At 38.8% G+C, this 139,555-nt stretch overlaps 4 protein-coding genes across 4 annotated transcripts in view; 2 read left to right on the top strand and 2 right to left on the bottom strand.

The window, feature by feature from the left end:
* Nucleotides 1–26,360: 26,360 nt before the first annotated feature.
* On the top strand, nucleotides 26,361–59,422 carry VSIG1 (V-set and immunoglobulin domain containing 1). Its single transcript, XM_016198692.2, has 7 exons — nucleotides 26,361–26,409; nucleotides 38,279–38,442; nucleotides 47,466–47,664; nucleotides 53,328–53,483; nucleotides 53,887–54,006; nucleotides 56,936–57,107; nucleotides 57,920–59,422. Exons 1-7 carry the CDS (start codon nucleotides 26,361–26,363, stop codon nucleotides 58,254–58,256), a joined length of 1,197 nt encoding a protein of 398 aa, XP_016054178.2. The 3' UTR covers nucleotides 58,257–59,422.
* Nucleotides 59,423–60,895: 1,473 nt separating this feature from the next.
* PSMD10 (proteasome 26S subunit, non-ATPase 10) lies at nucleotides 60,896–72,343 on the bottom strand. Its single transcript, XM_016198416.2, has 5 exons — nucleotides 72,169–72,343; nucleotides 69,389–69,487; nucleotides 68,365–68,511; nucleotides 68,104–68,270; nucleotides 60,896–65,641 (listed from the first exon to the last, which is right to left on the bottom strand). The coding sequence occupies exons 1-5, from the start codon at nucleotides 72,280–72,282 to the stop codon at nucleotides 65,488–65,490; spliced, it is 681 nt and encodes a 226-aa protein (XP_016053902.2). The 5' UTR covers nucleotides 72,283–72,343; the 3' UTR covers nucleotides 60,896–65,487.
* A 121-nt stretch (nucleotides 72,344–72,464) lies between these two features.
* ATG4A (autophagy related 4A cysteine peptidase) lies at nucleotides 72,465–123,399 on the top strand. Its single transcript, XM_016198407.2, has 13 exons — nucleotides 72,465–72,591; nucleotides 102,078–102,188; nucleotides 104,504–104,575; nucleotides 106,668–106,766; nucleotides 109,092–109,193; nucleotides 109,372–109,444; nucleotides 111,823–111,902; nucleotides 113,602–113,789; nucleotides 113,911–113,989; nucleotides 118,502–118,647; nucleotides 119,902–119,958; nucleotides 121,390–121,498; nucleotides 122,225–123,399. The coding sequence occupies exons 1-13, from the start codon at nucleotides 72,582–72,584 to the stop codon at nucleotides 122,293–122,295; spliced, it is 1,197 nt and encodes a 398-aa protein (XP_016053893.1). The 5' UTR covers nucleotides 72,465–72,581; the 3' UTR covers nucleotides 122,296–123,399.
* An 8,813-nt stretch (nucleotides 123,400–132,212) lies between these two features.
* COL4A6 (collagen type IV alpha 6 chain) overlaps nucleotides 132,213–139,555 on the bottom strand; it is a 289,590-nt gene continuing 282,247 nt past the window's right edge. Inside the window, exons 42-45 of the mRNA XM_087813319.1 lie at nucleotides 138,910–139,026; nucleotides 137,107–137,298; nucleotides 136,105–136,391; nucleotides 132,213–133,825 (exon numbers count right to left, since the gene is read on the bottom strand). Of these exons, the coding sequence (XP_087669445.1) occupies nucleotides 133,565–133,825; nucleotides 136,105–136,391; nucleotides 137,107–137,298; nucleotides 138,910–139,026 (857 nt within the window). The 3' untranslated portion in view covers nucleotides 132,213–133,564. The remainder of the gene's footprint in view (nucleotides 133,826–136,104; nucleotides 136,392–137,106; nucleotides 137,299–138,909; nucleotides 139,027–139,555) is intronic.

Genomic DNA, 139,555 nt, shown 5'->3' with positions numbered 1-139,555 from the left:
TTCTAGAATTATAATTTCTGACAGCAGGTTAGTGACGGAGAGAGAAAGGGATGCATTTATAAAAGGGTACAAGATAACATTTGCAAGAGATGGACATGCTCTTTATCCTGTTTGTGGTGATGGTTTCAGTCAAGATTACTTGTGAAAGTGGATAAATTCTTAGGAATTTTGCAAGTCAGTTGTTAAAGCCTTTATTAAAAATTAAATGATATAAACTTGCAAATAAATACATTTTATTATAATAAAGGTAATATTCTAAACTCATCACTTCCTAATTATTTTACTACATTTTACTATTATCTGTGCTCTTGAGGTTATTCACATCTATTGTATCTGTTTGGTGGAATTGTTAAATAATTGTGTTCTACTCTGCATCTTTTTCTATTCCCCGTTCAACGATATCACATTAGTAGCTTGAAATTGGCCATGGTAAGAGCGTTTATACCACAGAAATTGGCAAATGCTACAAATCAGTGATCGCCCTCCTTCTTCCCCACAGAGCTGATTGTTAAACATTTACCAGTATATTTGTGCCTTAAAGCATCACTTGCTCTGGCATTCATTTAAAACTGGCCTAGAAGGCAACCCATCAGTGCCTAAAGTTATGCTAGGTAAAAAGTGGGCAGTCAATAAATGTTTGAGGGTAACCAACCACCCTGGTTTGTCCAGGACTCTCTTGCTTCCTGAACATCCCAGGAAACTCCTCAGTCCTAGGCAAGCTGGGATGGTTGGCCATCCTAATGTCTTTGCACAGTTTGTTTGTTTGTTTTTTAAAGTAACCAGGTGGGCAAATGGATTGAAAAACTCTCTTTTTTCTTTTCTTTTGAAAATAGCCCAAATATATCTCCTTCTGTGAGATAACTAGTGGTATATTTGTGCATAAAGCCCCATACATTACACAATCTCAGTAGTAGCAAGGAGGGAAGGCAAGACCTTACAGAAGGAGGTGCTCAAGAAATATCCATTGGTGGTAGATGACTGTAGAGAAGCAGGCCTGCAATGCAACAGAGGCCCCCAAATGGTGGAAAGTTACACAAAGTCTGGTCTACCAGCTGGTGGCAGCTGTAGGTGGCAGCAGACTATGGATCTGAGGCAGTCAGGGGTTGGGAAAGCTTCAAAAGAGAAAGGATCAAAAGATATACTGTCTGATCCATGCTTCCATGTCACTGAATCTATTTTGTTCATCAGTTTATTAAGTTATTAATGAAGAGGGGAGTGGGTGTGGGGTGGAAGGGGTCAATGGGGAAAAAGGGGGGATATGTAATATTTTGAACAATAAAAAAAATTTTTAAAAAGATATACTGTCAATAAGAGAGATTATGATTGTGAATGCTAAAGGCTGCAACTTTGAGGTGTTTATTGTGGTTTTTAGCATTTTGAGGACATCAAAGGAGTTTACTGGGAAGGACATTCCCAGTCCACTTAGATATCCATTTCTTCTGTTCAAGTCTCACTCTACCCAAGGGCGGAGTAGGCAGATGCCTATGCAGCATGGAAAGGTTCTCTCTGTTCAAAGACCTCGTCCCTCATTCCCACATCACCACCCAGACCTGCAATTTTCACAAGTCAGTCTCTCATGAGTTAAGGTATTCAATAGCACTGTGCATTGAAGAAACGAAACTATTAGCAGACCATTAACATCTGACCTCAGATTAGTATATTAGTTCCCGACTAGTTCCCAAGAGTCTAGAACATACAGAGCAAGTGAGAAGACGATAGGGAAAAGTTTTGGGGCATTGGTAGACAACATGGAAGACCTGGTCTTGGCATATCAGTAAGAGCCTAAATTGGAGAGAGAGGTAACGGCCCAAGCATGGAAGGGGGCCACCACAAACAAATGTCACCCACTTCCCAGTTTTATTTATGTCTGATTCAGTTTCTCTTGCTCACTTGTCTCTTTCTTGCTTTTCCAACTTTAGTAAATATTTCTTGAAAAAGTTCTAACCCAGCCAGGCGTGGCTCAGCGGTTGAGCGTTGACTGGGATCCAGGCGATTGGGGTTCGATTCCCGGTCAGGGCACATGCCAGGGTTGCGGGCTGCAGACGATCAATGACTCTCTCATCATTGATGTTTCTATCTCTCTCTGTCCCTCTCCTTTCCTCTCTCTGAAATCAATATATATTTTTTAAAAAGAAAAAAGAAAAAGAAAAAGTTCTATTCCCTAGTGTGAATGTATCACACACCCTCTCACCAAACCACTCCTTAATCCTGGGGGTTGGAGAGGCATGCCTCCTTTTTCAAAAGAAACATCATCATAATAATGGTAGTAGTAGAAGTAGTAGTGGTATTATTACTGTTCAAGCACTTAGTTGGGACAGGCATTGTGCTTTGCTGTAATTTCTCATTTAATTCTATGAAGTGGATATTTTCATGGTATATGTGAGATGCAGATTTGTCAAGTAATTTGTCAAAGGTCATATAGGTAGTAAGTGGCAGAGCCAAAATTCAAACCTGTCTGATCCAAAAATCTGTGGTCTAAACAACCATACCTCTTCATGTAGACTCTGGATAGGGTTGGAGGAAGAAGGAGGTAGACATAAAAAAGGAATTATTTCATTCAACAAAAGTGTATGAACTTCCTACTATGTGCTAGGCCTATGGGGTATAAAAAGTATGCACAGTCTTGCCCTTAACAAGGTTACAATTGAACAGAGGGGATGTCTCCACTGGTCTTTTTTTTTTTTTTTTTTTTTTTAAGATTGGATGTGTTCTGTTAATCCTCACACGAGGATATTTTTTCCATTCATTTTTAGGGAGAGTGGAAGGGAGAAAGGTGTGGGGCGGGGGAGAGAGAGAGAAACATCAATGTGATAGAGACACATAGATTGGTTGTCTCCCACACACACCCCAAATGGGCCCAGGGATGAACCTGTAACCCAGGTACATGCTTTAGACCTGGAATAGAACCAGGACCCTTTGGTGCACTGGACTATGCTCTCACCACTGAGCCATACTGGCCAAGGCTCCACTTTTCTAACAGTGCTAACAGAAGGCAGAGTTAAATTATCACTATGTCATAATAATAATAGCTACCAGTTATTGAGAGCTTACTATGTATCAAGCATTATGATATACATTCTATATATGTTTAATCTTCATGACAATCCTGGGACTATTACTACATTTTACAGATAAGGAAACAAGGCTAGTAGAGGCTTTATTAACATCTATGGCTCAGAATACTGTGTTACTGGGCTCCTTTTTGAGTGAACTTTTTGAGTATTTGCACCCACTTCAGAGCCTGTAAACCAAAGCCAACAGCTACTTCGAGATCATGTGTACCTCAGCCAGCACCTAATCTGCAACAGCTTGACACTATACTTTTATTGCATTTGGAAACTTGAGAACAGTTAGAGCCACCATAGTTCCATTATTGGCCTCCACCACCCTCTAAAAAATCAATTAGTCATTATGACTGTACTAAGTGCCACTGAACTGTATACTTTAAAATGGTTCAAATGGTACATTTTATGTATATTTTGCCACAATAAAAACATTACACAAAATGTTCACTTTTATGCAGTTTAATATATATCTCATGGTTACAGAAAGTCACTTCCCTGCAAAAAAGGTTCAAAAGCTAAATAATCTATTTTTTAAAAATATATCTTTATTGATTTCAGAGAGAGGAAGGGAGAGAGAGAGACAGAAACATCAATGATGAGAGAGTCATTGATCGAGCCTACAACCCGGGCATGTGCCCTGACTGGGAATCGAACCCCGATCTCCTGGATCCTAGGTCAACACTCAACCTCTGAGCCACACCCCACCAGGCTAAATAATCTATTATAGAGTTCAAACTCAGGGCAACAGTGCGTTTTTCCAAGAGACTGCCACCACCTCAGCAATTTCAGAGAGCCACCTTGCTGCAGTCATCTCTCACGTTCTCATACTATTTTGTGCCTCTTCTCCCCAGCCCTTTTTCCCATGACTCCTTTCCTCACAAATATTTCCACTGTGTCCCTCAGATTCTTTGCTGTGTGATAACCAAACATTCCTAGATTGCTCCTCCTTGTCAACAAACGATACTTTGCTTCTTGCCCTAACCGACTGCAAGAGGAATTTGTATCCTCTTGCTTCTTTGAGGCAGCTTCCAGGCTATTGTTTCTCTGCCCTGGTGGAAAGACAACGTTAAGGCACATAGCAGCCAAATCAATCACTTACCACACCTCCTCTTTGTTGCCTAGACACTGATTATGACCCCAAAGTAATAGAGGCCTTTTAGCCTCTAACACACAGCCTTCCTTGCCAACATTCATCTCATTGTCCTGGGGGACTTCACTGTTCATCTGGTTTATTAATCCAAAACTTTGGCCAAGCAGTTCTTGACTTCTTAAAAATGAATGACCTTGACCTTCCTTCATTTTAATCACCCTCTTTCATGGCTACCCTCTAAACCTGTGCAGCCCAGTACAGTAGGCATCATCTACTATTTAAATAACTATAATTATTTAAATTTAAATGAACTAAAATGAAATAAAATCAACTTCTCTGTTGCACTAGCCACATTTCAAGTGCTGAATAACCACATGAGGCTAGTGACTACCATATTAGATAGCCTAGCTCATGACACTGTTCTACCTCAAAAATATTTTAAAGTTTGTTGTGTATCTATAATTTGCTAAGCACTGTTTAAGGAACTGGAATACAATGATGAACAAAACAAACATCATTTATTAAGGCTTGCTACACACCTATAGTAATCAAAACTGTGACACTGGAAGAGAGATAGACGCATAGATCATTGAAACAGAATAGAGGACCTTGAAATAGACCCACACAAATACACCCAACTTATTTTTTATTTTACAAAGCAGTTCAATGGAGGAAGAATAGCCTTTTCAACAAATGGTGGTGAAAAAATTGGACATTCATAGGTGTCCCCCCAAAATATGAACCTCAGTCTAAACCTCACACCTTATACAAAAATTTAAATGAATCATAAAATTAAATTAAAAAGTATAAAACTTTAGAAAAACATAGGAGAAAAATCTTTGTGATCTAGAGCTAGGCAAAACTTAAAACTTAACTAAAAATTTTTGAAAGACTCTATTAAGAGGATGAAAGACAAGCTACAAACCAGGAGAAAATGTTTACAAACTACATATCCACCAAAGACTCATATTTAAAGTACATAAAGAACTCTCAAAACTCAACAGTAAAAAAAAAGATAATCCAGTTAGAAAATGGGCAAAAACCATGAACAGGTATTTCACTGAAGAGAATATATAGATGTCAAACACATGAAAAATATTGAATCATTAGCCATTAAAGAAATGCAAATAGAACCACAATAAAATACCACTAGACACCTATTAGATTTGCAAAAAAACAAAACAAAAACAAAACAGTGATAACATCAAATGCTGATAATGATGCAGAAGAACAGCCACTCTTAATGAAACAAGGTAAGAGTGGAGGTATTAAATGGTATAGCCACTCTGGAAAACAGTTTGGTAGTTACTTATAAAACTAAACATATAGCTATTCTATGATCCAGTAATTGTATTCCTGGGCATTTATCCCAGAGAAAGGAAAATTTATGTTAACACAAAATGCTATACATCAATGTTCATTGGAGTTTTTATAATAGCTGCAAACTGGAAACAACCCAAATGTCCTTCAACAGGTTAATAGACTGTAGGTTAAACAAACTATAGTACAGTCATACCCTGGAATACTACTCAGCATTAAAATGAAATGAAATATTGATATAGACAATGACCTGGATGAATCTTCAGAGAATTATTTTGAGTGAAAAAAGCAATCTTAAAGGGTTATATACTTTATTATTCCACTTATATAAGATTTTTGAAATGACAAAATTTAGAAAGAGAGGAGAGATTAGTTAAGAGTGGGGATGGGGGAGATCAAGGATCTGGGAGAGAAGAAGGCATGGTTATAAAAGGGCACAACAGATCCTTGTGGTGATGGAATTGTTCTGTATTTTGACTGAATCAATGCCAATATTCTGGTTATGATATTGTACTAGAATCTTGTAGGATGTTACTGTTGGGAAAAATTGGATGAAGCATGGCTAAAATATCTATATTATTTCTGACGACCACATGTGAATCTACAATTATCTCAGAATAGTAAGTTTAATTTTAAAAAGACAAGGGAGGTGAACATTTCAAGAAAGAGGAAATGATTAACTGATCAAATTCTGCCAAGACGTCTAGCAAGATGAATGACAAATGCTCATTTACTTTGACAATATGAAGGTTATTGTGACATGAGCAGGAACTGTTTTGCTGTAGTCAAGGGGCTATAAAATAAATAGAAGTGGATTGAGGTGTAAACAGGAGGCAAAGAAACAATGACAATAAGAAGAGACAACTCTTTCAAGAAGATTGTCTGTGAAGAGGAAAGTAGTAGCTTGAGTGAAGTGTGGGGTTAAGCAAGGTTTTTTGTTCATTTGATTTTGTTTTGTTTTTAACGAGGATGCTTCAACATATGTAAACCTGTTGGGAAGGATCCAATGGAGAAGAAAATTTTGAACAAAGAAAAAAGACAAGGGATCATCAACAGTGTTAGTTTCCTGAAAGACAGCAGACAATGGGATCAAAAGTATACAGAGAGGGAGTCAACAATTTTTAAAAAGTATACACAGAGGGATTGTCATTAGAGAGAAGTATAACAACAAAGATGAGGATGGAAGCAGGTAATTTTCTTTGTGATGCAGGAAGAACTGAGAGCAGGGGTCGATGTGAGGGAAGAGGGAAGTATATGAGCGAGAACTGGGGTTTGAAATATTTGTTCTGGAGAATGAGTTAACCAAAGAAATTTAGTAGGATTGTCTGGTAGTGTTGTGGGCCCATTCAGGATTGATGATCTTGAAGTTCCTGTAAACTGGTATGCTCTGTTGTGAGAATTTCTCTAGCAGTGCTCATATACAGATACAGAGAAAACAGTTGGATTTAGCAGGGTAAGGTTTACAAAACAAAATCAAGGCAAGGAAGCTTAGTACTGTCAATAACGTTACTGGAATGATGAACCATGGCATCTGAGCTAAAAAATGAAGGAAATAAAAAAGAAGGGCCCTGATAGATTAGAAGGAAGAAGAGGGGCCCATAGATGTCAGGAACTAAGGAACGATTGTGGTGCTAGTTAAAAAACTGGGATTAGGAGGTTGTGGTTGGAAATTGGGATGTTTGAGATCATGACTTTGGAAATGAAGCTGTGTCAGGTAATAAGACCTGGTGTGTGTGTGTGGGGGGGGGGAGAGAGAGAGAGAGAGAGAGAAAGGGAGAGAGAGAGAGAGAGAGAGAGAGAGAGAGAGAGAGAGAGAACGAGAGAAGGAGAGAGAACTAAGGTGAAAGATCTTTTGAGATGAGATCAATAAATGGAGATGTCAGATGGGTTATCCCTGGGGATGTTGAAATCACTCAGGATAGTGCCAGAGCTTGAAGTGGGAAGAAAGTCTGTGGACCAGGGGCCAAAGTCATTAGGAAATAAAAAGGAATGATCTGAAAATAATTCAAAGAGTGAAGAGGAAGGGAAGAGGCATATAATTAAATGGCCTCAAAGGATTGAATTTGGTTTTTATAGTTTTGTTTTTTTGTCTGTTTCAGGAACATAAGAAAGTAATGGTCTGAAAGCAGAAATGGGAAGCAAAAAGAACACCAGTACAAACACAAAAAGCCACACATTGTATGATTCTATTGACATGAAAAGTCTAGAATATGCAAATATATAGAAATAAAAGGTAGATTAATGTTTGCCCATAACTGGAAGGGGGAAGAGGGACTTGGAAGTGACTGCTAATGGGTGTAGCTTTGCTTTTTGGGATGTTGAAAATCTTTGGGATTTAGATAGTGGTTGCACAGGTCTGTAAATGTACTTCAACCACTGAATTGTACACTATAAAAGGGTAAAGTTTTTGGTGAATTATATCTCAGTATTTTTTTTAGGTGTGACTCCTATAGATGATAACATGAGCTGAGGACAGAGCAGCATTTCATAGGAAGTGAGTTTGAATGAAAAGAAATCTTGGGTGCAATCATATGGTACTTATTTTTCTTTGACTGGCTTACTTCATTTAGAATAATACTCTCCGGGTCCATCCATGCTGTCTCAGAAAGTACGATTTTCTTCTTTTTTACAGTTGAGTAGTATTCCATTGTGTAAATGTACCACAGCTTTTTTCTCCACTCATCTATTATAGACACAAATAACAGTAGGGTGATTACCAGAGAGAACAGGCAGGAGGGAGGTAGAAGAGGGAAAAGAGGGGATAAATGGTGATGGAAGGAGACTTAACTTGGGGTGGTAAACACACAATACAATGTACAGATGATGTATTGTAGAACTGTATACCTGAAACCTATATAATTTTATTAACCAATGTCACCCCAATAGGTTAAAAAAAGTATTTGTAAGCAAAAAAAAAAAAATGTTGGGTGCTTTTGTTGAAAAAGTTTTAACTGTATGAAGTACCATTAGGTGGAAAGGTGACCCCTAGATTAAATGCAGCAGCAGCTACTGCCCTTAAACAAGAGAGATATGTGTAGCTACTTGGTAGAGAGAATGATTGTAATACCTGATGAGTCTCTAATTTTCATTATGCTTGTGAGATAACTCCAAGAACTTGACCATTCCCTTTTATGTATAAACAGGGGAAAAAGGCTTAGTATAATTGGAGGTGACCCAGGATGGTAGGACTGTGGATAATAACTTTGAGTTGGGCCAACTCTGTAGTGACCTCTGAAAGCAAAGATTCAGGGATTCCATTTTTAGTCATTTCATAAAAGGTGGGAGCAGAAAAGGTGGGACTCCACACTCTAAATCCACTAAGTTATCTTTTGGTAATAGGTAAAAGACAATTTTGAGTGGCTGCATTTAAAAAAAAATTTTAAATAATTTGTCCTTATTGATTTCAGAGAGAGGAAGGGAGAGGGAGAGATAGAAAAGTCAATGATGAGAGAGTCCTTGATTGGCTGCTTCCTGCATGCCCCCTACTGGGGACTGAGCCTGCAACCCAGGCATGTGCCCTGACCTGGAATCAAACCTCGATCTCCTGCGTCATAGATCAATGCTCACCTGCTGAGCCATGTCGGCTGGGTGAATGGCTGCATTTCCATCTGCTTAGGGGATTTTGACTTCTTGGGATGTATCATAACTTAGATTGCAAATCTAAGTCTAACAAACTATGCTTTATCCTTACAAACTGCCTGTCTTTTATAGCTAAAGTTTCCAAGAGAGAAATAAAACCTTCTTGAGAAGAGGTTAAATCAGGTGAATATAAGCAACTCACCCACGTATTAGGTCAAGGAAGAGGAACAAAGAAATTTTAAGTCTTGGAGATTATGACTGAAAACCTGAGAAAAGTATGAAGGGGAGTCAGTGAGGCCTTGTTGCATCCCAATCCAGGGTTATTGTTTTTCCCTCATGTTGAAGTAAAACAGTATTGGAAATCAGGATGTAAGGGAATATTAAAGAAGGCTGAACAGGTGTCCACTACTGAGAAGTGAGTTGAATGTAGAGGTATACAAACCAGGGTAATGTTTGGGTAAAGGACCACAGGGAAATGTGGGCATACTATATGATTTTATAGCCCTTACATCTTGTACAAAGTGGTACCTACATCCATTAGGCTGTTTTTACTGAATGGATAGGAGTGTTGAAGGCACTAGCACACGAAATGATTAAGCCTTTAACTATGAAATGTGCTTCAGGTTTTAGGGAACACTGGCCAATTTAAGCAGAGTCATTGTGGGGTCAATATTGGCTTGTAAGGGTTCTATGTCCTTTATTTTTCCCATGTCTATAGATGAGGGGGCCCAGAGGACTTTGGGTACTGAATAAATTAAGTCAGAAAACTAAGGTAATTTTAAGGGGGAAGTGAATGGAGGACTCAGGAGTATTTCTCAGGGGTACTACTCAAGTAGTTGAAGGATGGCATACTGGGTTATTCGAATCTAAGAGATGGAGAAAAAGTTCTTTTGGTATACACCTAATAGTAGTTCCCCACTGAGATGAAAAGACCCATCTGAATAGGTTAGGGAGGATGGAAGGACTGAAGAGAAAGGCATGTTGAGAAGTTAAGGGTCCCACAGAGACAAAGTATTAGAAGAAAGGAAGAAGATATGTTTGTTCAATTGGTAAGTTCCACCACTGAAACTTTTTTAGTATCCTGAGGGAGGGTGGTAGGAAATTCTGAAGAATTAATGGTAGACGGTGTGACTCTAGTGTCTACTAAAAATGAGATTAAGTGATCATTTATGAATAAATAAAGTTATTTCTCCTTGCTGATTCAGAGGGAACTGGGGATATTATTGTAGGATGCTTTCTTTGGAAGAAGGAATAATTTTGTTTCTGATTGAGCAACTTGTGTAGGCTTGCCAGATAAAAACACAGGAAGTTCAGTTAAATTTCAATGTTAGATAAGCAACAAATGATATTTTTTTGTGTGTCCCACATATTTTATGAGCTATACTATACCTTTACTTCCTGTTTGCCTGAACTCAAAATTTTTATTTTGGAAAAAATTATATTTTAAAATATATTTTTATTTGCTAAATCTGGCTTCCCTTGTTTGTTTCCTGGCCAAAACAGAAAAATTGCAAACTCAGTGTATGTTCTCTGCAATATCTGCCTGTATTCGTATCTTTTTGTGTTGTATTTGTGGAGGGCCTTTTATTTTCTTCAAGCTGTTTAAGTTATAATGACAAATTTGTGGTGTGTGGTTTTCTCTTGTTTACTATGCTCTCCACACAATGCTGGACTAAAAAGTCTGAACTCCAAATGTTGTAACTCATGAATGGGTGTGATTTTCCAACCTATTTTATGTTTCAGGATAGCATCTGATATTTCAGGCTAAGGCCATTAACAAAGAATATGCAGTTTGTTTTGGGGGTGTAAGCATTAATGGCCAACCCTGAGTATTCTTTAAAAGTTGTTTCTAATTGGTCCCTAAATTTAGAGACAGATTCACCATGCCCTTGTTAACAGGTTTGGATTATTCCTCAGTCAATGGAATATGAAAAACCTTCAGGAATTATTTGAAAATACTTTCCCCTATCTCTATGGCTTTTGTGTATCTGGAGACATCTGAAGGTAGGGATCTAAAGGTGAGAGGGGAGCTAAGAAACGGAAAGAGAAAGAGGGCAGAGCAGAGGACAGAGAACAGGAGAGAAGGCAGGCCAGTAGTGAATTGAGTTGTAAGGGGCAGACAAAGAGTTAGAAAGGAGGAGGTCTTTGGGGAAGGAGAAAGCTGAAGTTGTTTTAAGAGAGGACTCAATAGATTGAAATCTTTTTGAAATGTTTCTTTTCTCAGCTTCTCAAGAGTCTCAAATGGACCACTGCAGTTCCGAATTGTCTTCCTCAACATCACCTCACTTAGCCCATAGTATAAGAAATTCAACATAGAGGAAGGGAGACAGGCCTTGGTTTACCTTAGAATTGTCATCTCATTCTCTGCTCCCAGAGAACCTGAAAGGCCAGAGAACCCCGAAAGACAAAAAAAAAAAAAAAAAAGAGGCAATGACTTCAGTCAGACAATAGATTTAACCCTTTCAAAGAAGCAAAGTCTGCAACTTATATGCTTCAACAAAGAACTGGAGCACATCCCGAGTTACTACTTGACCTAATAGGGGCCTCCAAGAAAGGAGGAAGTGGTTTCTGGGCTTTTTCTGTCCTTATCTGAAACCTCAGTAAGCTTGAGGGCTTCTCCAGACCCAGTTCAAGTCATAGTGCCAGACTGTCAAAGACAGAAACAGTTAAAGTGACTCAAATAGAGGTTACAGGCTTTATTCAGGTGACCTGCATCCGGGAGCACATACTATGTAACTCCCTGAACTGAAGCAGGACTGGGTCTTTTATAGAAGGAAGAGAAGAGAGGGGTACAGGACTATGGTCTTATCTCAATTGCAGTTTTCTTTATCTATAAATGTTGTACAATTTTCAATCAGAATTTTCCAGTTTATCACAACTCTCTCAGGATTGTTAGTACAATCTCATTTTGGCTGCTCTCAAAACAGATCTTCTGAAAGCTATCTTTGTAATCCTGTGTGTTGTCTGTTAACTGTTCAATGCCAGTTAAGGTACAGGGGACAGAGCTAGAAAAGAAGGAAAATGAGAAGAGGAAATTAAAAAAAGACAACATTCCAGGCAAGGAATAACTGGTGTCTATTTATTTTACAGTTGTCTCTCAGCATCCGCAATTTATGAACTCTCCACACAGGTACAAAAATTCTCAAGCTCAAATATTGGAGTTTTCCCTCTACCTATAGCCCAGTTCTAATTATTTCAGTGCTCTCTCCAATACTCCTCTGCACTCCAATTTTTCTGCCTTTATATCCTTCACCTCATAGCCACAGGAGAGTTCATATCTGTAGGGTGGGGAACATGAAATCACAGAAGGCTTCATGGAAGAGGCTGTATCTAAGCTGGACTTTTATAGATAGGGCAGGATCTGCTTGGGCAGAGAGAGAAGGAAAGACATTCCAGTAGGAGACAATAGTATTGTGTTTGTTTATTTTTCAAATAAAGCATTATAAAGGGCCTTATTTGTTCCAGGCATTGTCAGGCATTGGGTAAGAATGTGAGTTTTGAGGATAAAGACTCAAACCCCAAGCCTTGCCACTTCCTGGCCATACTAGGGGGTGGGGATCAGTCATAACATAATTAGTGAAACAAGCTGAGTGGAGACTAACGGGTTGGAGAGCAAAAGCCCGATTTAAGGGGAACAACTCTTGCTCAGATGCTGGTAGACATAGCTTTGTGGGCTAGTCAGGTGCAATACTCTGATATTTCAAGAAAACATGAAACTCTGGATTTTATGTGAAGTATTTTAATTTTAAAAATACTAGCCACTAGATTTCAAAGAATAAGTTTATAGGTCAAATTATACACATCTGTCAGCTGGCTCTGTCCACATTTGACAAGTTTGTCCCCTTTGACTTATTGTCTTAACTCTGTACTTATTACAGGAGGCAAGGCCTTCCAGCTAGTACCTCTGCTTCATCTCCAGGCTTGTTTCTCCCTGTGCCTCTCCTTGTCTGCCACTCTTTGGCCCAACACTATAAAGGTGCTGCCTAGATGAGCTTCTGTGTTCTTGAACATGTTATTGAAGTGCCCTCCTCCACATCCCCAATTCAATTTTCTTCTCCTGATTAGCATCTCAAGAGCCATTCTTCAAGAACCATCTCCTTTGAGAAGCCTTCACTAAGTCCTTCTTTGTGCTTCCAAAAACTCTAGTAGTACTTACTGTACTGTATTGTTATTCCCTGTCTACTCACCTTTCTTTTCCACTAGTCAGAGTATACTATGCCTGGGACATAAAGGCATGCAAGAAATATTTGTGTGGTAAATGAATAAACAGAATGAATATATGTTTACACTGTCACTTGCTATATGGAAACATGCACCAAGAAAAACATAAAAGTCTCCTTCTCCATCCACTCATCCATTTATCCAGCAAATATTTGTTCAGCACCTATTATGTGTCAAGGTCTCTTGTAGGTGATAGAGATACAAAAATAAACATTCTAGACAAGGTCTTTGTCTTCACATATCTCATATTTTAGTATGAGAAGACAATAAACAAGATACATAAATATGATGTAGGATGGTGACAAATGCTACAACGAGAAAGTAGAAGTAGGGTAAGGGCTTAGAGAATGACAAGTGCATTTTCAGATAGTGTAGTTGGGGAAGGTGATATTTGAGCAAAGATTTGTGGAAAAGAGAAAGTGAACCATACAAATACCTGGAGAAGAACATAGCAGGCAGAAGGAACAGTAATTGCACAGGCCCTTGGGTGGGAGCATAATGGGCATGTTTGAGGAATGGCAAGGAGGCCAGAATAGCTACAGAGGAATAAGCAAAGGGGACAGTAGTGAGAGATGAGGTCAAAGAGATAACTAAGGGCTAGCCCATGTTATCATTACCCCCTTCAATCACCCATTGAATGCAAAGCCTAGTTGAATAATGGAGTAAGGACTTTCATCCTTACTAGGACGTGTGGTGGCAGTGCGAGGGAGATATGCATAGGTCAAAAGAGAGTTCCCGGCATATATATGCTTCTTTTAGTGCTCTTTCTACCCAGAGTCATTACCACAAGGCTCTCAGATGCACCTCCCATGGGAGACCAGGCACTGTTTGTCTTGGGAGGGTCATGAACTGGTGGAGATTGGCCAAAGTTATTTCCTGCTGGTTGGGGCTGGGACCAGGCTGCGCACCTCCACCCAGTTGGAAAGAGCTCCAGAGCTGTTATTTATCAGATACATTGCTATTTAGAACAAGTCTTGGGTTTCCCACCTCTACACCTTTTCCTGTACCAGGAAGTCATACCAAAAGAGTCAGGAGTATCCTGCTCAGCCTCTAAAATGAGTTGTGAGACCCAGGGCAAATTCAGTGATCTAAAAATGAAGGATTTGAACTTGATGTTTTAGCACTGTCATGTCATGCCTGTCTTAACTTTTTCTGTGTGATGGGACTCCTGCTTTTTAACCCTGAAGTGGGCCTTCTGTGGCCCTCTTCAAGTAGCTGCACCCAAGTGTGAGTATAGCCATGTTGCTTATTCAAAAACAGTGTCCAGAGCAAATTTTGACTAAAGCCCCAAAGTCTCTTCTTCCAATGTCTCCACCCCCACAACTTCTCTTCTACTGCATATCTGATATTCCCACCATTAATCATTCCTCACAAGCAAAGATGAAAGGCTGTCACCAAAGGTGACATCTAGGAGCCAGCAGGCCCACACACTCACTCCATCCAAGCAGAACTCCATCTTCCTCCTGCAGAGCAGAAAGAAAGAAAATTCCCTCTGAGAGAGAAACAAGCAGGCTTTGAGACTGTCAGAAAACTTCTGGGGGAGACTCAGACAGGGTTACTACTGAGTGGCCCTGAGCAGCTCCAGAGCACAAAGAGCCAGGGACCACTAGGAAGCTCAGTGCCTGGGAATGCCATAATGGACAGTGGCTCTGAAGAGAAACTTTGTCCATCTCACTACTTGTTTTCAGGCTAACTGCTGTACAAATCCTTCCTCAGCTGTGGAGTTTTCAGACCTTAAGGCACAATTTAATCTTCTAAATGAGCAAGAGGAGGAGCACACAATTTTTCAATGCCTGAAAACTCAGGGAAAGCCTGCACATCCCTACTCTGCTAATCTCAGGTTTGTGTTTCCCCCAGAGCTACTGCTGCAGAAGGTTATGGGAGCCCTAAGGCCTTTTTCCCATCAGAAGTGCTGAACTGGACAAGAGGACTTGAGGCAGTGGAGGATGCTTTGGGGACAATGAGTGCTGGTGCAGCCCAGGGACCCAGCACCTAGAGCCAAAGAGGGACCCCAGGTGGGGGAAGGAGACAGATACTTCCCTAAGACTCTAAGGCTTAGTGTATCCTGTGAGCTCACTCAGGTCTGGCTTCTAAGCCCAAATTCCTTCTTTATGAGCTCTCTTTGTAAATATAAGGGCATATTAGGAACCAGAATGTTCCTTTCACTTCAAATTAGGAGTCACAAGATCAAGTTAAGTGATCCAGGAGTAAGCAGCAAAGGGTGGTGGGGACTGTGGGTGCTGGAGAGTACACACCCCATCTGAAGGCAACAGCCCCTCCTCAGCTCTCCTCAATTCTTGCCATGCTGCAATTTGCCCCAGCCACCAGTTGTTTTCAAGAGAAAAATCTTTACACAATGATTTTAGAAATTTCCCATGTTTCAATGTTGATGATGGATTACATTTGTTTTTATACAACATGCACATCTATTGTGCTTACTATATAAAGGCACTACTCTAAGCACTTTGCAAATATTAACTTATATAATTCTTAACAATAACAATCTCATGAGGTAGGTCTTCTTTTACCTCATCTAATGGATGAGGAAAATGAGGGACAAAGAAATTAAGTAACTTACCCATGGCCCCTCAGCTGGTAAGTGGCAGAGCCAGGCTGCCTGACCATAGTCAATGCTCTTTGTCAGTGTGCTGTGCTGCCTCATTAAAACTAGCAAATGAGCAAACAAAAAACAGCAAAAGCTAAGCACACACAAAACACTGTATAGGGCAAAAATCAAGCAGACAAGCAAGCATAAAACAGGCCTTTCGCATGCTTCTTCTGTTTTAACCCAAAATCCAACAGAATCTGTCACCTTTGCCATTTTCTCCTGCTTTTGTTGTCTATCTTCTTTGCAAACTCTCTCAAACCTGGCCTCCCTTTTAACGATACTCTTTTTCAGATATTCCCAACATTGATTTCTTTCCAGACTTTCTATAAAGCAACCTGGATGCTTTGCCTTGTCATTCTTGCCCTCTGAAATGCTACCTCTGTCTTATTGTCCATTCTAGAGCTTTACCTTCAAAAATCCTGCCTAAAGCTTCCAAGAATCCCTCTCTTCTGCCAGTTGGAACCCATTAAACATTCAACAATCAGAATTTGGAGGCTCACAGCCATGCCTTGCAATGGCCCACATTCCCCTTTATGCAAGTGTATTATTTGTTTTCTGTGTTGCATAGGCAGCCATTCATACTCATGTATTTGTTAATAGTAATCCCTGATTTGCGTGTATTTCTCTTGTCTTCGCAGCAGGAGTGTGAGCCAGGCAAGCTGGGGCTGTGTTTACTATGTATTCTACTGTCCTTTGTTCAGTGTCGAGAGGTCACATCACATAATCTGCAAGGGCATGGGCTTTGAAGCAGTCACACTTGGGCCTGAGCTCTGGCTCTACCACTTACAAACTGTGTGACCAATAAAAACTTGTTTTAATTACTTGAACTTCATATGTAAAATGAGGAGTATAACTAATACCTCCGCTATAAGATTACTATGAGATGTAATGCATATAAAATGCTTCACCTGGGGCCTGATTGTCTTTGAGTAAGCCTTCAGCATTTGACAACTCTTATTACTATGTCACAGGTACCATTAATCAGCTCAGTAGTTGTGAAACTCTTCAATCTTTTGGACCCAAAAGGATCTCTGGTTTTTATTTTTAACTTCACTTGGGTATGACATTTTTAGAAGTGTCAAATAGAATTGGATATATATATATATATATATATATATATATACACACACACACATATATATGTATATATATATATATGTATATATACACAGAGCTCTACAAGTATATAATTAGAATGTGATTTTTCCCTCTTCAAATCAAACTTGACCTCTCCCAATTAGAAGAAATTGGAGGGTCTAGAACCTCTTTGGGTGGAATAGGTATGTGCATGTGTGCATGCATGTGGGCATGCACATGTACATGTGCGCATGCTTGCACTTGTACATATGTGTTTTTTCAAAGTAGAATCTATGACATGTGTTTGTATAGTGCGTCAACACAAATTGCCTAGGAGTAGGCTTCCTCAAACATTTTAATGTACACAGCAGGTTGAGTCACACTATCGGTTAACATAGAGTTCCTGGTACTAGCCGTTTCCAGTCTCCTACTATCGCTAGGTAAGCAATTACAGGCTATTCGACACAAGCTGACTCATAATGTTAAAACACAACTTCTCAAAAAAGACTTTCTGTATGATTCTCCGTTCTAGGACAGGAAACAAACATTTCCCAAATTCAAGAGGACAGAAACCTCCATGGCCCTACCTAAATATACTCCTGAAGTGTCATTGCTTTACAGCCTTACTGGAGGCCAGTTCTGGCAGTTCTCTGGGAACTTCTGGAGGAATCCCAGCAAGGTGTCCAGCACATTTAGGAACTGCATGTTCACATCAGGTTAATCACAGAGAGAAATTCCAGTTCTTACACTACGCAACCATATCACAGACCTCACTTGAGAGTTTCCCATTCTAGAATCCTTAGTCTGGAACTCCTAGCCTTTTGTTTTGGAGAACTGTAGAATTATGTGCCACTTCTTTTTATTGCTTCCAAAGCATCTCTGTTATAACCAGGTATAAGGAAGTTTGTTGTTGTTGTTGATGATGATAATGTTATTCTAGGTTTGTTTTTCAACAAATATACCAGGTAACGCATATTCAAATAAGTGATACCCTTTCAGATAGTCACTTTGCTATACCAATGGGCTTGAAAAAGTGAATCCATCAAATGTTACTTAGGCCGTGTCTTTAAAGTTACAGTGTACCATAAATTAAGTGCACATGTTCTGGTGCCAGCAGACTTGGGCTGACGTCCTGTTTCTGGCATTTATGTGATCTTCCAAGAAAGTCTCTCTAAGCCTCATTTTTAGCCATAAGGTGGTTACCAGGCACTGAGGCTTTGATCAGCAACAGCCTTACTTGTGAAAAAGATGACTGGCAGGCATTTCACAACAGGAAAAATGTAAAGCAAAATAAAAATGGCTGCAATCAAGGACAGGGAGAAGAAGCAGGAGCCAATAGGTACTGCCCACTGAAGAGAACAGAAAACTACGAGAACATAAGTCCTGAGTCTACTGTTGTTATATATGAGGTTCGTACTAATTGCTTACTTTCCCTGTGTTTCTGTTTCTTCACCTATAAAACGGAGATAATAATACTACTTACCTCACAAGGCTGTGGGAGGATTGTCTCAGAGTGTGTGTTTGTGTGTGCATGTAAAATCACCTAAACATAGTCCTTATCTTCCTTAAGAGCTTGTATTCTTTGAGGCATGAGGACCACTAGTACATAAATAGCTATGTTATCCTTTAAGTGCTGTGAAAAAGATATTTTTTGTAACTAATACTGTAAAGGTGAGATCACATCATATGAGAATCAGGAAACAATATATGAAGGATTTTTAGCTTTTGTGACCAGGCTCCCACCATGAGTAGATTTGGGACAATTAGACTTGGTGGGGTGGGTGATCTAGGAGGAGAGGATAGCCCTATAAAAGCACAGGGGTGGAAATGTGAAGCATATGCTCAGGGAACAGGGAATATTCAGTTTTATTTGTCGATCACTTGTAAAACTTCAGCCAGCTCTGACATTCTTTGGTGTTACAAAAGGTAAGAAAGGTAGGTTGGTTGCTTATTGAATGCCAGATAAAAATACTTATGTCTAGGCCAAAAGTGATGGGGAGTCATGGAAGAGTTTTTAGTATGAGAATGACACAATTAGATTGGACTTTAGGAAAACTTAAATGGCAGGATTATAAACAAATTGAGAGAAAGGAATATTGGAGGCCAGGAGGTAGGCCAGGATGCTACTACTGCAATATCTAAATGGGAGTTAACAGAGATTGAACTAGAGTATGGCAGAAGATGGAAAGGAGAAGAGGGACTGAAGAGAGGTTTTCAGTAGGATTTGATGATAGTGGCATGGCAGGGTGAATACAAGTAGGAGTCAAAGAATACTCCAGTGAAGAATTATAATGGGGACATGAGCAGCAGAGATTGGGATCACAGGTTTAGAGTCAGAGGATGACATGTGTGAGGTTAAATTTGAAGCACCAGTGAGATGTATAAGTGACTATGCCTGGCAGGCAGTTGGGAAAGGCAATGAACCTTGAATGGTTCTGTGATAGCACAGGGAACTTTTGAAATACCTTCTTTGGAACCATTCCAACAAGAATGAATTAAAACCTTTAGACTCTAAGTACTGACAAGATTGCACCCTTCTATATGTAATCCAAAATTTTAAAGTTCATACTAATATGTATAAGGAATTCCAATAAATCCTGATTTTCCCACGATAACTACTTCAATGATCAAAAACTATATGAAAAGCTTTACTTCCAGATCTCTGTGTCTTTGTCTCTGCCTGTCTCTTTGTCTTTCTGTCTCTCTCTGATTCTGGTACCTTAAAAATAACCTTGGCCTGTCATATGGAAACCCAAGGCTGCCTTCTGAGCCAGCTCCCAAGCCATACAAAGACAGCAGGCTCATTACTTTATAATTATACCTCATTTCTTGACCACAAAACAGCGTTATTGAACTTAATCACCTACCTTATTCATTAGAATGAGCCGCGAATGACCTAGCTATTTCCAAAGAGCAGATTCTCTCAAAGGGTAATAATTTTCTTCTATTTAGGACATTAAAAAACATTTCACCCTATCTCATACAATACAAAAAAAAAAATTCCAAATTAATCAAATTCGGATTCACAAGTTTATTCATTAACAAATATTTATTAAGTACCTGCTATGTGTAAGGCACTGTTCTAGGCCCTTGGCATGAACTGAGAATAAAAAAAACAGAAATACTTTCCCACTTGAAACTTACATTCTAGGTGAGTGAAAAACTAAATAGTGAGTAAACTATATAGTATGTTAGAAGGTAGTGAGTACTACGGAAAATGGAAAAGGTAGGGCAGATTGGGAGTGCTGGAGTAGGGAAAGCTGCTGTTTTAAATTGTGTGAACAAGGGATGCGATGTTGAGAATTGACATTTGAGCAAAGACCTGAAGAAGATGAGGGAATTGGCAATATTTATATCTGGGGTTAAAATGTCATAGACAGAGGCAACTGCCAGTGTAAAAGCCCTAAAAAGTGGGAGCATGCCTGGTTAGTTTGAGGATCAACAAGAAGGAGAGTGTGGCTGGAGTAGTAAGAATGAGAAGGGGAAGGATGGTAGGAGGTGAAGCTAGAGAGGTGGTGGAATGGGTGAAGCAGATCATTTTAGAGTTTTGTAAGATATTTTAAGGACTTTGGCTTTTACTCTGAGAGGAATTGGGAACTTTTGGAGGATCATGAGCAAAAGTGAGATGTGATCTGACTTACATATAGAAGGATCATTCGGCTACTGTAATAATAGGCCGTAAGGGAAGATGGGGAAAGCACAGAGACCAGTTAGGAGGCTATTGCAGTGAGCTAGGCAATTGATGCTGGTGGCTCAAACCAGGGTGGTAGCAGTGAAGGTGGAGAAAGTGGTCAGAGTCTGGAGATATATATATATATACATATATATATATCTTTATTGATTTCAGAGAGAGGAAAGGAGGGGGAGAGAGAGATATAGAAACATCAATGATGAGAGAGTCATTGATCGTCTGCAACCTGCAACCCGGGCATGTGCCCTGACCGGGAATCGAACCCCAATCGCCTGGATCCTAGGTCAACGTTCAACCGTTGAGCCACACCCGGCTGGGCTGGGTATATTTTGAACACAAACACAGAAGAGTTTGCTGATGAATTAATTGGATGTGGTACACGAGAGAAGGAGAAAAGTCAAGGATAGCACAAAGACTTTTGGCCTGAGCAATAGAAGGACAGAGTTGCCATAACTGAAAGTCAGGACAAAATTATAGAAGCATTAGAAAAAAATAATATTATATTATAAAATAATAATATAAAATAATAATATAAAATAATAATATAAAATTATAATATAAAATTATAATAATATAATATAATATAATATAATATAATATAATATAATATAATATAATATAATATAATATAATATAATATAATATATAAATTTCTGTAGTCTTGAATTGGGAAAGACTTTCTTAGGGAAGATATAAAACTCAGAAGCTACAAAATAAAAATGTTGCTAGATTTAATTACAACAAAATGCAAGCCTCTTTATGGGAAAAGATATAATTTTTAAATTTTATTTTTATTGAATTTATTGGGGTGACATTGGTTAATAAAATTATATAGGTTTAAGATGTACAGTTCTATAATATGTCATCTGTATATTGTACTGTGTGTTCACCACCCTAAGTCATGTCTCTTTCCACATAATTTAACCCCCTTTTACCACCTCCTGCCTCCTCCCACCCCCATTTCCCTCTGGTAAGGACATCATTTTTTAAAAGTGATGGATTGAAAGAAAATATTTATAATGTATATACCAAATTCAGATTAAAATTCATAAACTATAAACTTCTACAATATTAAAAAATAACTCAATGGAAAAATGTTCTAAGGCCATAAACAGGCAATTCACAGGGAAAGGAACACCAATTAAGCCAGTACACCTATGAAGAAAGGTTCAACCTCATTAGAGAAATACAAATTAAAACAACCATTTTCTTCCATGATACAAATAAAAATAAAATACTGATAATTTTTATTGTTGACAAGGCTGTGGAGAAACAAGCATGCTTATACACTCTTAATGGAAATGTAGATTTGTAAAGAATTTTGGGTGGACAATTTTTCATAATCTACCAAAAATTAAAATATTCATACCCTTTGATTCAACAATTTCATTTTTAAGTACCTAATGTACAGAAATAATCACATAAAGTGGGCAGAGATATAGGCAAAAGGATATTCACTTTGCCTTTGTTTATAATGGTGAAAACTGGAAACAACCTAAGAATATGCCAATAGGAGAATGGTTAAATAAATTGTAGTGCATTCATACTATGAAAAACCATGCAGCCTTAAAATGAATAAGGTAGATCTAAAGATGTAGTTGTACATGGTGATGTAAAAAGATAATAAAAATGCTTTTCAAGGTGAAAAAAGCAAATTATAGAACAATATGTGTATTATGATTACCTTTATGTTAAAAACACCATCGTGTGTGTGTGTCTGTGTGTGTGTGAAAATTCATAGAGGTCTGAGAAAAATGTTAAACTGTTATTGCTTGTGAGCATGGCATGGGATTATACATGTTGTTGAGAGGATGCAGATTTTCTCTTATTCTCTATAACTTCTTTGTTCTTTTTTAAATTTTATTTTTCAATGGCAGTTTACATTCATTATTATTTTGTATTAGTTTCTGGTGTACGGCATAGTGGTTAGACAATCATATACTTACAAAGTGTTCCCCCTGATATTTCCAGTGCCAACCTTGCACCATACAGTTATTACAATATTATTGACTATATTCCCTATGGTGTACTTTACATCCCCAAGACTAATTCTTTGTTCTTTAAAATCTCTTGACAATTAAAAGTATTACTTCTGTAATTTTTAAGTTAAAAAATGAGAGATAAGTCAGATAGTGCAAATTTCTGAAAGTTCCCAAAGAAGAAACATGGAGGCAGTAGGCTGTTTGTTACATTGGATTTACACTGTGCCACTGTGCTGTGTGATGGGAGGGACAGCACCTAATGCGTACTATGTGGCCTTGGGAAAGACACAGCGTTTCTGAGCCTCCGTTTTCTCATTAGAGACTGTAGATAATACCTGCCCTATTTGTTTTATTGTCAGTTGTGAAGATAAAATGGAAAAGCAATTTAAAATTATAAATCCTTATAAAAATGTCAGATATTTAATATTTCATATGCCAGTTAATGACCCACTTCTTTTGAGCAATAGTAAAAAACATCAAAATTCAGTCTGAAGCACAAAATCTAGATTATCTCTGAGAATTTATTTTAACAGAATTATATCTCTCCAAGTTAGGTCCCACATAATACAAGTGTTGGCATTTTACCTAAATATTCTAGAGTGTCTTGTATGAGAGATTCTGGTACAGATATGTTTTGGCAATAGCCTTAAATCATATCCTCTACCCCAGCCATCCCAGGGCCAACCAGCTTGGACATATTGAATTAATGAACAAGCCTGCTCTTAGTGTCTGCTTTGTACTTAACACTCTCCTGTGGGCAGGTGGACAGATATTCAGGTTTGCCTGGGACTGTTATGGTTTACACTCTCCCATGTAATTGCTAATAGTGCCCCCTTCACTCTCAAAAGTGTCCTTAATAAACTGATGAACAGAATAGATTCAATGACATGGAAGCATGGATCAGACTGATGAATCTCAGAGGGATGGAGGAGGGCGGGTGGGTGGAAGGGGAGAGATTAACCAAAGAAGTTATACTCATATATGCACAACCCAAAGACATGGACAATGGTGTGGAGAGGGACTGGGGAGGGGGGTGTGATGGGGTGCAATGGGTCATTGGGGAGAAAAAGGAACATCTGTAATATTTTAAACAACAACAACAATTTTTTTTTTTAAAGTGTCCTAGTTTTAATCAATTAAAACTATGGTCACCTTACTACAGTAACCAGTGGCTCACAGAAGGAAACACAAGAAGCCACTGGCTTACAAACACTAGGCTTACAAATTTCTTTCCCCATCCCAGCTCCCCACCACTGGAAAAGCCCACATTACTTCCAGGGGGGCCATTATAAAAACCATGGGTTTTTGGAGACTTGGTGAACTCAGAAGTAAAGGCAGAACCAAGCCTGAGAAGAGCTGATGTGGACCTCCAGGTGGCCAACCTACAAGTTGTTCTCTGCAAAATCTCCCTCAGACCACTTCTTTTTATTGCATTGCCTAATACTCCTGGTCAGAGTCTTATCTGAAAGAAACCAAGAATTCTATTTTTAATAGTGCAATCAGGTTGGGGAATGTTCATGGCAATTGATTCTTTCCCTTCTAACATGGAGCTAATGTCTGCTTATACAGAAGAGGAAGTGTGTTTCTGGAAGGAATAAGGTTGGAAAGAAAAAATAATTTTGAAGCACAAGATATTTTGGGGAGTAAGACCTTCACTTAGGGAAACAGGTAAACAGGGGGTCAGTGGGCCCTGAGGGTAGGGGGCATAAAGGAAGGTGAGTGAAAAAAACATGCAATATTTATTTGAGAAAAATATGTTGCTTTGCATTCAACTCGTGTCTTAGGAAGGGAAAGGAGTTTTCTTTCTCTGCTACCTGCTGCTCCTTCTCCTCCCTTACCCTATATGGCCCAGTACCCAGAATTCAAGTCAGTGCTACGCTATGCACTGCATAGGTGTGGGAAGAAGACTTCTGTTTATAGCATTGCTTCAGTAGGAATATGTATTCTCGGTTCGGTCATTGGACTTACCAATACATTTTGGGACACAGTTTTTCTTAAATTGGGAACTATCCACATAAAACCTGGCTCTGACCTGGAGGGGCTCACAGTCACTGGATTTAGGGGAGACACAGTTAATATATAGGAAACTACTGGAGAGCAATCAAGTGTCAGTTGTAGGATACTGGCTTTATGTACAGTGTGAATTTATCCAAGGAGGAGCCCTGAGAGGGGTATTATGTGGGTTCACTGAAATTTTCACATAGGACAGCATTACTGATCCACACTAAAGAATATGTTTAGATAATGACGGGAAGGAGAAAATTCTAAGTGATGATGGGAGTCGCCTGGAGCCAAGGTTTGGCATCAGATATGAGCATGTACAGGGAAGGCTGTGAGAAGAAATCAGGCCTGATGGAAGCAAAATGGCTTTCTGAGCTTTAGGAAATTGGCTTGGCAAACATGAGATGGGGTCAAACATCTCCCATGAATTATAGTTCATAAAGCATATCTCTGAAACTTGTACATGTTTCATGTGACTGAATACTTTGATGCAATAAGTCTTGATAGCATTTTTCAGGTGGATAATTGAAAGTGTCTTAAGTTAAGAAAAGGTAAAGACCAGATTTGAGAAGTCTGGGAATCCAGATTAAGGACTTTGGACTTGATGAAATAGTCCATAATATTGTTATTGAAGATGCTTGATCAGGGTTGGAACAGTCGCATGTGTTTGGTACACAGGATGAAGGAGGAAGAAGTCAGGGATTGAGGATCTGGACCTGGACCAGAATAGAAATAGTAGATTGGAGAAAGGACAAATCTGTGAGCCATTGTGGAGATGGAAATAGCAGGACTTCAAGTCCACATGGGAAGAGCCAGAGGAGATGCTTACGTATCTGATGGTAACTTAAGCACAAGAGGAACTCTGTTAGAAGTTCATGTTCACATGAAGGCTTCTCACCTGTGCAGACTTCCATTCCCTCCTAGTGAATCCCCTTTCCAAGGAAGCCCTGTAGCACCTATTCAGTTACCTAATTCTGCAAAAATTCAGACTCATTCAATGGAAGTCTTAAAGTACTTATTCCCTCACCCAATTTTGCAAAATTAGGTGAGTGAATAAATGCTATAAGGTTTCTAACCTGGAAGACATAAGCATGGAATTCATTTTATTGCCAGTTTTGGTGGAGGCTGATGAGAACTGCCAAGGCTTCAAAAAAGTGTGACATGTGCAGAGTTTGTTCACATAGAAATTAATGCTTTTTTCTAGCTTCATAACCCCTGTTCCCTTCTTGTGAACCTCATCTTCTGAGAAAATCTTAGTGTACCAATTTACTAACATAATTTGTAAAAGGATGTTAGTGAAACAAAGCTTTTAGACTTTTATGGAAATATTTGAAATTAATTAGTCTTGCCAACTTTTATTTGCATAGGGTCTCTTCCAACTGTATTTTTTCCCCTCAAGTATAACTTTTATTAAGATTGATTTTAAACAATAAAACTTAGAGAATCTGTGTACAAAGAGCTTGAAGAATTTAAATACGTGGGTTTATTATTAACACAGTAGCAAATATATCAAGGAAACACGCCCCATGAAAAGTGTTTCAAAGAAACAGAAATCTGCCCTGGGAAAGGTCTGTATCCAATAAGTAAGCCCGAAAAAGCTTATTTGCTCCGTGATGCCCGCAGATAAACCTGCCAACCCTCGGTGTGATTGAAGAAGCCAGTTTGAGACTCAGCCTAGCCCAGGCAAGCTTCTGGTCCCCAGCTGCACTCAACAAACTTCGACACAATGGTGTTCGCATTTTGGAAGGTCTTTCTGATCCTAAACTGCCTTGCAGGTAAGGAAAGAATCTCTAAACTACCAAAGAAAATTGGGAATGAAGTTTCACTTTAGGCTGAAATTGTAAATTTTTACATAGAATATTCCCCATCCTCTGTACTGCAAAGAAAATATGATTAGTATGCTAAGTAAAATAATTTTTAGAAATCTTGCTTAGCAAATATGTGCTATGCTGATTTGGAGGGGGGCAGCCTGTAAATAGAATTGTTTATGTAGCTTCTGAATTTAAAAATATTTTGAAAGAAAAATCACAGTAGCTTTCTTTTTTTTTTAGTTTGGAAGTTGAACAGATGAACTTACTCAGAAGCTCAAGTCTGTGCTAAAGATATTTTTTTCTATTTTACTTGAGTAGTATTTCCTTTAAGCTCCCTGTGATGGACTTGATTTGCTACAGCAGGCAGAGTCTGGCTGGGAGGGCCTGCCATGCTTTACTAACATTTCTTAGGGACTTGTATTTTTCCAAGCCTAAGCTTGTATTTTGGAAAATATGTGAGTGATTTATCGTTGTGTACAATATGGGTGTTTTCAGGGATTTGAGCAGAACAAAACCATTTTTAGAGTTAAAATACTGATGTTGGTTAGGACCGTAAGAGATCGCTAATTCCGAAAAATTACTTGGCTAGTTTTTTCAAATACCAGATATATTTTGAATCTGTTCTTATGATAAATGAAGTCCATAGTAGACAAAATAATATTCTTTCTCCAAAAATGATATCTTTAAGCCATCAGTAATATTAGGCAGTCATTAGAATGAGGTTTACGAAGCATATCTAATGATATAAGAAAATGCTCAGGATAAAATATTAAGTGAGAAAGCGGGATATACGCACATGCTTAGAATAAATTACTAGAAGGTTATATACCAAACCACTCATAGTGATTACCTCTGAGTGATGAAATCATAGATGATTTTAATTTTATTCCCCAGTTTTTCCATATTTCCCAGGGTTTCTACAAAGATATTATACAATTTTTATAACCAGAATAAAAGTGTTACTTTTCAAAACTGTATGGTTTTTAGTAATAGTTCTCTAAATGTTCATTATGAAATGCTTAAACGAATATGTTCTATGGAGTCCAGAAGGGAATAATGCATTTATCCAGTGATCTAACCAGGACTTAGAGCTGGAAAAAGTCACTTTTTTTAATTTCCATCTTGCTGGGAACAGATGTTACTACTTTCCCTTTCCCTCAGGAATATTCATTTTAAACCTTAACTTTACACAGTGAAAGTCTTTGTTTCCTTTAAAGAGCTTCCAGTCATTAGCTAATTGAGTAGCCCCTGGGCCTCCTGCACCAGCCCTCTAAAATCACACCTGTAGTCAACACCTGTTTTTCTATATGAGGCCTTCATCTGGCTTATAGTAGACCCAATTTTGGAACAGTTGTAAGATTTTTTTTTTTACTGTAACTAACATTATATATATATATAACATTATATATATATAACTTTGTTGATTATAAATGTAATGTGCAGTCATTTTAGAAAGGTTGGAAAATATAGAAGTATATAAATAAGAATAAATATCCCAGCAATCTTACCACAAATGTGGGTAAATTTCTTATTTTTCCTTTGCAAGTGTATATATTACATTACAAAATTGGGTATATACCTTCTATGGAATTGTTTAAAAAATTACACAAATGTCTTGGTAAAAAAAATTAAGAAAAAAATGTCCACCTGCCTGATTATCTGGCCTGGGGCAGGGGTTGAGTGCAGGGTAGAAGGGATCAATGGGGGAAAAAGGGGGACATCTTTAATTCAACAATAAAGATAAATTAAAAAAAAAAAAACATGAGCCTTCCAAAAAAGCACTAAAATCCATTCTCCATTTGCATGTTTCTTCCAAATAAATGTAAAAAACTGTTTTACATATATATAACTGTTATTGTTATATATATAATTACTTACACGATGTCAGGATCTTACTTGATTGTGACTTTTAGAACAAAGCCCAATCAGAGTGACTAATAAATATTTCAGAGCCTTTGCTTTTAAATTACTGTATAACTAGTTTTATTGGCATATATACATATGTATCTATACATACACAGTCTAGCTGGCCCAAAGCAAAATATGGTAGTGTCAGTCTAGCAGATGGAATGGAAATGTGGTATAATATCTTGTTGTTTGCCATGCTCACATATGTATAGAGGTCAGAAGAAGATTTCAATCGTTTATACCTGATATTAGTAGTGTCCATCAATAGTTCCAGATATGGCTGTGAGGCAACTGATAATGTTTCCATCGGTGGTGTGTAATTTGATGGGCTAGCTGAGCTTGTTTTGTGGTCAAAAAAATGTCACGTTTTTGGTATCAGGCATGGTGCCAGGCACATAGTGGGTATAAAGGAAATATTTATTGAAAGAATGAATTACCTTCTGAAATTCTGCCATTTGCAACATGGACAGACCTTGAGAGAATTATGCTAAGTGAAATAAGTCAGATAAAGACAATACTGTGTGATTGAACTTATATGTGGAATCTAAAATACCTGAATTCATAGAAACAGAGAGTAGAGTGATAGTTACCAGGGTGGGTGGATAGGGGAAACAGGGACATGTTGGTCAAAGGGTACAAACTTCCAGTAATAAGATGAATATGTTCTAAGGATATAATGTACAGCATGGAGAGTATAGTTAACAATATTGTATTACATACTTAAAAGTTGCTAAGAAAGTAGATTTTAAGTGTTTGCACCAAAAAAAATAAATGCTAATTATGTGATGTGATAGAAGTGTTTACTAATGCTATGGTGCTAAACATTTTGCATTATATACGCGCATCAAATCCACACTTTATACATGTTAAACTTACACAATGTTATATGTAAATAAAGCTGGAAAAAGAAAAGAATGAATTACTTTCCCAAACATCCAGAAATAATTTTCACATACGTATTTAAAATCAGTTGTCTGTACAACTAAGCAAGGCAGATTTTATTTTAATCAAAATCTTTCTGATGACTCCTTAGGAAGTCTTAGGCTAAATTCTATTTTAGGAAAATAAGTTCAATCAAAGATGTCTTCTGCAAAAAGTTCATGTGTATCATGTTAGGTGCTTGTAATATATATTAGTTACCTAATGGAAATGTACGTTCATGTTTCTTCCATCTTCTGGAGGAATATGCTATGCATTTTAAAGCAGTAATATATTTGAACTTTGGTTTTACAGTCAACTCAGAAAAGTGAGCGATCATTTGGTTATGTTATCATCTAACTCAAAAATGATGCCATTATACATGAAGTTGCAGGAAATTAAATCACTTCAAATGCATCAGATTAAATATGGCTATTTGGGGGATATTTTTGTTGTGATATATTAGGAGGATAATACCCCCACAATAAACAAAGTGCCTGTCACAATGTATGTGTTAAATAAATGAATGAGCAATCACTACCAAAACGTAAGTATTTAAAATCTTTTTAGAGTGTTGATTAATTTGTGTATACACCTTGGATTATTTTCCTTTCATAATAGGCATTGACTTTTTAAAAGCAGTCACACATATTTTAACCACATCTGCAGTTTTTTGGTGTGTTTTGTGTGATTCAGTCAGGTCATGAGTGAAATTGCAATCATAAATTTTGTTTAAATCAGGTACTAATTGTTTTTTATTAACAATTTTTAATGTTGACATAATTGCAGGTGTCACCCTTTCCCCCGCCCTTTGCTCACCCCTACTCACCCCCACCTTCCCCTACCTTGGCTTCACCAAACTATTGTCCTTGTTCATGGGTTATGCATATGTGTTCTTTAGCTAATCCCTTCATCTTCTTTATCCAGTCACCCCCACCTCCCTCCCCTCAGGTACTAATCTTTATTTTGCTATTTATTCACAGTTTCATTAATGTAGAGATTTTTCTGCCTTTTTTTCAATTTTTAAACAATTTAGAGAAAATTAATCCAAAGAAGGAGAATTTTTTTCCAACCTGACACTCATAGAATCACCTCCAGTTTAAGACTAAATTTGCACTGTTCACCATCTACCTGTGGCTAAGTTTAATAAGTTCAAATTAAATAAAATTAGAAATATAGTTCCTAAGACTAAATTTGTACTGTTCACCATCTACATGTGGCTAAGTTTAATAAGTTCAAATTAAATAAAATTAGAAATATAGTTCCTCAGTCACACTAGCCACATTTCAGGTGCTCCATAGCTACATGTGGGTAATGGCTACTGAGTTAGATAGACAGTGTAGAGATAGAATATTTCTATCATCATAAAAAGTTCTATTGCACAGTGCTGGGCTAGAGGATGAGCTCAGAGGTTTAAGTAATGTACACTAGTTGAATGATGTAACATTTTTAAAAAGTTCAACTAGAAAAATATAGCTCTTACCTCTGAATTATATTGTCGCTATATTAGGGATGGACAATTTCTGAAAACCATCTTTTCTTCAGAATTTAAGAATTAATTTTGGTCCTGAGTATTGGAAATTGGGCAATAAAATTGTCTGGACATATTATCTTGCTGATTGTTACTTGTTTACAGGACAAAGTGTATATTTTTCAAAATATATTGTCTTGCAGTAGATTTGGAAGTTATCATCTTTATTCCAAGGTGATATTGTTGAGCTCTTACAGATCTCAAATTATTTATATAATTATATGCCTATTTTAATATGTTGAAAATGTTTAAATCAGATTTATAATTTTCAGATCCTTGATTTTCATGTGCCTTCATTTTGGTCTGTGCTATAAATGGATTCCTACTGCATTGACATGGCAGGCAGAGATTGTGTCTCCTTCATTATTGTTTCCCCAGTGTTAGCAATATTTGTGGCACAAATAGGTGCTCAACAGGTATTTGTTGATAGGTACCATGGCTTGCCTTTTCTGAGAACTGTGCTTACTCTTCCTTCAAACACTTTTGTTGAGAACGGCCTTTAAAGGGTTTTTGGTGTTTTTTTGGGGGCCTTACCTGATCATAAGTTCCCACCATTAACCAATTCCCTAACAGATATTGAGACTCCAACTAGAGGACAAAAATGATGGCCAAATAGTATCTCCAAAATTTCTATTTTTAGGGCAAAGTTTCTGGGAACTTTAAAACTTTAATGGCCATGAAATCCCCATTCTATACTTTTTATTTTAGACATTTGGAAGATATTTGGAAGTCATCATTTAGGCATAACCAGAGATGAATATAGCAAACTTCCAGGAGAAATTAGATGGGCTTTTTGAGGGCAGAGGAACACCTCTTAGCTTTCTCCAATGAAGTTTCCATCAGAAAAAGTAACTGCTTTCTGCAGACCAATTTCATTTTGTGGAAAGGCATTGTGGGAACCAAGAAAACACGGGGAGGAAAAATTGGGAAGAGGGAAACTGCATGGAGTTAGAAGGTGTTGCATTGGTGTGTGCCCTAAAGCACTTCTCTCAATTCATCAAGACATAGGTTGCCATGTAAACAGCCAACTCTGGCAGAGAAGCAGCTGGACCAGGTGGCCTAGCTGTGAAAGAGAACACAGCTATTGAATCCAGGAAACCAGGGGTAATCAGTGCAATGGTTACTTTTTCTTTAAATTTTTCAAAGTATTTGTCACTTCACTGAGTTCCTTTTGCCTGATTACTGCCATTAAGAAAAACAAAATTAAAGAATTCTTTGGCATGCAAAATTGGGAAGGGTGCCAGGAATTTGTCTTTCTGTACTATTTCCTTTGATCTTCTTACAATCTCTGTATCCTCATCCCACCCTTATACCTTATCTATAACCCTGCAGGCAGGTAGGGCTCTCATTCCAGCCCCCCCCCACCCCACCCTGCCCCGTAGCATAGAGAGGACCTCTTAAACTTGACTTTTTCTTCTAATACCTGGCAGTCTTATGTTCCATCATGGAGAACTTCTGTACTCTCTAACCTTGAAATGGATGTTAACCAATTATTTAGACTAGCTAATGCCACTATAGTGTTACTCACATCGTCCACTATAACAGTTCTTTGGAAAATGCTTATGTAGTACTGAGAATTTCAAGTACAGTAGTAGGCTGGATTTTGGGGTAGGGAGCTCTTTGGTGTTTGTCCAAATCATATGAGTAACTCACCCTTTTATAAGGCCACCAGTTCTCAAATTTTGTGGTCTCAGGCCCCTTTTACACTCTTAAAACTTGAGGGAGATTTCTGGTTTAGACAAAATGGCATAAACTTGTTTATCCTTGCTTCTCCTGCTATGAACAAGTACAAAGGCTCCCTGGAAATAATGCAACAGACAACCAAGTGAGAGCTCTGAAAGATGATTTAAAAAATAAGCCCGGAATCCTGGGGAAAAAAGAGAGGGAGGGTGTCTTACGTCTCTTAACCCAACAAGAGTGAACCCACTTGTGGCATTTCCTGATCCTAACCTAGCAATAGAGGGCAGCTCACAGGGAGGCTCATTCTTCCCCCAGATGGAATGGGAGTCCATCTGAAATCAGATGAGCCCAATACCACTGGCAAGGGGGAATCATCAGGAGTCCCAACAACAATAGTAGACAAAGAAAGCATGTTTCTTCCCCACTGGGCCTGAGCCCACCTACTTTCACATAGATACTGAAGTGGGAGGATGGAACAGACAAGAGGGATAAAGCTTCAGCAGTAGAAGGCTCTTTGTCTCTGTGGGCCTGAGACTCTACCCTACCCCAACAGAAACACTAGGAGTGTCCCATCATAACAGCCACCCACTGAGAGACACCCAGCAGCCTGACCTGGGGAAACCCTTCCACTCACTCAGACAAAAGGATCAGGGACAAATCGAAGTCCTACTGACACCAGGTAAACCAAACAGACTACAACAACACCAACAAGACTGAAAATTTAGCCTTAGAACCATAGCACACAAAAGTAGGCTTAGGCCTATGTACAAAACATAAAGAATATATAAAATAAAAGAGACTGCCTGCTAAAATAAAAGATTAAAATAGACATTTCCTAACATAATAGACAAAACGTCTGTGGGATTTGACAAATTTATAATGACATGTATCCACCATTATTATACAGATTAGATTCACTGCCCTAAAAATGCTCTGTGCTCCACCACTGTCATCCTCTCCTGTACCACCTTGCAAACACTGTCTCCATAGTGTTGCCTTTTCCAGAAAGTCATAGAGTTGGAATCACATGTATGTAGACTTTCTGATTTGGCTTCTTTCACTTAAGAATATCATTTAATTTTCCTCCTTGTCTTTATAGCTCATTTCTTTTTAGCACTGAATAATATTCCATTGTCTGGACATACCATAGTTAATTAATCCATTCAACTACAGAAAGACATCTTGGTTGCCCAAATTTGGACAATTATAAATAAAGCTGCTATAAACATCTGTATGCAAATTTTGGTGTGGACATAAATTTTCAAATTCTTTCGGTAAATACCAAGAAGTGCTATTGCTGGATAGTATGGTAAGAGTATGTTTAGTTTTGTAAGAAACCACTAAATTGTCTTCCAAAGTGTCTGTACCATTTTGCATTCCCACCAGCAATGAATGAGAGTTCCTGTTGCTCCACATCTTTGCCAGTATTCAGTGTTGTCAGGGTTTTTTATTTTGGCCGTTCTAATGGATGTGTAGTGGTATCTTATTATTGTTGTTTTAATTTGCATTTCCCTGGTGATATATGATGTGGAGTATTTTTTCATATCCTTATTTGCTATACATATATCATCTTTGGAGAAATATCTGTTAAGGCCTGTTTTTGTCTGGTTGCTTGTTTTCCTGTTATTGAGCTTTAAGAGTTCTTTGTACATTTTAGATAACAGTTCTTTATCAGACATGTCTTTTGCAAATAGTTTCTCCCAGTCTGTGGCTTGTCTTTTCATTCTCTTAATAGTATCTTTATCAGAGCAAAAGTTTTAAATTTTAATAAAGTCCAGCTTATCAATTATTTTCTTGCATGTGTTGTGCTTTTGGTTTTGTATCTAAAGTCATAATCAAACCCAAAGCCATCTAGATTTTCTCGTATGTTACATTCTAGCAGTTTTATAGTTTTTCTTTTTACACTTAGATCTGTGACCCATTTCGAGATAATTTATATGAAAGCTGTAAGGTCTGTGTCTAGATTTGGTTTTTTGCTCATGAACATCAACTTGTTCCAGCAGCATTTGTTGAAAAGATTATCTTTGCTCCATTGTATTGCCTTTGTTTCTTTGTCAAAGAATCAGTTGACTATATTTATTTGGGTCTATTTCTGGGCTCTCTATTTTGTTCCATTGATCTATTTGCCTATTGACAATACTACACAGTCTTGATTACCGTATCATAGCTTTATAGGAAGTCTTGAAGTTGGGTAGAGTCAGCCCTCCAACTTTGCTTTCCTTCAATATTGTGTTGGCTTTCCATATAAACTTTAGAATAAATTTGTCAATATCCACAAAATAACTTTCTGGAATTTTGATTGGGGTTACATTAAGTCTGTAGGTCAAGTTCAGAAGAATTGACATTTTGACAATATTGAGTCCTCCAATCCATAAACATGGAATATCTCTCCATTTACTTAGTTTTTCTTCAATTTCTTTCATCAAAGTTTTTTAGTTTTCCTCATACAGATCTTGTACAGATTTTGTTAGATTTATACTTAAGTCTTTCATTTTGGGGGATGCTGATGTAAATGGTATTGTGTTTTAATTTCAAACTCCACTTGTTCATTGTTGGTATGTAAGAAAGCAATAAACTTTTGTATATTAACCTTGTATCCTGAAAACTTGCCATAATCACTTGTTAGTTCCAGGAGTTTTTTTGTTGATTATTTTGGATTTTCTACATAGGCAATTATGTTATCTGTCATTTCTTTCACAATCTGTATATCTTTTATTTCCTTTTCATGTCTTACTACATTAGCTAAGACTTCCACTATGAAGTAGAAAAAGGAGTGATGGAAGGGACACCCTTGCCTTCTTTCTGATCTTAGTTAAGAAAGCTTCTAGTTTTTCATTATTAAGTACAATGTTAGCTGTAGGTATTTTATAGATGTCCTTTATCAAGTTGAGGAAGTTTTGCTCTATTGTTATTCCTAGTTTATTGAGAGTTTTTAAAAAATCTCAAATGGGTGTGAGATTTTGTCAAATGCTTTTTCTGCATGTATTGATATGATTATGTGATTTTTTTTTCTTCTTTAGCTTGGTTCTGTGATGAACTACATTAATTGATTTTCAAGTGTTGAACCAGGCTTGCATACCTGGGATAAATTCCACTTGATAATGGTGTAGAATTCTTTTTATATATTGTTGAATTTGATTTGTTAATAATTTATTGAGGATTTTTGCATCTATGTTCCTGAGATGTATTTGATTTCTTGTATTGTCTTTGTCTGGTTTTAGTAGTAGGGTGATAAGGCCATCATAGAATGAGTTAGGAAGTATTACCTCTGTTCTACTTCTGAAAGAGATTGTAGAGAATTGGTGTAATTTCTTCCTTAAATATTTGGTAGATTTCACCAATGAACTCATCTGGGCTTGGTGCTTCCTCTTTAGGTAGATTATTTATTATTGATTCAATTTCTTTAATAGATATAGGCCTGTTCATATTGTTTTCTTCTTGTTGTATGAGTTTTGGAATATTGTGTCTTTCAGGAAATTGGCATTTCATCTAGATTATTGAAGTTGTGGGCATAAAGTTGTCCTGTGTTTCTATCCTTTTAATGTCCATAGAATATGTAGTGATGGCTTTTTTTCATTTCTGATATTAGTAATTTGTGTCCTCTATATTTTTTTCTTAGTTAGCTTGGCTAGAGTCTTATCAATATTATTGACCTTTGCAAATAACCCATTTTAGTTTTATTGGTTTTCTTTATTGATTTCTTGTTTTTCAATTTCATTGATTTCTGCTCTTTTATTATTTCTTTTCTCTTGCTTCCTTTGGATTTAATCTGCTATTTTTCTTAGTTCCCTAAGATACAAGCTTAAAATGACTGATTTAAGGTCTTTCTTCTTTTCTAATATATGTATTCAGTGGTATAAATTTCCCTCTAAAGACTGCTTTTGATACATACTATAAATTTTGATAAGTGGTGTTTTCATTTTTATTTAGTTCAAAATATTTTTAAATTTTTCTTGAGATTTCTTCCTGACCCATTTGTTATTTAGAAGTATGTTATATAATCACCATGTATTTTTGGACTTTCCGGTAATTTCTTTGTTATTGATTTCTACTTTAATTTCATTGTGGTCTGATAGCAGACGTTGTATGACTTCTATTCTTTTAAGTTAATTAAGGTTTGTTTTTATCATAACTTGGTCTATCTTGGTGAGTATTCATAATGTTTTAAAGCATATCTTTTTGTATTGAACACTTCACTCAATAACAGCAGAATGCACTCCCCCACCTCCCAAGGACCTAAAGACATTTACCAAGATAGACCATGTGCTTGGCCTTAAAACAGACATCAAATTTTTTTAAAAATTGAAATCAGACAAGTGCATTGTGTTCTCTGAGCACAATGCAATCAAACTAGACATCAAGAACAGAAAGATGATAAGTAAGCCTTTAAACCCTTGAAAGTTATACAACACACTTCTAAATAATCTACAGATCAAAGATGAAGTCTCAAAGAAAAATTTAAAAATATACATAAACTGAGTGAAAAAAATATAACATATAGAAATATGTAACATGCAGCTTAAGCACAGCTGAGAGAGAAATTTATAATACTAAATGCTTACATTTGAAATGAAGAACTGTCCCACGTCATTAATTGAAATTTCTACATCAAGGATCTAGATAAAGAAGAACAAAATAACCCCAAAGCAAGCAGAAAGAAGGAAATAATTAAGAGCTAAAGTCAATGGAATTAAAATATGAAAACAATAGAGAAAATTAAATGAAATAAAAATTTTTTTCTTTGGGGAAAAAAATCAATAAATAAAATTGACAAACCTTTAGCAAGACTGGTAAAAATAAAAACAGATAAGATGAATCATCAATAGCAGTAATGAAATATGGGATATCACTATAGATTCTGCAGTCATTAAAATTTTTAAGAGGACAGAAATCCCATGCATATTTTACACAACCCCAGCCCCATGTTAACATTTTGTGAAACTATAGTATAGTATCACCACCAGGACACTGACATTGATACAATCCACTGATTTTATTTATATTTCTCCATTTTTATTTGTACTTGTGTGTATGTATATGTATTTAATTCTATACAATCTTCAATTAGAAATTATTGGGGACCCTAAAGAATTTTTTCTATATTTACTGTACTAGCAAAAAAAAGTTAAATACAAAAATACACAAGCACACATTCAATTAGTTACCAGAACAATTACATCATTACCTATTATGTAACTTCTAAAACACTTCATTGTACACTTATGAGAGGGTGAGACTGAAAAAGAAAAATGACATCTTAGTATTATTATCAATATAATTTTGACCTTTTAGTCTAACAAAATGTTCTTAGATATAGGACAACAAACTCATCCTGGTTTTCCTGGGGCTTTTCTGGTTTAAGCACTGAGAGTCCTAGCAAACCAGTATGATTTGCCTGAGACTTATCTGGTATTAAAATGTAAAGTCCCATATCCAAAGGACCCCTAAGTTCTGCGAAAACTGGATTGGTTGTTCTCCGTACTCAAGGGCTTTTGTGGGTCCCCGGATGGCATTTTAAGAACCTCTGTTCAAGGCCATCCTTACACAGAAGAAATTCCCAGTTCAGTGCTATCACCTCACCGTCACATAGGATTTGAGTATCTTCACATAAAAAATTGTTAAAAATTCCCCTACCCCATGCCAATTGCTTGCTCAACTTTCCTGTATGGTTTCTTTTACCTTCTCCTCTTCACCTCGGATTCTGCAAAAAAGATGTCATTGAAAGTGCTTTGTAATGAAAAAGTAACATGAGAATATGAGTGTGTACTATTACCTTTTTGATGATTATCTTTTCAGGTCAAGTTAGTGTGGTGCAAGTGACCATCCCAAACAGTGTCGTGAATGTGACTGTTGGATCTGATGCCACTCTCATCTGCACCTACACCAGCACTGTGGCCTCCCGGGACAATCTTTCCATCCAGTGGTCACTCTCCAATAAGAAGGAGTCACGGCCAATTACTGTAAGAACTTTATTCCTAAACTATTCCCCTTTGGTAGTTCTGACATAAACCATTGAAGTCAGTGTGTGAAGGAATGGTGAACCAGTGCCAACAGTGGCAAAACATCAGATACAAAGAATTTGAAAGTATCAGTTTAGGGAATACCATCATGTAAGTTACTTAGCCTTTGTCCTCTCTTCATATTCAGTTATAACCTGTTATCTCAATTCTGTTTAAGTCAACATCAAGTATATCAGATATTCCAGAGTAGACAGGAATGGTCCTTCTTAGTGGTGAAATAAGCAGTTCTGAAGGGTTTCCTTCCCCCTGCCAAAAATCTTCCTCACTGTTATTTCCAGAAGACCCTAGTTCAAATTCATGTACTAATTGATCTGTAGATCTCTGTCAAACTTAATATCTGGGATCTGCCTGTCAAGTGAGCTAGCTCATTGAGGCAGACTGAGTCCTGGTGGAATGAGAATCCCAGATGGATGGAGAAGGGGCCAAGGTAGTGATAAACTGTGGTAATCAAAGGAAGCATGAAGCTAGAGGATAGAGGATAGGAAGGGTAGGCTAGAGTCTTAGTGAAGAGGTTGTCAGAGTAGGGTATATGAAAGTCAAATGAGGAGAATCATTCTACCAGCAAGCTGCTTATTCCCAGGTTTTCCCCATCTGACCTAAAGGGTAATTGCATCTTTAAATTAGCCCAAGGACTAAAATCGTATACTCAAATTGTGTGTGTGTGTGTGTGTGTGTGTGTGCATTAGTGTACAAACACATATGCCGACACATATCCCTTGAGGGAAAAGGTCCATAGCTTTCATCAGATTTTCAAAATGATGTATGATCCAAAACAAGGAATTCAGAGAAGAGACAAATCAATGTGGTTTGGAATAGCTGGATGTAGTTAAATTGGGCCTTGAAGGAAAGGAAGGGTTTTGATTAGTAGAAAGATAGGAGAACCACTTGAGTGGGCTGGAGGAGGCACAGGACAGAGGTGAAGAAGAAGAAGGATGTTAGCTTGGAGAAGCTACACCTTGGCCAGGGTTGCTTCAGCCATTACTAGTCATTTGGAGGTGCTGAGTTATCTTTTCACCAGAGGCCCTGAACACTTGTTTAGCAGAAAGCACCATTCTAGAGGAGAGTTCATCAGTTCCACCCTCTAGTCAAAGTTCAATAATTTTGCTCAGTAATGGTTACCTTAGACAAGTATCTGAATCACTCTGTGCCTCTCTTAAAATATGGTAGAACAGTAATACTTTTCTAATTTGTCTCATGGGGAATCAACAGACATAATTTATGTAAAAATACTTGAAAAATAATATAAAGTACTGTAAGTTTTCACCCTTGTAAACACTATTATCAACATCATCATCATAAGCAGCAGCAGCAGTAAGTCCACCAGTTTCCATCATCCAAAATGTCCTGACCCAAGATATCACATGTTGCATGTGATAAGAAGGCTGATCTCTTAGATTATGATGACAGTAATCACATGATGTTTCTTCCTTTTAAAAATTTACATTCCTAACTAGTCTTTTCAGCATATATTTTCTCTGTAGGCGTAAAGTCCTTCTCATTTTGCCAGTAGGGGCTGAATTCAGACAGGCCATACCAATGTACTTTGAATACTTTTTTTATGCTTGATCCTCAAATCAAGATGTACTCAGCTGCCTGGAGGTCAGGCCAGGCCGGTCTGAATTCAAAAACATAAATCCTCCTGTATGCCTCTTCTGACACGGAATTTACAAGATTACCTCTTGGTTGAATTATATGGCTGGTGAGGAGCTCAGAGATGCAGGGTTAGAGAATCTTATGGCCAATGAGTTTTCTCTAGACCTGGAAATGCAGAGGAAGAAGGTTTAGGTTATTGAACTGAGTGTGACTTGAGCCAGGACATCTCTTAGAGCAGCTTTAGAAAGAAAATCTATTAACAAATAAGTATTCAGTAGCTTATTTACTTGCTGTTTACCTCATTCTTCAAAATGTCAGGTATAGGCAGGGCAAGTAATTTAAGTTATCTACTCTTTTAGGATGTCCAAATCAAAGGGGGCCTTTTGCACTGAACCACTTGATGAATGGGAACATGCTCCTTGATCATAAAACATTCTAGATGTTTCTTGAAGAACATGAGACCTGTGCTATTTTTGTGCCTTAACCACATGGAAGACAAGGTGGAGTAGGGCCAGCTTTTGGCTCAGAGACAGTGAAAATCACCTCCCAAAAAGCAGGCTTTCTCTTACTCCTCCTTGCCCCAGCAAGATCCCCATGATAATCATCCTTAGGTCTCTACATCTAGAGAACTTGAGTCTCTTCCCATTTTCCTCCAGGAATGTTCTTCTCTCTGCTTTTCCAGATGAGTACTTTTTGAGCCCCAGTAGAAACCTCCTTATGGATATCAGTTCTACTCCTTGTCCTTTACTTAATTGCTGGCTAGATAACCTTAGACAAGTCACTTGACCTTTCAGAGGTTCACTTTTCCCATCTGTAAAATGGGGTTACTTACCTACCTCATAGGTTTACTGTGAAGATTTTTTTTAATTTTTAAGTTTTTATTAAATTTAAAAGGTAACATTGGTTAAGAGGATCATATAGGTTTCAGGCATAGATTTCTATGATACAAGGTCTGTATATTGCACTGTGTGCCCACAACTCAAAGGCAAATCATCGTCTATCACCGTATATTAGGTGCCCTTCAACCCTCAAGCCCCCACCTCTTCCCTTTAGCAACCACCACACTGCTGTTTGTGTCCACAATTTTCAGTTTTATATCCCACATATGAGTGAAATCATATGGTTCTTAGCTTTTTCTGACTGACTTATTTCACATAGCATAATATTCTCAAGGTCCATCCATGTTGTTACAAATGGCAGTATTTCATCCTTTCTTATGGCTGAGTAGTATTCCAATGTGTACATGTACCACATCTTCTTTATCCAGTCCTGTATCACAGGACACTTTGGTTGTCTCCATGTCTTGGCCACTGTGAATAATGCTGCAAGATTTAATGAGATGATGCTTGTGAAGCACTAGGAAGCTTTCCATATAGTAACCATTCAATGAATGTGAGTTATTATTATTAGCAGCACTACTCACAAAATGGTGATTTTGCAAAATTTCTGTCCCATCCGTACCTCTGGGTCATGGGCACTAGAGAACCCAGTCCAATAATATACACTTAGTATAGCTGGACAGCTGGGATGGAACTCTTAGGGGAATCCTGGATCAGATTTGGTTTCCAGTTCCGCTGACTTCCAGGTCCCTATGACTAAAGGGAGGGGTCAAGCCCCTTCTCTGTTTGCTCCTTATCCTTGAACAGAGACCCCACTGAACAAAGAGGTAGCAGATATCTTACCTTGAGATGGTATTTTCCAAAATAAAATTTGGCTTCTATTTCAAATTTGCTTCCTCTTTGAGCATTTCCATGCATTCAGAATTCTGTAGAACATGTATGTTAATATAGGAATGGCTGGTTGGACTTTTGGAGGATGATAAAAGGAGACTGCTATGCTATTAGACAATTCTGTGATTTATGGGAGTAAGATATTGCCAGACTGACCACTGAGTGATGCAGTTCAACTCCTGGGTTAATGTACCTGTATACCATTTAGCATTCAGCTCTCAGATCCACTCATTTCTGCTCAAACACAGCACAGCCCGTGCCTCAATACTGAGGGTATGGAGAAAAAGGCAGTCAGTCAGTGTCTAAAAATGGCGCATGCAAGAGACGCTCGGGGAAGATGTAGCTGGACCTCTCAGGTAAGAACACCTATTGGTGTACTACGGGACCCCTTCATTGTTTGGAGTCTCTAAGGCAATGACACTAGCTTTTAGGAGTGGGAAGGGAGGGCCTGAGTTTGGTAACAGTCCAGATCAGCATAAACCCCTGCAAAACTGAAACAGCCTTGAGTTTGCCTTCTCATGCCCATGTCTGGGATTCTTTTTAGCCTCCTCCAAAAGGCTCAGGGCCTTATTGCTGCCCTAGTTAGCAAGGCAGTGACCAACTCTTGCCATAGGCTCATATTCTTCTCCCCTCCTCCCAAACCATTGTGTTATAAAGGAGAAGTTGACTTCAAGACATAGTGTTTCTCAATACCCAGGGGAAAATGTTATCTCTTACTATCTCCTCCAAGGGGTTCCTTTGGTAAGTGGGGTATACAGACGTATCCCACAAGTCTTCTGACCAGGAAGGCCAAGATGTTCATTAGCATGGTCCTCCTCTTAGAGAAGTCCTCCGCTTGGAAGACAGGGACAGCTTCAGTTGATCACCACCTCAGCAGGGACTCTTACCTGAAGACTCTAGGTCCCAGAACAGGTAGGCTAGCATGGGAGTTTCAGATGGTCTGGTGCCCGTCTGATCACAACAGTGGTCTCCTCTTCCACCCAGCCAGTCACCTGTAAAACTTCAGAGACCTCAGCTGCCTATGAACAGAGCAGGCATTGATTCCACTTAGCATGGATCTCTCAGACAATACTTACTCTTCTAAAATATCCATAGTGGAAGAAACCCTTTGCCATTCTCATCTCCCCAACACACATAGAGTGTGGGCAACTTCTTTCCAGAACCTAGTGTGTTCACATTCTCTGGCTGCTCAGATTCTCCCAACTTGTCCTGTTCTCTACAGATAGCATTATATAAAATGCTTTTCAAATGTTAGCATTTGAAAATGAGGATGGAGGTGTTGGTTTAATTGTTATAAATGAGAGCCAATACTAGCATTTGGTGGGTGGTGCCTAGAGATATGTTTTGCAATACATAGGATATATTCACATAAGAAAGAATTGTCTGTCCAAAGTGCCAGTGTAACACTCATTGAGAAACTCTCCAAGTTCTTCCCTTCTATAGCTCACTCAATTTATGAACAGTGCAGGAAAGCAAGAAGCTGAAAAGGAAAGAATAGATGGTTTGCTGTGGACTTCTGTGTCTTCCACATTTCCAAAAGGAACCCACAAAAATCAGCTCTAGATGCTAAGCACGTTTATTAACAGCAACTCAGACTCAAACAGAAAGCAGATTGAATTCTTTCAACCCTCTTGTTTATACTCCAGCCTCTACTAAGAGAGCTGTATTACAAAGCTGAGAAAAAATCTTTTTGGACAAATCTGGCTCTTAGCTGCATGTCTTCATGTGAATAGGAACTTGGCACAGTAGGAAGGGAAAGGCTGTTATTGCAGCTGGCAGACATTGAAGGCATCTTGTGGTGAACCTACTGGGCATGGGAAGAAGCATCATGCCAATGAATAGTAGCAATTGGCAGAAGAAGGGTCAGGCTGGAGTAGGGGATGGAATGGCCCCAAAAGGATAAGGTTGCTTGGGAATCATCTTCCTTGCCTAAGTCAGGACTGTAAATGCCATTTCAATATACTTAGTGGAAATCAGGAGGTCTAAATTCCAGGTCTGACTCTAAACTGTATGACCTTGGGAAAATCACTTCCTGGAAGGGTTTCGGTGTCCTTTTCTGTAATATAAGAGGATGAGTCAGAGGTTGCAAACTGGAGGACTCTGGGCCTGATTTGGCCAGTGGATGCATGTTGGTGACCAGCCTGGTATTTTGTTTCTTTCCACACTTTGAAAGCCTAGTTTGTATTGGATCCCCAGTTCACTGCAGGCCCCACTATTCTTTCTGATCTTACCACTATCCACCAGCCCCTCCCAGCCATTTACTATATTTCTCATATCCATCTGGCTCCAAAAGGCTCCTCAACCTTAGAAACCATGACTAAGTGATCTGTCAGAGGTCTTATAACAAATATGATATTATTATTATTTCACTTGCAGCCTCTAACATCACCAGTGGATGGACAGAGAAGACCCTGGGGGGAAAGTAAGGAAGTCTGCCATAAACACAACCACAAAGAGCAAGTGGGCATAAAATTAACAAACACCACTTAAGAAATCACTTGGATGGATTTTCTTAAAGCAGACACCCCCCACCCCTTTCTACCAAGGACATAGCTTGTTAAACCTCCATGGCTTTTCCTGGACCTCAATTGCTTTGATCTCTAAATTGCCCATATACTTTTTTTGAAAAGTGTATAAGCCACACAGGGTCATGGCCAGGCCTTGATCATTATTTAACTTTGATTTTTAAAATATATTTTTATTGATTTCAGAGAGAGGAAAGGAGAAGGAGAGAGAGAGATAGAAACATCAACGATGAGAGAGTCATTGATCGAGCCCGCAACCCGGGCATGTGCCCTGCCCGGGAATTGAACCCCGCTCACCTGGATCCTAGGTCGATGCTCAACCACTGAGCCACGCCCGGCCAGGCAACTTTGATTTTTAAAAGAGTTATTCTTTTGTGGAAAATGGAATCAAGTTGCAGTCCTTCCTGCATGATTAGATAAGCAGTTTCAGGAAAACATTTTATTTTTTTCTTTATAAGGACAGTGTGACAGTGGACTTCCCCTAACAGAAAGTTCCTCTATCTGTCTGGCCACTGGCCAGCCCTGGGCACTTTCCTTCTTACACAACACCCTGAGGCCAAGGCCTTTCCCTTTTAGGTCTCCATTGTTCTCTCTACTTACCCTATCTTATCCCTAACACTATTTAGAATTATTTGTGAGAGGGAAAAGTGTAAACTACAGTGTGAGGAGCTAGAGTAGAAGGGTTGGTGAAGGTCCTTTTCATAGGGAAGTTACAAGTTCAGAGCCTCATGATTATTTGATCATTTCACCTTGATTCATGCCCAACTGTGACTTTCACAGTGACTTCTTTTCATGTCCTAGTCTTGGCATAAAACACACTCTCTAGGCCCCCTGATCTCTGCAGAAACAAGGTCCTTTCACCTATGTCCTCTGAGACTTATTGTGGGTCATAGGCAAAATGATGTCATAACTCATTGTGATGTCTTCAAACCTCAGTATAAAACAGGCTGCCCTACCCCCAGCCTTCCTGAGAGCAGGGGAATCGGCCAGATGTTGAAGTTGTAAAGGGCTTCCTTGATGGACTGCAGGCTGTGTTCCAGGTATGAGTCCACAGGATCACAAATTGTTGATTAGGAAGTAAATGAGCCCAATGCTAGCTAGTGGAATGGAAAGCTGGATATCTTGGGTATCAACTCAAGAGAATAGACAATTGACTAGTTGAACTTCCTCCTGGTCCACTTGAATACCTTAACACTGGCTTTCTGATTTGTCAGCAAAACAGGGCCCCTCTGGGGCAAAAGTTAGTAATTTCTGTAGGTGGAAATGAATGAATTGAGTTATAAACTACTCATCTAGGGCAGGAAAGAAAGCTAGTTGATGTTAGAGAACTGGAGGAGAGGGACAAGTTGTTATTTCTTTAAATATGCTTTTTCCTTTGATTCTTCCCTCAGAATCTACCTTTCTGCCTTAGTTTAAAAATATATTGGCTTTCTGCTTGAAGGACAATGCTTTTGAATTTATCTAGACAATATATTTCGGTTTGCTGATTACCTTCCCTCTCTTATTAATCTATTAAGATAAGGAGCACTGGAACAAGGAATTAGAAGAATTGGGTTCTAGAACTGTCCCAACTGTAAACTTCTCTGTGCTTCAGTTTCTACTATAATGTGAGAAGAGTGAATTAAATGAACCATAAGGCTCTTCAAGTAGATTTTATGAAAATATGAATTAGTTCCACTGGACTAGGGCAGTAACCGTTTATTGAATAATAAACAAATATCATTTCAATTACACACATTTGTATGAAACTAACAAAGTGTGTACATAGACTGTATATTATGAAGAAACCTCAGGGATTAGTGATTTCAAAGCTTCAGTCATTCATATCTCTTTATTATTTTTGTCATATTTGTGCACACATGCAGTATTATTGAATGTTTTCTATACTGGCTTGATTTCTTAAAATTTTTAAAATATCTTAGTTTCACCCTAAGCAATAATATTCATGAAATTACAGATTTGATGTGCTAGATATGTCTCTAATAAGTTTTCACTTATGTAACACCTAAAATCAACTTATGTGCTTATACTTGGGGAATACATATCGTACTTAGGAGAACATTGCTCTGGTTCCTCATTCGGATGTTGAAACTAAATGTTGGAAAGATCAAAAAATTTTGTTTCTTATCACAAAGGAAGTTGCCATGGAGACATGACCGGAGACCACCTCCCCTGACATTGTCATAAAGGCAAAGCTGTAGCTAAAACCCAGGCCTCTTTCCACCTCACCATGCTGCTCCCACAGTTGCCATTATGATGTAAATATCTATGTTCTTGAATAAAGATGGGACTAGAATCCAGATCTTTCTTAAGTGTACTGAATTATAATAATAAAAATCCTGTGTTCTTGGATGAGTCATTTAATCTCTCTGGGTTTAAATGCCCTTATTGAAATAATAATTCCAGTTCTGCTTCTTGCCACATGGGGAGAAAGGTAGTAGCTCCATTGACTAAGCAATTTCAAGGCTCTTTTCTGAATTATTTTGTTCCACCCTCACACCACCATTATGAGGAAATAGGACCAGATGATTTCTCAGGGGACTTTCTGCTCTGAAATGTTATTCTAACAGGGTGAACCCAAGTTTGCTTATTCAAAGGAGTATGTGTGTATGAAAGGAGTATGAATATTCTAACTTTCAGGGAAACTGGATATTCCAGATAGTCCCACTGAGTAAAATAAACCCAATTTTTAAAAAAGCTTATAAAGTGATGGTGGGAGGATGATGGTTTTGGATTTCTCATCAGGCATTTGTGTTCTAGACAAGCTTCACCCAAGTAGACTCATCAGGTGAGCTTCTTGATCTCCTAACCTAAGCTTAAGAGTTGAATCCTGTCAGCTCCAACTGTCTACTGTCTAAGACAGGCATACCTCCCTGTCCTGATGATATCACGAAGCTGCTTTGAACACAAGTGAGGTAATGGCTGTGCAAAGCTGTGAGAAAGGTAAAGTGCCCCACTGAGTTGAAAAACTTTTGCCATAGGGACCTGTTCCCTGCCAGGGGTAAAATGCTACTGCATATCAAAGAAGATAACCTTGGATAGAGGGAGTTCCCACGTGGTTTATCCTAGCTCTGGACACTCTACAGTTCTCATTTCTCTCATTTTTCTGTCCTAGATTTACTATTCTGAAGGTGGACAAGCTGCATCCATCGGGCGATTTAAAGATCGAATTGTAGTGTCCAACGAGCCAGATAACGCATCCATCACTATTCTGCATATGCAACCAGCAGACAGTGGCACCTACACCTGCGATGTTAACAATCCCCCAGATTTTAGTGGCAACAATCAAGGCATTCTTACAGTCAATGTGTTAGGTATGGACAATTTTTTATGCCTTTTTTTGGAGCAACTTAGGACATTGCATAAGCCGGGGTATGGGTTATGGTGCCAATTAAGTCCCAGGGATAAATATTCTTCCTGCTCCTTTGATTACCAGGGAGCTATAGACACCTTCCGTAATCCAACCCATAAGAAATCACTCATAAAACATGTTGAAATAATTGCCAAACCAAAAGGGCTGCCAAAATGACAGACATCAGTAGATGACCCAACCTTCAGGGATCCCTGTCTCTGAAGGATAAAATGAGAACAGATGGGACAATGCACAGTCCCACTAAATGATCATTAGCAACTCTTTCATAGGGAACCTCCAATTACAGGCAGTCATACCTGGGGGAGACAACTGTCAATTTATTACCTCTCCTAAGCCAGCCAAAGTTTCTACCATTAAACCATTTTGAATAAAGGCAGGCAGGTCCCTTTTAAAAAATATTAACACTATTCAGATTGTTTTTCTAGATTCCACATATAAGTGAAATAATATGGTATTTGTCCCTCTTCATCTGACTTATTCCACTTAGTGAAATACCCTCTATGTCTATCTATGTTGTTGCAAATGGCAAGCCTTCACTCTTTTTTATTGCTAAGTAATATTCCATTGTGTGTATATACAGCACATCTTCTTTATCTGTTCATCTATTGATGGACCAAAACAAGAATAGATCCATAGGTACAAACAACAAACTCTTGGTTGCCAGAGAGGAGGGGGTGAGTGTGGGTAAAAAAGGTAAATAGAGAATAAGAGGTACGAAATTCTAGTTATAAAATGAATAAGCTATGGATATACAGTGTACAGCACAGGGAATATCATCAATAATATTGTAATAACTTGGCATGATGACAAATAGTTGGTTACTACATTTAGTGTGGTGATTGCATCATAAGGTATATACATATCAAACAATTATATTATATTAAAGGAGCAGGGAGGATATTTACAGACAGGAAATGAATATACTATTGTATACTAACTATACTTTAATAAAAAATTTAAAGGTTAACACTATTTAGAAAAAAGACCACATATTAAGCCAGAGTTGAGAATGAATTTATTTATATACAAATATGCATTATATGATACTGGGTAAGTCATCCATTCTTCAAATGAATTCGGAGTGGTTCATTTATGCAGTTTTTATTGAGTGCCTACTTTGTGCTAAGAGCCATAAGGTTTACAGTATTGAAGGCATGGTTATAGCTCTTGGGAAGTTCACAATTTTGGAGATTTCTAGGGCTCCTTTCAACCTCTGTTTGAGAAGACAATGGGAGTTTTGCTCCTGTCTTTTAGCCAGCAGGTCCTGTGTGCAGGTCTGCAGAAGTACTGAAGACGAGGATGAAAGGGCTGTAAACCCTCACCAACTAACCAGTTAAACTAAGGGAATTCCCACTTCTAAGTAACCCCAAATGGAGCTGATGTAGTTATTGTTCTTCTGGAGCTGAGTACATCCATCACAGGAAAGGAGGAACTAGATCAAACCAGTAACTTGATAATTGAGTACTTGGAAAAGCTGCAATTGGTAACAAGGTGAACAGCTAGGAGAAATGTCCAGAGTTGTCTGAGCTTGTCACTCAGGTAATGCCAAAAATGTACCATGTATTTACTGTGATGTTTGCTACTTCATCTACACACCTGGTAATCAAGAGCTGATTTTTAAGAGTCGCATAGCTCAATCCTGTTTTTATTTCACTAGGCATTGGAGTACAAGGGAAGACAAGAGAAGTATACAAAAACCCTTTCTTAGGGAAGATGATGTTCCAGTTCAGAAGATTAGCCATTTACATGGAAACTAAAGTCTAGTAATAGGTGATAGCACGTCAGGCTCTGAGTCAGAAGAACCTAGGCTCTAGCTTTTACTTGGCTACTTGATGGCCTCAGGCAAGTCAGTCCACCTTGTCCTGGCCATTTTGAGATGGAGTTATAACTCCTGTTCTGTCTTTACAAGTTTACTATGAGGATTAAATGATTGCTGTCCATGTTTAAAGAATTTGAGGGATTAGTCCTCTAATGGTTTTCTGTTGCTCCCTGGTTCTGGGTTGTCCTTCTGACCAGAAACAACCTAAAGAAGCCAAGCCTCTTTGACTCTTAGCTTGGAAACAGTCCTGAGATAGTTAGACAGAAAGGTTAGTATTCTTAAATTTAAAGTTCAGAGAATCCTTAATCAACTGCCATAAGAAGCTCCAAGTTGTTCTTACCCATGAGTCTTTAGGTCAGTTGTTCCTGCAATGACTGTGTCATGACTTTTACTTAAGCATCCAGGATCCAGGAAAGGTAAGAGGTAGAAGGGTCTGTGGATTTCTTTGTTTGTTTGGGAACTCTCAAAAATTTTATTTTTTATTAATTGGACTCAGAACAAAAGGATTCTACAAGTTAATGTTTTTGGAAATTTTGAAACTGATAATTTTCTCTAAAAATTGCAGAGGCTGTTTACAGTTCTCAAATTCCACTGTGTGTGAGTGCCTGTAATGCTTACCCTGACTGAGGGATGGGGCATGGTGAGGGCAGTCCAATGGTGGGAAGAATGCCAATATTTCCTTAAACATCGCTCTTCTTAGCAATGCATCTTTTAGACACATTTTATTACCCAGTGATGAACATTGATTGATCCCATGCATTTACTTGTTCATGCATAAATTTATTTGACAAACCCTGAGCACATGTAGCTACTGTGCTAGGCAATGGTAATGGAAAGATGTAAAAGATAGGGGAGGCAGACATATAACTTATAACTAGTGAAGGAGGCAGATGTATAACTTAAAAACTTTCAGTGAAGGTAGGAGAGGAGATCTGAGAGACAGAGGGGAAAGACCTAAAAGCTGTCTGGGGAAACTGAAGAAGGCTTTCTGGATAAAGTGAATTTTGCACTGAATGTTGAAGGATGTGCAAGTGTGTGTAAGGTAGAAAAGGGGCTGAGGTATCAGGACATGATTTAGGTGAAGAAAACAGCAATGAGCAAAGGCCCAGGTGGTTTGGACAACCACTCATTTGGGAAACTTCCATTAGGTATGATAGCCTTGGAAAATGAATTGCTGAAAAATATCCAGCAGAAGTTGGAATAGTTATTTTGTATGCAGTTGGAATGAACATCATCTTCCTTATGCAATTTGGCATATAAAAAGAAAATGATGAATTTAGAGGAGGTTTGCGAGCACTCTGAAGCATTTTCTTTTATTTTCTGAAGTGAGCCTCTTCCTCCCACCCCAATGCTGTTGAAAGCAATAAAGTTAAATAGTAGATCAATGGCTTTGGTAGTAAACATCTAAGTTCTACTACAGATTTTAACTGGAGGAAGTGCCAATTCAATTGTGATGCAGTAGTTTTTGAAAATATGTAGGTTTGGGACATGGTTCAAAATGATTCACTAAGTTTTTTATTAATAAAAATTAAAGGAGAAAAATGTGTTGAGCAAAAAATGAATTAAATGCCTATCTAGATTTTATTCTGGGCTCAAGAAATGAATACAAGTCATTGAGGTTTCTGTCTATCATTTAGTTCAAGTCCTGGTGTCTGACTCTATGATAAAACACCCCATTTAATTTTCTGTTCAGCTTGCTCTATTCTGCTGTAAAGGCTATCCAATCACCGTGTTTTAAAAAATGTGGTATCTAAATCTAGTGATAGTTGCAATGGACTTCTGGTTAAATAGTCTTGTTCAGGGTAGGCATATCCAATGAGTTGTCCCTATCTGAGAAAATCAGTGGAAAGGAAGAGAGAATGAAGAGGTAAATAGAAAAATGCTTCTCGCCTGGCCAGGCATGGCTCAGCGGTTGAGCATCGACCTAGGATCCAAGCGATCGGGGTTCGATTCCCGGTCAGGGCACATGCTCGGGTTGCGGGCTCGATCAATGACTCTCTCATCGTTGATGTTTCTATCTCTCTCTCCTTTCCTTTCTCTGAAGTCAATAAATATATATTTTAAAAAAGAAAAGAAAAATACTTCTCTTAATTAAAAATCACCCGTTTAAAAGATATCGATGGTGAAGTGTTTCAAAGAGCTACAGCTATATCCATGTTTACTTGTTCATGTGTACAGTGGGTTAGAACCTAAGATTGGAAGATTAACTTCAGTAGCAAACTATAAAATGTGGCAGCAGGAATTAGTCCTGCCTATGGCCAACAGCAATTCCATGTGCAAGGCTCTATAAAGAAGATTTTATTTATAGGAATACAATATATTTGGATTAGCTGGAACTCAGATAATCTCTTGTTCACATTTTACAGATGGATCAAGTGAGGTTTGGCTACATTAAGTTACTTGCCTAAACACATCTAGGGTAAAGTTGCAGAGCCAGTATTCTGTGTAGATCCAGAGCTATGTCCTTAACCGCTACCTTTCAAGCAAGAGTGGAGAGCTTGGAAGTCTGGAGCGTTTAAGGTCTGACTAGCTTAAGTTAGAGAACCTACGTCTTTGGAGGATTTTAAGTCCAAATTAAGATAAGGAAGGTGAGTTAGAAAGTATCGACATTCAGGTCCTTATCTTTCTGTCAGACTAAGGTTAGAAAAAGCTGTGAGCTATAAGATGAGTGAGGAGGTTCAGATTATCAGTTTCCCACAGGACTTCTTTGCTGAGGTGTTTTATAAGCAGCTAAAATTCAGTGTGTCCCAAACTGACCTTATCCTCACCCTTTCCTCCTCCTCACTCTTTCCCCCAAAACCTGCTCCTCCTCCTGCATTCTTTATCTCAGGGGATAATGGCAAGCTCACGTATCCAGCTATTCAAATCAGAAACCTGGGAGTCATCACTTACCCCACCTTCTTCCACATGCCCGATATCCACTTGCTCATCAGGTCCTGTTGACTTGTTAGTACCTCTTGAATTTGTCTCCTCCTCTCTCTTGGTTCAGGCACCCAAGAGTCAGAGTGATTCAGGTGAAGTGTTAAAATGACCATCATCCCTCCCCTTAAATTCCTTCTGTGATCCTCCTGCTCTCAGTATAAAATACATGAAATACAAAGCCTTCCTCTTCCATCACTCCCCCCACCCCACTTCAGAACTGTGAACTGTGTCAAAAAGCCCTCAAATATTTGCTTGTAGAGTGAAAAATGAATAAAGATTTCAACGTTCTGTCTGTAGCACCACCCCCAACAAATTGGCTTCCCCTGCCAATGAGTGACACAGGCAAATTCAAACCCTCCAGCCATTTTGTGCCACCCCTAGAAGAATAAATGCCAAAAATAACTCACAAAGGAAAAGGAAAAAGAAAAATATGGCATTAATATAAAATTTTTCTAAAATAACAGATCATCTCAAAGTATTTAAGGGTTATATTTTCCTTTAAAACTGTGCTTCAAGAGTATATACTATACTCCTAGTTGTTTAGTGTTTTCTTACATTTGTTTGTTTTAATAAAGCCGTATTTTAAGACACAATGTGGAAATTCATGGTTATGGATCTGGGGAGGAGGCAGATGGGGGAGATACTATTAGATTCTTAGTAGCTTGGTGACTAAAAGGTCCTTGCATCTGAAGTGCTCTGCTCCCACCTGGTGGTACAAATAGAAAACTGTTAAAATAAGTTTTAAAGACTTAAAAAAAAAAAAAAAGCAGCTGTTCCACAAAATGAAAGTGAGGAAGTGACTGCAACTGTTACAGACTGACATTAATCCAACAGTATTTTTACTGTTTATCATTGCTTTACAGTCAAACCTTCTAAGCCCTTTTGTAGCATTCAAGGAACAGCAGAAACTGGCCGACCTCTATCTCTTTCTTGCCACTCGGTGCTTGGAACACCTTCTCCTGTGTACCACTGGTATAAACTTGAAGGAAGAAACACCATCCCAGTGAAAGAAAACTTCAGTAAGTATAGCCCTCAGCAGCCCCTGGCAAGGTATGGTATGTGTGGTGGCTGACAGCATGTTTGTGTGACTGGCTGTTCATTTTAGAAATCAATCTTCTATTTTTCTGGGAGGGGTGTGTAAAATGAATGTCTGTCTCCTGACAAGATGATTGTGGTTTGGTCTTATCCCCAGCTTCTAGAAGTCAAGCCTGGTTTTGGCTCAGAGGTGGGGGGTATGGAGACAATGGTGTGGTCCCAACAGGACTACCTTTGGAAAAGTTTCAAGGGGTCTAGTTGGACCCTGCACATTTCAAGAAAGGGAGGCCAATGTGAGGAAGTGTGTAGGCATTGAATGATCTGTTACATTGACATGATCTTTACCCACTTAAGAGATTTCAAAAGTCTCTTTCCTGGTTTTGACAGACCCAGCCACTGGGACTTTGGTTATTGGAAACCTGACCAGTTTTGAACAAGGTTATTACCAGTGCACCGCAATCAACATCCTTGGCAATAGCTCCTGTGAAATCGATCTAACTGTTTCACGTGAGTTGATCATACAACTTTAACAGTTTCTCCTTAAGTCAAGTATCCTGGGCCTGCCAATCAAGTAAGTTAATTAGTCCTGGTTAGTCCTTCCTGCTTCTCTGGAGGTTTTGGTGCTTTATAGGTTAATATGATGAATTACCATTCTAATATCTATTGCTTACACAATACTTAATGTGCTGCACACCGCCCTAAAATGTTTATAAAAATAAATTTGTTTAACCCTCACAAAATCTCTAGAAAGTAGGAATTACTATTTAATAAATAAAACAATAGCCACATTGATAATACCAGGCTAAATTTCCTTTGTTAGGCTGTTAGTAAATCCAGGTGAAACTGTATCAATCTATGTCAAACATGGAGCTCACAAACTTTCCAATTCTTAACTATTTTATTAAGATCTGCCTCTAATAATAACAGTAATAACACTTGCACCTACAGTCACATTAACTAATATTTGTGGAGCACAAATTATGCACCAGGCACTCAGTCAGGTATTGTGAACATGATCTCACTCAGTCCTCCACCTTTTCTAGGAGGCAGACTATATTGTTAGCTTTATTTTACTGAAAGGACTGAAGTTCAGGAAGGTAAGTGACATGCCCAAGGTCATCCAGTTAGTAACTGGCATTGCCAGGATACCTCTAAACCTCAACCTTCCAGTTCAAAGGTTCTTAGTTACTAAGCATAGACTTGAGGGGCCTGGAATTGTCAAATTGGATCAGTCAGGGGCGAGTTCCCATAGGGGATATTTTGCTATACCTCTCAAAGATCACTGAACACTTAGGATCATGTCATCTATTCATTTTTTTCTAACTTACTTAGAATCTGTGGTTTTGATTATATACAATATACAGGTGGCCAGTTTCATTACTCTCCTATGAAGCTGAGCTTTCTTCCTTTTATTTGTCCTGATCCAAACATTTTCCAACCCAGGCTATACCTTCATTCTTCTATCACTTTCAGCTATTTTTATTCAAAGTGAAGAAACTTCACCTTTTTGGTCTGTCCTTTCTGTGGTCCCATTCTGTCGCCAGTCCCTTGATCCATTTCTGCTGTTTTTCTCTAGATCTTCCTCAGTACCATTTTGCTTTTCCAGAGGTACAGTCATATGGTAGATGTAGAGACTCCTAGAATTTGTACTTGAGCCTCACTTCCTTTTGAATCCTCTTTCTAGTGATGTTGGCATTTGGCATCCCCTTCTTCCCTCCCTCCCTTCCTGCCTTCCTGCCTTCCTGCCTTCCTCCCTGCCTTCTTCAAATATTCACTGAATATCTATTATATGCCCAGGACTGTCCTAGATGATAGAGAAACAGAGATTAATAAGGTATATGTCTTACAATCAAGGAGCTCACAGTTTAGCTAGAGAGATGAACAAACACTAAAGTGTGTTAAATGATATAATAGAGGTCTGCATGAGGTCTATAGGACATTAAAAAAGAAATAACTTGTTATGCTTATAGCACCAGGGCCAGCTTTACCAATGAAGTGCTATTTGAGCTGGATTTTGAAGGAACTTTCAAAGTGTGTTTCTTTATCTATAAAATAAGGATAAAGGTGAAAGGAGGTTGAAGGATGACAATAGAGCAGGAGAAGAGTCAGTTCATGCTGGGGGAGGAGAATGGAGGACTCCAGGAAGGATGTCTGAGGAAAATAAAACAACAACATAAGAAACCTATAGATTATCTGATGTGTTTGAATCTATTGAAAGGAATTCAATAGTTTTACTGGAAATTTGGGGGATTAGAGATAATACATTTTTTTAAATCCCCAAATGAGGCAATATTAACCTCAGAAAAATTTTAAATGCTTTACAAGAGAGGATCATAATAATACTGTGTTCTGCAGCTGTGGACAATATTTACATAGTCATAATACTACAAACTTGGACTTAACTACAACTTGTGCTATAACTATATAAGGGGAATGTGGTGGTATATGAAGGGAATGGTGCAAGAGAGTTAAAACTTCAACTTCCAGAGTAGGAAGTCAATAGAAAATGACCAAAATTGGAAAAGGCAGGACATATTAGAACAAGCATAATAGAAACATGGGGGCAAATTTTAGAAGATTCAAAAAGAGTCAGAAGTGATTGTCTCTAGTGAATAGAACTCAGAGATGGGGGACTGGTGGTTTTTGTTTTTGTTGTTTTTTGTTAGAAGCCTAGTAAAACTGTTTGCCTTTCTAAATTATGCACATGTATTCCTTTAATCATAAAACATTGAAAGAATAACCCAGCAATTCAACTAGCCTTTAGTCTCAAAATATAAGATGTTCATTCTCATTTGAAGGGCTGTGGATGGGGATGAGCCTGCCTGGAACACAGACATGGCCTCTTGGGGACAATACCTTAGTGATTTTAGGTCTCATGCTCAGCTGAATCATCTCACACGTTAAGTTTCACTATAGACTGATCAAATAAACCAATTTATGGAATGGGCATATCCCTCTCCAGTGGCCAGAATGCATGAGACTCCATAGTGAGCATAGAAACTGTGAGAATATTTTTAGGGAACTATTTGACCTATTCTCTGGGAAAACCTGGCGAAATGTCCCTGCCTGTAACAGAGGTTATTTCTCTGGTCACCAGAGTGCAGCTCCATGGTATCTCTTTCACTTACCAAGCAAATGCACACTGAAGACCCACTTCTCTAAACCCCATTTTGAAAATGACGCCAACTCCTCCAAATTGGCGTATTTTTTTCTTTATGTGTGTAAATATGAATGGGTAAGCTACATAGTTGACCCAGACATCTTTCTCCCCCTTCCCTCCCAGTCCAACTGGCAGAGTTCTAGGGGTTTCCATGCTCCCGGCCTATGCGAGTCTATTTCCCACTCTATGAATGCCCCAAATATTCCCCACTGGTCACAAAAGTACATGTCTAAGGCATATATTCCATCTTACTAATCAGCTGCTTATATTCTCCAGATCCAGAAGTTGGCATCATTGTTGGAGCGTTGGTGGGCACCCTAGTTGCTGCTGTCATTATCACCTCTGCAGTGTGCTTTGCAAGGAGCAAGGCAAAGGCAAAGGCAAAGGCAAAGGCAAAGGCAAAGGGGAAGGAAAGAAAGAGAAATTCTAGAACCACCACAGAACTTGAGTAAGACCTTAATTTGTTGTCTTTACTTGAATATAGACATTTCTCTGGCATATCTCTTTCAGTCAGCTCTTCCTAAGCACTCCTTTTAGCATAATATATCAGGGGTATCTCTCTGTTCGTTCTCACTACTTTTATAAAAGAATCATGATGGGTACTGTTTACTGAGTGCTCTATGCCAGACTGTTCTAAGTACTTTATATCAACATATTTAACCACAATAACCCTTTTAGGTCTAAGAAAATGATTTATTATATTAGCATACTTGTCTTTCTACCAACAGTCATAAAATATAATTTTCCATATTTTTTGAACAAGGCAAAAGTGCCTAGGGCCCACAGAAGTCAGAATGTGACTGTGCCCACTGCCCATACTCTTGACTACTGTACTATTTCTTCTTGAATGGGTATCACATTCATTCATTTGTTCATCCTGCCATTTCTGTGCTTCTACAACTATGTATTGGGCACCAACCAGATGCCAAGTATTGTGCTAGATGAAGTGGGAACTAGAGATGCACCTGAGCCATGGATTTGGCCCCCAAAGACCTAACCAGATATATAGATCCTTTCATCTTGATATGTTTTCCCACCTTTTAAACACTGGTTTTTCTGTCTTGAACTCTCATGATATTATTGAGACATAACCTTTCTGGACCCAAAATGGAGACACATGGTCTAAAAGTGAATCAGAATATCAGAAATCACAGAGGTCCTGAACAGACTGAGACCTATGGTCACTGAAGCTACACAGCCTGTGGCTCCACGTGAAATGTCAAATCCTAACTTGGTCTTCCCTGGGCCTTCTTCCTGCAGACCAATGACAAAGACAAACAGAGTTTCAGAGTTCGAGACAATGCCATCTGAAGACGTTATTCATCTAGAAGCGATGCAACCTTCCTTCAATGAAACTGAACCTGACACTATCCTGGGGCCAGGTCATGGGCCTATTCCCAAGCCTGAGCCTTCCCTGGAGCCTGCCCAGGAGCCTGCCCCAGGATTTGAGCCTGCTCCAGTGCCTGAGCTTGAGATCCAGCTTGAGCCCGAGCCCGAGCCCGAGCCAGAGCCCGAGCCCGAGCCTGAACCTGAGCCGGAGCCTGAGATTGTAGTTGAGCCCTTGTGTGATGAGGAAAAACCAGTGAATAAGTCATAGGCTGGTAGCCTAAGTAGTGTTTGTCACTAAGGAACCCATTTCTGGCACTTAGAATTCAGTTGACCTAACCAATCCCCCACTGCTTCCCTCAATTCTGACCAACCCTCTTCTAACAAGGTGCTCCTACCATTAATCTAAAATAAACAGGTGAAGATAATTACTAAATAAATGGAAGGGTTCCTGCCTCACTGGTAAAGAGTACTTACAATTTTATTAATATGTAAGCATAACTAATGACAAAGGCAAGTGATTTCTAATTCAGTTGAAAGTGTTTTTGCAACAACACTTGTGTAGTGTTTCTGAAAATCTTATTTCTGTATCTTTAGTTACTCTTTGTTACATTCCACATACACACATGACAAGGTGGCTTTAATTGGATTCAATATTATTTCTAGGATTACTTCAGGGCTTCCCATTTTCACAATGACCACTAAGAAAAGAAATCACCGTCGCCATAGTGTAGATTGGAAAAAAAAAATCTTTAAAAATTCCAGAGGAGACTATGAAATGGGTATGTATTGATTGGTACACAGCATTTAAAACTAGGTCTTAAAATTAATGCTTCATTTATCATATTAGATTTTCCAATGAACCACCCTGTTATTCAATATCTGAGCATAGCAATGTTTTTAAATAATCCAATTTTAAAATGCAAAGTAATGTACAGGCAAACAATTCCAAATACAATTTTCCTTTAGTGAATACAAAATGTTGATATCATAGGTAAGGTACCATTTAGCTTTAAATGAGCTATTGTGTTATCACTGTGTCTCATGCTACCTACTTTGGAAAAGCCAGTTTAGGAAACTGTTCTAAATGAACACTTAAGATCAATTTTAGATAATCTGAATGAATTATTTAATCTGTTTTACTGATGGAGTATTCCACATTAATGGAGATAGCATTCTAGTATATTAAATAGTAACTAAAATGAATTGATATCACCTTTTCTTTACCTGTTAAAAAGTTCTTCCATTGATCATATTTCACCCACATCCCACCTTGAAGAAATGTACAGGTACACTTTTTCATTTGTGTAATTAATCAGCTTTTAAATCTTATTTTGAGGTTCAATAAATAATATTCAATAAAATCTTATTTTAATGATCCTAAGGTAAATCTTCTATAAGCAACTTTGCTGGCATTTACTTTATGTAGAATAAACTGTACCTATTTCAAGTGTACAGTTTGATGTTTCACCATATGTATACACCCATGAAACCACCAACAATATAGAGCATTTCCATCATCGCAAAACATTTCCTATGCCCCTTTGCACAATCCCAACACCCTGAACCTAGACAACCAGTGATTTGTCTTCCATCATTTAAATATTAGATTTGCCTTTTCTTGACCTTCATATAAATAGGATCATACAGTATGACATTTTTGCATCTGACTTCCTTCTAAGGTGAATCCTTTTTAATTTTTTAAAATTTATCTTCTTTGTTGAAAGTAGTACAGATGTCCCACTATCCTCCCCCATTGACCTCCTCCACCCCACTCCCACCCCTTCCCTAGGCCTTCACTTCACTATTGTCTGTGTCCATGGATTATGCATGTATGCATATAAGTTCTTTGGTTAATCTCTTTCCGTGCCCCACTTTCCTCTGAGATTTGTCAGTCTGTTGTATGCTTCCATGTCTCTGGATCTATTTTGTTCATTGGTTTATTTTGTTCTTAGATTCCACATATGAGTGAGATCATGTAATACTTTTCTTTCTCTGACTGGCTTATTTCACTTAGCATAATACTCTCCAGGTCCCTCCATGCTGTCTCAAAGGGTAAGATATCCTTCTTTTTTATAGCTGCATAGTATTCCATGGTGTAAATGTAGCACAGCTTTTTTATCCACTCATCTACTGATGGGCACTTGGTCTGTTTCCAGATCTTAGCTATTGTAAATTGTGCTGCTGTGAACACAGGGGTGCATATATTCTTTCTGATTGGTGTTTCAGGATTCTTAGGATATATTCCTAGAAATGGGATCACTAGGTTAAATGGCAGTTATATTTTTAATTTTTTGAGGAAACTCCATACTGTTTTCCATAGTCACTGCACCAGTCTGCATTCCCACCAGCAGTGTACTAGTGTTCCCTTTTGAATCCTTTTTAAATGAAGTAATGAATATCTACTTATCCAGATATTTTCATGTAGAGGGTTTTCTTAAACTGTACAGCCCTTTCTATATAGATTCTACCTGTACACTAACTGAGACCCTGTTTTAGGGTAGATTGACATTGAAATTCACATTACACTTGTTCAGAGTAATGGGGAAAAGAGATAGCAAGTTTTATGTATTTTCTTCGATGTGTGTATTAATTTTAGCTAATCACATGGGTTCTTGAAATATCTCTAATTACATTCAGACTAAATTCTATTATGATATATGGCATCTGATGTGTACAGGAAGCAAAATGATGGTCTTAAGAATGACCTAATATTTAGAGATTAAAAACTAAACACCAGCAATATAAAAATCTCAACTACCAGAATGCCAAAGTAGGTGGAATTCACTTTTCCCTTCTACTTTTATGACAAAGGCAAATCACAAGAGACTGCTATATAATCCTCAACAACTACACCCCCAAATTTCTGATGGATCGGTGCCGAACAAGATGAAAGGCACTCTTGGTGGCCTTACTGAACGTCTTTATTAGCATTGTTCTGTTCCAAATAGTGCAGAGTTGGATCAGTGGTTTTTCACCTTTTTGGAGGTCATGGATCACCTTGAGAATCTTCTAAAAACTCTGGACTCCTCTCCATAGAGAAATTCTTATACACACAAAGTGTCATGTACAGTTTTAGATAAATTACAGACAGCTTGAATCCAAGATTAAGAACCAGTGACTTTGATAAAAACATGGAAGGCATGCAATAAATCTGTGGATGTCCTGTTTCTAGAGGGAATGGATGCTATGCTGTATGACAGAATCATGACAAAAATGATCTTGATAGCCTGGAAGCTGAGCTGAAAATAACATAATGAATTTGAGAAGACTGGAGGGAGAGGTCTGCACTTAAAAATAGAAAGTACATGTTGCCCATGCAGAAACCCTACCTGGGCAAGGTTGGAAAGTAGGTAAGGTTAATCTGAAGTGGTATTTTTGGATTTCTCTTTTCAATGCCCTTACTGGCTTTCTGGTGTCTTATTTTTTAAACACCCAGGATTCTCATGAGTCTTTTAGCTCAGTGACCCACTCAGGTCTGCATCCCTCAGGCAGGATTCATTGCTCAGGGCCCTTGCCATCCTTTCAAAAGGTAGCCATTCTGTGACCTGTTCTTGTCCAGTAAACATGATCTTTCATCATCCAGTGATGTCATTCAGGTTGATAAGGACTTAGCTTTCTTAGGAGTATTTACCTTTAAATAGGGGACTCTGGAACACAGATAATTCCTTAATCCGGAGTCTAAACGGTGGAATTTCAAGGACTAAAACAATTCAGAGGGGAGTTATCTGTGGGAAAAGACGTCTCAGCCCCTCCCAAATCAAACCACATGGGTTACCATCTACTTCACCCTAAGGCGACTCTGGGTCAGTGTGACTTTCATCCCAGTCTCCTTAATCTTCTGTTTGTACATCCATAATATACCATATATTTTTGTTTGCAGTGAATCCTGAGACCCTATAAAATATGAAATAACATTTTCACCAAATTTTACTTGGGCAGGAAAACAGACTCATATGTTAAAGAGCTTTTCAATAAGTAAACAAAAGTTTTTTCTGTTTATCAGTGGCTCAGAAAATAGTAATGAAATAGGTCATTACTTAAACATTCTGATTAAACTTCAACCAATTACTTCAGCATAATTCTTATTCAGAAAAGGTACTACCTGATTTATTTTGCCATAGGTAGTTAAAGTTTAAGTGCGTAGTCGCACAAAATTCCAAATGAACCTTGGGCTTCTTAATCATTCACTTCTCATCACCTAAAAATATTTCCAGAAACTTCTCTCCTCTTGTTCTGTATTTAGCAACTAGGATATGCTAAAGTCAGCAATCAGCTCTTTGGCTGTAGGTCCCCATTCTCCCCAAATTCATCTTTTTATTCAGTCACCTACGGGACATTTATTTATTGAATGGCTACTGTGAACCAGGTATTATGGCTGGTAATACAATGGTGAGCAGAATCAGAGCTAGCAGAATTAGAGCTAGCAGAATCAGAGATAATATACAAGTTCCTGCATGTGATCAATAGTGGTGTGTTGACTCTAGGGGAGGAAGGCTGGGTTTGTACTGCAAATTATAGTGATCTATAATGAAAAGGAACTAAACCATAGTAATTCTTGACCTATAGCTAAGACACCATGCACAGGTGTGGGCAAAAGTAGGTTTACAGTTGTGAGTACGTGAAACAGAGTATATTCTTGTATTATTATTTATTAATTATTAAATTATTTTCCATATGAACTGTAAACTTACTTTTGCCCACCCCTGCATATTGATATTTCCTATGTCCTTTAGAGTACCAGGTGACCTTTCCCCTCAATATTGTGTGCTGAGAAGTTAAAATTTGTAGTTCTTACACTGGCCTGCGTAGTAACTCAAGTTTGATGAACTTTCAGTAAAAAGAACTGCAAGAGCTGGGAGATTTGACATTAATAGTACTCAGTCTTTTCCAAACCTAGGACACCTGAGGATGATAACACACACTGGCTCACTCCTGAAAATGATGAGGTGGAGGTGGGAGGTAATGCAGAATTACATTCTTGGTAGGGGAGACAGGCAGGGGGTAAATGCAGTTTTAAAAAACTAGGTCATAACTATATATACCCAGACATTCCCCAGAGGAGAATTTCTGAGTGTAGTAAAATAATCTGCCTGAGATTATGCAAAGTCAAGACTAGACCCCAAATTCTGCACCAAATTACTAATTTCAATGAAACAAATCCACATTTAAGTAATAAATGGTTGTTTTACAATGTTTATGTGCTGGAAAACAGGTCTTATAAAGGGTTCAAACCAATCAATAAAGACTCAATAATCCCACTTGTCTTTGAAGCTTATGGTTTAAAAACAGAATTCAGAGATGATAATGAAGGCAATCTGATCACTACTTAAGGCCATCAATACCCTTAGTTTATACATATCAGTGATTTACATATTGTTAACAAGCCAATTCATTTAAAATATCAATAGCCTACAAATTACCTGAGGCAGGGGGAGAGAGAGAAACACTGATGTCACAGAGACACATGGGTTGCCTGCCACACACCCAACCAAGACCTAGGGCAGGATTGGACTTGTAACCCAGGTACATGCCCTTGACTGGGAATTGAACCCCCGATCCTCTAATGCACAGGCTGACGCTCTAACCACTGAGTAACCCAGACCAGGACAACATCAGGACTCCTGATGGCCTCTTTATGTTTTAAAATTGTGCTAATCATAGATTTTGCCATGCCATACTCGGTAGCCAGATCAGACACACAAACCCCTCTATCATACTTTGCAATTATTCCTTTTTTAAGCTCTTTCTCACAAATTTCTTTTTCACTTTGCTGCTATCGCTAACCTTAGGACCCATGGTGACTTACTGTATTTAATAATAATAAGCAGCAACAAAAGCAAAAAAAACATGAAAACATTCACAGCACAATTTCCTGGGATGTTAACAACTCAAGGTTTAGAGGTAAACTGACTCATACTCATGCATTCTCTTCTTTATTGCCTGAGAGACATGTGACTGATTATACAAGTATCAGCATGAAACGGTTGTTGGGTTCAGAACTGAAGTTTTGTTCTACAACCAAAACCTTTTTTTCCATGAACAACTTCGTCTAGAACCAAATTGTTTGAGATGAGAGACGTTCGAGAACTGAGTTTTCACTGTATTTATGAAGAGTAAATTCCTTCAGTCCTAACTGGCTGCATTAGGTACAACTTTAACCATGCTAAAAAATATTGGAAATTATTGCCCCTACCATCAATTCTATCTCTGGTATTAAAAAAAAAAAAAGTTTACTTCCATTAAAAAAATGCTTTCCTGATTAATATTTGTAAAGATCAGCACTCGAAATATTTATGTAAAAAGGGTTTGCAAATCAACAACACAGTTCCTGCTTACAAAACTCATTTTAACTACTGGTTATTAAGTCTCTGGCCCCAAGTTAATGTAAGTTTGTGGGCTCACTTACTTTAAGCAATATTTGCAGCATAAAATTCAAATTAAAAAAATAACTTGAAGAGTCACTTGGAGGTCATTAAGTTTTATGACTAGTAATCATTTAAGAATATTTCCATAAATTGAGATCGAGTTTACACTTATTAATTTCCTTTGGCTCCACATTTAATTAGCAATTCAGAAAATTACTGTTTTTAAAGATTTTTGCTTCAGTTCAAGCTTCACTAATTTTATTGACTTTAGCGCTACCAAAAACTGAGAAATGTCTTTATGAAGGACTTTAAGGTTTTAGTGGGCATTTAACTGATTTGAAAGAATAATTGAGAGATTCTCTCAACATTTTATTTTTTTAGTTTCTGAAATACAAATCAAAGTACATTTTTGTAACACAGCATGTTAATAAGTTTTACATTCTTTTCAATACAGGATGACTTAATGTAGGTACTTTAAAACTTCCTTTTTAAAAAAACACACTTTATGGAGGGAAATAGCTCATTAAAAAGATACATGGGTACATAGGCTATCATTTTTCATTATTTTAGTGCTTCTGAATACCAAACCTGGAATAACAGGCCCGCCAACTGAAAATTTGGTCCCCTAAAATATATAAGTATTCTTCCTATAACAAAAATAAATTAAATGTACTGTTGAAAAGACAGGAATTTTTGGTATAGGCTTCTGAGTGAGCTTAAAAAACAAGTTAGGAAGTGTTTCAACGAAGCAGAAGAAACATTCTAGAGTCTACCTAAAAACATTTGGTAGAACAACTGGCCTGAGGGTATTGGGGTTGTTCTGTCTTAGAGGGGGACTGAGGGTGTATGAAAGAGTGCTGAAGTCTCACCATAGGCACAGAATCACTTACTCAAAATTAACTAAAATTAATATAGACTATGCAACAATAGTAGAACAATTTCAACAGTTATTCCATGCCTGGAAAGCAAATTGTAAACTTAGAACAAATATCTCAGCAGGAACAATAATCAAAATGTTTATAAGACTTTGAAGGTGAAAAAAACCTCATCATTCTCTTGTGCACAAAGTGTATTTGTTTCCAGGACACTGGGGACAACCACAAAACATACAAAGTAAGAATAAATTCAAGCTGCTTAACCTTCCACCATTCCCTTGAGTGTTAAACCCAGACCACCTTTGGCTACTTGTAGGGGTGTCTTTTCTTCTTTATTCTCAATGTAAATGCTTGCTCCATGGGACACCAGCAGTTTTGCTTCTTCCACTCTCTCCTCATCACAGGCTAAGTGTCTGAAATTGAGGACCACAAAGACCGATAAATCACTACTACTTCTATATAATGGCTACGATTTCCTGATAGGTACTCTAAAGTGCACATTATTAGGTAGTGTAATATTGGAAAGCTATTTAATCAGGAAAGCAAAATCAATTTGCATAGGGAAGAGTGTTTGTAAGTTAAAATTCAGTGAAATACCCTTATAATACTAGATCATAAATCATAATTCTGGTTCTACTGCAATAAAAGAAGGGATCTAAATGCCAGCCTAAAACACAACTTCCTTATTTTATTGAGATTAGAAGTAATTTGCACCAAACACCGGCAATCATTCAGGGTTGGTATTTAGAAAAGCTTCCATTCATAATCTGCTAATAGGAATTTGTATGGTTTATATTTTGGAAAGGCAGTTTAAAAGAGTTTATCTCATTTGATCCTTATATCCTCCTTGTAAGTTAGCAAGGTATTACTATTACCATTTTACAGTTGAAAATTTTGACAGCAGTTTAAGTCCTTGCCTATGATGACATGACTGAGCAGTAACTGAGAGAACCTTCTTGGGCACTTAGTTTGCCAGGCAGGGTATTAGAACTTTACATGTTATTTTATTTAAACCTCACAACAATCTACTGAGGAAGGAATTATCATCCTCATATTATAGATGAGGAAGTTAAGACTCAGGAAAGTTAAGTAACTACTCCAAGTAACTTAAGTATTTAATGTAGCCAGTAAGTGGCTGAGTTTGTAAATCCTAGGCCGTTCCTAGAACCTATACTGCCTAACTTCTAGATTTCTCCAGGCCACTGTGCCTTTCTTATTGTGGAGAAAAGAGCTACAGTGGTACCTCGGTTTTTTAATGTAACCCATTCTGGAAGACTGTTCGAGTTCTGAAACGTTGGAAAACTGAGGGATCCACAGCCGAGAGCTGGGCCTCAGCATCTTGCACTCAGTGGAAGCCGTGTGGCATGTTTGACTTCCAGGGCGTGTTCAAAAACCAAAGTATTTACTTCTGGGTTTACGGCGTTGGTAAACCGAAATGTACGTCAATGGAGGTGTTCGAAAACAGAGGTACCACTGTACATGCAAGTCTTTCTAAACAGTCACTCAGAACTACAGAAAAGATTTTTAAAACTAAGAGTTAAGAAAACATTTTTTAAAAGTTGGTTTAAAAGTCAAATTAGAAAAGGTTGGGTCTCACTTTGGACTAAAAAGGAGGCTCAGAATTTCTGGTTCAAAAAAGTCACCATTCAATAAACAAGAAGAAAAATGGCCAAGTACTGCAGAAAAAGTATCAAGGTAGATGACAGCTTCAGGCAGTACACATAAATCAGTTCCAAATGGATTTGAGTTAAATGAAAAACAATAACAATAAATCTCAACTACAACCCATGCTGCAATAAAATAGAGGTGAATATTTAACTAATTTCAGAGTGAGGAAAGATTTTCTAGTCATGAGGGAAGATTAATAGGTTTGACTACATAGGTTTGACTTCCGTTATTTAAAAAAAGTCAAGAACAACATGAAAAGACAAACTGGAAAAATATTTTCAACTAACATGGCAGAAGGTTAATATTTTTACTATGTCAAGTCAAGGGTACTTAAAAAAATAAGTAAACAAATAAATTAATTCCCCAAAAGGAAATAAAAAGGGACACAAAATGTTGTAATTTATTTTAAAAAGTAATTAGTCATAGGCATTAAAAATGTTTCTATTTACTGATAATAAAAAAATGTATTTAATATAGTTGGTAAATGACTCAGTTTGTAAACTATGAAATATAACTATGGAATACCATTTTTCATACAAAAAATGGGTACTTTCAGTGTTGGTGAGGGGGTAATAGGCACTCTCAAAGTGCTTTTGGGAGGGTACAATGACACTCCTCTGGAAGCAATTTGGCAATATATAGCAGTAGTCTTAAAATGTATGTATTTATTGATCCAGCAATTCTACTTCTAGGAGTCTATACTAAGGCAATAATCTGCAATATGGCCAAAATTTCTGTACAAAGTTGGTCAATGTAGCATTATTTATAACAGTGGAAAAAAAAAAAACAAAACTTTAAATACACAGTAATAAAGAAATGATTAAATCACAGAACATCCCTAAAATGGAACTGTATACAACCATTCAAATATATTTTAAAAATACTTAATAACATTAGGTGAAAAGAACAAGATATAAAATTACATACACAGTATGATCCCAATTTTTCAAAAAAGAGAGTAAAATATGCAGTTGCATATATAAGACTTGGAGGAAATACATAAAAATGTTATCAGTGGTTGATTCTGGGTGGCAAGATGACAGGCATTTTTAATTTTTATCTTTATAATTTTATGTGCTTTCAAATGTTTTTGCCATAAACATGTATTACATTTACAAGCAGAATAAAAAAAGGAAACTATGTGTAAGAATTAGTGCAAGAGGGCTAATGTCAGGTAGAATACAAATGACTGCTACTTGTCACTTACAGAGGAGTGTTACCCTCAGTGTCTTGGATGTTTGTGGATGCTTTGTAGTACAGAAGAATATGAATCATCTTCAAGTTACCCTTGGCTGCCGCCCGGTGCATTGCTGTAGCCTCATAATGGTCCTTAGCATCTGGATTAGCCCCACCTTCCAGTAACATGACAGCGATCTGGAAAGAAGGAGAAGAAAACAATGCAGAGATCTATCTGTGTTTACATACAGGTTTAGAATGTAAAAGAAGTCTCCTAGGAATAAAACCCTACCTCGTGCCTGTTTTTGGAAGCTGCATAATGTAGGGGAGTACAGCCATTTTGGTTGACAGCATTCACTTGAGCACCTCTTCCCAGAAGGGCTTTTACAATCTCATCCCGGCCAGCGGAAGCAGCAATATGAAGAGGAGACCAACCGGCCTGTAAAAGAGGTGGGCAGTAAAAAAACCAGGGGGGAAAGGCACAGACATTAATGCTAACATTTAGGCAGAGTTTACAAAGAGCTCTTTGTGAGTGGTTTTAAAAAACAACATTCTTCCTTTTCCCCTCATTAAGCACTGTAGAAAATTTGGAAAGCACATGTATGCAAAAGAAAAGAAAAACCACCCATAATCCCATAACACAGAGGTGATGATACTTGAGTCTAATTCTAATGTGTTTTCAAATTGGGATCATAGGCTATCAAGTTCTATGAGTTGCATTTTCCACAGTTTCCACTTATTTTGTTGTGAGAATTTTTCTGTCATTCTTTAGAATCATAACTTCATTGATTGCATATTATTTTATCATATGGATATACCTATTGTATCCAACTATTCCTATATTAAATTATTTTTATTTCTTTGCTATTATAAGTATTACTTCAGTGAGCCTCCATGAAAAGGAATCTCTGCCTACAAAAAAGTTTTCATCTTTATTCTTCACAAGTCTTATCCTAATATAACCAAAACCATTATAATAAATCTCTATATAACAAAATAGATATCTAGGCCCTCGTAATTCAGGCACTATTTCTCCCGCAAAATTTCCAACATAATAAGAAAGGTCTGTAGTTTGTTAGAGGTCATTGTAATAAGCCTTGATCTGCATGTTTACCTTAAATTGCAGGGTATTAGTGGCAAAACTAATATTTTAAAATAATGCAAACTAATCCTATGCTTGGTCACCAGGGCCATACTGTAATTTCCTAGTAATAAAGGTTACAATTTTGTTTGTAAGCTTAATACTCAGACTTCCGTAAACACCAGTCTGGAGTCTACAGATAACTGGGAATTTATCAACTCTGCCTAGTACTCACATCATCTTTATCATTCACTGGCACTCCAAGTTGCAGCAAGAATTCAACAATTTCTGTATGTCCGGCTGAGCACGCCCAATGCAATGCAGTTCTGCTGTCCTACACGGGAAAGAGAGAAGCAATAAGATCAACATTCCTGAAGAGAAATAGAAGAACTAAGGCAAGAAAGCAGAAAAAAGTAAGATTGGGGCCAGCAAATCTGTAGTTTAGAAACAAGTGGAGATCACTGGATCCTCAGGTGGGTAACCTTAAACCATATTATTACTAATATAAGCGAGAACAAGGTTTTAGTAACTTGGGGAGAATACAATAATGGATATAAGTAATTCTGGGCAGAATACAGCCATGAAAGCAGTAGAGTAAGAAACTGATTTGAATGCTTTGGCAGAAATAGAGCTTTGGCTGTTTACTATTGCATTATTTATGTACGTTTAGGCACTGTGCTAGTTTTACATATGTCTCACTTAATCCCCATGATCCTGTACAGTGGCTATTATCCCCATTTTATAGATGAAGAAACTAAGGGTAAGCAACTTGTCCAAGGTCATGCAACTAGTAAATGGTGAAGTTGGGACATAAATTGCTGTCTGTCTGACTCTGAAATTTCGAGAGAAAAAACAAGCGTATCTGATGGGGAAGAAATGATCATAAAACTAGTTGAAATTATTTGTATATCCATTTAAAAAACAACAACACACACATAATTGGATAGCAACATTACTTAAAAAAAATAAGCTAGGAGTTTGTCATTACTCAAAGGGAATCCCTTTTTGCATTTATTGTTATATTTCTTAGCTCCATGTGAAAGAAAATGGTATCTTAAATTTTATAACAAGAAATTTCAAACACATATAAAAATAGAGAGAATGTAATAAAAACCCATATGCCTATCACCTAGATTTAATATTTTGCCGTATTTGCTTCATCAAATTTTTTCTTTGCTGAGGTTTTTTAAAACATATCCCAAATATCATGACTTTTCATCCTTAAATATTTCAGTATCTAAAAACAAGGAAAGTTTCCTTCATAGCTCTGAGACCGTTATTATACCTATTAAAATTAACATTAACTCTAAAAAAATTAAAATTAACACTAGATGTTTTATAACATCTAATACCCAGTTTGTATTCAGATATCCCCAACTGTCCCCCAAAAGTCTTTTCGCAGTTGGCTTATTTCAATCAGGACCCATACAAGGTCAAGTTGCATTTGGTTATGTTTCTTAAGTCTCTTGATCTTGAATAGCTTCCCCTTTTTATGTCATTGACTTGATGAAGAATGGTTGGAAGCATTATTCGATCTTAATTTAATGTTATTAAATTAAAATTAAAGTATTAAATATTGCCAGACCATAATGAAGATAAATTAGGCAAAGGTAAAGCCATTTTCTGATTAAGCAATAAAGGAAAGTTCCAGGAAAAAAAATCTCCTGACTTCTAATTCTCTTCCCAAAGACACAAAAAGGAGATCTCTAAGTATGTGACACTGTCTCACTAGTGCTTAGCATGGTGCCTGTCAAATAGGAGGCAATCTATAAATACTTGTTGGCTTACTAAGTGCACTGTGCATCTTGCTTAGAAACTCAGGGTTAAAGCATGAGAGCAAGAGAGAAGAAAGAAACACTTCCCAAAATCCATTCGCTTTTGTTCTGCCTCTGCCTAGAATGCCTATTCATCCTCCAAGGAAATCCCACTCATCCTCCAAGTTCTAAAGTCTTTTGCAAAGCCTTTTCAATGACAACATTCGGCTTTTCTAAGGGGGTTAAAGCAGATCCTCCCATTACATATTCTGAAAGCACTATGTGAACTTCTCTTCCGAGTTTTTAACCACAATTTGTAATCGGACATATGACTTGGGATTACTTTATGCATGTCTGCTCCTTCAACTCCTAGCAAACTGTCTAGCACAGATGAGTTCAATTACACGTGTTTCATTGGAAAAAAAACCACTTGTAAAAGTAAATGCACCCATTAAATAAACAAACAAACAACTTTCCTCCTCAGGGATATCTCAAAGATTGGATATTTCTGAGAAACGCAGTAAACGTTGTAGAAATATTCAAAATTCAGCGAGCTACTGGGCCAAAAAAAGAAAAAAAAAAAAGGAAATAAAGAGGAAGGAAAGGAAGGGAAGGAAGAAGGGAAGAAAAAAGGGAAAGAAAGGAAGAAAGGAAGAAGGGGAGGGGAGGGGAGGGGAGGGGAGGGGAGGGGAGGGGAGGGGAGGGGAGGGGAGAAGGAAGGAAGGAAAAGAAAGAAGAAGAAAGAAAGAAAGAAAGAGAGAGAGAGAGAGAGAGAGAGAGAGAAAGAAAGAAAGAAAGAAAGAAAGAAAGAAAGAAAGAAAGAAAGAAAGAAAGAAAGAAAGAAAGAAAGAAAGAAGAAAGAAAGAAAGAAAGAAAGAAGAGAAAGAAAGAAAGAAGAGAAAGAAAGAAAAGAAAGACAGAAGAAAGAAAGAAAGAAAAGAAAGAAAGAAAGAAAGAAAGAAAGAAAGAAAGAAAGAAAGAAAGAAAGAAAGAAAGAAAGGAAAGAAAGAAAGAAAGAGAAAGAAAGAAAGAAAGAAAGAAAAAAAAAGAAAAAAAGAAAGAAAGAAAAAGAAAATCTGAGGTTTGCGGCACAAGCTCCAGCCGCCGGATTCTGAGTCCCTAAGTGATCCGGGGTGAGAATGGGGAGACAGGGGCGGGGATCTGGCCCTCAGGGAACCTGCCTCCGCCTGGGCCGCGCCAGGCAGCCACGTTGGCCTACGTCACCACTGCCGCCGGCGAAGAGGCCCCGGCACTGCTTTACCTGGTCAGTTCTAGTAGCCAGGGACTTATCGGCCAGGATCTCCTCCTTCAACTCCTGCAGCTTTCCGCTGTAGGCCAGATTGCAGACCATCAGGTTAGACACAAATCCCTCCATTTCGCTTTCCCAGGATCTCCCAGCAGCAGGACCAACGACCTTACGCTGCCGGCTCCGACTGCCAATCAAAAGAACCCACAGAAGCCCACCAATCACCGACCTTCCTCGTTCCGTTGTTCCTGTCCCCATCGCAGGGCGCCCCTGGGAGTTGCAGTTTGAGCTCACTTCCCTGCTGGGAGGCGCCTTTGAGACTATCTAACGACTCGGCCCCTAGTAGCTCGGAACTACAAGTCCCAGGGTCCCTCGCGGCCACCTCAGTCAAGTGGCCAGTGGAATTGGCCCAGGATGACAGCTGGAGAATGGAGTCAGGTACTGGGACCCGCTTGGTGTGGAACCGGGGTGGGTGGTCGCTGTGGGGCATTGAGTCGGCCACGCGAAAGGGGTGCGGAATCATGGCAAGAGAGTTATGGGAGCCTAGAGGTCCTATCCCACTGGGGGCCTGACCTGCAGTGGCAGGCGGAAGGGACAACAGGAGCTGAGTACTATCTCCTGAGCCCTTACTGGTGGCTATGGCCACCCTCCCCCTCCCTGCCGCCGGCACAGGAGTGGAAAGTAGGGATTACTTATTTTGACATCTCGGCGGAGAGGCATCAGGACAGAATTCTGTCATAGCATTGATAGCATTTGGCACCATAGTAACGTGATGTGCCAGGGTGATGCCAAAGGCAGGGTGTGATGCCATAGGAGCCCTCGGTGAGTTTATGGCCTGGTAACATCACAACTTGATGAGGGTCATCTTGATACTGTGGTATGGTGTTGGCCCTTTAATATTGTGGTTATAATGATGACATCGAGGCTTTGCTAGAACTATTAAGCTAATAGTGTTTCTGTTTATGGAAATCCCAAAGAGAGCCATAGCAGAAGAGATGCAAGTCTTATTCTTTATAGTGCATATCCAGAAGAGCAGTATGCCAAAAGTAGTTAATGATAAGAATACACTCAAGAAAGAGACTGATTATGTTATATTTATCTTGTTATGGTGTAGAACAGGGTTCGGCAAACTTTCTGTAAACAGCCAGATAGTAAATATTTTAGGCTTTGCAGGCCAAAAGGCAAAATCCGGGATAACTTGTAGGTACTTATATAACAAGAGAGAAAACAAATTTTAACAAATGTATATTGATGAATTTCAAAATATGATAGTAATAACAGAGCACTTTTTTGTAATACAGGACTACCAGTGTGAATAATGGAATTGCTTTTTTTTGGGGGGGGGGCTAACATTTTGTTTAATTGGGACTCACAGTGTTCCCTATTATCAAAATTGTTCCAAATGTTCATCTATTAATGCTGATCTGTAACGATATTTTACCTATTTCATTTTGTATATGTCTTTTCACACAGGTAGGGACTGCCAAATACTGATATCAATCCAGAAACATATTCTTGTTAATTTTTAAATACTTTTAAATTTCAGAATAACTTTAGATTTGTAGAAAAGTTTCAAAGATAGTGCAGAGTTCCTGTGTACCACTCACTCATTTTCCTTACTGTTCTTTTTCTATTTTTAACAGCTTTATTGCGATACATTTTACATATCATAAAATTCATCCATTTCAAGTGTACACTTAAATTATTTTTAGTAACTTTACAGAGTGGCTCAGCCATCACCATAATCAGTTTTAGAACATTTTCACTCCCCCCTTAAGATCCTTCATGCTCATTTATAGTTAATCCTCACTGCACTCCCAACCCCAGGTAACCAGTAATCTTCTTTCTGGCTCTATACATTTGCCTATTCTGGACATTTCATCTAAATGAAATAATACAATATATGGTATTTTTTTGCCTGGCTTCATTCACTTAGTATATTTTTTAGGTTCATCCATATTGTAGCATGTATCAGTACTTCTTTGCTTTTTATTGCAAAATAGTATTCCATTTTATGGATATAACACATTTTGTCTATCTACTCACTAGTCGATAGACATGCAAGTTGTTTCCAATTTTGGGCTATTGTGAATAATGCTGCTAAGTGCATTTGTGTGCAAGTCTTCATGTGGACATATGTTTTCATTTCTCTTTGATATATGCCTAAGGCTGGAATTACTGGATCATATGGCAAATTTATGCTTAACTTTTAAAAAAATTGCAAAACTGTTTTCCTAACTGCCACCACTATTTTGTATTTCTACCAGCAATGTATGAAGATGTCTGTTTCTACACATCCTCACCAACATTTCTTATCATCTGTCTTTTTATTATAGATAGCCATTCTAAATGTGTGTGAAATGATATCTCATTGTGGTTTTCGTTTGTATTTCTTTAATGATTAATGAGCATCTTTTTGTGTGCTTATTAGCCATTTGTATATCCTCTTCAGTGCAGTATCTGTTCATATATTTTTTCCATTTTCAAATTGAGTTGTTGTATTTATTGTCTTTTTATTGTTGAGTTGTAAGAAGTATTTATGTATTCTGGATATAAGTCCCTGTCAGATATATGAAATGTAGACATTTTCTCTCAGTCTGTTGCTTGTCTTTTCGTTTTCTTAATGGTAACTTTTGAAGTGCAAAGGGTTTGAATTTTGATGGGGTCCAATTTATCATTTTTTTCTTTTATGGACCATGCTTTGGTGTTGTATATTTTTTACAAGTGTGCAATTTAATGACTGTTAGTATATTTTAGAGTTGTGTTGCCATCACCACAATTTATTTAAAACATTTCTATCACCCCAGAAGGAAACCTCATGTCCTTTTTCAGTCACTCCCCATTTCTACTCCCAGCCCTAGGCAACTACTCATCTATTTTCTGTCTCTATGGATTTTCATTTTCTTGGCTTTAATATAAATAGAATGATACAATATGTGGTCTTTTGTTTCTGGCTTCTTTCAGTTAGTGTATTTTTTTGAAGTTTACATTTAATTTAATTTAATTAATTTATTTTTAATTTTTTAAATGATTTTTAGAGAGAGGAAGAGAGACAGACAGAGAGAGAAACATTGATGTGAGAGAGAAATATCGGTTGCCTCCCACATGCACTCTGGCCAGGGATAGAACAAGAAAACTGGGTATGTGCCCTGATCAGGAATCACCTTTTGGTGTACGGGACAATGCTCCAACCAACTGAGTCATACCAGACAGGGCAAGTTTATATAAATTTTAGTGTGTATCAATATTTTGTTCCTTTTTATGGCTGAATACTATTCCAATGGATAGCTATACTATATTTTATTTACCCATTCATCAATTGATGGGCGCTTGGGTGGTTTCTATCTTTTATTTATTATGAATAATGCTGCTGTAAAATTCATGTACAAGTTTCTGTGTAGGCATATGTTTTCATTTCTCTTAGTACATATCTAGGAGTGGAATTGCTAGGCCATATGGTAACTCTGGGCTTTATGTTGTGAGGAACTGGCAGATTCCTTACCAAAGTGACTGTACCATTTTCCCCTCCCACCAGCAATGTATGAGGGTTTGAATTTTTCCACTTCTCTACCAACACTTGTTAATGTCTGTCTTTTTTATTATAGCCATTCTAGTGGGTACGAAGTGATATCTCATTGTGATTTTGTTGCTTTGACTTGTGACAGCATGGGAAGTGTATAAAGCATGTTGTCATCACTTGTGATTCAAACAATGTTAGTTGTCAAAATGACTTTCCTATAGTATAAGTTTCACATGTAAGTGCTGTTTTGCCTTATAATTTTAGGTTGAATTAATTAAGAAACATTATGAAGTCTGCAGCAGAAGCTAATTTCCAGAGGCATTCAGTGTTTGATAATAGTTGTTGAGGGCGGTTCTTCCAACAGTTTAAAAATGCAAAAGTCATTCCTACCTTACATACCATACAAAAAACACAAAATGGACTTAATTTTTCCTGCCAGCTGTAGTTTACTGATGATTGGTGTAGAACAAAAGTGTTTTGTATGTAGTAGGTGTTCAATAAATATTTATCCAGTTGATTACAGAGATTCAGCAGGCCTTATTGTATGGTATTCACAAAAGATTGGGTATAGTAACATTTCACCATAATATTACATCAAGAAATTAGGCTTGATTATTAGTAACAGCTAGAAAAACAACTCCAAGTGCCTCTCCTACTGAGTGACTTGTTTGGGTAATCTTTTATAGACAGAGTGTTGTGCTTTTATTTTATTTGATATGACACAGTGGTTAACTTTCAATTCTGAGATCCTTAAGTTCAAGGGTGAGGTACCCCTTGACTTTTTGAAAGCAACTAGGCAAATAGATCTCTAAGGGAGAAGCCCACTTGTCTTTTGTCTCTAGCCCCAAGTCTTGGAGTAACAGCCTGGTTGCTGTTTTACCTATTGAGAGTCAAAGCGGGGAGGGGGGCTGTTAGTGACTGACTCCTTCGCTGCTTATACAATTGAATATTCCCTGTTGCCTTTTCTACTGGTTACCTAGATTCTAGGTTGTAGAACAAGCCTAGTTAATTTTCAAGACTTACAGAATAATTCTAAGAATAGCTCACATTTATAGATCACATGTGTCAGATATTGGTCTTATCTCGTTTAATACTTCACAACAACCCTGAGATGTAGGTACTATTATCCTCCAGATCAGACCTTTTTAAAAATGAGAATACAGGTACAGAGAATTGAAGGAACCTGCCTAAGTTCACACAATTTAGTAAAAGTTGGAGCTAAACTGGAAATGCAGGACTACTCTACCCCAGAGCTCTAGCATTTAACAGCTACAACATACTGCTCAATATTGCCGAAGATGAAATTATGTATAAATGCAAACCTCAAATAATACAATGCTAATTCCTGTCAGAGCTCTTTGGGCTGTAATTCTGTGTGTGATTGTGGGGAAATGATATGTTTTTCATTTTCTAAAACAATGCTGTCCAATAGAATTTTGTGTGATGATGGAAAAGTTCTCTATTATGCTGTTCTAGTATAGTAGTCACTAGCCACACTGTGCACTTGAAATGTGTCTAGAAACTAAAATTTTAATTGTATTTAATTTTAATTATTTTAAATAGCTTAATGTGGCTAGTGGTTATCATTTTGGACAGTGCAGGGAGAGGCAAACCCCCTCCCCCATTTGCTCCTTTCTAATCATCACTGAATATTTTACCCAGTGCAAATATTTTTTCCATAGCACAACTGGAAATGAATATAGTGAAACAAACTTCAGGATACCCTACACAGGGCTTACGCAAATCAATTAACTACTGTATATGACAGTCACAGGAATAGGTTCTGGGTTATGAGAATGAAACTTCTCCATTCTCACCAATTACTAAAGTTTCAACAGCTGGCCCAAGGACCCTTTGCAATTGATTTTTCATTGTGTGCAGATGTAATTTGTTTATGTGGCTTTTCACAAGCACTCCACAATTGCCAGTTGCCTGGTTTAAGAGGAGATGTTTTAATCAGTGGCTCTAATATTTTTAAGCACATGTTTGGATGCTACAAATTAATGTCCTTGGTATTGTATATCACTGGCCTATACAAACCTTCCCCATTTAAAAGCTATCCCTTCATAAACTGGCATATTTTTATAGGCAATTATAATAAAACATTTTATTCACTTCCTGAGTTTTAGCTTCCATGTTCTTGTTTCTGAGCTATTTGCTTTATAAGTGGTTTCTTTTTTAACCTTTTTTAAAAAAAATCCTCACCTGACATATTTTCATTGATTTTAGAGAGAGAGGAAGGGAGAGAGTGTGAGAGAGAGAAACTTCTATATGAGAGAAAAACATTGATCGGTTGCCTCCGTATGTGCCCCAACCAGCTATGGAACCTGAAACCTAGGTATGTGTCCTGACCAAGAATCCAACCTGCAACCATTTGTTGTTCGGGAAGACGCCCAACCAATTGAGCCACGTGAGCCAGGGCCACTTCTATGTTATTTTATCAGATGTATAGATTGGTGTAACCATCATCGCAATCAAGGTACAGAAATATTTCATCACTAAAAAGCTACCCTTTTATAGTCACACTCACCACTCACCCCACCATCTATAATGACAAATACTAATTTGTTCTCTATAATTTTGTCACTTTGACAATTTTATATAAATGGAATCATAAAGTATGTGACTTTCTCTAATTTTTTCACTTAGCATAATGATCTTGAGATCCATCCAACTTGACATATGTATCAATAGTCTGTTCTTTTTTTATTACTGAGGAGCGTTGCATGCTATAGATATACTACGATTTGTTTAACCATTCACCTATTAAGGAATATTTGGGTTATTTCCAGTTTCGGATTATTGACAATAAAACTGTTATGAACATTTGAGTATAGATATTTTGTGTAGCTGTAATTTTCATTTCTCTGAGATAAATGCCCAGGAGAGTGATTGCTGGGTCATATGTTAAGTGTTTGTTTAAATTTTATAGAAACTGACAGACTATTTTTCCAGAATAGCTGTACCATTTTATATTCCCACCAGCAATGTATGAGAGATCCAGTTTCTCTGCATCCTTGTCATCATTGTCATTGTTTTTTTCTTTTAACCATTCTGATAGGTGCATAGTGATTGCTTATTGTGATTTTATTTTTGTTTCTCTAATGGCTAATGATATTCAACATCTTGTCATGTTATTTGTCATCCCTATATCTTCTTCAGTGATACCTCTTTATGCCCTTTGCCCATTTTCTAATTGCTTTATTGTTTTGTGTGTTTTTTTACTGTTGAGTTTTGAGAGTTCTTTATATATTCCAGATACAAGCTGTTGTGTTTTTTTTTTTGTGGGTTTTTTTTGTCATATATGTAAGTAGTTTCCAAATATTCTCTTCCTATATATGGCTTGTCTTTTTATCTTATTAATAGAATTTTTCACAGAGCAGGAATTTTTAATTTTTATGATGTCCAATGCATTGATTCCCCCCCCCCCCATGGATTGTGCTTTTGTTAAGTCTTCACAAAGCACTAGTCTCAAATAATTTTTAAAGATATTTTTATCTCAAAGTTTTACAGTTACATTGAGCATTCAGGTCCATGATTTATTTTGAGGTAATTTTTGTATATAGTGTGAGGTTTAGGTTGAGGTTAATTTATTAACTATGGGTATCCAGTCGCTTCAGTTCCATTGAATTGCCTTTGTACTGTAGTAAAAAATGAATATGCTGTACTTGTATAGGCCTATTTTTGTGTCCTCTGTTCTGATTCATCTATGTATTTGTCCCTGTGCCATACCACAATCTTGATTACTATACGCTCTATAATAATTATAAAAATTGGGTAGAATAATTCCTCCTACTTTATTATTTTTTAAACATTGTTTGTTTCTTTGCCTTTCCCTATACATTATAGGACAAGCTTGCCTATATGTAAAAAAATGCTCTGGGATGTTGCTAGAAATTGTATTAGAACTGTATATCAATTTGGGGAGAAGTGGCATTTTTACTGTGCTGAGTGTTCCAATCCATGAACAGGTCGCATTTATTTAGATCTTTTATTAGCATTTTGTCATTTTCAGTATTGTGTAGTTTTCAGCATACAAGTCCTGTACATGTTTTGTTAGAATTATAATTCTTTCATTTTTTGAGTGACTGTGAGTGGTATTGTATTTTAAATTTTGGTTTCCATTTGTTCATTGCTAGTATATACTAGTATATAATAATACAGTTGATTTTTGTACAATGCTTTCTGAAATGTTGATGAATTTACTGATTAAGTTGTATGAGGTGATTTTTTAACTGCTTTTTCTTTTCTTCTTTTTTTGGCAGTTTCTTAGGATTTTCTTTGCAGACCACCTTGCCATCTGCAAATAGGGACAGTGATATTTCTTCCTTTCTACTTCTATATGCTTTTTATTTCTTTTACTTCCTTTATTGTTCTGACTTCCAGTATTGTATTGAATAGCAGTGGTGAGAGCTCAACCCTTGCCTTGTTCTGGATCTTAGAGGGGAAGCAGTCTTTCAGCATTAAGTATGAAGTTAGTTGTAGTTTTTTGGTTAATATTCTTTTTAAAGTTTAGTCAATTCCACCTCAATTCCCACTTTTCTAAGGACTTTTATCATGAATGAGTGGTGAATTTTGTCAAACAGCTTTTTCTTTGTCTATTGATGTGATAATGTGTTTTTTCTTAGCCTGTTAATATGTGTATTAGCATTTTCAAATATTGAACCAAATATTGCATCCCTGGAATAAACCCACTTGGTCATAGTAAATAAATTTGTTTATAGATTGCTGAATTGTAATTTTGCAAAGCTATTATGTTGTTAAGGATGTATTTTTCTCTATTTGTTAATGATATTGGCTTATTTATTTTTTGGTACTATCTTTGTATGATTTGGGTATCAGTGAAATATTGGCCTTATCATAAGAATTGGGAAGTATTCTTTCCTCTTTTATTTTCTGGAAGAGATTGTGTAATATTGTTATTGATTCTCTTTCAAGTGGTTGGAAAATTCTTCTGTGTAATCATCTGGGCCTGGAGATTTCTTTTTGGGGAGCTTTAAAAGTACAGATTCATTCAGTGGGTAGTCTTTTCATTTTGTTGATGGTTTCCTTTGCTGTGCAAAACCTTTTTAGTTTGATGTAGTACCGTTTGTTTATTTTTTCTTTTGTTTTCCTTGCTTGAGGAGATATAACAGAAAAAATACTGCTACGAGAAATGTCTGAGATTTTACTGCCTATGTTTTCTTCTAGGATTTTTATGGTTTCAAGTCTTACATTTAAGTCTTTAATTCATTTTGAGTTCATTCTTTTGTATGGTGTAAGTAGGTGGTCTAGTTTCATTTTTTTGCACGTATCTGTCCAGTTTTCCCAGCACTTTTTATTGAATAGACTATCTTTACCCCATTGTATATTTTTGCTTCCTTTGTCAAATATTAATAGACCATAAAGGTGTCGGTTTATTTCTGGGCTCTCTATTCTGTTCCATTGATCTCTATGTTTGTTTTTATGCCAGTACCATGCTCTTTTTTAAAATTTATTTTAATTTTTTGCTGAATTTATTGTGGTTACATTGTTTAATAAAATTATATAGGTTTCGGGTGTACAATTATATAATGTATCACCTGTAGATTGTATTGTGTGCTTACCACCCCAAGTCAAGTCTCCTTCCATCACCATTTATCTACTCTGTTCTCTCTCCTATGGCCTTGTAATATAGTTTAATATCAGATAGCATGATTCCTCTAACTTTGTTCTTCTTTCTTAAGATTGCTGTGGCTATTCTGGGTCTTTTGTGGTTCCATATAAATTTTTGAACTATTTGTTTTAGTTCTGTGAAATACGCCATGTGTATCTTGATAGAAATTGCATTGAATCTATAAATTGCTTTGGTAATATGGACATTTTAATGATGTTAATTCTTCCTATCCATGAACATGGTATACACTTCCATTTATTTGTATCTTCTTTGATTTCGTTCTTCAGTGTCTTATAATTTTCTGAGTACAGGTCTTTTACATCCTTGGTTAAATTTATTCCTAGGTATTTAATTTTTTTTTAAAGCAATTGTGAATGGGATTGTTTTCTTAGTTTCCCTTTCTGATAGTTCATTATTGGTGTATAAAAATGCAACTGAGCCCTGGCCAATGTGGCTCAGTTGGTTGAGCGATGTTCCCCTCTCTCTCTTTCTCTCTTCCCCTCTCTCCCTCCCCCTCCCTTCCCGTCTCTCTCTAAAAAAAAATAATAAAAATTTATTTTTGAAAAATGCAACTAATTTCTGGATATTTACTTTGTATCCTGCTACTTTACTGGATTCATTTATTAGTTCTAGTAGTTTTTTGGTGGAATCTTTAGGGTTCTCTATATAGAGTATCATGCCATCTGCAAATAATGACAGTTTTACTTCTTCTTTTCCAATTTGGATGCCAAAAAGGCATTGAACTTTGTCAAATACCCTTTCTGCATCTATTGAAATGATCATGTGATTTTCCCCCTTCATTCTGTTAATGTGGTATAATCACATAGATTGATTTACATATGTCGAATAGTCATTGCCTCCCAGGGATAAATCCCTCTTGGGCCTGGCTGGCTGTGGTTCAGTGGTTGAGCATTGGCCTATGATCCAGGTGATTGTGGTTCGATTCCCAGTGAGGGCACATGTCCGGGTTTCGGGCTCAATCCCCAGTAGGGGGCATGCAGGAGGCAACCTATCAGTGACTCTCTCATCATTGATGTTTCTATCTCTCCCTTTCCTTCTCCTTTCCTCTCTCGGAAATCGATAAAGATATATTTTTAGAAGAACAACAAACAAACAAACAAAAATCTCACTTGGTCATGGTGTGTGATCTTTTTAATGTTATGTTGAATTTGGTTTGCTAGTATTTTGTTGAAGATTTTTGCATCTACGTTTATAATGGATATTGGCCTGTTTTCTTTAATTGTATTCTTTTTCTGGCTTTGTATCAGGGTAGTGCTGGCTTCACAAAATGAGTTTGGAAGTGTTCCCTCCTTTTCAGTTTTTTGGAAGGTTTTGAGAAAGATTGGCTTCTAACACCTTTTCAAAAAGAATAAAGTTAACTTAAAGAATGAATTTAAAGTTAATTCTTTAAAAGAAGTTAATTCTTCTTTAAATGTTTGATAGAATTAACCAATGAATTTTTTTGGCTCTGGGCTTTTCTTTGTTGGTAGATTTTTTATTACTGATTACATCTCCTTAGTAGTTATAGTTCTCTTCAGATTTTCTGTTCCTTCATGATTCAGTCCTGGTAAGTTGTGTATTTCTAGCAACTTATCTGTTTCTTCCAGGTTATCCAGTTTGTTTACCTGCAATTGTTCATAGGTGTCTTTTATAATTCTTTTAATTTCTGTGGCATAAGTTACAATATCTCCTCTTTAGTTTATGATTTTATTTATCTGAGTACTCTCTTCTTTAGCTTATATAGATAGCTAAAGCTTTGTCAAGTTTTTTTTTTTTTAAAACAACTGTTAGTATTGCTCATTTTTAAGTTGTTTTTCTGTTCACTATTTTGTGTATTTCTGTTCTAATCTTAATTATTTCCTTCCTTTTGCTAACTTTGGACTGTGTTCTTTTTCTAGTTCCTTGAGGTATAATGTTATATTGTTTGAGAACTTTCTTCTTTTTTAAGGTAGGCATTTATCAGTACAAACTTCCCTCTTAGTACTGTTATTGCTGCATTCCATAAGTTTTGGTATGTGGTGCTTTCATTTTCCTTTGTCTCAACATATTTTCTAATTTCCCTTTTGATTTCATCTGTGACTGCTTGTTCAAGTGTATTTTTTTAAATTTTCACATATTTGTTAATTTTCCAGTTTTACTTCTGCCATTAATTTCTAGTTTCATTCCTTTGTGGATGGAAAATATTGTTGGTATGATCTCAGTCTTTTAAAATTTGTTAAGAATTGTTTTGTGACCTAACATGTGATCTCTCCTGGAGTATGTTCTGTGTGCACTTGAGAAGAATATGTATTCTGCTGCTACTGGATGGAATGTTTTATATATGTCTGTTAGGCTCATTTGATTTATAATGTTGCTCAAGTGTTTTCTTTCCTTATTGATCTCTGTCTGAATGTTCTATTGAAAGTGAGGTGTTGAAATCCTTTACTATGATTGTGTTGCTGTCTCAGAGGCCACTAGGCATCCAATGTACGCCAGCTCCCCGTCAGCACCCAATTCATGTGAGACAGATACCAGTCCCTCAGGCAGCCCTCCAAAAAATCAGAACACTGGATGCACATGCCACTCTTCTCTCTTGAGGGGGAAGTCTCAAATTGTGTACCTTCTGATTATACTGAGCCACGAAAACCCCAGTAAACTGCCCTCTGCTCTTTGTTTTCAGTACTCCTCAGGCATCCAAACTATGTCAGTTCCATCAATTCTCTGAGTGGGGTGAGACAAATACCATTTCCTTGGGCAGCTCTTTGAAAAGCCAGAATGTTGGAGGCATGCTCCCCTCTTCACTTTCTTCCTGGAGTTGTGTGCTGGGGCATTCTTCTTGGCACTGAGCTGTACCAGCTTGGGGGAGGGCTGATGTGAGTAAAATTAAATTGCTCTTTTCCAGTATGGCTGTTCTCAGCTTTTTGTTCACCTTAGGTTCTATAACTTCCTAACTGGATATTGGAAATCTTATACAAGTGTTTTCGTCCATATATTGTTGTTAAATTGGTATTTCTGTGATAGGAAATGAGGGTTAAGACATGCTATTCTGTCATCTTGCCTGCATACAACATATTTTGATGTGTTGTATTTTTGTTTTCCTTCAGTGCAATGTATTTTTTTACTTCCTTTGAGACTTTCTCTTTGACCAATGGATTATTTAGAGGTGTGTTGTTTAATTTCCAAGCCAATTGTCTTCTTCTCTCTTTCAAAGTTATATATATATATATTTAAAATACATATAATATATTAAAAATATATAATAATATCTAGTGTTTTTAGCTGTATTTATTGGGAATAATAAAAAAGTGTGTCTGTTTTATCTTTTTTTAGAACCAGAAGTTATAAAAGTTGTTCCTTAAAGAAAACATGGGTGATGTGTTATTGCCTTTCTCTCAGTAAAAGTCTAGTTAAGAGTGGGCAAAATCAGTCTGAACCCCTACCCCCATAGGCATAGTTATATTTTTAAGCTTTTATTTTTACTGTGGTTAAAAAAAACCCATATAACAAAAAACTTACCATCTTAATTTTAAGTGTACAGTTCAGTAGTGTCATGAAATAGATCTCCAGAACTTTTACATCCTGCAAATCTAAAACTCTATAGCCACGAAACAATTTACCTATTCCCTAGTCTCTGGTAACCACCACTCTACTTTCTGTTTCTATGAATTTGACTAGTTTAGATATCGCATATAAGTAGAATCACACAGTATTTGCCATTCTGTGACTGGCTTATTTTACTTAGCATAATATCCTCAAGTTTCATCCGTGTTGTGGCATGTAACAGGATTTCCTTCCTTTTTAAGACTAAATAATATTACATTGTACATATATACTACATTTTGTTTATTCATCCATCCATTGATGGGCATTAGGGTTGTTTCTACCTCTTGGTTCCTGAGTATTATGCTGCTATGAACATGGGTATTCAAGTATCTCTTTGAGACCCTGATTTTAATTCTTTTGGATATATACCCAGAAGTGGAATTGCTGGGTCATATGATAATTCTTTTAATTTTTTGAGGCACTGCCATACTGCTTTCCATAGTATTTGCACCATTTTACAATCCTAGCAACAGTGCACAAGGTTTCCTGTTACTCCACAGCCTCAATAACACTTGTTATTTTCTCTTGCCATCCTAATGAGTGTGAGGTAGTAGCTCATTAAAGTTTTTTTTAATATGTTGTTATTGATTTTAGAGGGAGAAGAAGGAAGAGGGAGAGAGAGAAACATCGATGAACATCGAACGGCTGCCTCCTGCACACTCCCTACAGGGGATCAGGCCCAAAACTCACGCATATGCCCTGACTGGGAATTGAACCAGAGTCCTGATGGTGAGTGGGTTGACACTCAACCACTGAACCACACCGGCCAGGCACTTACTGAAGTTTTGATTTACATTTCCCTGATGATTAGTGATGTCTAGCATCCTATTATATGCTTCTTGGCTATTTGTATATCATCTTTGGAGAACTGTCTACTTAAGTCCTTTGCTGATTTTTTAAAAGCAGGTTATTTGATTTTTTTTGTTTTTGAGTTGTAGGAGTTCATTATATATTCTAGATATTAACCCCTTATCGTATATATTATCATAAATATTTTTTCCCATTCTAGAGGTTGTCTTTTCACTATGTTGATTGAGTTCTTTAATGCACAAAAGTTTTAATGTTGTCCCATTTGCCTATTTTTCCTATTGTTACTTGTCCTTTGGGTGTCATATCCAAGAAATCATTGTATCATCCAATGTCATGAAGTTTTTTCCCTATGTTTTCTTCTAGGCATTTTATAGCTTTAAATCCATTTTGAGTTAATTTTTCTATATGGTGTATGGTAAGGGTTTAACTTCATTCTTTTGTATGTGGATATCCAGTTTCCCAGCACCATTTGTTGAAGAGACTGTCCTTTTCCCATTAAGTGGACTTGGCACCCTTGCCAAAGACCATTTGACCATATACACAAGGGTTTATCTCTGAACTCTCCATTCTATTCAGTTGTTCTATTTTTCTGTTTTTATGCCAGTGACACACTGGTTTGATAACTATAGCTTTGAAATATATTTTGAAATCAGAAAGTGTGAGCCTTTTAACTTTGTTCTTCTCTTTCAAAATGTTTTGTTCCTTTTTTTTTTTTTTTTTTTTTTTTGTAGCTAGGATCTCTTGATATTCCTTATGAATTTTAGAATGAATTTATTTCTGCAAGAAAATGCCATTGTGATTTTGAGGTATGGCATTGAATCTGTAGATCACTTTGATAGTATGGACACCTTAACAATATTAAGTCTTTCAATACACGAACACAGATGTCTTCCTATTTACTTGTATACTCTTTAATTAATTTCTTTCAGTAATGTTTTGGGGTTTCTCATTGGTAGACTTCTATATACTAAATTAAAAGTTGACAATCAAGTAAAAATTCTTTGTTAAACTTCACTTTTCTGATAATTTAAGAGTGTAGAACTATGGATGGGGTACCAGTCATTGTCCCCACAAATTTGCTGCTTGGCACAGTTGCTGCCCGTATGAAATTCTCTGCTTATTCAGGCATTGAAATTTTAGCTAGCTCCTTTATGGGGGCAGGGTCTGCACCCCATTCTTCTCTTTATTTGCTATATAAATTTACCTTAAGACTAGCCCCCTTTAGTGACTCTGAACTTGAGGCCCTGGAAGGACTGCTTACGGGTGGCAATCAAGAAAGGCAGAACTGGGCTTTGAATGGAGAGAGACACTTCAATCTAAACCAGCCCTGAGCTCTGTCTCCTTCAACATGCCTTCTCTGACTATGCTATCCCATACTCATGTGCTTTTTCTGACTTCCTATAACACTTTTGTCTACTGTACAACTCAACATTTCAACTTGTCTTACCAAGTAGAGTAAAACCTCAGTTACCTCTTTCTTAGAATAACACATTTTTTAAAATTTAATTTAATTTTTAAAAACTTATCTTTATTGTTGAAAGTATTACAGATGTCCCCCTTTTCCTTCCACTGATCCCCTCCACCCGGCATCTGCCCCGCTTCCCCCTCCAGGTCTTCACACTATTCTCAGAAATAATTTATGCATCCCTATGTTCAGAGAATAACACATTTTTAATAATGAGGTTTTCCAAATGGCACATGATTTCTTCTATTTAAGCACCATAAGCTTTCAGTATTTTATCCATCCTGAATGGAATTCTCCAAAAAAAAATCAAAGAAACAAAGAAACAATCTACTCCTCTGACATCTTATATAGCATTTATGGACATAGCTTAATCTTTTTTTTTTTTTTTTTTTATCCTCACTTGAGGATATTTTTTCCATTGCTTTTCAAAGATAGTGGAAGGGAGAGAGAGACAGAGAGACAGAGACAGAGACAGAGACAGAGACAGAGACAGAGACAGAGAGAGAAACACCGATATGAGAGAGACACATTGATTGGTTGCCTCCCGACCAGGGCTGGGGATTGAGCCTGCAACCAAGCACGTTTCCTTGGCCGAAGTTAAACCCAGGACCCTTCAGTCTGCAGGCCTTAATCTTTTTTATTAAGGATCATGATTATTACTATCTTGTTATATTATGGCATAATCCAGTGGTAGCCTAAGGCCTACTGAAATGAGATTTAATATATGCCCCTGCACTAAATGGTTCCAGACCATTTAGTCTGTGTATGTGTGTGTGTGTGTGTGTGTGTGTGTATGTGTGTGAATCCACATTAATTTTTTATGATTTTCTTGTCAGTTGTTCCTTCTTTCTGCTGTCAATCTACTCTTATAAAAGCGATCCCCATTTCCTATCTCAGTAGGCTCAACAAAGACTTTTTTAACTGGAGCTCGATGCCTAAATATAATGTTTCTCAAGGATCTTGAGTGGTTAAGGATTTATTTTCTCTAGTCTGTTTTGTTTGATTATCTGCAGGCTTGCTCTAGTTGGGAGAGTTTTGCTGTGGGAGTAAGAAAAAAATCTCCAGGAAGAGGAACCACTGGGGCTCTTGAAATCAAATGACTCTAATTATTCTTTCTGTCAAACTTTTCTCACACTGCATGGCTCTCCAGTCAGGGCTTTCCTGCTGGGTCCTCTGGAAAGAATAGTTGGTGACAGGAAGCATTTTGAGGCAACTCTGGCCTATAGCACTTCCTCTCATCAGAGAAATGAACTTCAGAAGTTGACACAAGATAGATCCAGAGACATTAAAGCATGCAACAGACTGAAGAATTTCAGAGGGAAGGGCAGGGGTGGGGGAGTAGGAAGAGATTAAATGAAGAGTTTATATGCATATATGCATAACCCATGGACCGACAATAGGGGGCAGGAGTGGTGTGGAGGGGGTCAATGGGGGAAAAAGGGAACCTCTGTAATACTTTCAACAATGAAGATACATTAAAAAACAATAAAAACAAACAAACAAAAAGTGCACACAAGAAAAGTCATCCTCCATTTGGGCTCTGACATGGAGTATTCGGGGCTCTGACAAGGAGTTCAGAGTAAGGAGAATTTTAACATTTTGCTATAGTTGTCATGATGGATGGCAGAGGGTAGAAATGGGAGTAGCCTTCAGTGGAAGTTACTGTGAAATTCATAATGGAGAGGGAAAAGTATTGTTACAGAAGAAGTTCAAAGTTCTAGAAGTGTGAACTGAATATAACGGATATTACATAGTTAGAGATGCATCTAAAAGTCATAATTGGGAAAATCAAGGAAGGCAGTTATTAATTATATTTCCCTGTATACAACTATATTCAATATTTACCATAATGGAATTATTTTGATTTTTCAGAGATCTTAGAATTTGAGTGTGCTTACTGATCCTGACTCTCTGGTGAAATGTAAGATATGTGAAACTAAAGTACAAGCTTTGAAATTCAAGTACATTTTCTGTTGGCCACACCCAGGCACAAATTCTAATTAAACACTTAGTTTTGGGGATAGTAACACGTCTTTAAAGTTTACAAAGTACTTTCACACCCATTCTCTCTTGTGATCCTCCCTATAGCCCTGTGGGGAAGGTATATATCCATTTTGTAGATAAGGAAATGGAATCTTAGATTAAAAGACTGGCCCAAGGTGACTTGGTTAGTAAAAGGCAGAACATAAATATAAACCAGCTCTTTTAGTTCATAAGCCAGTGTTCTTTCTCTTCAGCCTAGTATGCTTTCTTTCATTATTTTTGGGGAACAAATTCAATGGATTTCTCTGATGAAGACCAGCTAATGCTATAGTAGAAAAGAAGAATTAATAAATTTGTGAATTTATAATTAAAGTGAGCCTGTAAAAACAGATAACATTTTGGAATGCTATAAGTTGAAAAAGCCAATAAATTAGGGTTAAATCGCAATAATATTTGAATCCACAAACTGCTTGCACTGGGATTTGAAGTGTGTGTATACAGGGAGGTGGAATAAATTCAGAAATATATCTCTACTGATAACAAAAGAATATTTTGTTGTTAGCATAATATTGCTCTGTATTGCCAATCTGTACGAGAAATAAATCCAGTATGGAGACTTAACTTTTTTCTGTATTTTTTTTTTTGAACTGAGGTATTCCTTATAGACATTAAAGTATACAAAAGTTAAGTGTACAGCTCAATGAAATTTTGTACATATGTAACCTCCACCCAAATCAAGATATGGAAATATTTCTGGCCCCCCAGAAGGTTCCGTCTTGCGTCTTCCCAGTCAAACATACCCTCCGAAGGGTAAAAACTATTCTGACCACTGTCATCATAGATTAGTTTTACCTGATTTCAAACTTTATATAAATAGAATTGTACCTTATGTACTAATTTGTCTCTGTCTTCTTTTGTTTAACATATCTGTGAGATTAGTTCCTGTTTTGGGCATGTATAGTATTGATAAGGGGAAACTCGGTCTAAAATGGCCGACAGGCCCCCCCCTACCCCCCACTTCCCCTATTGCCATCCTGCTATGTTCCTGGGCGCCAAACCAGAAAGGGCTTTCCCCTGCCCTAAGCAAGGTATAGCTGCCACGTAGGCGGAAGCATGTACAGTATATAACTCCTTGCCCGATTGTGCTCGGCGCTCAGACTTTGGAGTTGGACTCCTCTGGGGCTGCCAGCATAAAATAAACCTCCTGAGCTCTGAGCCTCCAAGTGCCACTTAGTCTTTCTGTAAGGTGAACGTCCCTGGTTCTGCAACAGTATTCGTGTTTTGTTGTTATTGCGTACCAGTCCCATGTATGATTCCCCACAGTTTATTTATCCATTAACCTGTCTTAGTTCAAGCTGCTGTGACAAAATATCATAGGCTATGTAGCTTAAACAATAAACACTTATTTCTCACAGTTCTGTAGGCTGGGAAGCTCAAGATCCTGACACTGGGAGATTCTGTGTCTGGTGAGGTTCCTCTTTCTGGTTATCAGTAAGCTACCTTCTTACTGTGTCCTCACAAGCTGGAGAAAGTTCATCAGTCTAGTGTCTCTTCTTATTAGGGCACTAATCCCATTTATGAGGGCTCCACCCTCATGACCTAATTACTTCCCAAATTCCCCACCTCCAAATACATTAGAGATTAGGGCTTCAACATAAGAATTTGGGGAGGGTACAAACATTCAGCACCCCTGTTGATAGACATTTGAGTTGTTTATAGGTTTTGGATATCATGAGTAAAGCTGCTATAAACATTTTTGACCATATCTTTTGGTGTACATAAGCACTTGTTTTTATTGGATATAAACCTAGGAGTGGCATCGCTAGAGTAGGTGGAATAAAAAGTCATTTGTAACTGAGAATTACTTTAACTCAGGATAATTTAACTTAGTATTAATGAAAGAACTGATGGCTGAGTTTCTTATAAGAAAACCCACTTTATGAAGAGCCATACTTGAAAATGAAAACGAATCTGGGTTTTGTTTAGCAGGTCAAGATTCTTTGCCTGCCAGATATTAGAGAGCATTTTTGCTACGGGTGTTGGGTGGGTCTTTCATGCTTGTGGGTAGATAGATATTTATTTTCCTGGTGCCTGGTACATAGAGTGCACATCAGGGATGAGGACCCATTATATTGCAGACTGTATCTTTTTTGGATGTGGTTAAATTGTCTTCTTGGGCAATTTGGCTCAAGTGACCATAAGATAACATTGGAAAATGAAGCTCACTTTACAGAAATTTGCCTTAGGGTTAACTTGGAATACATATTTTGCTTTGAAAGTGAAGATACACATGTAATTTTATGTGATCCCAAAACTTAACTCTGGCAGTATAATTTTACATTACATCGAAGGTAAAGAATTTTTAAACATCATATGTCTGCTGGCAACATTTACTAATGAAGTGTGATATTGAAAGTGTATGGGGAAAATTCCTGTGGTCTGGGAGGTGGGTGAGGTGGTTGTAAACAGAGGAGAAAACTGGGAAAGTGCTCCAATGAAGAATAAAGTTCCTGTAAAGGACTCAGAATTTCTCCCGTTATGCTATAACTACTGAGTGTGCCAAAAGACAGAGACCCACCTTAACCCCTTCCTTGAGAAAGATGGTTTCTTTAGGTTGTCGTTTTTTAACATAATTTAATTTGATATGAATGTCAAAAAATACCCTAGGATTTGCATTATAGGCAATTACTTGTTGCATCACTCCTGTTCTGCAGATAGTGGAACACCTGGTCTTTCTCCTGCGTGTTTTTGAAACCCCTTGGGGGCTACATGAAGCCTGGGATAAGCTGAGAATCCTTTCCAAGGCTTCCAAGGCCAGCATCTACTAGCCCTTCCTGCCTCTCCAGCCTCAGCCCTTGACAGTCTCCATATGGCATCACTATTCTATATAGTCTCTCAGCCCTCAGTATTTTGGCACAAGCTTCTCCTCTGCCTGGAATGTCCTTCCCCTGCCCAATTTACTTAACTCTCATCCTTTAAGGCTAAATCCTGCCATCACCTTTCTTCCCAAAGCCTTTTCTGTACCCCAGACTGGCTTAGATGACCCTCTTCTGTGCTCCCTTATCCCTCTGTGCATATAGATACTGACCATACCACATCAAAATGAACTCCCTTTCTCTCTCTCTTCCCATTAGACTTGAAATTGCTTAAGATATGTTGCTATCCTCAGGGCCTACCATAGTGCTGGTCGTAGGGTAGGCACTCAGTAAAGGATTGTTAAATTGATCTTTGGATGGACATTTTAACCAGCTTTTAGACTTTTGTCAGTGTGCCCATTCATTCCATAAATATTTGATAGACATTAAAGAATTACTAATGGCAGACATTATGATCAGAGCTGTGAAGGATACAGAGATGAACACTACATGGACTGAGATGGGAGTTTGTTCCAATAGCAGAGAGATGACATGCCTTCAAATAAAAATAATCTAAAGTACAAAGTGCCTAGTGCCATAATAGAAATATAAATAAAGGACTATAGTGGCTTAGAAGAAGGAGCAAGTACTAAATTGAGGAAGAAGTCTTCATTGAGAAAGCGGCATTTGAGATAGGGTAAGTGCAAGTAGGACATGAATGAGCAAAGAGCCTCCAGTGTAGGATGTGTTTTATTTTGTCTGAAGAGTATATCTCATGAAAGAGTAATGAGCAGTGGGGAACAACTAAGAATGTAGGAAGTGGCCATATTGGAAAGGACCTTAAATGCCAGGCTGATGAGTTTGTATTTGATTCTTATTAGTTGGGGCAACCTCTGAAGCCTGTGGAAGTTTTTGACATGGGATCCTTTAAGAGTCTGATAATGGCGTATTTTAGAATTTTCTTAGTAAATATTATTAACTAATTAATTGTTAAGCTAATAATTACTTTTACTAAACAATGTAGAAAAACTCCGAAGTCTGTGGCTCCTTGACCTTTTTGCCCTACTAGTCTTTTCTCACTGGAAATCTAGATGAGGTAAGAAATCATATGACTGATTAGTTCTGAGAAATGAAAATTGAAATTGACAGAGGAAAGAAATACTAGCAAGACAGAAATGGCTCATAAAAATGCATAGACATGTAAAGTGTTTGCTTAGGAACCGTGTCCAAAACATTGCCTTCAGCTGCCTGGAAAAATCTGGACACAGTATATGAATTATGTTGTTAACATTTATTCCTTTGGGGTAGTTTAGATCACTTCCAGTTAAAAATAACTATACTGTTCTAACCTCAGACTGTCTATTCTTACTCTCCCCTTTAAACAGTGGGTACTGCATTGTCAGTTTGTTTTATAGTATGTTATATAACCAGAGCATCTGGTTTCTTGCTGCCTTAGGCCTTCACTATTTCATGCCTGGATTTTTACAACTTTCTCATTGTTCTCTCTGTCTCCAGTGCCTCAAATCTAGCTATATGACCTTGGGCAAGTCATATAACCTCTCTGAGACGCTGTTCCCCTAAATCTAATATGGAAGTAATGATTCTTGCCCTGCCTATCTCAAGGAGCTGTCTTGAGGATCATGTGAAAGCACTTGAATACTGTCAATGGCTTTAGTAATACTTAGACTGTGCTGCTTGGGTTTCCACCCTGTACAATCTAGTCCCAAGCCACCTCTCTAGTCACATTTCTCAGTATTCTTCAGGATCTATTCCTCCTCTTTGACACACATGTCCTTATGGTGTTCTCCTCATCTGGAATATTCTCCCTCTTATCTCTGTTCATCCAAATCCAAGCAATAATTTAAGGACCAGTTCAAATCCTCCATCCTCCGTGAAATCTTCCCTGATGACTCCAATGCTCATTGAGTTCTACCTTTGCTGAATTTTGACAGCATTTAGTTATCAACATTTGCTTATATGTTGCCTTTTATTATAAACTCTTTCATTTACCTAAGGCTCAGGTAGGTTATGATTTTACAATGCTTTAGTTTGTTCATTTAACATTTAGTGAATGTTTATGAGGATGTTTCTTCTGTATTCCTCACAGGACCAAGTACAGAACTTAATAAATAATAGTTGGCTGGTTTATTTAGAAATTCACATGCATACTCTCTTAAGAGAGAGACAAGTGAACCCATCTTCTCTTCCTAGAGCTTGGAGTACCCCTCCTAACAACTTGCCCTATTTTCACCTCCTACAGAACCATAGAAAGGCCATTAAGATCGGACTGTCTGATAGGAGTTTCTGTGATTATGGAACTATTTTGTAGCTGTGCTGTCCAATATGGTAGCCATTAACCACATGTGGCAATTCAGTGCTTAAAATGTGGCTAGTGTAACTGAGTAACTGAATTTTAGTTGTATTTAATCTGAATTAATTTTAATGTAAACAGCTGCCTCTGGCTAGTGGCTGCTATATTGGACAATGTGGGTCTAGATCAGTGGCTTTCCAACTTTTTTGATCCAACAATACAATGAGAAATACATTTTATATTGCAACCCAGTTTATATATACACAAACAAATTTCATGAAATAATACTCATGCTATTATGTGTAATATATTATCATATTTTCTGTTTATTTAAAAAAAATTCTGTTTGCAATTTACTATAGATTTCATAGACCACTGATGAGTTTTGATGTGCTGTTTGAAAAACACACTGCACATTTTATAGGTGGAGAATCTGAGGCCCAAAGAAGTGCAGTAGGTTCTGCACGGTCACATAGCTAGTTAGTTTTAGAGTGGAGCTAAATATTAGGGTTCATAGGCTAGAGATATTTCCAAGAGGGGTGAAGAGTGGTTCTTCCTTCTGTTAACTGTGCCAAAAAAATATTTTGATGTTGGACAAAAGTTGTTTGACTAAATATTATCATGGTGTCTTATTTCCTACATGAACCATGAGCTCTGTATTTGAGTATTGGTGCTTTTGGGTTTGGATAAAGTCCAACATCGAAGCAACAGTACCATGGAGGCTTACTTTGAACCCACTGTATGACGTGGCAGGGACACTAATATGAAACTGCCTCCTTGGGAATAAAACCATGCTTTCCACTTAAGAATCAACTTTGATTCTTAAGAACAACAAAACCTATTGATGAAGAATCAAGGTGATTCTCACCTAAGTTTGTGGAATAGTTCCCTCGAGTCTTGAATTATATAGCCAAGCAAATATTTTTTCTCCATCCGTCCTTTCAATACGCTACCCTCTTTGTATGCCTTATCAACAAAGGGAACCTTTACAAAAGTGGTAATCTTTTTATTCTTCTGAAAAACTGCATCTCTCCAACAAGAGCAGAGTTACCTTATCAAAAGCAAGAAAAGACAGCAATTTAGAGGTGCTGTGGTCTTCGTGTTAGGTGCATTCCTGACCAGTTCATGAATGGAATCCCTTTTCTTAATGGATATGTCCAAATGCATTTCAGTCAGCAAGCAGGAGGCATAACTTGTTCTTAAGTGAAAACAAACAAACAAAAAAGTATACTTAAAAAAGGCAACAAGCTTTTCAAAAGCATCACTTTAAAGGACAACCAAAAAGAGTCTAATTTTGCATTACATTTGATTCTTACCACCGTGGTCAGTAGCATGAATTGACTGAAATCTCTAAGAAATGTATTTTGTGCTGTCAAGTTATCTATGACCCAACTGATTTTTCAAGCTGAAAATCAATGTGCCTTATCACTTAACAATTGTCACTTGTCAAAAGGACTGGTTATCCCTTTGTTGACTTGCCCAGCAATTTGTCAGGTGCATGCAGCTTCCTGTGCTCCACACCACCAGTACTAGACAGTTAAATAGAATCTCATAAAGTCTAGCTGAATGCTAACCCTTTGGTTAAGATTCTCCAGTGTAAGTCAGAAAATGACAGTGTTCTCTTAGGATGTCAGAATATATACTGGTCTACAGAGAAATCATTCATGTGTTTTGCATTATATGACAACTCAGCATCATTACGGTGTGACTTGCTGAATAAATTCAAGAAAACATGCAGTTTTGAACATGAAAATCCCCTTTGAAAAGCCAAGAATTGTTGTCCAGTCTCTGTTTTCTAAGTTCTTGATTTTCAGAAAAGCAGGGCACTGAGAGGAAGAGAAATGAAGATGGGGCAGGGTCTGTGCACAGGCGAGCAGTGGCTGGGAAGACCAGGACACTAAGTGGACCCAGGAAGAAGGGGATGGAGCCACATTTTAGGCTGAACTTTGTTCTTCTGGATTCCTCCATCCTTCCTAGGCTCTGCAAATCAACCAACCATCTACCATGCCCCTGTTCACAATCCCTGTGCTGGTTGACTTCCCCTTCACTTTTTTTTTTTAACCTCTCCTTCCTTTGTTGACCAAGCCCAGGAGTCCAACATGTTCTGGCTAGACAAAGTTTATTATCTCCCTACTCCCCACTATGTTTTTCTGCTACCATTTCATCACCCACACTTGAAAACTTCAAGTCATTTTTGACTCTTATTCTCCCTGGCCCCGCCCCACACTCAGGTGCTTGTCAAATCCTTTTGGTGTTCCCTCAACCAGGAATTTCCTCCCTTCCCCCTTCCCACCTATGTCATATTTCCATTAAGTCTCACCTCTGATGCTGCCTTTTCTAGGTTGTAGAAGGCCCATTCACACCCAGTTGGAAATAATCATTTGTTGCCTTCTATTACCACTTAAAAAAATAGTACTTATATTACTGAATGCAAGGTGATCATAAGCTAATGAATCTCAACCAAGACAGAATATGAGCAAGGAAAGTTTATTGTTTGCAGCGAGGAGAACACTGGGGATAATCCCCAAAGCAGTGTCTCTGAATACACAAGGAGAGTTGCTTTTTTGGGGACTAGTTATGCTTATTCATCAAAAAGAGACAGGTCATTATATGCAGAAGCTAGGCCATTCTAGCTTAGGTGCAGTAAGGGATCATGCTTTATCTTATAATGCATGTATAGATAATGGTAGGTAAGCTCTGCCTGGCTGGGGTGGGGGGTGGGGGAGCGAGGTGGGGGAAGGGGGAGGAATTTAGTATTATGATTAAGCAGGGTCAGTGTTCCTTTTAGGCATCCTTATCTGGTTTCAATAGGAACAGGTTGTTATTGTTCTGTGGTCAGTCTTTCAGGGAACATCCTTGTTCTGCAAGACAGCTCAGCAAAGATTGTTAGTTGAGCAACCCTTTTAACCCTATTCTGCTTACATTTGTTACAAAATTGTTTGTAGGCCTATCCTCTCCACTAGATTCAAAGATTTTGGAGGATGGAAGCTCCCTCTCAGTGATGTTTTATCCTCTGTGCTTAGCACATAGTAGGTACTCTATAAAAGTTTATGGAATGAATATATTAGTGAATATTCTGTCCTTACCATACCTGTCTTCCATGGACATTTTCTTATGTTTTTGAAGCTGTGACCTGACAGTATGTTAAATATGTATGTATTGCTGAGAAGGCTATTTTGGAACCAGCAGTATCTTGGCATGGTTTTAGGATCAGGTGACCTACAAGGAAGATACACTACGGTATCTCAGGCCCCTTCTGGCCCTGGATTCTGTGACCTTTGATTTCACTTGAGAGTGTGTGCTGTTTGTGGACACAAACCCTAAGGAATCTTAGGAGACTTGATGTACAAGTGTCTTTGTTAAGCCCTGTCAGAAATTTGTTTTCCAAAGCGATTTTTTTCACTTACTTGCAGTTTTACAAAACAACCCTTAGAAATACAGTCAATCACTGGAATGTATATTATTAAAGTAAGACATCAGCAAAAATGGCAGAGTGAGGATCTTAAAAAATTCTATCCATAATAGCAATGAAAAAACTGGCAAAAATGTTCAGAATAAACTTTTTCAGAACTCTGGAAATTAATCAAAGGCTTACAACAACCTGCGGAGTCTTTATTCAAGAAAAACTGCTGCATTTTGGTGAGAATAGTGAGCTTTGTGGTGTTCACTTGTCCTGTGCTCATCGCTTACTCTCTAGCCTGTAGTAGCCTTGAGAATCCACATATTGCAATCACAAGAAAAGCCAGCAGCCTGACAACAGCTGGAGGACACAAAGTGGCATTGGAGCTCCTATAAAGCCTCATTTCTAGAGAATTGTCATTATTTGATCTATCTAGTATTTCCCCAGAAGATCCCACTTGCAAGACTATATTAGCTCTGACTTGTAGCTGCAGAAATGCTTTCCCCAGGGGCTTGTTTAGAAAACCATTACAGGCAATCAATTAACTTCACAGCTGCCTGAGGCAATAGATAACTAAAAAGCTTAAAAGGAAAAACTGGGGAATAACATGTCTATTGGGATCTTGAAAAGTTCACATTTTCCCAGGAATCTGGAAAACCACATGTTGCTCAGGGCTATGTGCATTCCCAGGGCTGTGCACATGCTTAGGCAAGATCTGTGAAGGCCCCAAGCTTTCTGGCTGATTCTGAACTCCTCGCCAGCGGAAAGGGAAGACTAAGGCAGGGCCATCATTTGCCTGGCTGAGAGTGGAAGGCATGCCTCAACATGTACACAGAGCTTGGCCAAGACTGGGAGACCTTTTGGTTCCAGTTTAAGGAAATCTTTGTTCAAATATTAGCTGACCACTAAGCTAACCCAGCAGAAACTTTGGTGCAATAATTATTACTGAAGTAAAATGGAACAGGGTGTAGCTTGTTGTTCATTAGACCTTTTAGAAGCTAATTTTTGGTCTACCAAGGTGCAATATTTGTAGCTCTGCCCATATAGTCCCTACCTCTTTAAACAGGCTGAACGGGCAGAGAACTTGTATAGGGCTGATGTCTTGTTTTATAATATGAAGGCAAGACAAAAGTAGTTTATTAATTTTTTTAAAAAATGATTGCTGTTACAGTAGTCTTCTCTTATCCACATGAAATACATTCTAAGACCCCCAATGGATGCCTGAAACCATGGATAATATTGACCTTATATATACTTGTTTTTTTCCTATATATACATACCTATGATAAAGTTTAATTTATAAATTAGGCGCCGTAAGAGACTAACAACAATAACTAGTAATAAAATAGGGCAATTATAACAATATACTGTAATAAAAGTTATGTGAATGCGCCCTCTCAAATGTCTTATTGTACTGTATTCAGCCTCCTTCTTGTGATATGAGATGATATAATCCCTATGTGATAGGATGAAGAGAGGTGAATGAGCCATTTTAAAAAGTAAAATAAGAGTTATTTCAACACAGGCACTCGGATACCACAATAGTCGATCTGATAACCGAGATAGCTATTAAATGACTAAAGGGCAGGGAGCATATATAGTGGGGAGATACTGGACAAAAGGATGACTCACGTCCCAGGCAGGATGGAGCAGGATGGAGTGAGATTTCATCATGCTACTCAAAACAGCATGCAATTTAAAACTTATGAATTGTTTATTTCTGAAAATGTTCATTTAATTTTTTCCAACCACAGTTGACCATGAGTAACTGACACAGCAGAAAGGGAAACCTCAGAGAGGGAGGCCCTACTGTAGTTAGAAGTGATTCTGATGGAAATGTGATTTCACTTCTGAACCTCAATCATGTCCCAGTTTGCTTCTTCATCTCTCTGAGTTCTCCTTGTAGAAGACCTATTTCTTTTTCCTCCCCAAATCTCCTTGTATATACTCTTCCTGTGTTACTGCTCTTTGCTTCTGTTAGTCTCATTGTCTGTCCTGGCTTTCATGTTTCACTAAGCAGCTATCTCTTGGGTTGGCTCTGGTTTGACAGGCTGCATTCTGGGAGTCTATCTTCTAAGAGGAAAATCAAGAATAACGGCTATAATGACCTTTTTGCAGGCCTAAGAGGGGCTGAAGAGCAAGAGAAAAATTCTTTGGCTACCAGTTTGGTCAGAGCCATCCCAAAGGCACCAGCATAGTTCTCATAGGCTTTAAGGAGCGTTACTAATTTGACAAGATAGCTGGGCAGTGACTCATTGAGACAGGGTTGGTGATAGAGAAATGTTTTTTGTTGTTGTTGTTTTTCGGCCAATGCTAAAAAAAGACCCAAGGTTTATATGCGTAAATGCTGTACATTCATCCAATGCACCCTTCCTCACCCCAACCAGGGGAATGCCATAGAGGCTGCCTCTTTCCCACACTCCTCTCAACTACTTATTTTCTGACTTTCTTTCTCTTTCTAGGCTATACTGGATGTTCATTTTAACCCAATTTCTCCTGCCTATGAAGGGTAGAGAGTAGGGCGGGAAGGTACATAGTGTGATTTTACACCACCTCAGTCCACCACCTCCTGGGGATGGCCTGACCTGGGTGATCATTTTTAGCCTGGTATTTCCTGGACATGGTCCAGGGGCTGAGGCCACTAACAGAAAGGTTCAGATAGCACTGGCTCCCTGGCAGATTCAGCAGTGATGAGCTTTCACTGAGGAACAAAATGGCTTTCTCGTTTCTAACTTCTTTAGGTTTGAAATACTGCCGAGACTATAACATTAATGATTAAAACATCTTAAGGAGAAAGGCTACTTAAATCCCTGAAAAATTGGACTTCAGTAATATGTTTCAAGAAAAGCGGTATCCCTGGATAGCTGTGTTTCTAAAGTTGTAACTTCAAACAAATTATAACTTCAACTTGTATAAATTATGCAAAGTATGACTTCAACCTCCAACTAAGTGTTTTGATCAGGCAAACCTGTTTTCATGACCAGATATGACTCATTTTTATTTAGGAACATTTATTTCTACGAAAACAGCATGCTCCTGCCTTAGAAAACAAAGCCAAAAGAAAAGAATTTGTCCTTTCTAGTGAGTTAAACATATCCCACAATGCCATTTTTATAGGAAACCATTCACATGAGGCTTTTAGGGACTGCTTTGGGAGAGACCCTGCAGCTACTTGTAGCTGCACAGAAGGGCTCCTACTCTCTCTGAGCTCCTCTTCCATAGGGGATGGGGAGACTCTAAGAGTTGAGAGGAGAAGGTATATGTTGGGTGTCTTAGAATTGAACTTGACATCTTTCTCACAGAAATAACACCATAAACTACAAAATATACTATCAATTTGATGCTTCTGGTTATAGGTTAAAACAGGTTTTTGTGGGCTGGCTGGGAAACCTATTTACTGTCTACAACATTATTTCCCTCAGGAAATTACTTAAAGAGAACTTTTGAGATAAAACCCCTTTATAAGTCAGCCTTGACTCTTTTAGCAGACCTTTTCTCCACAGTGGTAGAGAAGTGAATTTTAACTCCCCCTACATTATTACATGGTCATAAGTTCTGAGAGTGTGGCCTGTGATCTTATGAGGTTTAATTATATTTTATCTCGTTACTTTATTTTGAGAGATGATCATAGTCACTTGTGAATTCCAAGAACAAGTTATACAGGGTAGGGCAAAATTAGATTTACAGTTGTTCATATGAAAAATAATACAATAATTAATAAATAATAATACAAGGCTAAACTCTGTGTTTTGCATACTTATAACTGTAAACCCATTTTGCTCCATCCTGTATTTATCATCAGCTGCAAGATCCTTCTTTGCAGAAGTCGTATGTGAATAAAATGGCAAATAAAAGTACCATCAAAACATTTGGTCTTCCAGCTGAAATATTACCTTTTCATAGTTTCATAATCTTCCAGGCTTGTCATAGCCCCTTCCCAGCCATTGGCCACTACAAACCTCACAATATCCCCTGTGATGTGGCCAGGAGTTAAATATTCAGGTATTATTGTATTACCTTGATACACTCATCCTAGGAGAAGCTAGATAAGTGGCTATTTACAAAGAAGGCCCCATGAAAGAAATGGTTTTGAGTTAACTGTGGCCAAATAATTATTAAGACAGGGTGCCTAATAGGAAAAAGATAAAGGGAAGGTCAAAAGAAGTGGTCAAGAGGAAATACCTCTACTGAAGGGTTTTGCAGCCTGTGAGTGTCTCTGTTCCTCAAAGAAAAGGATTTGCTTCCATTGCATTGGAGCCCAGCCCATGACCTTTCACCTTTAGGACAAAGGTAATAATCAGTAAACCACAGAAGCAAGCCCCCTCTGTTAAATTTTGCCTAAGTTTGTTTCCTTTTCTTTCAGTTTTATCCAAGTATGAAAACCAGATTACTATTTTTGCTGACTACCTAGAAGAATTTCCAGATACAGATGAGCTGGTATGGATCTTGGGGAAACAGCATCTCCTTAAAACAGGTAAGGTTTGGTAGCATTTGTCTGTGAGAACTCAAATGAGGTGGGTGCTTGAGGTCAAGGTCTATGCATTTTTCTCCTTGGGTAGGCAGAACATGACCTTAATAACTGTTAATCCTACTGCTAGGTGGATTCACCTGGCAGCCAAAGAAGTTTAAGCCTCAGGCCCTTTCCTTGCACAGGCCCCTTCCAAGGCCCTAAGAGGCCCTTGCAGCATGTTCACATGGTCATAAGTGTTTGCACAATTTGAAAAGGTCATATATTTGTACTTTCCCTTAAAGGAAAACCCCTGAATTCTATAAGCCTCAGGTTCCAAAAAACATGGACCCACTCCTGGTATCACTAACCCATATCTAGTCTTTGATGACTGGGCTACATACTTTTCATTCCTCACATGTCCTTTTCTGTCTAGATTAAAGCACTGTCACCCAGGGGACTTCTAAACAGCCCATGGCTGTCAGAAGCAATATCAGACACTGAGAAGTCTTATAGTTTGAGATATTTTGCTGACTGTAACTCTGTCTTAGTTTATTCTGACTTTGTATAGAATTTACAGCTAGTGCAGCTAGATAGGTGAAAAGGACACTTGAATTTGCCTTTCTTACCTTACATTCTCATAGATCGGGAAAGACCTTTAAACCTAAAACTGCTCATGACCCTGTACCCAGATGAAGCTTGAACTTGGAGAGAGACACCTCTGATTTTGTATCTGTCTGAGAAGAGGCTCCAGCATGGAGGGAGGGACAGGAAGAAGCTGATCAAAAGACAGGAGAGGAAGTTAAACATTTTATAGCTCCTCCTGAGTCTGGCTTAATCATTTTGATAGGAGAATCCTGAACAGTGGAGAACACCCAGGGCTAGCAATTAGGAGAATTTTTCTATTCAGATTCTTCTCCTCCTTAGATTAGTCACTTTCTCTTTCTGGAGCTTAACTCCCTTCACTAGGACATAAAATGAAGGGACTGGAGGTCATCTCTTCTAGTTCTGCATTCCATGACAACAGAAATCCCCAGGCTGTCAAACATGCACATATTCAAATGTTAACTTTTAAAGTGAAAATTTTAAGATGTCTGTACAACTTTCCCAGTCTTCCTAGCATATAGGCAAGCTGGGAGGTGTAGAGAATATAAGAGGAAAGAGTGACTGGTCTCAACATTTTGAGAGGAGGCATGTATAACAGCAGCTTAAATTTATCACAGGCTTACTACGTACTGTAGCATCTAAGCACTTTCATTTATTAGCTTGTTGAATGCTCACAGCTCTATGAAGTAGGTGCTGTCATTCTCCCCATTTTATGGATGAGGAAACTGAATCTCAGTAACAGGGATACACGGTTGGTAAATAGTATAGTCAGGGTTCAAATCCAGGCAGAGTTTGACTCCAGGAATCTTACTCTTAACCATTATACATCTGCTTCCCAAAATGTGCTAGACACTGTGAACATGAAGGGGAAGGAAAATCCAGACAGTTCAGTTTTCTGATTAGTTCAAGGTAAAGACAGGGGAGAAAATAGAAACTATAGACTGAAACTGAATTTCCTTTTTTTTCTTTTAAAATGCAATGGCTATAAGTACTATACAGAATACAGACATGGATATGCTATTGAAAAGGGTGAGAGAGAAGACTAAGAAAGATAGAACTGCATTTAAGTACTGATGGGAATGTGGAAGCCATATTTGTGGCCATCGAAGTAAATTTGTCATAAAATACAAGAAAACATGTTTTCAAAATAGATACAAAAACATTTATGATGTTATGCATCCATTTAGATTACAAATGTCAGTTGCACTAGGTGGTACTGATACATTGCTTACATACTTAATGTGCTTAACCAGGGACATTTCCTTTTTAGTTAAACATGTACACGTGTGCATACCCTGCCCCCTACACACCCCCATACCCAGTTTTAGATAACAGACAGTGAATACTGATGGCAGATTCAATCAACTGTCATAATTTAGGCAGGGGCTGATTGCCTTGTTAGGTGGTTATCTAGGATCCTTGTATCTTTTATTCCTCGTCTTCTGGCTGTGCTCCCAGTGTTAGTACCTGCCAGGGCCATGGAGCTCAGTGGAAAAGAGACAGGAGCCACCCAGCCTCTCTGTACTAGCCAGTGGCTCCTGTCAAAACATAGGTAGGGGGAAACGCAGAAATTATTTCGTTAAAGTGAGAATGGATTTGTTATGAATTTCCCTAGCCCCATAACAATGGAATTAACTGGTTATTTGAAAATTAGTTTGCTGCTGGCTCAGAAATGAAAGGCAGATATCTTTAGATGGGATATGGTGATTTAATTTGAATTTCACATTTAATTACAGAAAAATCTAAGCTGTTGTCTGATATAAGTGCTCGTCTATGGTTTACATACAGAAGGAAATTTTCACCGATTGGTAGGTATATGATTTGCTGTACTGTGCTTTCTTCCTTGTGCATAGCTTGCTTGAAGTTTTCAGTGACTTCACAGAAACCTCCAAATTAACAGCTCACTATGGTTACAAATTTGATTTAGGGGAGTATTTAAGCCTTACACTTTATGCAAAAGTTTCATTGTCAAGCTACCTCATCATGAATGGCTCCATAGTGTTAATGTGTAATGCCTGCATACTTTTGAGCCCACCTCCAAGTGTTCAGGCTCTGGATGGTGTTATTTAGTTTACTTCTGAGAGTAAGGAAAAAGTCAAACTTTTAATTTGGGCAATATTTATTAAATTACAGCCTACTGCTTTATGCAGCTACTTGATTATTAAAGACAATTGTACCTGAAGGAAAGAAAATTATTCTTTTGATTGTTTTCCCCTATGAAATGAAAATGTCTTGCCACTGAGAGATGAATTATGCTATATTTTCTTGGATCTAATTCTAGCCTGTTAGAGTACCAGCTGCTGTCTAGAAAAAAGGACAGTTCGATAAGCTAAGTGAACAGGCTCCCTTGAGAGAAAATTTGTAAAATGTTTGCAAGTTGGGTGACCTATTTCTAGTATCATGGCCCTGTTGGAAAAGAGTACCAAACTCAAATGGTAGATGCTATTCTCCTAACAGGAAACCTGCCTGACCAATTTTGGTACAGGACTGGACCTAGTAATTGGCATCAGATCAACCTTTCTGATAAGTTCCAAAAATGAAGTCCACACAGACATTTTTTTTTTTTGGCCCTCCACAGGAAGTACCTGAGCAGTAAAACAAACAAACACTTTTTAGTACCCAGTGCTTATAAACTGTTAACTTTCTTGGGTGAAGAGGTCTTTGCAAGGCTTGAAGACATTTGCAATTCAACTCTGACAATGTTTTGGCAAAATATGCTCTCTTCTTAATGTGGGCTTCATTGCATCTTTTCCATACTAATCTGGCCAATAATCCCAACATGAGCAAGAGTCAAAGGGCTCCCCTTCCAGCTCCCAAGTTGGTTCAACCCTTCTCTTGTTTCTGTACCAACTCTCCTTCAGTTCCCGCAACAAAAGGAAAGGAACAACCACCTTGGCTCACTTGTCTTATATGGTTGATGGCCCCCTTTAAAGTTACTCTTGTGAGATCATGCTTATAGCATACTTTTTCACTTCCATATTGAGATAGCAAAGTAATGAAAGCAGAATGTCTCCTCTACCATCCAAGTTATCTGATTTCATTGGTACCATGAAAAACGATAGTGAGCTCACCCTGGCCGCATAAGTGTTCTTAAAATGGAACTCTGTCTTATTTCACTTATTAATTGGTTTTATGCCTTTTAGAGATGTAGTACATTTCTAATTTATTAATAGTATTCTTAATTGTGACCTTACTCATAACACCAAATATTTCTGTGGTCCTGAGTGGGTTGTAGAACACTTTCACAGATACTCTCTCACTTAATTCTTACAACACCCACTGATAATAGGCAGGGTATATGCTATTATCCCCAGTCTATAGATGAGATTTTGATTAGGTATTTAGAAATTGGTCTTCTGATGCCTAATTTAAGACTCTCCTCTATTTTACATTGTCCTACTTGCTGTTCGGATCTTTATAATGTGCATTTAGAACAGTCAAGAGCCTTCCAGATCTCTCTGACCATTTTGATGCTACCATTGCCTTGGGTAGCATTTATTTCTTAACTAAGGTAAGACTGGTTTCCCTGAGAGGTGAGCTGTGCAAAGCCAGGTTTGGTCAGGCAGATGATATGGCATGGACTAAGTGTTGGTAGTCATACATGGAAGTCATCTATCAAAATTGCATGCGTACCTAGAAGTCTCCAAGCAGAAAACATAAGGGGCAGTTTCTGTTCATTTGTTTGTTTTGTTTTTGACCATAGAATCCATTTTAGTTAATGCAGCATTAACTTTGCAAGTTCTATCCTATAACAAACCCTGTTTGATATCTGGCTATATCTCTTGTCTCTCTTTTCAGAGTGTATGTGTCTATTTGTCTTGTATGATTCACAGATATGCTGATTGTTTTGGGAAAGGGCAATTTCAGGAACTCATTTATTGCCATCCATTTTGCCAACAGGAGGAACAGGCCCTTCATCAGATGCTGGCTGGGGATGTATGCTACGTTGTGGACAGATGATGCTGGCTCAAGCCCTTATCTGCAAACACTTGGGAAGGGGTGAGTTAAATTTGTTCTTTAAACTACCTCAGAGACCTCTTCAGTAGCACTCAGTGCTGGTGATTTCACATTGGTGGTGAACTTGAGGAATACTCACTAACAGAGCGGCAGGTCTTAAAGTGCTCTCTGTAAGCTCAAGTCACCGGTGTGGTTGACAAGTTGACAGTCTCCCATGAGAAGGAAACAGGCGACATTTCCTTGTGATTCACCAGACCAGAGAGTTATTTTCCTGAGACAGAAATGAACATTGAGGCAGGTGTGTCGTTTAGTTTCCATCTCCTCTATTGTTTGACTGAGTCCTTAACCAGGTCAGATAAGAAAGGGAGCAGGAGGAAGGGTGTGTTGGTAGGTCTGTTTCTTGACCTCATTTAAAATATCTGCCTGGAAAAGGATGTAAATGACATAAAGGAAATGCCTAATGAGAGAGCTGGTGCTATTTTGGTTTTGGTTTATTGAAGATGTCCATTCGATGATTAAGGGATCCTTAAATTAGCTTCCTCAAGAGGTCACTTTATTAAGAACGTTTCAATAATCACTGTTGGAACTCTTGAGTCCTGCTTTCTTAATACATATGTGCTTCCCTGTGGGCATCTGTAGGCTAACCCTGACTGGGTGCTAGTTTAGGCAATTGCGTAAAAGTCCAGTTCAACTTGAGGATGAGGGAGTGAAATTGAATGAGATTGGGCTGCTGAACTCATTGAGATTCAGAGGGATGGAAACATTATTCTTTTCCCCCACTGTGCAACCTCACACACCCTGCTGCCATTATCACAGTTGATTGGTGAAGGATCTGAGGAGGTTTGAGGGCCTGATGCCTTCTTTTCAGGGTTTCGGACATCCTGTGCCTGCTTTCTGTTTAACAGATAAAAAAACTGAGACTCAGTAAGGTGACTTGCCCAGGGTAAAACAGCTAGAAAGCATATATTTGAGAATACAATGCAGGTCTTCTGACTCCTTGTCCAGAGATGTCTCTAAGGTACACATACTTCTTGGAGCAGATTTATTCTTACTTTGTAACTTTTTCTCATTTATAAAACACTACAAGATGTTTCTTCTGCAAGTGAATTTTATGAAAAGCAAACTGGAAAAAAAGAATCCCAGTCAACAGTCTCAATTGTTTTAATGTAAAAGCAAGTAACAGGAAGAATTTGGGGATAGATCTTGTAGCAAAGATGAATTAGAAGTTGTAATTTTGTGAAGAAGTATTTTGGAGTGGTTCCTACTTGGTTGTTGAGGTGGGGTGTTCACTTATCACAATCATCAGAAACTATTTGGTGGTACTTAGCACCCAGCTAATCAGGATTTCTCTAGACTTGGACAATTTGGAGGCTGGTGAAAAACAGTTGCATACAGTTCACCCTCTGAAGTCTGTGCTGAATATGAAGCTTGAAACTTTGGTTTCAAAAATACTAGAAGCAAACAGAGTGGAAAACTCTGGAGGTAATGGCCTTTGGCTTCGAGTATATTTCAGTTGTGAATGCAAACTCTCTAAAACCTCAGAAGAGAAGTTTATGTCTTGGAAGCAAACTAAGCTTCAGAATTCTGTCCTATCAGAGTTCCTAAAGCTGAGGGATGAGAGCATTGCATCCTGTCCATGGTGGTGATTAGGGCAAGTTTTTGCAGTTGTCCTTCAAGTGTTTGTAGGATTTGGGGGGTTGTGCTTAAGGCATGGATGGGATTTATACAGATGTGATTATTTTGGTTTTGGTCATAAGGAAACCTTGAACACTGATAGCAAAGGTATTTATTTTTGCAAAGCTCAGTGTGGACTTTTTAAAGGTTGTATAAAAATGGCAGCATGCAATTTTTTTTAAAGCTTCCTTAGCTGTGAATTGTGTATATTCCTCTGTGAACTGTTGTGTGTCAGAATAGCACTTCCCCTCATGGGACTTTTCTGGCAGTGCTGCCAAAATGTAAGGACAAAGCTGTTGCTGCCCGTGTGGAGATGAGACACTGGCATCTGGGTGATATACGGATATATTGCTCGATTTTGTGTGGCCCCCTGGTCACTGAGTAGCTGACCAGAAAGGCCTTTGTGAGACTGTTTTCATATAATATTTATCCGCTCTAGCCATGAGGCTAAGTCAATTCCCTGGTCAACTTCTTGTTTTGCTTTTACTTTACACCTATCAAGTCTTAGAAAGTAATCAGTTTACAGATGTCTTTGTCCTCAAAGTTAAAGATACAGGAATGTTCTAAGTTGATCATTCCTGCCATTCAGATATAGTTTCTTTGTTATCCTTCTAACCTCGTGGTTATAATAAGAGTTCAGAGAAGTAATAAGCAGTTATAAAAATAACTTAACTCTTTTTTTCCCCTTAAAAGACTGGAACTGGGAAAAACAAAAAGAACAACCCAAAGAATACCAGCGGATCCTACAGTGCTTCTTAGATAGAAAAGACTGTTGCTACTCAATCCATCAAATGGGTAAGGTCACATCAGTGGTTTAAAGACAATGCCTGTACCTGTTCCTCTTGTCCCCTGCCTTGTATGTGGCTCCACTGAGTTGTCCATCTGTTTAATTATTTGTGCAAAAAAATAGGATTTTGTGGTATGGTGGAAGATCTTTTGCTAACATGTTTATTTTTTTTCCACATAAAAACAGCACAAATGGGTGTAGGAGAAGGGAAATCAATTGGCGAATGGTTTGGACCAAATACAGTTGCACAAGTGTTAAAGTAAGTAAAAGAGTCTGGCATTCACTTTATTATTCTGTCCCTTAAGCCTTCCTCCTCTGCCAACCCAATATCCCATCAGCCTAACTGTTTTTGCCATCCCACTAAACCACCCATCCCACTAAACCAGCAAACATCTGTACCATTATGCTCAGACAGTTCTTTGAAATGTGTAACTGGGCACAGCTGTCTTGATATGTCAGAGTCATCGCCATTGGTACCAGTATATGTGGAGGCACCTCAGGACTCATTCAGTCTCCCCACCATACCCCACCCCACAAATTGGTGCTCATGTACTGGGGAGCCATGAGCATGAAGGTCAGTTTGAAGCCAAAGTAGTCATACTAAGTGGGGGAGGTTGAGCCAGCCTAGGCAAGACGTGGACTCCCACCATGTATAGTATAAAAAAAGTCCCACTCATTCATTTATTCATTCCACATTTGCAGGGTGCCTTTACTGTGCTAAGTGCTTGGTGTACAGAAATTAACTAGACACAGTTCTTGCCTCAAGAAACTTATGACTTAGTGGAGGAGGCAAAACCCAAAGGAGTTTTGGAATCAGTCTGTCATCTCTTAGCAGACTTCAGGCACCTAGGCACGATATTTTGGCACTTGTTCTGTTAAATCCCAAAATTTATCACCTACAGCAAGAGGCAAGGTGGAGAGGCCAGGACCAATGTTTTGAAAGTGAATGAAGTGAGTGGCATCCGGACCTACACCTGCAGGCCACTTCACCTGTTGTCACTCTCCTTCCTGACAACATGTCACCAAGTGGAAACTCCATGAGGGCAGAGCTTGTATTTGTCTTGTTCACTGCTGGAACACTAGCACATAAAACTGCCTGACACACATAAGTGTTCAATAAATATATGATGAATGAGTGAAGATGGCAGCCAGAATCTGAGGTTGGGTTTAGCATCAGAAGACAAATCATTGGGCCTCCTTTGGTGTAGCATGCTTCAATCCTGGGCTCTCTGGAGCATGATGATGGGATCTGATCCATGCAAAATACAGATGGGTACTGATTAAATTATTAGTCAGTCTTCAATGAGCTAGAATGCTTTGTAAATGTGCTTGTGACGGGAGGAGTCTAGATTTCCTGGGGACCCAAGTGATACCTGTATCTTGGCTTTACTCTCTGCTAACACTATAGTCTATCTGAGACCACTTTCTTACCTTTTAGTCTTTAGTGCCTTTTGGGGCATTGTTGACTCGACTGAATGAGAGTTTGGCAGTATTTCGGGAGCCATTGTAGGAACCAGGGTAGAAAAAGTAGAAGATTAGAATGGCTGTGCTGAGTCCAAAACCCAGCTTCAAATGGTTGATTTTTAAATGATATCTTTAAGAATTTGCTTCTTTCTTCTAAATTTTGAGGTTCCCAACAACAAACAAATGGAAGCATACATTTAAAAAAAATTAAGTGTGTTCTAATACATGATTGTTATTATCATTAACGGCCGTATATATTATCATTATTATTTTTGAGAAAGATAATATATTAAAATGAGTAAAATAAAAGTATAATAGTAATTAACCTCTTTCTGAGAGCTACTTTGGATTGGGAAAGAATGTTTTTTCTTTTGTCCAGTGAGACTGGACTTTACCCAGGAATCCCGGAGTAGCCAGGTTAAACGTGTTTTCTTTCAAACTGGAAAGAAGAGAAGAAGATAAAGGAGAAATAATCATGGTACTTTGCTCAGACCTCAGATAAACTCTCAAAGGGGTTTTCTTTCTAATCTCTTGGGTCATGCAACTCAGCATGTTCTCTCTCTTCAGCCACACACCTGAGGCCATTTGCAGTTCAAGTGTCCTTGAACAGCATTCTCACAGCACGTGGGGATGGATGTGAGAGATCACCTGTCACTCTATCTCTCCCTCTCCCCCCTCTCTCTTTTCCTGGGGCTTATTCTCTGTATTATCTATGCTCCCAAACAAATATGTGTGTGTGTGTGTGTGTGTGTGTGTATACATATGTGTATATATACATATATATAAATGATAATTTCCATTTATTGAAAAAAATTAGTAAATCAGAATATCTTTTATTTAAGGAAAGAAAACAAAACCTCTTGGGAGCAGATGCATTGGTAACTCTTCTCTTTCACCCAAGAGGAGTAACATCATCTTGTGAGGTAGACTTTTCCATTTTGTAAAGCAGGGCCTCCTTTTCAAGATTAAGAAACTGTGACTTTGTGGCATACTCAAGGTCCCTGAACACTGAATGTTCCAGTGCTTGGTTAAAGGAGCCAGAGCTAACCTAAACCCCAACCTTTCTGAGGCTCAGTGTTTGGTGACTTCAGGAACACTGGACATGGATTGTAATGCTTCCTGCTGATACTTCCATCTTCCCCAATTGTGACTTCATTGTATGTTGCTTTGCAGAAAACTTGCTTTATTTGATGAATGGAATTCCTTGGCTGTTTATGTTTCAATGGATAACACAGTGGTCATTGAAGATATCAGTGAGTCCTCAGTCTGTTTACCTTTCTGGGTGGTGGATGATGAGGTCCTTCCTCACCATTCAGAAATTGGGGGTGAGAGATAGATGATAGATAGATAGATGATAGATGATAGATAGATGATGATAGATAGATAGATAGATGATAGATAGATAGATAGATAGATAGATGATAGATAGATAGATAGATAGATAGATAGATAGATAGATAGACAGATAGATGATGATAGATAGATGATAGATAGATAGATAGATAGATAGATAGATAGATAGATGATAGATAGATAGATGATAGATAGATAGATAGACAGACAGATAGATGATGATAGATAGATAGATGATAGATAGATGATAGATAGATAGATAGATAGATAGATAGATAGATAGATAGATGATAGATAGATAGATAGATGATAGATAGATAGATAGATAGATAGATAGATAGATAGATAGATGATAGATAGATGATAGATGATAGATATAGATAGATAGATGATAGATAGATAGATGATAGATAGATAGATAGATAGATAGATAGATAGATAGATGATAGATAGATAGATAGATGATAGATAGATAGATAGATAGATAGATAGATAGATAGATGATAGATAGATGATAGATGATAGATATAGATAGATAGATGATAGATAGATAGATGATAGATAGATAGATAGATGATAGATAGATGATAGATGATAGATATAGATAGATAGATGACAGATAGATAGATAGATAGATAGATAATAGATAGATAGATAGATAGATAGATAGATAGATAGATAGATGATAGATAGATGATAGATGATAGATATAGATAGATAGATGATAGATAGATAGATGATAGATAGATAGATAGATAGATAGATAGATAGATAGATAGATGATAGATAGATGATAGATGATAGATATAGATAGATAGATGACAGATAGATAGATAGATAGATAGATAGATAGATAGATGATAGATAGATGATAGATAGATAGATAGATAGATAGATAGATAGATAGATAGATAGATGATAGATAGATAGATGATAGATAGATAGATAGATAGATAGATAGATAGATAGATAGATAGATGATAGGCAGGCAGAGAGAGAGACAGACAAATAGACACACGCACACACATGGACTCTCTGGCCTGCCCCATCAGGGGAGGGGAGCTTAGGGGAGCACAGGACCCTGGTTAATCATCCCCTGCACCCTTTTTTCTCTTTCCTTTCAGCTTTCTGAAAGGAAGAAAACAATTAGAGGATCTTTGCTGCCCCTCAGTGCAGTACCAGACCTTTTCTCTGCAGGATACCTAAGTGGGTAATCATTTAAACCGTCAACAGGTCTTCTGTGGAGGCCGCCCCCTAGTGCAGTCCTGTGCTCCCCACCATGGGGTGAGAGAAACCAAAAGACACAGTTCCTGTCCCAAAGGCCCTTGCAGACTAGTTGAGAAATGAGATTCTCTCAATGAGCCCATAATGTCTGACAGGAGGTAAGGGAGTGCTCAATTGCAAGAAGGAAGAGAAGTAACAGCTGAAAGAGTGGCCTGGTTTTCCTGGCGGAGGTGGGACAAGCTGGGTCCTGGTAGCAGACAGGAAGGCCTTCCAGGCAGGGAGTGTCATGTGAGGTCTCTTTTAGTTTTGCCCTGGGAATACCTCCTAGGGCTGTAAACCCCTAATTTACTCAGATCTCTTTTCTTCTGTTTCTAGAAAAAATGTGCTGCGTCCTTCCCTTGACTGCTGATACAGCCGTTGAGAGCCCCCCTGACTTTCGGAATGCTTCAAACTACAGTAAGGCCACCTCTGCCTGCTGCCCAGCCTGGAAACCCCTGCTGCTCATTGTGCCCCTCCGCCTGGGCATAAACCAAATCAATCCTGTCTATGTTGATGCATTCAAAGTAAGTTGCTCCTTTTTCCGAGCCCATTGTTGCCTGCCCATCACATTGCCATGTGAGCACGGAGATCCGTGAGCAGCAGTCCACAAGTGAATTGAGAATCTTGCATTCTCTTTCCCTCTAGGAGTGTTTTAAGATGCCACAGTCTTTAGGGGCATTAGGAGGAAAACCAAATAACGCCTATTATTTCATAGGATTCTTAGGTAAGAAAAGAGGAATCACAAGTAAGTCAAAATGGGCTAAGGGAGGGCGGGCAGAAGGTTTGCATGGGAAACCAGGAAATTCCAGTTAGGGGACCTAGTCCAGCCCAGAGATGCTGTGGTCTCTGGTCGGCTCCTTCTGTCTCTGGCCTGATCTGTGGAGAGTAACACTTCTGTATGCCTGACATACAGCAGATCCCCCTTGAATGTCTCCATTTCCTTGCCTCTTGATAAGATGGTTCCACGCTGCTTTCCCACAGGACCACCCCAGGTCACAGCATTACTTCAGCTCATCTCTCTTCTTCCTGTGGGGCCCAGGGTGGAAGGGTGTCACTCCTCTAGCCTTGTTGATCTGTGTCTTACTGGGCTCAGGCATTTAGGCTATGGGCCATCCTCTGGCTTCCCAGGTCCATGCAGCTGGGCCTGCAGCTCATTGTTCAAAGCCATGACTGGGTGGGAGTTAGAGGAGGTAAAGACAGGTCTCTCTTTTCTGATAATGGGGGCTAAGCCTTAAAACCACTAACTTCCTAATATGGACCCTAACAAGCAGGCCTGCATTCCCTGCCTAGGTTGACACCTCTGGAAACCCAACCACCTTATTCACTAACTGTGACCAGAGACAGTTAAGGCCCTTGGCACACAAGGTGAGCTAGTCTAGTGCTTGTCAAACTTTAATATGCACAAGAATCATCTTGAGAGCTTTTTAAAATGCAGGTTCAGTAGGTCTGGGGTAGGCCTTGAGATTCTGCATTTCTAACTAGGTAGTGCTGGTACTGCTGGTACATACACCATACTTTGAGTACCAAGGGCCTAGACATGTGGTTAGTGCTGAAGAGCACCAGGAAGGGAGTTATGTGGCTAGGGAAATTTGGTACAGGATACCTCTCGCAACAGTGGAGTGGTCTGAAACTGTACCTTGAAGATTGCAAGGGATAGCCTTACACTGGCAAGGGAGAGCCAGAGCAAGTGTGGGGATGGTATGAGAGATATTCAGAGAACAGGGTGAGGTGGGTTTGGTCACCCTCCACCATTTCCTCCTTGGAGAGTTAGGGAGGTGAGGTGGAGTGAAAACAAACATACCTGGTATCGTATGCCAGTCTCCCACTGGCTATTTGACCACCGGAAGAAAATCAACTCTTTCAATCTCAGGTTCCTCTTATGGAAAATGGGGCTAACACCTCACTCACCATGTTGTCATGTCACAGAGCACTCAGCAAAGAACTAGGCACGTAGTATGCACTCAATAAAAGGTGGTTGCACCCTGCCTGACCTCAACACTTCTCTCCTTTTTCTTTCTCTCTCTCTTTTTAAAAAATTATCTTTATTGTTGAAAGTATTACAGATGTCCCCTTTTCCCCCCACCGACCCCCTCCTCCCCACTCCCCGTCCCCCACGAGGCCTTCACCGCATTATTGTCTTTGTCTATGGGTTATGCATATATGCCTATAAGTTCTTTGGTAATCTCTTCCCACCTCCCCTCGACCTTTCCCTCTGAGAACCCTCAGTCTGTTGCATGTTTCCATGTCTCTGGATGTATTTTGTCTCTCAGTTTCTTTTGTTCATTAGATTCCACATAAGAGCTGGTGTTTCTACACAGTTGCCTCTGCTTTCTCTAATGCTGCCATCTATTGGCCAAGCCTAAGAACTACAGCTTGATGGAAAATGGGGAGGTTTTTATTTTTCTAAGTACAAAAGCTTAGTTATATAAATTTAAATGTACTCTAAATTTTTGGAGGACATGTCAAAGGACATGTCAAAGAAATGTCACAAAAATATATTTCTTATTATTTGTGTTTGAGGATAAAGTTGAAACAGATTGGAAAATAATTTTGGAGGCATCTCAGTGAATAGTGTATGTGACTCCTGGACTCCCTGGCCTCCCTTATCCCCACTTACCCAGACATAATTCGCCAAGTTCGTGAAGCCCTTTTGTTTACTCAGGCCACTGGGTTGGGGTGACTTTGTGGAGTCTGACTACTCATGAAAGAAGTGTATACAATCCTCAGTTCCAAAGATAGAGTTTTACATAGTGCCCTTTTCCAAAAATCCTCTGTTTAGCCTTCATTTGAGGCTCCAAAGTCCCCTCGACTCTTCCTTTTCTTACTTACCCCCTTAGTGTATTAGGTTGGGGGGTCCATATTGGTAGAATGGATGAAGGGAAGGAACGGATGAGATCTGCCATTTTCTAAACAGCTATTTTATGCCATGGACTCTGCAAAATGTTCTCTCTCTCTCTCTCTCTCTCTCTCTCTCTCTCTCTCTCGATAGATGATAGATAGATAGATAGATAGATAGATATAGATATATAGTTATATATAGATGTATGGATATAATTTTATAGATAGTTATATAGAGATGTATAGATATAGTTATATAGATAGTTATATATAGATGTATAGGAATAGGTAATTATATATAGATGTATATAGATAGGGGGATATAGTTAGCATAACACCCCTGTGAGGTAGAGATTTTTATTTCCATTTACACCGGGGGAAACTAAGATTTAGAGGGATTGTTTCCTTAAGGTCAACCAGTTAGAAAGTAGTGAAGCTAGGATTCGATCCCAGTTTGGTCATCCCTGTCTACCTTACCACATTGCTTTCCTGATGCTCTCTTGCCCAGTGGAAAGCTGGGAAAAGCTCTTGCTGTGAGATACTCTGACCATGGTGAGACTCTATTAGATTTTTCCTGCATAGAGAGATGTTTGTCTCCTGCACTTTAGTAGGGGTTGCCATTTGGAGATCTGTAGCGTGAGCGTGAGGCAGGCTGCAGTTGGCTGGCTAGCCTGCCTTTTCAGGCCTCATTAGAGACCTTGGTTTAGTTCCCACATCATTTCTAGGACTTTTTAGATTTTCTGCTATATCTCTTTTAAGCACTCTCGGGAATGGGGCAGCCTGCAAAGCTCCACTATGCATGCACGCACACACACACACGCGCACACACACAGGCCACAGGCAGAGAGGACGCTGGTATTTTTTCCAGCACCTTAACTTGAAACACTCTGGCAGAATGCTTGGTTATAACCCTGCTTTGGATTTGTAGTTTCTTGTGTACAACTTCCTTCTCTTCTTACCTTTTTATGGTGTCAGGTAGGCTTCCCTCTAAATATTCTGGTTGTTGCTCTTCATTGTAACTTGAGCCTTCTTTGATATAACTGATGTCACCCACCTGTGGTCTGGGGGACCATGTACCTTGACTTTCATAAAGCAAGTCATATGGCAGCACTGATTTCCATATACTCTCCAACATTTATTTGTAGGGAAATGTTTTTGAATCTAAGCAAGATACTTCTATGACTGACTTGTATTTGTATTGTGTTTTAAGCATTTCACAGAGGTGAATTCTTCTTGTTCTTATACCCTGTGAGGTAACTGGAATAGGCCCAATGACCCCAGTTTAAAAACAGAAAAATTAAGAGAGTGATTTAATAGGCTTGTCCTAGATCTGTGATAGAGACAAGTTGAGCTTTCATCATACATCAGAAGCACATTCTTTTCCAACAGAAGCACTTAGATGTGCCTAACACACTCCTGGATGCCATTCCAGGGAAGGTCTTCAGGGAATCCCATCCTACCCCATCCTCCTGCTATAGGTAGTTCTTTCTTTGGTTGTCTAACTCAGTCTAAAACATAGAAGCCCAGATGATGGTCCTCAGGCCTGGACAGTGGGTTCAGGGTGTTCCCTTAGGTACTTTTGCCTACTCGGCATGCTGCTGAGGAGCATTAGAGGGACTCTCAGCCCTTTGAATATCAGGTAAAAGTAGAGATTTTATTATCCTAAACCCCTCCCAGGCCATTATTGGGCTAAACTTTTTCAATTTAATGAAGCATGGCTTTTCTCTCATTTGTAAACATCGATCATCTCAAAGTAAGTTTTCCAAGCAAGGTATATCAGTACAGATGTCAATGTGACCAAAGCAGTACTTTCCAACAGGGATTGATTACTAACTTACTAACAGTGACTAACTTGCTAGCTAATCAATACCAGAAGTCAATTCCCTGGTATCTCATCCATAGCAGAGTCAGCATTCCCATTTCTTTTGGAGGCCAAGGCCTTTCTCCTTACCAGATGTGTTTTCTGAACATAGCTCTATGGACCAATGGTCTGGAACTAGATGCTTTCCAATGTTGAAAGAGGCAGGAAACCCCCTAATGGCACCTGAACTCACAGCCTGGTGATTCTACCTACCACCTCTTTGCTACTGCTGCTCACAGAGCCTGCCATGTCATCTGTGATCTCTCATTCCCACCTTTTCCCAAACCTGTCACTTTCCATTTTTGGACTTGGATTTTGAGGAGATGTGAATGCTAGAGCAAGTCTTCTCATTGAATGGTTAAATTTGGGTGCCTGTGGCTGCCTTAGGCATGCTCACCTTAATTCGGGCTTTCTGTCATCTCATTTTCATTGTCACCAAGGGAACGGTTAGGGAAACCAGAGTGCCTCCTCCCAAGGACAACAGTGGAGCCCAGAGCAAGTGTTTCTTTGAAGGTTAAGCATGCCTCATTCCAACAGGTGATGAGCTCATTTTCCTGGACCCTCACACAACCCAGACCTTTGTTGACACTGAAGAGAATGGAACCGTTGATGACCAGACTTTCCATTGTCTGCAGTCACCACAGCGAATGAATATTCTGAACTTGGATCCTTCTGTGGCATTGGTGGGTATCTGAAGGTTGAGTGGTCCAAGAGGTACATTGCCACCCTATTACAAATTGGTTCCCTGGGGGTTTCCCAGGTAGCTACTTAGAGTGGCAAGAGTATATTCAACTACCACCCCCATGAGAGGTAGCGTAGAGTATTGAGGAATGAATGGATCCTGAAGCCAAACTGCTTAACTTGGAATTTAGGCCCTGTCATTTACTAGCTATGGACTTAGGGGGAGTCCCTTTACCTTTCTGAGTCCTTTGTAGGGTTGTGTGAGATACGCTGTGCATAAAGCACTTAGAACAACGCCTGGCACATTGTAAATATCTATAAATGTTAGTTTTTATTAATGTTGCCAGCTTCCACGCTTTTCCTCCTCACGCTCTAATTATTGTCACACAGGCCAAGGGAATAATGTAGGATATTGCTAGGGAGGGAGAAGGGGGCAAGATCCCCTGGGTAGACAGTCCCCACTTCTGTGGACACACAATTCAGGAAGTTGCAGCTCCCCACCCCCACCCCTCAGAAGTGTGACTGCTGTCTACACACATTGAAGGGGCAGCTGCCTGTGAAGTAGCCAGTAGTTCTGAGGCTGGTCTGCATCCTTCCAATTTAATCCAATTGTCAGGATACCAGTGTCCAAAGAGTCCTCCTCTTTTCTTGTACCATTCTTTCACTACCATACAATAGCTGTGATGATGGAGAAAGAGGCTGATGGTTCTCTTTATTCTAAAAGATAATTTCCTTAAAGTCAAAACTGCTTTATTAAGTATTGCCTCTAGCTAAAAGTACTATTTGGCTTTTGTTTACTGGTTTAATTGACTCTTCTTTATAGATGTGTATATTTGTACACTGAATGTAACCCCACACTTTGGAGATTGGGCTTCAAGTTACTATATCTCACAGTATGAGGGGAGAGGGGTAGGGAGGGAAAAGCATATGGTAAAAGCGAAAGGGACAGAATAAGAGAGAGAAGCAGGGAGACAGGAGAAAGAAAGGAAGAGGGAGAAACAGTAAGAGAGATAGGAGAGAGAATGGGGGGGGAGGGAGAATGAATGAGCAAATGCTTGTGTCCAACTGAGGCAATGATCTAGAGGAGAGATAAGCCCAGCCAATCTTCCTCCTAATTGTTGGCAAATCACAACCAAGGAGAGTAACCCACATCCCACGTTGCAACTCTGAGCCAATGGCTCCATCTTGCAGTACAGGAGGGCCTTCCTTGGTGCCCCTGACCAATTCTAAGTTGTGTTCTTTTGCTTCCCCCCAAGGGATTTTTCTGCAAAGAAGAAAAAGACTTTGATAGCTGGTGCAGCCTTGTTCAGAAGGTAAAGATATATGTTTACCTTAGTCTTAAAAAACAAAAGTTATTCAACATGATTCCTTTTCAAGACTGTTTTTCATAGTAACATAAACCTAGCTTGATATGACTTTATGGCAAGAGAAAGAAACTAAGACGTGCACGTAACTTTGGGGAACCGAAGAAAATCTTTTGTTAGAAATATGCTTAGTAAGTCAAGTGAGCAATATTCTTAGCTACTTAATGTTTTATCCCATTAAGCTTACGAGTCATGAAATATTTAACTAATATTCTACCATTTTAACCTAAAAATTCCATTTTCATATAGCTTAGCCTACATTTTTCCTTAGTCTGTTCATAACACTGAGATGACTGAAGAAACTGGTGTACTTGGCTATTTATTTAGTGGTCCATTTATAGTTTAGTGTACTGTATTCCATTATGGTTTAGGGAACTTTCTATTAACTGTCTTATTCATATAAAATATAGGAACGCTGCCACTTAAAGGAAAAACAGTTTGGAGAAATCTGTGTAAATACTAAAGCAAGTTATTCTTTTTTTTTTTTTTTTTTTGGATATTTTGTATAAAAGGGTAGTTATTTTTTTTTGCTGGATCACCAACCTTTGTATCTGCCTCCCTCATCCTCAGCTTCTAACATATGCCAAATATGTGGAAGACATTGATAAAAACTTATTGAAAAAGTGAAGGGCAATCATAGGGAGTAGTTTAAAGAGCCCTGCATGGGGTAGCAAGAGACTTAATGTTCTACTATTTGCAAAACAAAGAGATTGAAGAGATGGGAGTCCAGAGCTTCTTGTAGGTGTAAGGAAGGAAGATTTTTCTTCACAAGTGAACAAAGAATTAACACTAATGACCCTAGCTGAATCAGAAACCACCGTTAATAATTAGCTGAGACATAATAGAGACTTATTTTCTAAAAGCAATACTTATATTTCAGAATGCAGCAAAACTATATTTCACATTTAAAGTTAGAAGAAAAATTTTCTGATAAGGCTATACCATTTAAATTAGGACATATACTATAAGTGTTGGACTAAATGGAAACCATGCCAATATGTACCAGTATTTTTCTTGGGGCAGATTTTATTTACTTAACCATTTCTTTGGAGCCAACACTTCAGGACCATCTCACCCCCGAATTGAGTTGAGTCCATGCAACTGGCATATGACCTGAACCTCATGATGGAGTTTGGGCAGTGTGTACTGGCCTTCTATCAGATACTCCCTCCAGTGGCCTTCCCTCCTGGCCAATAGTTTTAGAACTGAAGATGGTTGAGTCTTCAGATGGGTCAGGTAGAAGATGGTTGTATTTGTTAGTTCTTTGCTTTCACCTTTCAACAAGAAGGCCACTCTCTTAGAGCTTGTGGTCGTAGATTGCCAATTGGACAGAACTATAGAGGCTCTGCAGTGTTTATAACTGTTTCTATGTCTCCTCAGGAAATTCTAAAGGAAAACTTAAGGATGTTTGAATTAGTTCAGAAACATCCATCACACTGGCCTCCCTTTGTGCCTCCAGCCAAACCAGAGGTAACAACCACCGGGGCAGGTAAGTGGTTGCTCAGGGGCTCTACGGCCAGCAGACCCACATGTAACAATTGATTTACGAAATAGAAGCAATTATTGGACTAATCAAGAAATGGTGCTTCTGATTATTTAAATACTCTGATGAACTAATACTGATTTCAAAGAATGATAATAGCAGAAAATGAGCTCAGTGCAAAAGTCCCATGTAAAATCAAAATAACTAGACTTTTTTTTTCATAGTCTGGTTCAGAATAGCAAATAAGAGGTCATGGGTATGTCAAAAGATGCCTCCAAGTTCTTACAGAGCCTCATCCTCATCACTGTGAATAGGACTATGTAACAAGTCTGGTTATTTTGATTCTTTTTTTTTATAGAGAGAGGAAGGGAGAGGGATAGAGAGACAGAAACATCAATGAGAGAGAAACATCATCAATTGGCTGCCTCCTGCACACCCCCTACTGGGGATCGAGCCCACAACTCAGGCATGTGCCCTGACTGGGAATCAAACTAGTGACCTCTTGGTTCCTGGGTCGACGCTCAATTACTGAGCCACACCAGCCAGTCTATTTTGATTCTTTATAGATAATTTCTAATACTTGGCAATGGTCCTATCTGTAAGCCTCCTCCATAAAAGCTTTTCTTTAGCAAAACAATTTAAAAATGCATAGTCTTCCCTACTTAATAATGTATTGACTGCTTCAACTTAAGCATCAAGCTTTTCTTCTTTTTCATTTCTGTATTCTGACAGAATTCATTGACTCTACTGAACAACTAGAGGAGTTTGACCTGGAGGAAGATTTCGAGATTCTGAATGTATAGAATAGTAGGAACTCAACCTTAAAGTCTGTCTTCCATCTGGCACCAGAAGAACATGAACTCATTACATAAAACTTTTGTAGTCAGCAAGTGCCTGTTATGCCAACAACATACAAACTTGATAGCAATCAATCATGACTGAGCCAATCACAGCTTCTCAGAAAAAAACAATTAACAGCCCTTCCCCAGAAAGAACTAGAACAATCATGGAATCTAGGAGCAGAAAGATTAGGAGCCATTCCTTGCTTCCCAGCGTGTCTTAAATGGCCATGGCGACTCTGCCGCTACTGAAATGAGGAGGTGGACATCTGGAAGATAGACAGCAACTCCCACCTGGCTTCAAGCATCAGCTGATCAGAGATGGTTACCTGTGCTTCCTCACCCTTTCAGGTGTGATCTCTTTTGGGCTAAATACTAAGAAGCAGTCTGTTCCTTTGCTCTAATAATAAAGTGATTACATCAGGGAGAGAAACTTGTTAAATTATTTGAATATGTATTTTAATTAATTATAATTTATATCAAAAAGTTTGTCAAAGAAATTACCTCAGATGTGGACTTGTTGATCTACTGACTCTTTGGGGCAATCTTACTAGTTAATGGGTCACTGTTCCTTTCTTTACTGATACTTTTGTCAGGCATCACCCTGTTCTTAAATCAAATCATGATCTCTTAGATCAGGGGTCAGCAAACTTTTTCTGTAAAGGGACAGATAGCAAAAGTTTCAGGCTTTGTAGGCCACGTTGCCTCTGTCACAGCTATTTAACTCTGCAATTGGAAGTACAAAAGCAGCCATAGACAACCTGAGCCTGGCTGTAAGCCAATAAAAGTATATTTACAAAAACAGGTGGATGGCAGATTTAGCCCATAGTGTGTAGTTTGCCAATCACTGACTTAAAATGTTGATTTTGGGGGGATTATAAATTGTGTTTGAATTGGACTCCATTTTGACTGACAGCCTTATTAGAAAGAATTATTCACGTGGTGACATTTAATCTATATATCAAATACATTTCCAAACTGTTTAAGGACTAGCAACATACTAATTTTTTTTTCTTAATTTTATTTTTGTTTAAAATATTACAGATGTCCCTTTTTCTCCCCAGTGACCCATTCCACCCCATCCCATCCCCCTCCCCAGTCTCTCTCCCCACCATTGTCCATGTCCTTGGGTTGTGCATATATGCATATAAATTCTTTGGTTACTCTCTCCCTCTCCACCCACCCACCCTCCTCCATCCCTCTGACATTCGTCAGTCTGATCTATGCTTCCATGTCATTGAATCTATTCTGTTCATTTGTTTATTAAGTTCTTTAGATTCCACATATGAGCAAGATCATGTGATGTTTTTCTTTCTCTGCCTGGCTTATTTCACTTAGCATAATATTCTCCAGGTCCATCCATACTGTCCCAAAGGGTACGAGATTCTTCTTCTTTACAGCTGCATAGTATTCCATGGTGTAAATGTCCCACAGCTTTTTTATCCACTCATCTACTGATGGGCACTTGGGCTGTTTCCAGATCTTAGCTATTGTAAACTGTGCTGCTGTGAACATAGGGGTGCATATATTCTTTCTGATTAGTGTTTCAGGATTCTTAGGATACATTCCTAGAAGTAGAATCACTGGGTCAAAAGGCAGCTCCATTTCTAATTTTTTGAGGAACCTCCATACTGTTTTCCATAGTGGTTACACCAGTCTGCATTCACACCAGCAGTGTACTAGGGTTCCCCTTTCTCCACATCCTCGCCAGCAGGAGTTGTTTGTTAATTTGTTGATGGCAGCCATTCTTACCAGTGTGAAGTGATACCTCATTGGGTTTTAATTTGCATCTCTCTGATGATTAGCAATGTTGAGCATTTTCTCATGTGTCTCTTGGCCATCTGAATGTCCTCTTTGGACAAGTGTCTATTCGGGTCCTTTGCCTATTTCTTAATTGGATTGTTTGTCTTCCTTTTGCTGAGTAGTATGAGTTCTTTGTACACTTTGGAAATTAGCCCCTTATCAGATAGATACATCCTTGGCAAATATGTTTTCCCAGACCATGGGGTTCCTTTGTATTTTGAGGCTGTTTTCTTTTGCTCTGCAGAAGCTTTTTAGTTTGATGTAGTCCCATATGTTTATTTTTTCTTTTGTTTCTCTTGCCCTAGGAGATGTATCAGTGAAAATTCCACTACGTGGGATGTCTGTGACTTTACTGCCTATGTTTTCTTCCAGGATTTTTATGGTTTCGTGACTTACATTTAAGTCTTTTATCCATTTTGAGTTTATTTTTGTGTATGGTGAAAGTTGGTCTAGTTTCATTTTTTTTGCATGTATCTATCCAGTTTTCCCAGCACCACTTATTGAAGAGACTGTCTTTATTCCATTGGATGCTCTTGCCTCCTTTGTCAAATATTAACTGACCATAATGGCGTGGGTCTATTTCTGGGGTCTCTGTTCTGTTCCATTGATCTATATGCCTGTTGTTGTACAAATATCAGGCCGTTTTGATTACAATGGCTTTGTAATACAGTTTGAAATCCAGTAATGTGATCCCTCCCACTCTGTTCTTTTTTCTCAAGATGGCTGCAGTTATTTGGGGTCTTCTTTGGTTCCATATAAATTTTCAAAATGTTTGTTCTAGGTCTGTGAATTATGCTGTTGGTATTTTAATAGGAATTGCATTGAATTTATAAATTGCTTTGGGTAGTATGGACATTTTAATGATATTAATTCTTCCAATCCATGAGCATGGTATCTCCTTCCACTTGTTTAAATCTTCCTCTATTTCTTTTTTCAGTGCCACATAGTTTTCCTAATACAGGTCTTTTACATCCTTGGTTAAGTTTATTGCTAGGTATCTTATTTTTTTAGTTGCAATGTTAAATTGTACTGCTTTTGTTTCTTTCTCTGAAACTTCATTGTTGGTGTATAAGAATGCCATTGACTTCCGGATGTTGATTTTGTATCCAGCTACCTTGCCAAATTCATTTATCAAATCTAGTAGTACTTTGATGGAGCTTTTAGGGTTTTCTATGTACAATACCATGTCATCTGCAAATAATGACAGTTTTACTTCCTTCTTTGCAATTTGGATACCTTTTATGTTTTCTTCCTGTCTGATGGCTATGGCGAGGACTTCCAGTACTATGTTGAGTAAGAGTGGTGAAAGTGGACATCCCTGTCTTGTTCCTGTTTTTAATGGAAATGGTTTTAGTTTTTGCCCATTGAGTATGATGTTGGCTGTAGGTCTGTCATATATGGCCTTTATTATGTTGAGGTATGATCCCTCTATTCCCACTTTGCTGAGAGTTTTTATCAGAAATGGGTCCTGGATTTTGCCGAATGCTTTTTCTGCATCTATTGATATGATCATATGATTTTTGTCCTTCATTTTGTTTATGTGATGTATCACATTTATTGATTTGCAGATGTTGTACCAGCTTTGCATCCCAGGAATAAATCCCCCTTGGTCATGAAGTATGATCTTTTTAATGTATTGCTGGATCCGGTTTGCTAGTATTTTAGTGAGGATTTTAACATCTATGTTCATCAGGGATATTGGCCTGTAATTTTCTTTCTTTGTAGTGTCTCTATCTAGTTTTGGGATTAGGATGATGCTGGCCTCATAAAAAAGTTTGGGAGTTTACCGTCCTCTCAAATTTTCTGGAATAGTTTAATAGAATAGGTGTTATTTCTTCTTTGAATGTTTGGTAAAACTTGCCTGTAAATCCATCTGGTCCAGGACTTTTGTTTGCTGGGAGTTTTTTGATTACTGCTTCAATTTCATTAGTTGTGATTGGCCTATGCAGGTTTTCTGCCTCTTCTTGATTCAGCTTTGGAAGGTTGTATGCTTCTAGGAATTTGTCCATTTCCCCCATGTTGTCCAATTTGTTGGCATATATTTGCTCATGGTATTTTCTTACAATCCTTTGTATTTCTGTTGGGTCAGTTGTTATATCGCCTCTTTCATTTCTGATTTTATTTATTTGGATCCTCTCTCTTTGTTTCTTAGTGAGTCTGGCTAAAGGTGCATCAATCTTATTTATCTTTTCAAAGAACCAGCTCTTGGTTTCATTGATTTTTTGTATTATTTTTTTAGTCTCTATGTCATTAATTTCTGCTCTGATTTTTATTATTTCCTTCCTTCTACTTCCTCGGGGCTTTTCTTGCTGTTCGTGTTCTAGTTCTTTTAGTTGTGTTAGATGGTTCATTAGATCTTTTTCTTATTTCTTGAGATAGGCCTGTAATGCTATGAATTTTCCTCTCAGGACTGCTTTTGCTCTCTCCCATAGATTTTGGGTTGTTGTCTGTTCATTTTTGTTACTTTCCATGAAGTGTTTGATTTCTTCCTTGATCTCATTGGAAACCCTTTCATTGTTTAATAAAATACTATTTAGCCTCCATATATTTGAATATTTTTGAGTTTTTTTATAGTGGTTGATTTCTGGTTTCATGGCATTGTGATCCGAGAAGATGCTTGATATGATTTCAATCTTATATTTGTGGAGACTTGCCTTGTGCCCTAACATGTGGTTTATTTTTGAGAATGTTCCATGTGCACTTGAGAAGAGTGTGTATTCTGCTGCTTTGGGGTGAAATGTTCTGTAAATGTCAATTAAATCCATTAGGTCTAGTGAGTCATTTAAGGTCTTTGTTTCCCTGTTGATTTTTTGTCTTGATGATCTGTCCAATGCTGACAGTGGGATGTTAGTCCCCCCACTATGATTGTTTCGTTGTCAATCTCCCCTTTAAAGTCTCCGAAGAAATTTTTTATATATTTAGGTGCTCCTATATTAGGAGCATAAATATTTATAAGAGTTATTTCCTCCTGTTGAATTGATCCCTTTAGTATTATGTAGTGACCATCTTTGTCTCTTGTTATGGTCTTTATTTTGAAGTCTGTTTTGTCAGAAATAAGAATTGCTACTCCAGCTTTCTTTTCCTTTCCATTTGCATGGAATATTTTACTCCATCCCTTCACTTTTAGCCTGTGTGAGTCTTTTGCTCTCAGGTGAGTCTCTTGTAGACAGCATATATTTGGGTCCTGTTTTCTTATCCATTCAGCTACCATTTGTCTTTTGATTGGACCATTTATTCCATTTACATTTAAGGTAACTATTGATATAAACTTATTTAATGCCATTTTCCGGCTGTATGCTGATGTACCTTTCTCTCACTATTCCTTTTTTTTCTTAAAGCAGTCCTTTTAGCATTTCTTGCAATGCTGGTTTGGTGGTACTGAACTCCTTAACCCTTTTTTTTTGTCTGGGAAACTCTTTATTTCACCTTCAATTTTAAATAATAGCTTTGCTGAATAAAGCAATCTTGGTTGCATGTTCTTGCTTTTCATTACTTTAAGAACTTCATGCCACTTCCTTCTGGCCTGAAGAATTTCTGTTGAGAAATCAGCTGTCAGCCTTATGTGGGTTCCCTTGTAGGTCACTACTTGTCTCTCTCTTGCAGCCCTTAATATTTTCTCTTTGTCCTTGACATTTGCCATTTTAATTATGATGTGTCTTAAAGTTGGTCTCTTTGAGTCTCTCTTTTTTGGAACCCTCTGTGCTTCCTGAACTTGTGTGGCTTTCTCCCTCATTAGTGTAGGGAAGTTTTTTGTCATTATTTCCTCCACCAAGTTCTCTATGCCTTGCTCGCTTCCCTCCCCCTCTGGCACTCCTATAATGCAAATGTCGTTTTGCTTCATGTTGTCCCAAAGCTCCCTTTGACTTTCCTCATGCTTTTTAAGTGTTTTTCTCTTTTTGCTGCTCTGATTGAGTGATTTTTTCTACCTTGTCTTCTAAGTCACTTATTCTATCCTCTGCTTCATTGAGCCTGCTTTTAATTCCTTCCAGTGTATTCTTGATATCAGATACAGCATTCTTTATTTCTGTCTGATTTTTGTTTATGTTATGTATCTCTTTTTTCATGTTTTCCTTAAAGTCCTCAATCTTATCCTGTGTTGCCTTGTTTTTCTCTTTAAGTTCCTTGAACATCGTCATCATCAATACTCTGAACTCTGTTTCTGATCACTTGCTTAACTCCATCTCATCAAAGTCTTTTTCTGGCGATGTTTCCTTTTCTTTAATTTGGGGGTTGTTTCTTTGTCTCCCCATTTTGGTAGGTCTTAGTGTGTGTATCTATATATTAGGTATATTTGCTGTCTCCCAGTCTTGTGGGGTGGGATTTTGTCTTATGGGTCCAGTGGAGCCCAGAGGTGTGTTTTACTTATACATCTGAGCTCTTTGCTCTAGGCATGTCCCTCTTGTGGGTGTCCCTTTTGTGGCTTCTTTATGTTCTCCTGTTGTGGTTGGGTCTAGATTGTCATTGATCAGTCCTTGGGAGGCCTCTCCTCTTAGGTTGGCTAACTGTATCTCAGCCCCAACCTCATCATGTAAGCTGTTGTACAGGTGCTGGCAAGGCAGGACAATACACAACTAAACTTCCAGGAAACAAGAGGTATCTTACAAAATATCTTGACAGTCACAATGAAAACAACCCACGTCAAAATAGAACTGGGAGAGTGAAGGTAGAACACACACACAATAAAAAAGCTTAAAAAAAAAGAAAGAGAGAAAGAAAGGTAATGCTTAGAGAGAGAGATGTATATTGTTAATAGTGATGAAAATTTAGAAAACAATAAACTAAAATGTAAAAAAATGGAGAAGCTACTGGGAGATAACAGAAGCAGAGAAAAGATTCTGAAAGAAGTGCTAGCAAAAAATTGAGGGAGAGAATAGGAATAGGAGAATAGTTGAAAATGATAAAATAAAAATACAATAAAGAGAATAACAGAAATTAACAATAGAACAAAAAGACAGGAAGACAGAGGGGAGGATAACAAAAGAACGAAAGAAAAGAAGAAAAAGAAAAAAAAGTTATGCCAATGGATCAAGAGGAGAGAGATATAACCCAGGCAGGGAGGGAGTCCGGTAAGAGATTTGGTTGAAACTATAGAGGAAAGCAGTAAACTTGGTTATAATGATAAAGTCTCAGTCATTAAGCAGGGATATCAAGAAAGTCTTGATAGTAGAAGCAAGGATAAAAGAAAACAAAGCAAATAAACAAAACAAAAAGAAAAACAAGTTAAGCAAGACAAAATTCTTTTATAAAAAAAGAAAATTTAGTTAAAAATGTTTTAAAAAAATTTTTTTTTTAATTATAAAATTTAAAAAAGAAAAAAAAAAAATTTCTCCCCTTTCTCTTCTTCCTAATGAAAAAAGAGAAAAAACAAACAAACACACAAAAACACACACACCAAAACCAAAACAAAAATAGAAGAAAAAAAGATAGTCAATCATGTGAGTTTCTTCTGGACAGCTTATGTTGTCTGAGGCTCACAATTTTGTATGCTGATTTCAGTTCTCCTGGGAGGTACTTGTATATCACCCAATGTGAGGAGCCCTATAGGTGTGGCTCTGGTGTCCTTAGGTAGATGGTTGATCTGAGGCTCTCCCTGGACCACCTCCTCTTGTCAGCTATTTTGCAACCTTGTAGTTGCCTGGTCTTACTCCAGAGTCTTCTGTAGAGTCTTTAGGGTGCAGGGTGGCTAGTGTAGCTCAGGGTATCACTCCCCTTACTTAGAGGTTTCGCTGTCAGGCACTCACTGTGTGGGAGTTAGTCTCTGCTCCACAGCCAGCTCCTCAGTTCCTCCCCTGTCCTCTGATTCTAGTTCCCCATGCACTGGCCTGCTGCAGTTTCAGATTGATTTCAGCCTGTTGCCTTTTCTGTATGGGCCGTTTCAGCAGCCTGGGCTCGTGGGTTCGATTAAAAAAACATTCTGGTGAGCACTTTGCGTGCCTAGCCCCCAGCAGGAGTTTTCAGCGTTTCCTCCAGTTCCCAAACAACAGTCCCTGAGAGTCTTATTCTTGTAATGTCCTCCTGGGAGCTGCTCTCCCTTCCCCCTCAGGACTGTGCCCTGTGGGTGTATCTGGGGCTTCAGTGAGAGGCACCCACCCCTTTCCTTTTGGGGGCTGTGCTCCCGGCTGCGGAGTGGCCGGCGGGCTCTGCCCTTCCCTTTCCAGCTCTGGTTCGCTGGTTGTAGCAGGCCCGCCCCTCAGACAGTCTACTGTGAAGAACCCAATCCTAGCCTCCTCTGGTCTGTCTGTCCAGTGCACACCGGGAAGGTGGGAGCCAGATCCGCAATCGGACTCAAAAATACACAAAGCAACACACAGGCAGAGAGTCTGCCCTGAAGGGTCTAGCTGCCTGCGTGCCAAGGCACCCAGTGGGAGGGGACCCAAAGTCAGCTCCACGCGGCTTCCCGCACCGCTGGTCTCAGCAAAGCTGGGGCGGCTTCACATGCCACCACGGGGCCCCTCAGGGCTGGTCACAGATCCCAGCCTCTCGTCAATGGGAGCTCAGAGCGGGAGGGCTCCTCCGCTCCCCCAGGCCATGCAGATTCAGTGCTTTCTGGGGCTCAACACAATGCCTTACAGGGGGGCAGAGGGTCCCTGTGTGTGGCTGCTCAGCGCAGTCCTCTGGTCCCTTACCACTCGGGTGCCACACACTTTGGGATAGCCCTTCCTATGGTCGGCAACCTGAGCATTAGACGCTGGTCGCAGCTGCCACTAGAAGCTTTGTTTTGCTAGGAAGGTGCCGTCCGCCATTAGGGCCTTTGTTTCCTGGGAAGAAACCGTCCCCTCCTTGAGGACTCACGGCTCCCCTGCGTCCCTCTGCCCTGTGTGCGGGGCGCTCCTTCCCATCTCGTTGCTCCGGGTGTGGGATCCCCGCTTTTGAAGGCGGGTCCGCACTCCCGAGGTGAGGGATCTTTGCAGCCTCCAAGCCTCTGGGCTTGGAGCCCACCACAGGCTTCAGGGGGGACTCCCCCTGCTACGCGCCCCCCTCTTACCGGACTCCATGATGTTTCTTCAGTGCTCCCCACTCGCACTCCGTCCACTCAGATATATTTCTCTGGTTTTTCCAAGCTGGTTACATAGGATTTTAGGAGTAAATTGAGTCCCTGGCTGGGAGTGGGGGGGGGGGCGCTCTGCTTCTTCTCACAGTGCCACCATCTCCCCCCCCCAACATACTAAATTTTAAAGCACATATTCCTATTGTCTTTGCCACCCACTCTCCTGTGTGGTTGCACCTCAAGTCCCAGAGCTGTCTTCCCCATTTCTTCTTGCCCTCTTAACCTGTATACATTTCACTTGCATCCTCAACCAAGTCATGAGGAATGCCAGCAACTGGGGTCTGAAAGCTAGAACCAAACCAAGGTGTGTTGTTGTTGTTGTTGTTTTTATATATTTAGAAATATTATAACACTTATTTTCTTAGATTCCAGATTTTCCTTTTTTTCCATTAGGTAATATATTCCAGTGCAGTGGTTGAAAATTCAAAAGATCCAAAATGGTATTCAGTGAAATGCCTCTTCCTCCCACATATCAGTTCCATTCCCTAATGCTCCCAATGTTATTAATTTTTATTTTTCCATTGGATATATTTTATGCATATACAAATGTATGCATATATATCTTAGATTTGATTTTAACAGCTTTAACATTTCTCTACTGTTGATTTATTTGAAAATGATCCTGAGGTGCCAGAAGTATGGGAACTCCTTTCTTGAACTTTAGATAGGGCTAAAAGCAGTTGTAGGCTTATTTGAAACAGGTTTTTTTTTGTTGTTGTTGTTTTTTTAAATTTATCCTTGTTGTTGAAAGTATTACAGATGTCCCCCTCTACCCCACACCCTTTGTCCCAGGCCTTAACCACAGTAATGTCTGTGTCCATGTATATGGATTTGTTGCCTGTTAGAGGACTCTTTCTATACTTTGACTTTAATTGTATTTTTTTCCTGCTTCAATGTTTTGTTATAAAGCTCAACTTGCAGTAACAGGAGCCCTCACAGCCCTGAGGGGGATTCATGAATTATAGTGAGGTAGACTTTATAAAAGTTTTCATCAAAGAATGTCAAGAGTCAAATGTTCATATTTAATTCCTTTTATTTGCAACGTACAAAGCTAACAATCATGCTTATTACTTAGAGATGAGGTGAAGGTAACAATAATTTGGATTATACTGATTATGTTTTGTTTGTGTTGGCACAGTTTACATAATATTTTAGGAAACAGAATCATCTGGAAGGAATTGCCACATGTCAACATAGCTAAGTGTTCTGGGAAACTGATAATTAAAGAAAGTGGTTAAAACAAATCCCCCCAAACAGAACACAGTATACTTAATGGTCAGCTCAGGATTGCTTTAGGTCTGCTAACTGCTAAAGAGAGGAGTGTGTTAGATTTTTATGAAGCTTTAAAAATGTATTAAAATAGCTTAACAGGCTACCTCTAAAAGAGTAATTGGATAGACATTTTAATGGAAAGTCTCTAACAGCCTAAAATGCAAAGGAACCAACAAATCAGCTTCAGTTTGCCACATTTTACACATCTGGATGGCATTTGGATGAAACATGGACTTTTGAGAAATTGGGACAAGAGATTTACCTTCTTGTTCCTGGAGTCAAAAGTAAAATTCACAACTCCTTACCTACCCACCCTTCTACCCCTGGCCCAGGAGAAAGGGCTGTGGTTCTCATTTTTCTTTATGGGTTTGGTCACATTTGGTGTATCTTCCACTCTACTCTGGACCAGGCCAAGTCATAGGTCTCTGCCTGGGGAGGGAGCTGGCAAGGAGGATGTGATTTGTCTAGGACAATATGAAGTTAATGAGCCCTTCTTGGCTGTTGGCCTTCAAGCCTCCCTAAGCAATATGGGGTCCAGTTGTGCTCACTCTGGAAGGAGTCAAAGCTCATACTGGGCTACTTACTGGCTGGCACCTCAGTCCAGCTCTGCTGCCTGCCTAGATACAGTGGGTTTCCTTGAAGGGCTTGCTCAATGCAGACTTGAGTCATCCATGATTTTTTTTTCATGTGGAGACACTGGGTTCTAGTTTAAGCCAAATAATGTGTGGTGACTTCTGGACATAAAGAAATGACTTATCAGCTACTATAGAAACACTTTGTGATCAAGATGGTGAGGAAAGCTAGCAGTCTAAGAAACTGGCAGCCCAGCAGGTCTTTCTGAGGTAGCCATGAATAGTTATTCAAACATCCGAATCAAACAGTAGCACCAGGTTGAAATGGGACAGCAGATCTCAGCAGGGTGGGCTCACCCATTGGGTCTGAGGGTTGGGGTGACCAGTGTCCAATAGTCTAGCCCAAAAGAGACTCCATTGTACAACTTGCCAGATAGACAAATGAACTTAGGCCTTCCTTCTTCAGATGGTTCTGGTTTGTGAGGTGACCGTTGTGTGAGGGAAGGGACAAGCAAGGGGCAGAGTGGCAGGGGCCACCCTACAGGCTTTTCATACACACCTGGCAGCGGCTGACTCGTGAGTGGAGCTGCCCGGCTTTCAATGTTTCCGGTGCAGGTTCCTCCCCAAACTGCTGCCTCTCCTCCACTGTTGTCAGCCAGAAACTGTACTTGTTGGCAAAGTAGTGGCAGGTACCCAGGGCACCATTGCACTCAATGAAAGGAGTGGCACGAAAATCCTCTAGGCAGGAGCCAGGTGAGACCAGGGATTGGCCTCCGCCCTCAGCACCAGCGGCAGTGTGCTGAAACAGAGAGGGGTGAGGTATGATCTGGGCCCATGGGAGGTGAGGGACACTTTGCTGCTCCAGGAGGAACGTGTGCTTCCTTTTTAAGCTCAGGCCCCTTGGCTCAGCCTGAGTGTCTAGCCAGCAGACCAAAGGCTGTATTTTAAAACCTGGGCCACTCATCCTCCCTTGGAGTAGCCTCAGGGCCAGTAACACACTTCCAAGGTCCCTGGTGCCCTCCCAACCCTCTGCACATGGGCTGTGGCCACATCTCGGCCAGTGTTTCCCAAACTGCCCCACTGAGTTCTGAGGTGTGCTAGGTACCCCCTCCCTAAATTCCATGGACAAATATATGTGAGAAAGGCTGAATTAAGGAAAATTCAATAGGTTTCAGAATGCAGTTCTTCTCAGAGCCCTTTGTCTACTCCAAGCCCCTGGTGGTGTACTCTAAGAAGGAAAAAAAAAGCACGCAATACTCCACAAAGTGGTTAAACCATGGGCCCTTCTCCCAGCATATCTGTTAATAGCCCTTATTCTGAATTTACCTTCATTAGAACTTATATTTTCAATCTGTACCATAACCTTTAGGGTGACATATAGTGTTTGTTACCTTCTGTGTATGTGTAGACCTCAGTTTTAGTCTAACATCCCAGCCCTCACTTCAGGAAGCTCCCACAGCACTCATTTCAAGGATCTCATCAGTGCTGCTCATGAGCCAATAATCTCTGGTTACTGTACCCATAGACAGTAGCCGCCTCTCTCTACCCCTTCCCCTTCCCTCACCTCAGCTGGGTTATTATCTGGACAACAGGAGGTGGGAGGCCTCCCCCCTCCCCCCGGGTCAACAAATGGCCAATGGGACAGATGCCCAAGTTGGACACACAGTAACTCCTTACTTTATAGAACTTCAGTAAAGTGTGTCTCCATAAAAACGACCTTTCCTAATAAATGAAGCATCAAAGTTTTCCTCAGTTTGATCCTCAGGTAGAAAGCTTTCTAGCATGAGTGACACATTACCCTGCCTTACTAAATAGTAGATGCTGTACTTTACACATTGTAGATGATCCAGGCTTGTCACTGTAAATGTTGGCTTTTGCTTTGGAGGATAATGCAGGGACCCTGTACCAAGAGACACAGCTTATAGAGTTCTTGGGAGGCTTTTGAATCATTTTCCCCGCTTTTCTTCCTTTTAGTAGGCATGTCTCATTGCTTCAAGATGCCTTACTAGGCAGTCCAAATTCTCTCCCTTACACACTTTCAGAAAAATGTAGATATTCTAGGATCTTAGAATTATGTATACAGCAAGAGTAAAGAGATTCTGAATAAGGGTTTAAGAGCACTCTGATGAGCAAAGCACATGATATTTCATACATAAATTTTGTACCATTCCTTGTGGAAGCTCAGTAGACAGGACATACTGATTGGTGAGTAATTCTGTATTACATTGGGACAAACTGCCCAATTCACAGAGACAGAGCAAAAGTGAAGTACTTCACCCCAGGTAGGTACGCTAATGTGAGGAAGATTGCGGTTTGGTAATTCTTCATACTCTCTCACCATCTCATCCCTGGTGATTTAGCAAAGAAGCTCTGGCAAAGCAGGTACTTCAGTAGGTGCTACACTGGTTTGCCCTGGGAGTTATCCTGGCCCTAAACCTGACCTTTCACTCATTTAATGTGCCCAGTTATTCATGGAATGTCATGTGAAGGACTTGATGCTGCCTTAGGCTTACAGATTTTCTCAGCTCTTTCTTATCAAGACACAAAGTGTGGGTGGCCTTTACCTTCTCATTGAAATGACAAGGCAGCAGAAATCCCAGCAAGGGCTTGGAAACACACCATGCCCTCATCTGAGCCTTTTGGGAGGAGGTGGGTAGAAGGACCATGGGCAGAAAAGATGGGAGTGCCACGCCCGGCCTGACTAGTGACAGTGTGTCCCAGCCGTAAGTAGGGACAGCTTGTCCCTCACTGTCTATCCAAATTGGGTGGCTCCTCCTCCTTCCCTTGATTGTGGCATAATAAGCATGCATAAAGATGTCAGGGCCTGTGCCATTGATTCATAAGTATTCTCATCCCTGAATCACTGGGTGCAAACTCCCTTTCTACTCCCACCTGTAATTACATGTCATTCATGCAAAAGTAGGCTCTCTTGTCTTTAGCCAAGCCCAGGCCAAGCATTTTTCCTTCCTTTCAAACTCTGTGGTTTCTACCCCATGTCCCTTGAACCTGGAAACCAGTCTGAGGGACCCTCCCAGAGATCCCTGCTCTCTGCCTTTACACTAAGGGCAGGGGCCTTACCATGAGGAAGGAGTACCCGATCCAGAGGCTGCGCCAGCCTAGGGGGCACTGTGGGATGGTGATATCCTGGCTGTGCACAGCAATGGCTTGTGAGGGTGCCTCACACACAGAGCAGCGGCTGATGTACTGGAGGATGTTGGTCTGGCTGATGGGCATCATGGGGATGGGGGCAGTGGTGGAGAGCCAGTAGGACTTATCGTTGCGCCTGGCATAGTGACATACTTCATTGATGTTGCAGTAGATGAAGGGCATGGTGCTGAAGCGGGGCAGGCAGGAGCCAGCAAACCCTGGAAGGAGAAAAGGTGGGCAGGAGCAGGGCTGGGACTATGCTCAGGGCTACTAGGACTTGACTGGATGGTGGTTTGAGTTTACATCCAACCGCTTGTGCCAGAACAGGGACACCTCTCCTTACCATCCTTGAACAATGTACACACACTGAAGTCTGTTGATCAAATCCTATTTTTAATGCACCAAGGATGTTTGATATTGAAAAAATCTTTTTATAAACTGAATAATGACTCCCTAATTAATCTGCTTTGTAAAACCAGCATTTAATAGAATGAGTCTGCTTTTCAGAGTTAGCATACCAGGAGACAATACAATTAATTCTTGGGTAATCATCCTTGCCCCACAGGTCATATTATTATTACTACTACTAATTGCTAACATTTTTGGATGCTTAACATGCGCGAAACATTGTTCTAAGCGTTTTACATTGGGTGATTCCTGTAATCCTTACACCACCTCATGAGATAGGTACTAGAATGAGCCTTGTTCCATTCAGGAGGGAGCAGAAGCTTAGAGAGGTTGAATAACTTGTCCCCAGGTACATGGCTAGTGTTAGAACCCAGACCTGTCTGACTCCAGAGCTAGTATATAACCCACTATATGTAACCCACTATCCAACAGTGGGCCTATCAAGGGCTGGGGGTAGCAAGGAGCATGGCTCTTGGTTCTTGTGGGGACAGATGGCCAGGGCTGGCTGTCAGAGTCAGTACCTACCCAAATCCTGGTTGTGGGCTTTCTCCTGCCCCTCCACGAACAGCAAGCTGTAACCCACCCACAGCTGGGTCATCTCAGTGGGACACAGGGGCACCTGTTTTGACTGGCTGTGTTTCACCAAGGTGTAGCCCACTCTCACACTCTGTCCAGGCAATCCAGCCCTTCCGAAGGGGCCCTGTTTTCCTGGAGGTCCTGCAAGAAAAGGAGCAGAAAAGGGGTGAGCCAGGTACAGCCAATAATAACAGCAGCTATTTACTTTGTGTTGAAAGTTGAGCAAGGCACAGTTTCACTACCCCAATTTGTAAATGAGTAAACTGAGGCTCAAAGGTCCCACAACTAGCAAGTGGTGGAGCTAGAATGCCAACTCAGATGCACAGTAGTCCCCCCTTATCTGGAATTGCGCTTTCTGCAGTTTCAGTTACCCATGGTTAACCACAGTCCAAAAATATTAAATGGAAAATTTGAGAAATAAACAATTCATAAGTTTTAAGCAATTGTGTGCCATTCTGAGTAGTATGATGGAATCTTGCACCATCCAGCTCTGTCATGCCCAAGATATGAAGCATCCCTTTGTCCTGCATCTCCACATTGTATATTCCCTGCCCATAGTCATTTAGTAACCCTCTCAGTTACCTGGTCAACTGTCAAGGTATTGCAATGCTTGTGTTCAAGTGACCTCTATTTTGCTTAATAATGACCCTAAAGCTATTCACATAACTTTTATTACACTATATTGTTATAATTGTTCTATTATTAATATTGTTAATCTCTTACTGTGTCTAATTTATAAGTTCAACTTTATCATTGGCATGCATATAGGGAAAAAGCAGTATATATAGAATTCAGTACTCTCTGTGGTTCTAGGCATCCACCAGGGGTCTCAGAATGTATCCCCCACAGATAACGGAGGACTACTGTATCTAGTTATAGAATCCCCATTTTCAAAAGCACACTATTCAGCTTCCCTCCCACAGTCACCTGGCTTTGGGTTTTCTAAGAGGGGGCAGAGGAGAATACTTCTTGGCCAGCCTTGCACGCTCTCATAGGAAGTAACTAAATACTTTTACCTGCTGAATCAGAGACAGCATAAGCATAGTTGGGATTATCGGGGCAAAATTACGCCCTCCTCTCCTGCCCATAGCAAATGATCATACCACTTTCCCACTGAGTCCCAGAACTGTTCTCTACTCAGGACAACTGATTTGCTATCTCTGATATAAGATGGGAGGTAAGTAGCAGAACAACCATACCTGATCTCAAATTTTCTTATCCCTTGAACCACCCCCTCCCATCCACATAAGAATCCCTGGGTAGAAAAGGGGAGGTGCAGGACAGGGGGCCATGCTATACAATACAGTCAGAGCTCTTAAGAGCTGGCAGACAATGAATCTCAGTGGGAAGGTGGAGGTGGGGGAGTGGTTGGGGAGAGATTAATCAAAGCATAACCCATGGGCAAAGACAATAGTGTGGTGAAGGCCGGGGGGGGGGGGATGCGGGGTATAGGGGACCAATGGGGAAAAAAGGGGGATATCTGTAATACTTTCAACAATGAAGATGAATTTTAAAAAAAAGAGTTGGAAGACAATGCAGAAAAGGATTTGGAATAGGCCTTTCTCTTCAGGAGAAAGGGCTCTAATCCTTCACAGGCTCAGAGCGAATGAATTAGAGCCAAATTTTCCAGCCTCTGGGTAGTGTCAAGCTTTACCACCAGGTTTCCTAGCTCTCAGATTTGAGATTTTAACTCACCACCAAGCCTCAAGCCCTCACAAAAACCCTCTGCCCCTAGTGCCCACATCACCAGACCTTCAAATCCTGGAGGGCCTTGCAGTCCAGGGAGACCAGGATCGCCAAGAGCCCCAGGTGGGCCAGGGAGCCCGCTTGGGCCATCTTTGCCAGGGATGCCAGGTAAACCTTTGGAGCCTACAAAGAGATAAAGCCCACAGCGGGGTACTCAATATGGACGGTCTGGAGGAGCCATCTGGGAAAAAAAGGACTCGTATGTCATGTCCAGGACTCACCAGGAGAGGGCGCACTGGCTGTCACATTGGCACTCACACTGAGCTCAGGGCTGAGCCTCCTGGGCTAATCCTTAGTACATGTTGGGGCATCTGGGCCCTGTGACTGCACTCTAAATTTAGCCCTTCTGATCCACTTCACATTTATTTCCTCCTCCCTTCCTCATCCTCCCAGCAATGCTGAGAAAAATGCAGGGCCACTGCTGGCATCCCATGCCAGAAATGAGGACATGGAGGCCCAGAGAGACTGCTAACTTACTCCAGTCAAGGGGAAAACTGAGATTAGAAGCCGGTTTTCCTGTCCTCCAGCCCTGGGCTTTCTCCATTGCTTTTCATCCCCCTCCACACGCCCTCCTCTCAGCAGCATGTTAGCGAGGGTCAAGCTAACTGTAGTAGCTGTTATGCCCTGCGCACACATCCTCTAAAACCAAGTA

This window comes from Miniopterus natalensis, chromosome X (assembly GCF_054644295.1).
Source record: "Miniopterus natalensis isolate mMinNat1 chromosome X, mMinNat1.hap1, whole genome shotgun sequence".
NCBI lineage: Eukaryota > Metazoa > Chordata > Mammalia > Chiroptera > Miniopteridae > Miniopterus > Miniopterus natalensis.
The sequence above is the reverse complement of the archived record's forward strand: the minus strand, read 5'-3'. Positions and strand labels throughout refer to the sequence as shown.

Coding starts and splice junctions, on each gene's coding strand:
- PSMD10 (XM_016198416.2), bottom strand. CDS start 72,282: ATGGAGGGATTTGTGTCTAACCTGATGGTCTGCAATCTGGCCTACAGC. Junction 69,488..72,168: donor TGGCTACTAGAACTGACCAG/GTAAAGCAGTGC, acceptor TTTCCCGTGTAG/GACAGCAGAACTGCATTGCA. Junction 68,512..69,388: donor CAGTGAATGATAAAGATGAT/GTGAGTACTAGG, acceptor CCTCTTTTACAG/GCCGGTTGGTCTCCTCTTCA.
- VSIG1 (XM_016198692.2), top strand. CDS start 26,361: ATGGTGTTCGCATTTTGGAAGGTCTTTCTGATCCTAAACTGCCTTGCA. Junction 53,484..53,886: donor CCCAGTGAAAGAAAACTTCA/GTAAGTATAGCC, acceptor TGGTTTTGACAG/ACCCAGCCACTGGGACTTTG. Junction 54,007..56,935: donor AATCGATCTAACTGTTTCAC/GTGAGTTGATCA, acceptor TATATTCTCCAG/ATCCAGAAGTTGGCATCATT.
- ATG4A (XM_016198407.2), top strand. Junction 113,790..113,910: donor TCTATGTTGATGCATTCAAA/GTAAGTTGCTCC, acceptor CTTTCCCTCTAG/GAGTGTTTTAAGATGCCACA. Junction 119,959..121,389: donor GGTGCAGCCTTGTTCAGAAG/GTAAAGATATAT, acceptor ATGTCTCCTCAG/GAAATTCTAAAGGAAAACTT.